The sequence below is a fragment of the Diadema antillarum genome, unplaced genomic scaffold (assembly GCF_040938485.1).
Source record: "Diadema antillarum isolate AM-2024a unplaced genomic scaffold, OU_Dant_1.0 seq00000040_RagTag, whole genome shotgun sequence".
Taxonomy (NCBI): Eukaryota; Metazoa; Echinodermata; class Echinoidea; order Diadematoida; family Diadematidae; genus Diadema; species Diadema antillarum.
Window position 1 is genome coordinate 12,709 of NW_027271152.1, and position 144,179 is coordinate 156,887.

Below are 144,179 nucleotides of genomic sequence, written 5' to 3' on the forward strand. Positions count from 1 at the left end.
TTATAGTCTGCTCCTTTCAGAATCTGCCCTTAACTGAAAGTTCATGTCAGACGACTTTTTGTTGGTTTCGTGATGCAGGTTCACATATAGGTTTTCCAGCCCAATTTCATCAAATTTGCATTCGATTTAACAATATGGTCATTCAAGTTCGAGTGAATTGGAATGATTTTAATACCGAGATCGACATTCAGCAGCAGCACCTCGCAGGCAATTCCCACGCAGGTACGTTACTTCGCAGCTGTAAACGCAGGTACTTCGCAGTCCGCGTATGCGGCAAAGATTATGACATTCTGTAGGACTTCTGCCAATCCTTCAGAGGGATTACTTCACCGAATCGTCAGCCATCATTCGCCACCCACGCACCTGACACGCAGGTCAAACGGAAGCAGAACGTAAGTAGCACGGCTCCAGCAGATGAGACGCATGCGACACTTGCCAAAATCGTTGTCCGCCTGCAAAATTTGTCCTGCATGCTGGAAAAATCCCCTAACGCAACAAGCCCGCAAAGCTTGCCAGGAAAGGTGTGACAGGGCTAAACTTGGCTGCGGGAAAATACGACTACAGGTGAGATACGTGTTGGGTACTGTCATATGCGAGTCATCTGCGGGGACCTCCGCGTAGTAAAGATAATTGTTCTTCGCAAGTTGCATGCAAGCTTTTCCCGGGAGGTATATAGTGACTGGGCCTTAAAAATGTAACTACAACGCGTTCAATTTCAGCACTGCCGTTGAGAGCGTTCAAATTCACAAGGCAAAAAAAAAAAATACAAAGTATATGCATTCTTTTTCGTTGTTGCTTTTATTCTCTGTAGATACTCAGCTCTTTAAATGTACAAACTCAATATACCTTGAAATGTGATTTCTGACTCATACTAGCTAATAATTCGTCATAACCCCACTTTCAGACACATGCATTTACCCTTTATTCATAAATAATTTTAGCAGCTGCTACATTACAGAGTATTCATGAACATCTCGAATACGGACAAAAATTAGTGGAGGGAGCCTGAATTTGACAACCAGCAAAACTTACGATCTAAACTTTGGTGAAATAGACGATCCAATTTGGGCAACCTATAATGATTTGGGTACGGAAAACTAAGGCATGAAATGAAAATGGATCAATATGAATTTGGACTTATAGGAACCCTAAGATATTCTGGGATATGGCTATTTCCCAAATGTTACATATATACAGTTAGGGATGGATTGAAAATGGAAGAAAGGTCGATAGGAAGGAAATAAATACAGTCCAATTTAGATGATTAAATGAGACTTTGAAATGAAAATGAATCATTCAATAATATGGCAGTGAAAAAAAAGGGACGTAAAAGTTGTGTATGTTGATTGAATTCGAATTATAAAAGTGCGAGGTTGTGTTCCTATATTAGAATGAAGAAACTGGTATTTGGCAGGAATTTGAACCTCTATCCACCTGGCGCGAAATTAAATGCCAATTTCAAGCCATTGAATTGAATAAATTTCTCTCTAAACTGAATGAAATTTGATCTAAAATGAATGACATGAAATGAAATTGAATGCACAAAGAATTAAAATGAACCGCGAGAGTAGAGCAGTTACCAAAATCGCTTGAATTTGAACGCCTTGTCATTAATTGGAATGCGAATCTGATGAAATTGGGCAGGAAAACTTATATTTTCTACAGGTTACTTTCTGATTGTGTAAAAGTTATTCTACCGGCAATGACTTCAACCATTAACAAAAGTTAAATAACAAATGTAATTATTCTTTTTGCAATCACTAGCTCCAGCGATTGGTTCTGTCCGAAATGTCAATGTCAGCAAGTATTCTTCACTCCATTTTACATCTACCCTGTCTAAGTTCCCTTACTGTACGACATGTTAAGAATCAGGTAAGTTCGAAAAAAAAAATGTCAAAGTGAAACTGGGTTTGTTTTGAGACCGTTCAGCTCGTCTACAATAAGATATTCTTTGGGCCTACGTTGTATGACTCTATTGTTATAACAATACTGTATCTACACCAGTACATGTAGGTTCATAAATGTTAACCATTATTACTCCCCGACAACAGTTACACCCTTAAAGGGGGATAAATGACTGCTTAAATCAATCTCTCTTTTTTTATTTTGCAAGAGCCTACTTTTTGTAGCCCAAGAGTATTAGTTTTAACCTGAACATTTTTTATAACAGGCTGATTTTTTTTTCAGGATAGGTCCAGAAAAATGTGTAGAATAATGTACTAAAAGTCCTCATAAATCATCCTTGAGGGTTTTCCATAATTCAAGATGGCGTCCAAAATGTCCACCATTTCCTGAAATACTTATAATTTTGCAACCACAAAACCAAAATACAAAATTTGAATGTCTTTGTGCATGTTTTGAAGCATGAAGAACTCAATACTTTTCAAGAGATATAGACTCAAGCAAATACCATAATCCAAGATGGCATCCAAAATGGTCCCCATCTCCGGAAATGCTTAGAATTTTTAACCAGGTAACCCAAATACAAAATTTACGTGTCTAAATATGTGTTTTTAAGCGTGAAGAACTCAATGAAAAAAAAATCTAAGAGTTGTTGAAGCAAGCAGGTACCGTAATCAACGATGGCATCCAAAATTTCCTTCTTTTTTTTCTCGTGATTTTGCAAAATAGACTTCAGCTGTAAACAGTTGGAATGTCGAAATATAAATGTGACTAGGAAAAAAAAATACTTATTCAGAATTTTTGAAACACATTTCTGTAAAGCACTTAAGCACTTTCAGAAATCCAAAATTTTGTCCAAAATGGCCGCAATTTCGTGTATTTCTCATAACCCTTCAACTTAGTAACCGCGATACGCAATTAAATGTCTAAATACATATTTTGATAGACTTTGTACACTTTTGAAATTGACAAATTTTTGAGTATGTCATTACAAAGTGTGCACCTGATCTTTCATTTGGAAAATGCAATAGTTAGTTTCCTCGTATTGGAAAGTGAGGAGCCCTTCTTAATCCTTCCACCACTCACTTCCCCGATATGTTAAATACCCATTTGATTTACAATTCATAAATATTACATAAAACTTTGTGCAATGATATAATTATTTTCATTTCAATTCAAATGTAACAGCTCCCTCGTGTTGGAGAGTTGTAATGCTGAGGCTATGAATTATTTACTCTGACAATGGACAATTGATACCCTAAAAAACGATCGTTACTTTATCGTTGATGACTTAACCCCCATCGACCTACAAGAAAAAAGGAAGTGGGTAAAAGAGGTCCAAACTTTGTACGCAACAGGTACAAAACTGAGATTTTTCAGTGGGAAGTGGCGCAAACATGACGGCATCCCATATAAATTTGAATAATGTACCTCTTGTTTCAGAGAAGCTAGGCCCTATGTGATTATTTCTTCACACAGTAATAATTTCTATTTCTCAGAAAATGCCAAATGCATTGAAAAGTTATATCTCATGTCTGAAACAAAATAGGCACTCATTGTCGGTTATATATTATATTAACTAATTCTACTATGTGACAGTATCTCATTACAGTGTATTAGTGGTTTAGTATGCATGAGGCATAAAACGCAGACCGATTCAATGCATACCACTTGAGATTGCATAGATACTTGTTCTTTTTCTACAACCATTAAGATTCGTTTCACACCTTCCAAAATATGTAGTAGCATATCCTATGTAGTAGCATAATTTTGATTATCCTGTTTTGAGTAGCAATCACGATTTAAATAAGTCAACGAACTTGGCTCATTCAGCCCTCTTGGCGTTTGCTTGACAGTGGTTATGTAACAGTTACTGCGATAACGAGGACACCATATAGATTCACATGTTTTCATGCTTATGTTGCTTTCGGAAATTCATTATCTGTTATGCAAGGCAACCATTTAGATCTCAAGTAAATTTACACATGTTACAATGGAACATACCTGCTTGCTCACTGATTCTCTGGCTTGCTCTTGTTTAACAAATATGCATAAAATTTGAATATCTTTAGCTTGCAGGTCTAATGCTTCCCGCGGCCAACATACTCTGCCCCTCACTATAGACAGGGGTTAGTCTTATCGTAGCAAGCTTATAATGTGACCCGTTGTCGCGGTGCCCTGATGGAGTCGCTTATCGTACAACATAATTACGAAAAGGGATAGAACTAAATACTTTTAGTAAACAACATTTCTAACTCTTGCAGCAAGTAATGGACGTTGAACTTTTGATATCGAAGGACATTTCACCCTCATAATTATTCTCCATCTCAATTACAACATTTTGCAATTTTCCTTATACATTTGGGGTATGCGACTTTATCGGGGTATTGTGCCGACGGGTCACAATCAGTGTATTCTCCAATTCTAATCAAATTACTATCGATTGATCTCTTATTCCAATTGATTTATGTAGTCAAAACACCAGTGATACTATCATAGTGTATTGAATTATTCAAATTCAGTTGTTGTTTTTTATTGTATGTGCGAAAAGGGGTAAAAACGCATGATACTAGATACATGCACCTTACTGTTTGCTTCATTATTGTGCATGTAACATATAGGCAACATCCATTATTAAAGTTTTGTTGCACCCGATCGTGCAAGACGCACGATTCATTTTCAATTTTCATGATCGATCGATCTACTTATAATCGATCAACTTATTGATCGATCTACTTATTCCACTTGATTTATGAAGTTAATAACATCCATCATTAAAGTTTTGTTGCACCCGATCGTGCAAGACGCACGATTCATTTTCAATTTTCATGATCGATCGATCTACTTATTCCACTTGATTTATGAAGTTAAAACACCAGTGATATTATCATAGTGTACTGAATTATTCAAATTCAGTTGTTGTTTTTCTTATTGTGTGCGAAAAGGGGCAAAAACGCCATATTCGTAGCCTTTTGCTTTTTGTTTCAATTGATAATTTTATGTCTTTGTTCAAACGCATGATACTAGATACATGCATTTTACTGTGTGCTTCATTATTATGCATGCAACATAGGCAACATCTTAAAGTTTTGTTGCACTCGATCGTGCAAGACGCACGATTCATTTTCAATTTTCAATTTTCATGGTCGATCGATCTACTTATAATCAATCAATTTATCGATCTACTTATTCCACCTGATTTATACATTATGTAGTTAAAACACCAGTGATACTATCATAGTGTACTGAATTATTCAAATTCAGTTGGTTTGTTTTTTTTCTTATTGTGTACGGAAAGGGGTAAAAACGCCATATCCGTAGCCTTTTGGTTTTTGTTCCAATTGATAATTTTATGTCTTTGTTCAAACGCATGATACTAGATGCATGCACCTTACTGATTGTTTCTTATTATGCATGCAGCATAGGCAACATGCATCACTAAAATTTTGTTGTACCCGATCGTCCAAGATGCATGAGTCATTTTCAATTTTCAAGAGAAGCTTGAAATTTTCAAATGTTTACGGTCCCAAGATGTTTATTTACATAATAACAAGTCACAAACCTGTTCCAACAACTATCTGTTGGGGTATTCGGAAATTAAGAATTAGTGAGACTGTATTGATAACTATATTTTTTTCTGATATTTCTCGCATTCATACTATCGTGAATTTAGTTTTGAGAATCGCTACAGTATCTTATGCCAGATTTTGTTTCTCGCGAATTTTGATGTATATATTTCTCGAACAATTACAGTCATATTCGTCGACTTTTAGTATTCATTAATTCTGAATTATTTCCTCGTATTATTCCAATTTACAAATTTCTACAAACTTCTACTGAACAAAATAACAAGTTTTGTCCTAAATTATCATAGAAAGATATTTATCAGAGACTTGCAATATTTCCTGCACTTCACAAAGATAGTCTGCTATAACTGTCCGAATCCAGTAAAGCTAAACATTTTGTATCTTTCCCTCTCGCACGCGAGATGCACACACACAATAGGCAACCTTCCACTCATTCACTTGCACTCACCCACAGTACGACGCGCGTCTGTGTTCAATGGCCTCCATTTCTTCCGTCGTGTTCTCCTTTGAATAATGAATAACGAACCTGCACACGAAGCTGTGGACCAATATTTAACAGATCATCATAGTGAATACTTCACAATTGACGAATTCAATTCCGAATTTTGCCCCCAAACTGGAAATGATAGTCGATCTGTTCACAGTTTTTCCATAGATAAATACTTCAGCCTCATTCATATCAATTCACGAAGCTTGAATAAGAACTTTGAATCAATCGAAACGCTCTTAAACTCTCTTCACCATTTTGCCTTTTCTGTAATAGGAATTTCTGAAACTTGGTTGCATTATGTCTCCCCAAATATGTTTAGTATTCAAAATTATGATATGATTCGTGCAGATAGAAGGACTGGAAGAGGAGGTGGAGTAGCCTTGTATATACATAATCAACTTCGTTACAAACTCCGACCTGACTTATCCATAAATGGTGTTGAAAGCTTATTCGTCGAAATTATAAATGATAAAACTAAAAATATTATTATAGGTATTATTTATAGACCACCAAATAACGAAATAGATTTATTTCTAGACAGCATTGAAATTTTTTCAAATACAATTATTCATGAAAATAAAAGTTTGTTTTTAATGGGAGATTACAATATTGATTTACTAAGTACGACAAACCATAATTCTTCTAGATTTCATAACACATTATCATTAAGTAGTCTTTATCCTCACATTAATAAGCCTACGAGAATCTGTAACACCACGTCAACTGAGACTTTAATCGACAACATTTTCTCTAATATTATTGATAAAAATTATACTAATGGCATACTTTATTCAGATATATCTGATCATCTTCCCATATTTACCATTCACGAGCAGATTGGAAACGTTCAACCAAAACAAAAATGCTATAGAACGCGAAGAAAAGAATCTCACGAAAATATTAATTCATTAATATCTGATTTATCACGCGAACAATGGCAAGATGTGACTTCGGTCAATGACGCGAATCTATCTTACGAAATGTTTTTGCATAAATTTCTTTATTATTATAATAATCGTATTCCCTTAGTTAATAAGAACAATCGCGCAAAAATAAAACAACCATGGATTACCAAAGGGCTAATGCGTTCTATACTCACCCGTAATCGCTTATATAAAATGTCCTTACGTAAACCAACACCACAGAACAAAGCAAAATACAGAACATATCGAAATACATTAACCACATTAATCCGGGCATCTCGAAAGCGATATTATTCAGACATATTAGAATCAAATAAGGACAGTAAAACCAAACTGTGGCGAACTATCAATGACCTTATTAAGAATAAAAAGAAAGAACTCCCGACCGTTATTTCCGAAAATGACCAAGATGTTAACGACCCTGAAATCATTGCAAATTGTTTTGATAAGTTCTTTACCAACATAGGCCCCAATCTCGCCTCAACAATACTTCCAAACGCTGGAAATTTTACAGATTACCTTCCTGAAAGTAATAATAATTCTTTATTTTTTACTCCCACGAATGAAAATGAAATACTGTATATTGTTCGATCTTTTAAGTCGAGTAGATCATGTGGCCACGATGGATTAAGTATGCACTTACTAAAACAAATAATATATTTTTTAGTAACCCCCATAGTACATATCTGTAACTTATCATTATCTACTGGGATCTTCCCAAATTCTTTAAAGATTGCGAAAGTAATCCCTATTCACAAAAAAGATGATGCGTCCCAAATAAAGAATTATCGTCCAATTTCATTATTGCCCGTCATTTCCAAAATCCTTGAAAAGATTGCACATGAACGTTTGTATAAGTTTCTAGTTGATAACCACATTTTAAATCCTAACCAATTTGGTTTTCGAAAAGGTTTTTCTACAGATTTTGCAATCATTCAAACTTGTGACAAAATTATCGATTCTATTGCGAACAAACAGCACGTGATAGGAGTTTTTATGGACCTGAGCAAGGCCTTTGATACAATAGACCATGGAATTTTATTAAAAAAGCTACATAATTATGGCATAAGAGGAATAGTTCTTTCCTGGTTCCGAGATTATTTATCCCAACGTCAGCAATACGTAGCATTTCATTCAAGTACCTCGTTTAAGTCATATATTACTTGCGGTGTACCACAGGGATCCATTTTAGGACCTCTACTTTTTCTTATATATATTAACGATATTATAAATTCCTCAACCCTTCTCACCTATGTATTATTCGCGGACGATACCAGTGTCTTCTACTCTCACAACTGTTTAAACACACTAGTGGATATACTTAATTCTGAGCTTGCAAAAATTTCTACATGGTTTAAATGCAATAAATTATCATTAAATATAGATAAAACGTGTTTCATAAACTTCAATACTTCACATTTGCAACCGATAATGCCTAATAACATTATTATTGATGGTATGCCCATTATTGGAAAAAAATCAACCAAGTTCTTAGGGGTAACCCTTGACTCCAATTTAAATTGGAATAACCACATTGATAATATAACCACATTAATATCTAAAGTCATTGGAATACTTCGGAGATTAAAATATTTTGTAACGGAAAAAGTACTCACTATGTTATACAATGCATTAATTTTACCGTATATTAATTATTGTAATGTTGTCTGGGGAAACTGTAATAAAACCAAAGTAAATGTTATTTTTCTTTTACAGAAAAAGGCAATAAGAATATGTACTAACTCACATTATTTAGAACATACTGATCCATTATTCCTTAGACTAAAAGTTCTTAAAGTTGACGATATACACAAATTTCAAACAGCAATATTTATGTTCAAATACACGCAAAATCTACTCCCACTCTTCCACAACGCATTTTCCCTTAACAGGGATGTCCATGCTTACCCCACGCGCCATCGTAATGATTTCCATTTGAATAACCCTAAACTCCTATTAGCTCAAAAATCAATTCGGCATAACGGGCCTGATATTTGGAATTCACTCCCTCTCCACATAAAACAGTGCACATCTCTCTATTCCTTTAAGGCAAATACAAAGAAATATTTCTTGGCACAATATCATACGGTACAGTAATCATTAAACATGTACCTCTTATACTCAACAACAAGGCAATATTTTGGTCCACCCCCTTTTCCCTTTCTTTTACTTTGCTGCTTGACCCTTCGCCCATATTATAACATATTCAATCATTTTCTTAGAAGTGCTGACCATCAACACTTTCGCGCTTCATCACCTGCACACGCACTCACAGGCACCACTCCTGTTTACCAAGTAATTGTATAAAACTGGATTTACACGCATTTTAACATGGCCCATCCGTATCAGTGTTCAAGTACTACAATAAAAAATGGTAATTTAACTCTGGCTGTCCGTCTGTTCAAGCACGGCTTATAACGGCGGCCCTCTGCATTATATGTATATATTATATATTGTACTGTGAATCAAGTCATTATTGGCCATATAAACATTTTGTATGTTATTTAACGTTTCATTTGTCTTTATATACAAAATATGACTTACTATGTAATATGTCAATAATTTTCAGAATTGTATTTGTGTAATTGAACCTGCCTTTGTTATTTTTGTATTCTGAAAGAAAATATGAAATGCAGAAAATAAAATCTTTTCAAACAAACAAAAAAACAATTACCTCAATATGACACAAAGATTCCACTAGGCCGTTGATGATCAAGACGATGATCATAAAAATGTAAGAACTCCCTCAAGTTAAAAGGGGTCCCCTCCCCCCCCCCCCCCCCCCATCCTCCACTCTCTCTTGGCTTGAATGCACTAGTCTTTATTCTTCTTACACTTTTAATAGAAACAAAGTATTACTATTTCATTGACAGTGCGCAGCATAAACCCGAGATTTTTAGATCTGAAAAAAAAAAACTTTTGGTAGGAGGGTGCTTTACCTAACACCCCTCCCCTTCATATTTCATTACTATATATTTTCTTACTTTTATAACAAAAAGAAATGACAAATGTTTCACCAAAAGCGTGCCCTAAATCTCTGAATTCCAAATTGGAAAATGCCAAAATCTCCATCGTATGGGGAGGAGTATTCTCCCACTCTCCTCCTCCCTGACACTTTCCGTAAAATATTTTTCCTGTTTTTGTTTTTTTTTTATCGAGAACAAATAGCGGATATTTCACCAAACCTGTACACTACTCTATATTTTCTTACTCTTTGATGAAAACAATTAAATACCTTACCAAAAGTTTGCACGATATGTTTCACTTTCAAGAAAAAGAAATCCCTCGTGTGGGAGGGCAATATCCCTCCTCCATGTAAAAGTAAATATTAGAGCGTCATATTCTCTGATTTTTATCTATTATATAATTTTATCGAATCTAGATTAATTGAATAAGATAATTTTGACACTATGTTTTTATGTGGAGCAATATCAATGCACAGAAGAAATTCATGTGATAAATTACACGATATTTTGTAGCACATGTAGACACTAATTTTGAATATGTATATCACAGACAGCAAAAAGTATGGTTACTTCCTAATCCATGACTGACAGTTTCAAATGGAACTCACCTCATGGTAGACATCAAATGCGTTGGTAATCTTAAAAAAAAAAACGGTTAGCACTAAATTTTCATCTTATGTGCTTCAGGTGAAGAAAGTAAACCGTGTGGTAAAAAAAAAGAATATATATATATATATATATATATATAGAGAGAGAGAGAGAGAGAGAGAGAGAGAGAGACGATGAAGACAAACAAGTTGACATAATGCATTAGAATCTAACTTCATTTATTTGTAAACCAAATTTTCGACCCTTGCACGGATCTTCCTCAGGGTAACAGTCACCCTGTTTGGAATCCTTCTTAAAATTACATGCGCGTTCATATTTCATAAGAGGCTTTTCATTATCTCACTTAGGAATGTTCAAAACATGAATCCCCACCTCAACCAGTACTGTACAGTCCCTTTAAAAACTGTTATTTAGACATTAATTTTTGAATTTGGGCTATACCTGGTTAAAAAGTTATAAGAATTTCAGGAAATGGCAATTTTTGACGCCATCTTAGATTGCGGCACTTGTGTCCGTCAAAATCCCTTACGATGTATTGTATTATTTATCCTTAAAAACATATACTTAGACATTGAAATCTTGGATTTCCGTTCTGTGGTTGAAAATTTATAAGAAATCTCAGGAAATGGCGTCCATTTTGGACGACATCTTGGATTGCGGAAAACGCTCAATCAGGATTTATGATGACTTTTAGTATGTTACTCTAAACAAATTTATTGACCTTGCAAAAAATCAGCTTTTTACCAAAAAGTTTGAGGATATTTTGGCCTAATATTCTTGGACTATTAGTGTCCTGAAAATGTTCGCAAGGGAAAGAGAGAGAGAGAGAGAGAGACGGAGATAAGCAAGATAAACGGAAAGACGTTTACTCCGCCGTTGCCAATGGGTCGTCAGCACCACACCAGGGATCACCAGTGTTTCGGCCATTTAAGTGCTGTACACCTCCCCCTGGCTGGCCGGTGCTGCGTTGGGATCCTCTTGACAGCACCCCCATGGCATCTCAGAAAAAACAAACAAACACTTGGCATCAATCACCTTTCTTCATTCCAGACCATTAACATTTTCTCTACACCCCCTCCCCTATTTCCACCACCCAAGCCTTCCCAAATACCCATGCAGATCCTGTCTCCGCTGCCCACAAATCCTCCTGATCCACTTCTCCCAGTCCCTACCACCTACCCCCATCCCTCTAACCCACCTCCTTAACGATCGTCCAGCAAATTCCCAGCATTCCACTTCCACAGTATGCACCTCCGCTCTCCTCCCCCTTTTCTCACACTCCTCACTCAACTCAGCATACCTATCAAGATTTCTTTCCCTTGCCTCATCCATCCTTGTTTCCCATGGCCAAGTCAGCTCCACCATTGCTAACCTGGTGTGCACAGACCAAGCCACCAGCACCATGTGTGGCCGAAGGGCCGTCACCACCACCTCCTCTGGCACTGTACGGTTCCCCTCATCCACCCGCACCTCCTAATCACCCCCGCTGCTAACATACCCCAACAATCATCCCTTTGACCCTTCCTTCTCACACTGCATCTCACCCCCTTTTTCACAAACCGGATTCCCTTCACCCTAGGAGGCCCATTCTTCTTCCTTGCCTCCCTGCCACCCACGCCACCTCCGCCATCTCCTTCTACACCTGGTTGTGCCTCCATGTATAGGCCTGTAGTAAACCTCCACATGCTGACAAAACGTGTTCTAGTGAGCCCTTCTCCTTGTTGCAAACCCTGCATCTACCATATTCCACAATACTCCATCTCTGAAGATTTACGGGAGACGGCAAAACATCAAAGGTGAACTGATCATGAGGACATTGACCAGAGGTCATTCCATGACACCTTCCTCTGCTCCACCCCTTCCCATCGAGTCCATGCTCCCTGCACTCTCTGCTGTACGGCCTTATGCTGTACGGCCTTGGCAAAGCGATACTCCTCTTCCTTCTCCTTAACCGCCTACACCGCCAACTCCCTTCTACCCTTCTAGGCTTGCTTGTTGTACCATATAACACCCTGATGAAACCAGACCCCTTTTCGCCCCACCTGAACCGTACCCTGCATCTCCTCCACTTTGCCATTGCCACTGTCTCGTCCGCAACCTCTTCCGCTCTCAACTTCCTCCCTGTGCGGATCGGTGACCTTACTCCTGCTATTGTCTGGTCCTTTGACTCCCTCATCATCATCACTAGCCTAACCTCGCCAGCTTTAAACTCCTCAACCACTGACGTCAGGTAATTGCAACTTGCCTCATCTGCAAAAGAATGCCTGATCTGTAAGCATCCTTGGAACGCCTAACTACTTCCGGTAGTACGAGTTCATCGTCTACTGCATCCTGTCAACCCCGGACACTGCCATCCCGTATACCTACTGTTGCCACATGATCCATGGTAGCAAGCCAAACTAGCAGCATCACACCTTCGCATTCCCAGGAATAAACGTCCTGTCCACCCTCTTCAACCATTCCACCGCTTTGTCATAGATCTGAACTCCTCGGTGCCTATCATTCAACTTGTCCTCATACCACCGCCTAAGTCTCTTTAACCCCTGCTCAGTGACCTGAGGGATGTCGTCTCCCCCAATCTGAAACTTCCTTGCAACCATCTTCCCCTTCCGCACTGACACTGAGCGGCTCTTCTTGGCCTTGAACTTCATCCATGTCCAGGCCACCAACTCCTCTCACCTATGGAGGCCATCTTCAATCTGGGTCTCGTTACCAGACACGATTGTGAGATCATCAATGAAAACCCTAATCGAAGGCACAACCACATCTGCAGCAAGCGTCAACCCTTCAATTCTCGGGGCCTCACACCGGGTTAACACTTCTATCCCAAGGACAAACAGCAGTGGTGAGACTAGACACCCCATGGGGATGCCAATTTCTAGCGCTTGCCATTCTGTTGTGTAAGTCTGGGTCATGAATCTCATCCTGAACTGGCTGTAATAGCTCTGCACCATCTCCCGGATCACCCTAGGCACCCAGAAAAACTCAAGAGCAAAACTGAGATACCTGTGAGGAACTGATTCATATGCATTTGCAAGATCCATCCAGATGACATCCACATCCTTCTCATGCTTGCACCTCTGGATTGACTCCCAAATCATCTGGACATGCTCCGTGCACCCAGAGAAACCCGGGATCCCTGCCTTCTGTACAGAGGTGTCCACAAACGTGTTCTTCACAGCAAATTCTGACAACCGCCTCGCTAAGACACTAAAGAGGATCTTACCATCCACGTTAAGAAGCGAAATCGGTCTAAACTGGCCAATGCCTTTGGCGTCCTCTTCTTTGGGATATATACCCCTTCTGCCACACACAAGCTGACTGGAACAATCCGTTCCCGCCATAGCATCCTTAGGATTCGCCACAGCATCCTTGGTACACGAGGACAGTACTTGAACAACTTGTAGGACAAAGCCATTCTGCCCAGCTACACTACCAGCTCGGGCTTTCTTAACACGGCTTCAACCTCCCACAACCTCAACTCACTTCAATAGCCCTGCCACCCCAGTAACGGGCTCCTCTCTCCTTCCATCACAGTACGTGGCCTTCAGATGCCTCTGGAGCTCTTCCTTCGACACCTCCAAACATTCTGATACCCCTTTTCCTCAAACAACCGCTTTGTGAACTTGTGCGGATTCCTATAGAACTCCCTCCTTTCCCTCTTCTTCCTCCTCCACTTCCTACCCTGATATTCAGCCCTCCAAAATCCGCATACCTCTTTGTCAAAGTACCCGCCCTTTCAGAATCCAGCATGGATTTTTATTCAGCACGACTCAATGCGTAAAAGCGGATGAGACGGTTGAGTAGCCTTTCAGTCAAGTGGACACACACTCACCAATAGAGGTGAAAACCCCTCCCCTTCCCCCCCCCCCCCAGCCTTGGCGCACAGCCCTACGCCGCAAATGGGCCACATTTTCAAAAGCGAGATAATAAACGGAAAGTTGTTAACTCCGCCGATGCCAATGAGTCGTCACCAGCACATTAGGGATCACCAGTGTTTCGGCCATTTAGGTGCTTTTTATCTCCTCCTGGCTGGCCGGTGCTGCGTTGGGATCATCTTGACAGCACCCCCATGGCATCTCAGAAAAAAAAAAAACCCACTTGACATCAATCACCTCTCTTCACTCCAAACCATTAACACTCTGCACCCCCTATTCCTGCCACCCCCAGCCTTCCCAACTCTCCATGCAGATCCTGTCTCCCCACAAATCCTCCTGATCCACCTTTCACCGTCCCTACTACCCACCCATATCCCTCTGACTCACCTCCAGCTCGTGCAATGCCACTAGAACGTGCGGCCGTCAGATGGTAAAACGGTCTATCTCGAAAATTGCTGTTCTGAGAAAAATGACTTTAAAGTTAAGAGGTTTGAGCTTTTTTAGGAGATGGGTATAATGCATTTTTAGAAATGGGACAAGAATAAGCATATAAAACATGATAACTTAAGAATTTTGTGCTTATTTGGGGTTTTAATTATAAGATAAATCAGATTTTTGTGCAGATAGACTTTTTAACCACAGCACATGTATACACTCCCGCTACACATCATAAGATGGTAAAATGGTATATCTTCTAGATAGACCACAAACACTATGTAAACTGGTCTAACTCGAAGATAGACCATTACTTTTACCATCTGACAGCGATGATTTAAAAAATCTCAGTTAAGAAGATTATATGGTTTATGTAAAAGATAGCTCGTTTTACCTCCAAACGATATTACTGACAATGGGCTAACTCAAAGATAGACTGTACGTACCATCAGATCTGAAGGAAAAATTTAAAAAAAAATCAAATTTTCGAGTTAGACCGTTTTACAATCTGACGGTCGCATGCCATCTAGTCCATCAGATATCCACACACAATCTTCAATTTCGATATTAATCATGTTAATGGGTACCCTGCTATCACGCAGAGAATGAAAAGAAAAAGAAGAAGTGATTGTTACATGTATTTCAATAGCTGAATTTCGTAATTGCAAAAAAAAAAAATAAAGGTTATACACTTACTAAAGTAAGAAAGTATCCAGCTTTGATTAGCCCAGCATTTTTTTTTAAACACGCTTGGAACTTTTCGAGATATTTGCGTCTACCCGTTGCTGTTTCTCTTTCCCCTCTTCTCCAAAGCGCATTTTTCAATGTTGTTTGTGTTGTTTGATATTGTGGATCTTATACAATAATAATTCAACAGATATCAACAAAATGTTTTTGTTTCAACTTGATTTGTTTTTAATCAAAGAACAAGATTTCTTTTTTTTCCATCCTTCATCTGGTCTTCAGCTTTCCACGTCACACAAGGGAAGTAATCGGGAAGAAGCTGGAAATGAGGTTTGTTCCAGTAATTGACATGCACGGCTTCAAAAATTATTTCAATCTCTAAGCAATTCAGTGTCGCTTTAGTACGCCCTATCAAAGATAAGAAAAATTTCTATATTTGAATGACAAATATAATGTAATATCTTTCGATCAATCAATGAAAAAGAAGAGAAAAGTTGCATTCTATCATTTCAGATCACCACACATGACATGCTGGTGTGCCAAGTGTGCACCAGTGGATTAGGTGGATACGGAATGGAAGCACAAACAGGCAGTCATTTCACTACAATGAAACTTAATTCACTCTCATAATACACTACGCGAACAGTTGTTTGCAGAACCATAGTGCATCTAACTGTCAGATAAATCTTCAATGCCTACCAACTTTTGGGTACACATGCTCAAGTGAAAGGTCAAGGTTAAATCCTTCAGATTTCACAATTTTCTCTTATCAGTGCAGTGCCTGAAGGTTTATTCTTTAAACCCAGTACATGCATCCATTATTAAAGATTCTCTAGGGAACGTTTTTGAGCCATGGCGTTAAGGTCTAGTCAAAATACTAAAACTCAGTGGTTTTTTTTTTCTCCATGCCTCGGATATGGCTTGATATATCGTCATGAGTCTTAAAACATATTATAGTTCATGTACTGCCCGCAATGATTTTCTTGGGATATTTTAGGTTAGGCCCTATGTGATCAAAATCTCACTTGTCAAAAGTCATGTTAAAGGACTTAAACGCTCTATCCATTGCTGAAATGAAACTTTTCTCCATGCTTCGGAAATTACTCAACGCATAAACTTAATCAAACTATAGTTATTTAGATTATACATCATGTTTTTACTGCAGTACGATTCTGGAATGCATAGAAAGATGTTGGCCATGGGGTCAAAGGTCAAGTGAACATGTTGAATGCATTTTTTATAAAGCTCAAAGAATTGTCACAAAAATGAATGTTACCAGTTAGTAATTATTTGAAGAATTGTGGGTCATTGGGTCAACGGGCAAGAGTCAAAGGTCAAGTGAATTCAGAAGTTCTCTCTTAAACAATTTTAGGATCAATTCAAATTAAACCTAGCTCAAGGAAAACAAGCACTTAAGACATTTCTGACAAACATGCCATTTCAACCAATTGTCATATTTTGATCATCTATTCAAAAATTCAGAGTCGGCATTTCTGCAACTTAGGTGATATGTTAATGATGCCAGATAAGATATTAGGATATATATTATATTTTATTACATTACATTTTATTATATTATATTATATTATATTGTATCATATTATATCATATTATATCATATATTATATCATACTATATTTCATTATATTGTAATATATGATATCATATTATATTCCATTATGTTATATTGTATTGTATTACATTATATTATATCACATATATGCCAGAGGAAAAAGAATAGACACCTTGCATCTCACTTGACACCCCCCCCCCCCCCATGTCCTCCGAGTTTGCTGTGAAATAATGCTTGAAAGTGAGCTTGCCATACTCGGGTGAGCGCTTGGCCCACTCGTTCGTGTTTTTAACGGAATAGAAAACATTTATTTTCGTAATTACAGTTGAATGAAATCACATGGATTCGGTTAAATCATTATCATCTCGTAAAGTAACCAATGATTGATACAGGAGGGAGTGTGAATATTCTTGTTATCTTCTACGCTTCATTCCTCTACAGAGTGGTTTTGTCAGAAGTCCCATGCTCCATCTCGGTGTAGATGTCAAATCCCTCTCACTTCTCAAACAGCTAAACGTGGCCTCCCTGTGCCCAAATGTGGAGAAGGTTTCTCTTTACATAGAATATCATCAGCCAACCTCTATTCTGGACGTGAACAAGGCGTGGCCACTTTATTCCCACAATGTGGAGATATACCTGCAGGGCAACGTATCGCTAGTCGCAAGGGACGATCAATTTCGCCAGTCATTGCTAGCACCACCGACAGTAACCAGACTGTCTGTATCAGATGCCCCTTTGGGGAATGAAGAGGCCAAGGAGTTGATCACATCTGCGAGCTCTTACCCTCATCTCAAAAATATATCGTGAGTTCACATGAAGTCCGACACTTCGACTTTATGATGTTTTGTTTAGTCACACTACTAGAAGGAGTAAAGGGAGAGAATGTGTGTTAATTGTCTCACTGTGATGTGATTTACTTATCGGGATCCTTATTAACACAAACTGTGCTTTTGATTTAGACTCTTACTTTGGTTCTTACGACTACTACCATTTGTGGCAAATGAAGTAATTAGATTATTACGTTTCAATTATTTGTGTGTGTCAAAAACAAAATGTAATCATTGTAACTCATCAATCTTTGTTTCTTGTTTTCAAATTCAAATCAAATCAAATCAATACAAAAAGTCCAAATCATATCACATCCCTTAATCTCTTTTCATCTATTGATGGAATTATAAAAAAGCCAGAAGTCTTATAAATACAAGTGTTCCTTTCACCCAGAACTGCATTGTCTGTAAGGGGAGGAGAGGAACATTGTTTCATAATTATACATAAATGGAATGACATCGGGATTGGCTATGCATTTCTGAAGCATATAGGGCAAGCAAAAAGTTAATTGAGATTTTCAGTAATATCTATCCAGTGAGACACTATTTGAGTTTATATTCACTGCATCGTATATGTTCATGAAAACATTGGTTTTTCATCCAGGCTGATCAGATGTGAGACCTCACAGGATCTGGACCCATTCTGTACAGCGGTCAACGCAGAAGGGAAACTTGTCTTTACTATTGAGCATGGGATACCTAGTAAGCATTCGACTTACACAGTAGACAGCATGACAAATATGATTCTGTATGACCTGGATAAATCATCTTGAATAATTTTAGACACCATCATAACCCTGCCTTTCTCAAAATAAAAAGTAGTATTATAACCTTACCTAATGCCCCTTTCAGCACATGTGAATGCTGTTTATATGTGACCCTGCATCACAAACCCAACAAAAAGTTGCCAGGTATGGATTTTTAATTAAAGGCACATTCTCAAAGCAGACTCTAAGCTTTAAATTGATGTATAACTCAATTCAAATAGACTCCCCTGAACTACTTAAATACTGGAAAGAAAGCACACACTCTGGAAAAACGTGAACTGAGGAAAACGGCTCTGAAGTACAAGGTCTATTCAAGCGCTTAACAAGCCATACTAAACACAGGATGTTAACCACCAGAGCAACAACAATGAAGAGATTATCAGATTAGGCTGAAATTGAGCATGCGCATAAAAACATTATGCCCATGATTAATTTTAACTTTCACAGCAGTAGCGTCATCCTTGTCATTGAAGAGTGCTCAAAGGATTTCAAGAAATAAAAAGGGGACTCTATGACATACCTGATCATTCTACTCTCCCCCCCCCCAAAAAAAAAAAACCAAACAAATTGTTGTAGAAAAACTGCTAAAAACACACTTTCCCATTCATGTTAAGATCCCAAACTGAAGTACAATGTAGAAGAAGGATAGCTCTTTCGGAAAATATGACAAAACTAAAACTTGACTCGGTTTAACTATTTCACTTTTTTCTGTTTTTTTTTTTTTTTAGTCCTCACGTAAAATCAAGGGGTGCGACTTATTTTGTTTGATGCATGGCAGCAGTTTATGCCATATTATTTTCCGTTTTTCAAAAACTAAACGTGTAATTTTGAGTTATTGCTCAAATTATAAATAACTTTTTGTTCAACATCAGTTATGGGACTAGTCCATGAAGCATCCGTTTGGTGATATGAATTTTTTTAGAAATCTCTGGTTGTCACGCCAAATGAATCATTAAGTTTCCAAAGATTATTACTTTTTTTTTTGGAGCTATGACAACTTAACTGATAGACAAATTTTCCTTCATGGACGTATCTTTACACCAATTATAGAGTGTTTAGGATAGTGATAGCCATGATTTTAAGAAAAAATGACGGTTATGATTTAATTCAATGGATTCGAACCAGCAAATTCCTGAGTGCTAGGCAGGTGTCATATCCATAATCCATTAGAAACTAACGATCTGAGAACAGTATAGCCGGTGGTGGTTCTATTCACTTGTAAATCATATGAAAATGGAAAATATAAGAGGACCTTTCAGGTTTCCTGAAGGAGAATACCCTCTCTCTCATGAGGGAGATTTTTTTTTTCATTCTTAGCATTGAAATTCTTCGATCTGGCGTATATTTCTTGAATATTTATGATAAAAAAAGATTAAAAAGATAATGACACGTAACGAAAAATGTATTGGCCAAAGAAAAGAAAATTGAACCAAATTCTGCAATGGTTCATTAGGAATTCTCTTATAATAAAACAATTACATTCTTTGAAAATCTCAAATTCGAGTCTAACAAAACAAAGGGAGGGGTAGAAAATCCGTTTATCAGATACGTATTTGACCCTCAATATATCTCACTTTGCCATCTACTCATAGTCAAGACTTCTTATGGGGGGGGGGGGTCGATCTCAAGTTATCTGTGCAGCGATATGGATTTTTTTGCAATTTGAAATCCTAACAAGAATAACAACAAAACAAAGCAGTAACCTGTCGCAATTGTAACTTTGAGAAAAAGTTTTCACCTTTATTTGTCTTATTTCATTGGTCAACCGAACCCTGCCAGATAGGGTGGGTTGTAAAAATGTCAGTATCAAAAATATCAGAGGTGAGAATTTCTAGGTAAGAATTACAGAGGTAGAAATGTAAGAGGTAAAAGTATCAGAGGTAAAACGTCACAGGATAAAGAAATGTCAATTAAAGTGATAATGTCAGAGGTAAAGATGTCACAGTTTGAATATACTGAAAATGAACCATTGGAATGATAGATATCTATTGTGTTTTATAAAAAAAAAAATATGATATTTTGGACTGCCTATGCCTGTAGATTCACTGGGAAAATAGCGAGTAAGAGTAGGATATCACATCCAATGTAATCAATGCTCAAACATTGATGATTTTGAAAGCCAAATGTATGTGTACGCAGCACAGCAGTGATTTCGATTGCCATGACTTTTAATTCCTATGACATTTTTGCCCATGAGATCGTTACCTCCGACAATTTTACCTCCGATATTTCTATCTGTGATTTATTTTTTTATTTTTTACCACTGACATTTCACATCGAGCCTACTATTACAGTTGGTTTGACTTTATATTTGATTTAAATGAAAGAGAATGTAAACATGTCTTTTATAATGCGAATCCTATCATGTTTTGTAACACTCCTATAATCATTGTCATTTCTTGAACTTGACGTTTCAGAGGATGATCTCTGGAATCAACAATAAAGACCTCAATGGAGTCTTGTCAAGATCGGTACTGTACAGGAGAAACATGCCATATGAACATTGGTGATATGCAACCAACTAAGACAATCGTGGATGCGATGCCGGCCTGAATCTTATGGTCTATCATAGAGTTTTCACGTGTTTACGTTATATCTTAAAACTTGGATGCAATTTGCATTCAATGTATCAGTAGCATTACTACTCTGATCATTTTTTTTTTGTAACGTATCATAATCGTGTCATTTAGATATTTCCATTTTCCAGTGAAAGTATTGTCGCACATTTACAGTTTATACATTTGGTTCATATATGAATGTAACAATGTCAACAAAAATGCACTCAAACTATCCTATTTGTTGCATGATGTCATTGTCGATGTACAAGTCGCACCAACCCCTATGCCTCTTCTTGATAAAATGCCAAAAAGGGTTCAGAGAAAGACGCCAAGACCCAGCAGCAGATAAAGTGTGATGGTTTGATCGTAAATCATTCGTTCCAAGACAAGTCAAGACTCTGCGTTCGGCTTTCCTACGATGATGTTGGATGTAGAGTCCAACCACCTACCACCTCCGTGCTTTCATAGCACACAGAAGAATCGTTGACCTCTGACCTAGATGCAAATTTCAGGAACAGATTCAGTCATTGTTTTATTTCCTATGTGAAACTATGATCCCTGCACTTATGTTTATTTTTTCTTCTTTTTTAATTTATGTTTTATTGAAAAATTATACAGAATCACATTATTTACAGCAATCAACTTGATTAGAATAACGCAATCACTGAGCAATGTTATGTTTATATTGCTTTATATGTACATCTTTTCAACGTACTTATGCATTCAAATACACACATTACATACAGCGCATGCGGTAATGATCATTTTGTAGTACACATATTGATCAATATAAACAAGATAAAACCGAACATGAAGAAGATCTGATATCAAGATCTGGATTCTGAGTCTCCGGCTTGGGACAACAAAATTATTCACTTCGCCCCAAATGTTTTCCTTTCATTTTTTTTTTTTTTTAGGATACCCATCGACTACATTTTGATGATGTTGTTATCATGTTGTTATGATTATTTTGTTTGGTTGGGGTTTTTTTAGGACATGTTCATTGGATACAGCAAAATGGGCTTTAATCGTGTTTTCTGACAATTTTGATTTGATTGGGTTCAAGAATCAATTCTTTATTGTGTTTTCTTTGTTTTGACAAAATGAAATGGGGTCAAAATAAATGCTTACATTGATCATTGTAAGTCAGTACGTGTGTATCACATTTCTGGCTTCCCTTTCCAATGAGTTATTCATAGCTTCACTAATTTAAGCGAGGCCTCAAGAGACACAAAATCTGTTGGAGACAATAAAAAGTGTCAAAACTTCATGAATGTGTTGAATTTGAGTAACTGCAATCTTAAAGATTAACGTAGGAAAGAGAGTTTATCACAGAACTCTCTGTCTTCCTGAATCTATGAAATTTTATGCTGCTTCGACAAGACATTGTGTTTGTAAATTCACAATGGGTGAATGAATTATAATGGATATCATAGGCTTATGTTTCATAATGCAGTAACGGATCTACAGGGGGGTTTAGGGGGTTTAAACCCCTTTTTGGGCTGCCAAGTAAAAAAGAAAGGAAAAAAACAAATTATTGATCATTTGTTTTAAGACCAAAATGAACAATAAAGGCATTTTTCTTGTGTAAAACTTGTCAATTTCATATCTGACAATGTAAAATTTTCGTCCCTAACGGGTCGAAAGTTATCATACACTAACAATGTACATTATTATATTTATGCACTAATATCTACTTATGAGTAGATGTAGTGTATCGATGGTAGCCTCGCGTCCTCGAGACGTGTGCCCCGTGGAACATACCTTTAGTAAACCATACAATTTTCCTTTCCTTCTATGCTTTCTTGTAATACAATAATAATTGTTATTGCTCGAACAATGCGACATTGTTTCAGCTTTTAATGAATACATTTCAGACGAATGGCAAAGTGAGAGTGGGTTTCTCGCTCTGTCCATACTTATAGTAAAATTAATAGTTTGCATAAGTGACGATCATAGTACTGCGCAGTGATTTTTTTTACTATGTTTAATTCCCAAGAAATTCGATTGAATTGCTCTAAAAACTCGACTTTTACACACCCTCCCCGCCCCCCCCCCCCCCGCCCCCACCGCTCGGTCGCTTCACTCTCTCGCCGAGGATCTCACACGGTCACATGAATGGGGCCCCCGTCGAGATCTTGCCCGCGCTCCCCCCCCCCCCCCCCCCCCAAAAAAAAAGTGTTCCGCCGCGCTTGGGGCGCGGGTGGGGCTGCGGTCCCCCCCCCCCCCCCAAATATATATATACATATATATATATACGGGCAAAAAAAAAATAGAGAAAAAAATAAAGCGTGCAAGTATGCATAAAATCGCAAGCTGGCACCCTAAAAATGAAAAATCTCCCTACTGTGGGAGGAGGGATACCCCCCTCCCACAACGTCACCTCCCCCCCCCCCCCCCCCTCTCCCGGCTCGCTTCGCTCGCTCGGGTTCGGTCGCTTCGCTGCTCGCAATACCCAGCTCAGCCCCTTAAACCCTCTCCTTGGAAAAAAAAGCTAGATCCGCCCCTGTAATGCATACTCTCTCATAGAGATAAAGGGATATACGATGGTGTCTGGATGTACAGTAGGTAAGTTTCAGAGAGAACAATGTAGATGTTTAACGTCCTTTGTGTCATGCTTAAAATTTATTTGGCAGCTTATCCACGGGATTATTTTTTCACTCCGCATAGCGGTTGATATTTGCTGGTGTTTTCATAATATATATCAAGTAATATTAGGTGTTGTAATGGAAGCACGTTATGTTGAGTCTTCCTGCTTGAGTCTGATGTGGGAATTAGATGTTAAGCGTCGTTCTTTGTTTGATAAGTATTTACATTTATCTTCGAAGTAGCCAGCATCGGCAGTATAAGTTATTATAGCTGTAACTTTGTTCATATTGGAAGGACTATAATCAAGGTGTAGTCAATACTTCTCAACATGTAACTTTGTTTCTACAGAAATGCTTATCTTTGAAGTACTTTTATAATGTCTTATGTTTAGAATTGTGTGTAGAAAGAATCCCGTATAATGTATCATGTGTCTGCGACAGCTACTACTGTGTTTGTTATCTGGGTGACTGGATGCCAGTAATGATTGCCTTTAATAGTTCACTGGTACTATTTTAATTTCATTACTTTTGAGACAGCTCACTTCCTTCCCGCTGATTTACAGGGAAAGTTTAAGTGAGGCAATGTGATGAAATGGGAAATCAGTTTTCTATATTATGTTGGGGTGTGGACCAATGAAATTGAAAGTATATGATAGTTCAACTATCCTTTTTATCAATTGATGTATATTCCATGTTTCTTTCGTGTGCAGCTAAGACTAAGTAGTTGTTGCTCATTATCTGAATTCATTCATTCTTTATTGATCAATGTCAGACATAGAAATTTGGCTCCATTGACATTTTATTGTACCAAAATAAACATGACAGTACAAACACATTTTACATCACAATTACATGATTACGTCTATGATAAGCACAATGAATACAAGCAACACCCTGCAAAGCTATAACACAATTATAAGACCCGACATATACAATATATCAGTTCTTTATAACCCCATATAACTCAAACTACTTCGACCCTTCTCAGCAACATGATTGTCATCTAAACATGTCTTACTGACATGTCTCCGTGTGGAGGAAGGGACAATGATGTATCATGTTCGAGATATCTTGTGCTTTCTTGACTACGTTTTCCACAAAATAATTACCTATGAATGTATTTTTGAATTGTGAACAGAAATGATGTGTTAATTGTGATCTGCAGACTCGGTGAAATTACAGTTAACGCCCATTGCATTATTTGTTATTATACATAATGTAATGTTGTGCCTTATAGGATTATTTGAATAGCTTGTTTATTAATCTAATGATGTTGATGTAAAACTTTCAGTATGGTTCATATTGAAAGCAATCTATGCCAATTAAATTATTTGGCTATGCATATCAGTCAAAGGTGAACTCGAAATACACGTGTGATGATTCGGTAATACCGCACCATTTTAATGAGTTCTGCGTATAGTGTATGCATTAAAGTTTTATATCACTTTGTGTAAGAACGTGAAATATCCACTGCAGTACAATATCTATTGTTTTACGTAATATTGCTTGCATTAATGCAGTTTCTTTTCAACTTGCATCATTTTTCATCTATTTGAAGACAAGAAATTAGATTTGTATTTTCTTAATCAATGTGTAATCACTATAGTGTTTACATTTTGTAAGTGTTATAATATTTTATGCCAGTATCTAACATATATCCATGTCGTCCTATTCATGTATGTTTGTTTGTTGTTGTACAGGTTGTTTCAACTTTGATCACTCCCCTCTCTAGGAAGATGAGAGAAGTGTGGTATAGATGTGTATGACAGTATAGGCAACTCAAGTTGAGTTCACCGTGGCTCCGATGTAGCATGAAATCGAGATATGTTGGGAATTTTTATGTTTGGACACGGTTTGGCATCTGGTTATCCAGGGATTCTCGTTTATAATGATTTCACGTTTTGGAATGGATTTGGTAGATCAGCTGAAGTATGTAGAATAGAAAGAGTGACTGGATAAAGATTATGGGAATCTAAACGGTCTTTGAATCAAGAGAGTCTGGTGCTGAGTTTATCTAGTTGGAATCAGTGTTCTGTTTCTAGCATTTATCAAATAATTCGTTTCTTGTAGATTGGATTAGGTAATTCTAATGATGTAGCTCGGTCTTAAACACCTTTTTTTTTTGTCTTAGTAAAAAAAAATGAAGTTGGTTTGTGAAATATCGACTGTTGCTTTCCTTTCTTACTTCCGCTAATGGGGATTAACAAATATGTTTCATTAAGTAGGTGTATTGTGATTTTTTATTGAGGTTCATAGAATATTATGCATTTTCAAAGCACGGTACGTTAAATTTTCCACGAATGTAGAACATTGTATTTCTTTATGTGAATTTGATTTGATACTATTCATTCATAATTACATAATATGTAATAATATTTATTACATATTATGTAATTATGTTTGTTGTTGTTGCTGTTATGCACGTGCTAGCAATTTGTAGTGCAGTGCATATTTGTCATAGTGTGTCTGTCGTATCGGTTTATTTGAAGCATCCAGAGTAGAACACAACCGGTGTGGCCTGTTATGTACACTGTAGGCTGCATGATTAGACTCTAATTTATTTTACTTCTTCTCTCTTAAAGACGTGTGGGGAGTGTGGTAATAGGTACACTAATGTATGAAAATAACCATGTATCTCTATGTGATGAGGCATGACCACGGGAGAATTCGCCATAGCTTCATTTAACATGAAGAGAGAAAAAAAGTGGGTATATGTTTGATAACTAATCGCAGTTAATAGTTTTCTCTTTTACGCATCTGCTTTTGTTTAAGTAAAAAATATGTCGTTTTATATTGAATTGAAGGAAATTAAATCTTGCTGAAAGTGACAGCATTATAGAAAAATTGTAAGTTTGAAAGTTTGAATGGTAAAGATGGAAACTTACGTTAGCTGGATGAAATCAGAGAAGAAATTTTCTTTTTCATTTTTTTTTTCAGTTTGCGTAACTTTCCTTATATTTGAGGAAGTTTGATTTCAGATGTCTGCTTTGTCGTGAAGAATAAAAGAAAAATGTACACAGTGGAGAACCGGTCGAGCTCCTGTATGTGCTCTTGGAATGCACAAACAATACCATTTTGCGCACTGAGCAAAAGGGTGTGTTGTAGCTTTTGTTGTATGTCCGTTCAGTATGCAGAGCCAAGAAACAGACACATCGGTACACATAACCTGTGATATGTATCAATACTTTAAAAAATTGTGTACACACAAAGTTTGTGTACACACAAAGTTTGAATTTATAGAATGGTAACATGGCAAAAAAATGGTGTTGGTGCTACAGAGCATGAATAAAATGTGTGAAACCATTTCACAACATATGAATATACAATTTACAATATATCCGTGATTATACTTCATATTTGATGTGATAAAGTTAGTAACAGGATTCATCTGTCTATCTGAATCTCTGAAACATTATGCTGTTACGACGAGACATTGTCTCATCACCTTCTTTTAATATGATATGTCATATTTATATATATATAGGAATATAAGTGATATACGTTGATATCTGGATTTACAGTGATAAGTTTCAGACAAAATACATCGGATGCTTAAGCGTCATTTGCGTCATGCTTGAAGTTCACTTGGCAACTTATTTACATGAACATTTTTCAGGCTGTAAGCAGCTGTAGTTATTTTTCATTAGTGTTTTCATGGGATTTATTGATGAATACTGAATGTCACATGTATTGCAACCACTTGATGTTTATTCTTCCAGCATGGGTCCATTGGTCCAAGTATGCGTCATGAGTAGTTCATATATGCTCGATATTTTCGACAGTTTACATTCACAATGTTTACATATGTTAGAAGATAGGAGATGTCACTTTGTAAAACTGGAATGACTGCAATTTATGATACTTCCTGAAATTTAACTTTTTTTGTATAAAAATGCTTTTCTAAATACCATTAAATTGTCATATGTATGGATACGAAGAAAGAATACAGAAAGATACATCCGTTCGTACGTGTGTACATTAATATACTATGTGTGTCAACTGTTCATTGATTTTACTTTATTTACTACTTCAAGGTGACTCACTCATTTCTTGTTGTTTAACTGGCACAGAGTGTGTACATTGTGATGGAATTAGAAATTAGTTTACGATGTTCTGTCGTGATGCGGAACAGCCTTATGACATGAATGACATTATTTGAAGGTATAGGGGTTTTTTTTCTACATTGATGTCTCTTCGCGCGTTTTCTTTCTTGTGCAGAACGACTAAATAGTTGTTATTCATTATTTTAATGTGAAGTAGAAATTGTTGTATTATAATCGAGATATCTCGTGATTTGCCAAGTTCCACAAAACACTTAGCAGACAATGTATTTACATGGTAAAGCGTATGTTAACTGCCTGTGAAAACAAAATTTATGAATCGTGAGCTGCAGATTCGGTGAACATACTTTACGAAGGTTGCAAAAACAAACTAAATCAATTATGGCCCGTTGAATTCCAAGTTATGATACTCATAAATTCTAAATATGCTGTGCCTAGTTAAACTTGAATAGCTTGTTTATCTACATGATGTTGATGGTATGCATCAAGTTGAACTCGAAATATGTTTTTGTTTTTGCTTTTTTGGTTTTTTTAACTGTGTTGTATTACTTTGTGTAAATACGTAAATACATTGTACGTACAGTCGTCAACTCAAGTTGAGATCATCGTGACCCCGATGTAGTATAGAACGAATGTATGCTGATCTTTTGATATTTGGCAATAGTATGCACTTAGCGTAGTTCAGGCATTTCTGGTTATACACTAGTGTAATTATTTTACGTTATGAAGTGAATTTTGACAATCAACTGAGGTCTGAGAATGGAAAGAGTGACAAAACCAAAGATAATGCAAATTAAAAGGTACGTTAATGGAGAAAGACTGATGCTGATTTTATCTGGTGGAAATCAGCGTTCTCTTTCTATATCAAAAACAAAGACATTGACCTTGCACCATGTTATCAAACTTCAGTGGTTATAGATCCTATAATCTCAGGCAGAATAATTTGCAACGTAATATGTGTTCGTAACATAATCATGTCCTTTTTTGTCATTCTTCTTTTTCGTGGGGTTGCAATTTCTAGTGTGGTGCATTTTTGCCATATTATACACTGTTATATCGCTTTATCTGAGGTATCCAGTGTCAAATGTAACCCTATTCAGAAAAACATAACTACCATGTGTCGCATGTTATCGTATGCATGATGAGACTTAACTTATTTAACTTCTTCCCTCTTCAACGCCGAATGGGTGGCATGGAAACAGGTAATGTGTACAAATGACCTGTATTTGTTTGGAAGTAAGTATGGGACGACGGCTTCTATTAAGCATGAAGAAAAACAAAACGAAGAAGTATTTCTTTGATATCTAGCTGCAGTTATATATCTAGCTTTCCTTTTTACAGTTAACTTTGTGCATGAAATCAATTATAAGCATGAAATGTGTTTTTTTATAGTGAGTTGACGGAAATAGATTGGTAGAAGAGACAAATTGCATTTTTGGCCGTATTTTGACTTGCTTAGCTTGCCGATGGTGTTTGTCTGATATGTGTGTGTGGAAATATTGATAATATCCCATTGAACATTACGAGGCATGCATGTGTTCTTATTCAGAACTAATGACTTCTTTCTTTTTTTTTTCATAACACACCTAAGCTCATGACAAAAGCAGTCATTTCTGACATACAGAAATAAGAATGTACTAAGAGTTTTATAAGAAACTGAGAAGAGCTGCATAGTTGTCAAAGATTATTTATCAACCGCATATCTTGTTTTGCATGAGTTATTTGCACATACCGCACAATTAACATTAGCCAAAATAGACCTCTATATTTTTTTCTTGCACACAAGTTGGCCGTTTTTAAAGCCACTTCAAACACCTTTCTGGCAATAACAGATCATTGCGTATAACCCGTTTATATTACTACATAGTACACGTCAAACTTACTTCTTTGACAAAAAAAGAAAAGAAAATAGGATGTCCATGCCATACACAATATACATATTCATGTATGATAATATAAAAAGCAAAATGCTTTGATAAAGTAAAATACGGAAGGATGGCCGGCCTACTCAGAGCTATGGCGACAGAAGAAATCTTGTTTGCAGAGGGATCCACTCTACAGGCACAAAGGTAACTTCTTACTTTAAGAATTAAAAACAGCAATACAACAATGTCAGCTATACTAAGAATGTAACAAAAATGAGGTTAAAGTACAATTTTAATGTTGAGTGATAGCAGGAATATAAATAGAACACAGTGTAAGTGAGGATGATTGGGAAATAAATTCAAAAGCTTTGAATTTTTAAAGTTTTGGTGCCGTAATCCCCGGATAAGGAGCCTGCGTTACTGTTCATGACGTCATTAAGAACTGAATAAAGAAAATACAACTCTGTACAAAGATATTCAGTATAATATGTTCCCTTTTCTATCAAAATGAAACAGCCCTTGACTTAAACCTCTTTCAAAAGGTAGGGGGACTGATATTACCGTTGGCATAATGTCATTAACATTTCCATGGACAGATGGAGTAATACCGTACTTTTCATAACAACCACTGCAAATGAATATACTTACGAAATATGGGACTAAAATTTCCCTAAGATTAATGTTCAACTCATCTACATTCCCATAATTTGTCGCCAAAAGAAAATAACAGTGGTAGCGCGTCCATAACAAAATGCGCACAAAATAGGACATCACAAAGAAAACGAGGGCAGGGAAAATACAAGAAGCGCACAAAATAAGACGTCACAAAGAACACTGACAAAACACGTCACAAAGCAAGAAGGTGGAAGATCGCAGATGAGGGGAGAGAGAAAAAAAAAATAGGAACGAAGATAAAAATGACATACGCAGAGGCAGAGAACATACGGAGAGAAGACGAGGGACTAGATTACTTATTCTTTAACCCTATAAAGCCCAAGGGGGCACATTGTGCCCCCTATCATATTTTTGTTTGCTGCTCCTACATCCTTTACCCGATTTCAACCAAATTTGCTGACTTTTCCTAAAATCTTATTGCGCACATTTTGATGTATAATTTAGCTATGTCCAATATTGCTGGTTCAATAGTTCAATTCAATAGTTTATTTATTTCCATCATCACAAAGAAAAGAAAAGAAAAAGTTGACATAATCCAAAATGATACTTTTTTTTTTTCATTTCTCTTACACTCGTCCGATAAAGGAATTTTTTTAAATACAATATAAATTATACACGAATGATGTAAAAAAGAAACAATGCACTTTGTCATGGCAACAAAAATAATATTGCTGGTTGCCATGGCAACCATTGAATGCCAACCATGTTCGTCAGATTTTGCATGATTTTCTGTTCCAATTTCAGTTAACAGTATAATAATGGATGAAATGGGGGTTTTCTTGGCTTGTAATTTGCTGAAGGACCAAAGGGTGAAGGAATTATGGTTGTGAATTACCCTGAAATGGTTTTCTTATTATTCCTTAATTTTCTATATGACATAGGCATCAAACAATATAGATATGATAGAAATAATCGAAAATACAGCATTTTTCCAAAGCCTACCCTTTTATTTTGTGTTATCTTCACACAAGCTTTGCCTGTAATATCATTTGTTTATCATATGTGACCCTGCACCTCAAAACAAACAAAAAGTCGCCAGACATGAATTTTTAGTTAAGACCATTTTCTGAAAGAGCAGACTTTAAGCTTTAAAATGATGTATAACTCAAATCAAATGGACTCTCCTAACCTATCTAAATATTCGAAAGAAAGCACAATCTCAGGAAAAGTGTGAACTGAGAAAAGAGGCTCTGAAGTACAGTGTCTATTCAAGCGCTTAATCTTTACCAAACCGTGCTGGCTGTGCGATGAATGGGACAAAAAACAGGAAGTAAACCACCAGAGTAACAACATTAACGGGATTATCAGATTAAACTGAAATTAAGCATGCCTCATTAACACATTCTGTCCATAATTATTGCCAACTTTCAAAGCAGTAGCACTATCCTTTCACACGATATTAGAGTTGAAAGTAATGAGTGTGGACAAGGTTTTTCAGAAATGAAAAAGGGATTCTAAAGACACACCTTATCACACTATTCCACCAAAAATGTTCGAGATACACTGCTAAAAAAACACACTTTCCTGCCCGTATTATGATACCAAATTTTAGCATAATGTTAGAGAAGACCCGCTCTTTCAGAAAATATGCGACTTTATGTTCGTTTTGAGGTGCACGGTCCCATATTATCAATCTGCAAACTCAAAATTACAATATTTTGGAAATATGAAATGCAACACCAATATATGTATCTATTCCAAGCAATACATCATAGGTTTTATATATTTCTTTATATTGCAATGAAAAGTGCCCCCATGTGTTGACCTTGAGAAATTTGAACCATAACAAATAGTGAAGGTTGACTTGCTTTTCCTTTGTGGTAAATATGAAAATGATTGATATTAAATAAAAGGATATATACTGGAGATAAAGAAATAAACAGAAAAAACATGATTTTAGCGTATTTCCTATGTATTTCTTAATATTTTGGTAAATAGCGCCCTCTGTGGATGACCTTGAGAAATTGTAATGTAACGGGTGGTGTTACATTTGGAATGTTATTATGAAGCAGAAATGAAGGAGCTCAGGTACAGTTTTGGTACATTTCATCGATGCAAAGTGTTTATTCACAATCGTTCAGAAATATCATGAAGTTCAATGACAAGTTAAATGACGAGTATGTACATCAGAGTAAAATATAGAAGTATCAAGATGCAGGAGAGAGAGCAATATCAAGTAGAGGTTGACTCTCTGATGTCGAAATCATGATCTCTCTTGGGGCCTTGGAAAGAACACCAAACTTGGAAATGTTCAATGGGTGATGGGTGAGAATTTTGGTAAGACAACCAATCAAAAAGGGATAACTAAAAAGAGTGACCAAAGGGGTTGTCCGAAGGGGTGATGCTTGACCAATTAAAAGAGGGGGATTCTTTTGTGGAGGAGGAAGTATTATAAGATAAGGGGCAGACAAAGAGTCTGGTGGTTCACAAGGTGTGTGTATATAATCTTTGAGTAATTAACCCAGGGACAAAGAAGCGTTGTTACAAGGGTGATTGAATGACTCCTTGATGTAAACATCAAACAAGGGTAATTAACGACAGGAAATTAATAGTAAATAATCTTGGTGTTATATTCTGAGGTGAGTTTACAAAAACAAGGGAATTTAAGTTGAGTTGTTAGTGAACAGGAAGTTATCCCCAAAATATCCTAAATATACATTACATCCCCTTTTGTTAGGAAATTAAAACTCCTCTCTTATTTTTGTTTTGTTTTTATTTTGTTTTTGTTTTGTTTTTTTGAGCTGGAATGGGTTTGAACACAATAATTCAGTATATACTGGGTGACAAAATTAAAGGCGATTGACCATGTACAAAACATGCTTGTGAAACCGTTTATCATTGTTCCAGACTCTTTCATACTTTCTCTCTTGCTCAAATCCCTACAATAATAATTTTCAATTAAATCAATTAAACCACTTACTGTAAATGAAATGCACGATAAAGACATTTACCTTCTGCCTAAATAACTCAGTCGTGCCAAGGGGGTTATGACACATATAATATGATTTTACCACTGAGTGAACTTTCCTTGTCTGGTATGTATTTTCGGGAGCTATTCAAGTTACCAAGTCAAAGAACACTTCATATTCAATAATGTCTATACCCCTTTTAAGTTACAGAATAAAACAAGACAAATTAAATTGTGCAGACTTATGCACTATGATAATACATGCATTTACACAATGTTGTGCAGACTTATTCACTGTAAACAAAGCATTAAATGTGATTTTGTCTATCAAATAAAGACAATTCTGGTAACACAAAATAAAGTATTCGAACAATTCGCTAGTCGTTATTCTGTGCAGATGGATAAAACTTTCGATCTAAATGACAACCTTGAATGCTTATATAATGCACTATCCATGCATATATCTTTATAATAAAATCATTGGGAAGATAATAGGAATGCTCAAGGAATGAAAGTCAAGTCTATGATCCAGGCAAAACGTCATTCAATTTTGAAGGACTATCATAGAATGTCATGGCTTACAAACCTTTCCTATTTAAGCATAAATGCAAATTTCCCAATTGATAAAAAGTAAAATATGAAATGAACGAGGGAACAAGCACTTTCAAGCTTGCTTTATTTCTAACAAGGATAATCTCAACTTGCAAGTAAATGAATGTTCAGTTAATGAAACAATAATCGTTCATGACAAGTACTTTCAAACTTGTATGTATTCATGTCACATGTATATTACTAGAAACAATCAAATTGAGTCAAATGTCATCCATCCATCCCACATTGAACTATCCTTGATCAAATCTTTCACAAAAGAGTATGCGAAAATAACTTCAAATTTTAGGGAACATTACTGAAAATTTCATCAATATGGTGGAAGGTCAACAGGGCACTCAAGGAATTAATAGCGTCTATGTTAAAAGGGGCCAATATACTTCATATTGAAGTGTCAACATAGAATAAATTCACTATCAATCCTATCCTGTTAAGCAAAGGTTTCCTTCCATACTCTTCCATACTAATGTCAAATTGACGAACGATTGAACAAGTACTTTCAAACTTGTTAGTATCATTTAAACGAGTCATTCAAGCTCGTTACACATCAAATTGATGCCACATAATGATTAATATCGTTCAAAACTGAGCATACTGTCTTGCAAAAGATATAATCGTGGTCATTTAGTGGATAGGATGACTATCCTAACATAGCCTTTGTTTCACACTAAAAGGAAGTTACATAACATAAGAATACATATGTATAAAATAACATAACATAACAATATGATTTTTTTTAATAGTTCGCCTGGAACTCTATGCTACTTGAAAATAAGAGATAAAAGAGATACATGAGACTATTTACATGTTATACAATCATCACGAGAATTGGTCAGTCTTCTATTGTTTTCTCTAATTAGGTCTGTATAGTTAGTACTCATGTACTATCTTATGTCCAACTTATAGGTGAAGTCATGTTGTTATATTGCCTGAGGAGGCTGTCGTGAACTGGTCAACTTTATTTTGTGTGAGCTGTCCAGCTACAATATCATGTTATTTATGGTCAAGGTTCTTAGGGGTGAACAGTTCAAGTAGTTATTCGCTGGGCAGTGGTCATTGGGGGCACATTGCATTTCATTCTGTCTGTCGTCAAGTCTGGGTTCAGTGGAACCGTAATTGGGTCTGTTAGTGTTATGGTAGGACACATTTTACGTCATTGTTACATGGTGAAAATGAAAGGATATTAGTTGTGCATGTTGTTGAACCATGCTGGTAGTGATTATTTATTTTTTTTTAATGATAACAGAATGAGAAACTCTTGATTGTTGAAAAAGAGAGTAAAATTATACCATTGACTTTATCTCTAGTGAGTGCAGCATCCGATAGTACAGCCTATCTTAAAAATTAGTGCAGACTTCCAATAACATAGCCAAATTCTAGATAATGTACTCCATATTCCACTCTCATGCTCGCTCTCTTTCAAATTGGAACAACGAAAGTGTGTTTCACTTACCGGTCACGATGAAGGGTTTCACAAATTAATGTTGATACATAAGATGCCAAGGATGTGTCGAAACAAGGTAACATTCACACAAATAAACAAAAGAATAAGTGCATGTGTCCAAATTGAAGTGTCACTGTTCGGAAAATCAATTCCATGGATTAATTATCAATTTCAAGTGTCTATAATGTCTTCTACAAATTTTCTGTGGGTCCCGGTAGTCCTCGTGGGTTGTTGGGGTTGAGTTGATTATGTCGTGTGTCGATGCTAGTTGACGATGTCCGTGTCGTACAGCTGTGGTCGCGGGAACATACATCATGGGCGTCGTCTGGAAGGTCTGACTGTCATCAGCGGTGGGGTGATCAGTCTGTCAATCCTGTAGTAATAAGGGTAGTTCGTCGTCTGGGTCGACGGTATCAATCATCTTCAGTTCTGGTGGATGGTTCGTCATTGAATGGCAATGTTTTGTTGAAATTCAAATTCAGTCAGGCAAAAAAATGGTTGCCAAATGTGAATGCAGCGGTTCTAGTGAAGAGTTGTCACAGAGCTGGCAAATTGTGCAATGATAAGTTTCGTCAATTAGTCTTTGACATCAGGACAGTACAGCAAGACAAAAATTTACTGGTCCTGGGAAGATCAAACTTTGCTCCCTTTATTGGTTACAGATGGTAGTTCTCCACAACTTTGTTTTGCTTGCAGCAGCTGATGTTGATGTTGATCAGCAGTGTTTCCTTGTTCTCGTAGCAGTCAAGTCAAAGAAACCGGATTCTCCTCGATGTTTTTGTGATGAATTCAAGCCGGGTTCTCCACCATGTAATGTAACGGGTGGTGTTACATTTGGAATGTTATTATGAAGCAGAAATGAAGGAGCTCAGGTACAGTTTTGGTACATTTCATCGATGCAAAGTGTTTATTCACAATCGTTCAGAAATATCATGATGAAGTTCAATGACAAGTTAAATGACGAGTATGTACATCAGAGTAAAATATAGAAGTATCAAGATGCAGGAGAGAGAGCAATATCAAGTAGAGGTTGACTCTCTGATGTCGAAATCATGATCTCTCTTGGGGCCTTGGAAAGAACACCAAACTTGGAAATGTTCAATGGGTGATGGGTGAGAATTTTGGTAAGACAACCAATCAAAAAGGGATAACTAAAAAGAGTGACCAAAGGGGTTGTCCGAAGGGGTGATGCTTGACCAATTAAAAGAGGGGGATTCTTTTGTGGAGGAGGAAGTATTATAAGATAAGGGGCAGACAAAGAGTCTGGTGGTTCACAAGGTGTGTGTATATAATCTTTGAGTAATTAACCCAGGGACAAAGAAGCGTTGTTACAAGGGTGATTGAATGACTCCTTGATGTAAACATCAAACAAGGGTAATTAACGACAGGAAATTAATAGTAAATAATCTTGGTGTTATATTCTGAGGTGAGTTTACAAAAACAAGGGAATTTAAGTTGAGTTGTTAGTGAACAGGAAGTTATCCCCAAAATATCCTAAATATACATTACATCCCCTTTTGTTAGGAAATTAAAACTCCTCTCTTATTTTTGTTTTGTTTTTATTTTGTTTTTGTTTTGTTTTTTTGAGCTGGAATGGGTTTGAACACAATAATTCAGTATATACTGGGTGACAAAATTAAAGGCGATTGACCATGTACAAAACATGCTTGTGAAACCGTTTATCATTGTTCCAGACTCTTTCATACTTTCTCTCTTGCTCAAATCCCTACAATAATAATTTTCAATTAAATCAATTAAACCACTTACTGTAAATGAAATGCACGATAAAGACATTTACCTTCTGCCTAAATAACTCAGTCGTGCCAAGGGGGTTATGACACATATAATATGATTTTACCACTGAGTGAACTTTCCTTGTCTGGTATGTATTTTCGGGAGCTATTCAAGTTACCAAGTCAAAGAACACTTCATATTCAATAATGTCTATACCCCTTTTAAGTTACAGAATAAAACAAGACAAATTAAATTGTGCAGACTTATGCACTATGATAATACATGCATTTACACAATGTTGTGCAGACTTATTCACTGTAAACAAAGCATTAAATGTGATTTTGTCTATCAAATAAAGACAATTCTGGTAACACAAAATAAAGTATTCGAACAATTCGCTAGTCGTTATTCTGTGCAGATGGATAAAACTTTCGATCTAAATGACAACCTTGAATGCTTATATAATGCACTATCCATGCATATATCTTTATAATAAAATCATTGGGAAGATAATAGGAATGCTCAAGGAATGAAAGTCAAGTCTATGATCCAGGCAAAACGTCATTCAATTTTGAAGGACTATCATAGAATGTCATGGCTTACAAACCTTTCCTATTTAAGCATAAATGCAAATTTCCCAATTGATAAAAAGTAAAATATGAAATGAACGAGGGAACAAGCACTTTCAAGCTTGCTTTATTTCTAACAAGGATAATCTCAACTTGCAAGTAAATGAATGTTCAGTTAATGAAACAATAATCGTTCATGACAAGTACTTTCAAACTTGTATGTATTCATGTCACATGTATATTACTAGAAACAATCAAATTGAGTCAAATGTCATCCATCCATCCCACATTGAACTATCCTTGATCAAATCTTTCACAAAAGAGTATGCGAAAATAACTTCAAATTTTAGGGAACATTACTGAAAATTTCATCAATATGGTGGAAGGTCAACAGGGCACTCAAGGAATTAATAGCGTCTATGTTAAAAGGGGCCAATATACTTCATATTGAAGTGTCAACATAGAATAAATTCACTATCAATCCTATCCTGTTAAGCAAAGGTTTCCTTCCATACTCTTCCATACTAATGTCAAATTGACGAACGATTGAACAAGTACTTTCAAACTTGTTAGTATCATTTAAACGAGTCATTCAAGCTCGTTACACATCAAATTGATGCCACATAATGATTAATATCGTTCAAAACTGAGCATACTGTCTTGCAAAAGATATAATCGTGGTCATTTAGTGGATAGGATGACTATCCTAACATAGCCTTTGTTTCACACTAAAAGGAAGTTACATAACATAAGAATACATATGTATAAAATAACATAACATAACAATATGATTTTTTTTAATAGTTCGCCTGGAACTCTATGCTACTTGAAAATAAGAGATAAAAGAGATACATGAGACTATTTACATGTTATACAATCATCACGAGAATTGGTCAGTCTTCTATTGTTTTCTCTAATTAGGTCTGTATAGTTAGTACTCATGTACTATCTTATGTCCAACTTATAGGTGAAGTCATGTTGTTATATTGCCTGAGGAGGCTGTCGTGAACTGGTCAACTTTATTTTGTGTGAGCTGTCCAGCTACAATATCATGTTATTTATGGTCAAGGTTCTTAGGGGTGAACAGTTCAAGTAGTTATTCGCTGGGCAGTGGTCATTGGGGGCACATTGCATTTCATTCTGTCTGTCGTCAAGTCTGGGTTCAGTGGAACCGTAATTGGGTCTGTTAGTGTTATGGTAGGACACATTTTACGTCATTGTTACATGGTGAAAATGAAAGGATATTAGTTGTGCATGTTGTTGAACCATGCTGGTAGTGATTATTTATTTTTTTTTAATGATAACAGAATGAGAAACTCTTGATTGTTGAAAAAGAGAGTAAAATTATACCATTGACTTTATCTCTAGTGAGTGCAGCATCCGATAGTACAGCCTATCTTAAAAATTAGTGCAGACTTCCAATAACATAGCCAAATTCTAGATAATGTACTCCATATTCCACTCTCATGCTCGCTCTCTTTCAAATTGGAACAACGAAAGTGTGTTTCACTTACCGGTCACGATGAAGGGTTTCACAAATTAATGTTGATACATAAGATGCCAAGGATGTGTCGAAACAAGGTAACATTCACACAAATAAACAAAAGAATAAGTGCATGTGTCCAAATTGAAGTGTCACTGTTCGGAAAATCAATTCCATGGATTAATTATCAATTTCAAGTGTCTATAATGTCTTCTACAAATTTTCTGTGGGTCCCGGTAGTCCTCGTGGGTTGTTGGGGTTGAGTTGATTATGTCGTGTGTCGATGCTAGTTGACGATGTCCGTGTCGTACAGCTGTGGTCGCGGGAACATACATCATGGGCGTCGTCTGGAAGGTCTGACTGTCATCAGCGGTGGGGTGATCAGTCTGTCAATCCTGTAGTAATAAGGGTAGTTCGTCGTCTGGGTCGACGGTATCAATCATCTTCAGTTCTGGTGGATGGTTCGTCATTGAATGGCAATGTTTTGTTGAAATTCAAATTCAGTCAGGCAAAAAAATGGTTGCCAAATGTGAATGCAGCGGTTCTAGTGAAGAGTTGTCACAGAGCTGGCAAATTGTGCAATGATAAGTTTCGTCAATTAGTCTTTGACATCAGGACAGTACAGCAAGACAAAAATTTACTGGTCCTGGGAAGATCAAACTTTGCTCCCTTTATTGGTTACAGATGGTAGTTCTCCACAACTTTGTTTTGCTTGCAGCAGCTGATGTTGATGTTGATCAGCAGTGTTTCCTTGTTCTCGTAGCAGTCAAGTCAAAGAAACCGGATTCTCCTCGATGTTTTTGTGATGAATTCAAGCCGGGTTCTCCACCATGTAATGTAACGGGTGGTGTTACATTTGGAATGTTATTATGAAGCAGAAATGAAGGAGCTCAGGTACAGTTTTGGTACATTTCATCGATGCAAAGTGTTTATTCACAATCGTTCAGAAATATCATGATGAAGTTCAATGACAAGTTAAATGACGAGTATGTACATCAGAGTAAAATATAGAAGTATCAAGATGCAGGAGAGAGAGCAATATCAAGTAGAGGTTGACTCTCTGATGTCGAAATCATGATCTCTCTTGGGGCCTTGGAAAGAACACCAAACTTGGAAATGTTCAATGGGTGATGGGTGAGAATTTTGGTAAGACAACCAATCAAAAAGGGATAACTAAAAAGAGTGACCAAAGGGGTTGTCCGAAGGGGTGATGCTTGACCAATTAAAAGAGGGGGATTCTTTTGTGGAGGAGGAAGTATTATAAGATAAGGGGCAGACAAAGAGTCTGGTGGTTCACAAGGTGTGTGTATATAATCTTTGAGTAATTAACCCAGGGACAAAGAAGCGTTGTTACAAGGGTGATTGAATGACTCCTTGATGTAAACATCAAACAAGGGTAATTAACGACAGGAAATTAATAGTAAATAATCTTGGTGTTATATTCTGAGGTGAGTTTACAAAAACAAGGGAATTTAAGTTGAGTTGTTAGTGAACAGGAAGTTATCCCCAAAATATCCTAAATATACATTACATCCCCTTTTGTTAGGAAATTAAAACTCCTCTCTTATTTTTGTTTTGTTTTTATTTTGTTTTTGTTTTGTTTTTTTGAGCTGGAATGGGTTTGAACACAATAATTCAGTATATACTGGGTGACAAAATTAAAGGCGATTGACCATATACAAAACATGCTTGTGAAACCGTTTATCATTGTTCCAGACTCTTTCATACTTTCTCTCTTGCTCAAATCCCTACAATAATAATTTTCAATTAAATCAATTAAACCACTTACTGTAAATGAAATGCACGATAAAGACATTTACCTTCTGCCTAAATAACTCAGTCGTGCCAAGGGGGTTATGACACATATAATATGATTTTACCACTGAGTGAACTTTCCTTGTCTGGTATGTATTTTCGGGAGCTATTCAAGTTACCAAGTCAAAGAACACTTCATATTCAATAATGTCTATACCCCTTTTAAGTTACAGAATAAAACAAGACAAATTAAATTGTGCAGACTTATGCACTATGATAATACATGCATTTACACAATGTTGTGCAGACTTATTCACTGTAAACAAAGCATTAAATGTGATTTTGTCTATCAAATAAAGACAATTCTGGTAACACAAAATAAAGTATTCGAACAATTCGCTAGTCGTTATTCTGTGCAGATGGATAAAACTTTCGATCTAAATGACAACCTTGAATGCTTATATAATGCACTATCCATGCATATATCTTTATAATAAAATCATTGGGAAGATAATAGGAATGCTCAAGGAATGAAAGTCAAGTCTATGATCCAGGCAAAACGTCATTCAATTTTGAAGGACTATCATAGAATGTCATGGCTTACAAACCTTTCCTATTTAAGCATAAATGCAAATTTCCCAATTGATAAAAAGTAAAATATGAAATGAACGAGGGAACAAGCACTTTCAAGCTTGCTTTATTTCTAACAAGGATAATCTCAACTTGCAAGTAAATGAATGTTCAGTTAATGAAACAATAATCGTTCATGACAAGTACTTTCAAACTTGTATGTATTCATGTCACATGTATATTACTAGAAACAATCAAATTGAGTCAAATGTCATCCATCCATCCCACATTGAACTATCCTTGATCAAATCTTTCACAAAAGAGTATGCGAAAATAACTTCAAATTTTAGGGAACATTACTGAAAATTTCATCAATATGGTGGAAGGTCAACAGGGCACTCAAGGAATTAATAGCGTCTATGTTAAAAGGGGCCAATATACTTCATATTGAAGTGTCAACATAGAATAAATTCACTATCAATCCTATCCTGTTAAGCAAAGGTTTCCTTCCATACTCTTCCATACTAATGTCAAATTGACGAACGATTGAACAAGTACTTTCAAACTTGTTAGTATCATTTAAACGAGTCATTCAAGCTCGTTACACATCAAATTGATGCCACATAATGATTAATATCGTTCAAAACTGAGCATACTGTCTTGCAAAAGATATAATCGTGGTCATTTAGTGGATAGGATGACTATCCTAACATAGCCTTTGTTTCACACTAAAAGGAAGTTACATAACATAAGAATACATATGTATAAAATAACATAACATAACAATATGATTTTTTTTAATAGTTCGCCTGGAACTCTATGCTACTTGAAAATAAGAGATAAAAGAGATACATGAGACTATTTACATGTTATACAATCATCACGAGAATTGGTCAGTCTTCTATTGTTTTCTCTAATTAGGTCTGTATAGTTAGTACTCATGTACTATCTTATGTCCAACTTATAGGTGAAGTCATGTTGTTATATTGCCTGAGGAGGCTGTCGTGAACTGGTCAACTTTATTTTGTGTGAGCTGTCCAGCTACAATATCATGTTATTTATGGTCAAGGTTCTTAGGGGTGAACAGTTCAAGTAGTTATTCGCTGGGCAGTGGTCATTGGGGGCACATTGCATTTCATTCTGTCTGTCGTCAAGTCTGGGTTCAGTGGAACCGTAATTGGGTCTGTTAGTGTTATGGTAGGACACATTTTACGTCATTGTTACATGGTGAAAATGAAAGGATATTAGTTGTGCATGTTGTTGAACCATGCTGGTAGTGATTATTTATTTTTTTTTAATGATAACAGAATGAGAAACTCTTGATTGTTGAAAAAGAGAGTAAAATTATACCATTGACTTTATCTCTAGTGAGTGCAGCATCCGATAGTACAGCCTATCTTAAAAATTAGTGCAGACTTCCAATAACATAGCCAAATTCTAGATAATGTACTCCATATTCCACTCTCATGCTCGCTCTCTTTCAAATTGGAACAACGAAAGTGTGTTTCACTTACCGGTCACGATGAAGGGTTTCACAAATTAATGTTGATACATAAGATGCCAAGGATGTGTCGAAACAAGGTAACATTCACACAAATAAACAAAAGAATAAGTGCATGTGTCCAAATTGAAGTGTCACTGTTCGGAAAATCAATTCCATGGATTAATTATCAATTTCAAGTGTCTATAATGTCTTCTACAAATTTTCTGTGGGTCCCGGTAGTCCTCGTGGGTTGTTGGGGTTGAGTTGATTATGTCGTGTGTCGATGCTAGTTGACGATGTCCGTGTCGTACAGCTGTGGTCGCGGGAACATACATCATGGGCGTCGTCTGGAAGGTCTGACTGTCATCAGCGGTGGGGTGATCAGTCTGTCAATCCTGTAGTAATAAGGGTAGTTCGTCGTCTGGGTCGACGGTATCAATCATCTTCAGTTCTGGTGGATGGTTCGTCATTGAATGGCAATGTTTTGTTGAAATTCAAATTCAGTCAGGCAAAAAAATGGTTGCCAAATGTGAATGCAGCGGTTCTAGTGAAGAGTTGTCACAGAGCTGGCAAATTGTGCAATGATAAGTTTCGTCAATTAGTCTTTGACATCAGGACAGTACAGCAAGACAAAAATTTACTGGTCCTGGGAAGATCAAACTTTGCTCCCTTTATTGGTTACAGATGGTAGTTCTCCACAACTTTGTTTTGCTTGCAGCAGCTGATGTTGATGTTGATCAGCAGTGTTTCCTTGTTCTCGTAGCAGTCAAGTCAAAGAAACCGGATTCTCCTCGATGTTTTTGTGATGAATTCAAGCCGGGTTCTCCACCATGTAATGTAACGGGTGGTGTTACATTTGGAATGTTATTATGAAGCAGAAATGAAGGAGCTCAGGTACAGTTTTGGTACATTTCATCGATGCAAAGTGTTTATTCACAATCGTTCAGAAATATCATGATGAAGTTCAATGACAAGTTAAATGACGAGTATGTACATCAGAGTAAAATATAGAAGTATCAAGATGCAGGAGAGAGAGCAATATCAAGTAGAGGTTGACTCTCTGATGTCGAAATCATGATCTCTCTTGGGGCCTTGGAAAGAACACCAAACTTGGAAATGTTCAATGGGTGATGGGTGAGAATTTTGGTAAGACAACCAATCAAAAAGGGATAACTAAAAAGAGTGACCAAAGGGGTTGTCCGAAGGGGTGATGCTTGACCAATTAAAAGAGGGGGATTCTTTTGTGGAGGAGGAAGTATTATAAGATAAGGGGCAGACAAAGAGTCTGGTGGTTCACAAGGTGTGTGTATATAATCTTTGAGTAATTAACCCAGGGACAAAGAAGCGTTGTTACAAGGGTGATTGAATGACTCCTTGATGTAAACATCAAACAAGGGTAATTAACGACAGGAAATTAATAGTAAATAATCTTGGTGTTATATTCTGAGGTGAGTTTACAAAAACAAGGGAATTTAAGTTGAGTTGTTAGTGAACAGGAAGTTATCCCCAAAATATCCTAAATATACATTACATCCCCTTTTGTTAGGAAATTAAAACTCCTCTCTTATTTTTGTTTTGTTTTTATTTTGTTTTTGTTTTGTTTTTTTGAGCTGGAATGGGTTTGAACACAATAATTCAGTATATACTGGGTGACAAAATTAAAGGCGATTGACCATGTACAAAACATGCTTGTGAAACCGTTTATCATTGTTCCAGACTCTTTCATACTTTCTCTCTTGCTCAAATCCCTACAATAATAATTTTCAATTAAATCAATTAAACCACTTACTGTAAATGAAATGCACGATAAAGACATTTACCTTCTGCCTAAATAACTCAGTCGTGCCAAGGGGGTTATGACACATATAATATGATTTTACCACTGAGTGAACTTTCCTTGTCTGGTATGTATTTTCGGGAGCTATTCAAGTTACCAAGTCAAAGAACACTTCATATTCAATAATGTCTATACCCCTTTTAAGTTACAGAATAAAACAAGACAAATTAACTTGTGCAGACTTATGCACTATGATAATACATGCATTTACACAATGTTGTGCAGACTTATTCACTGTAAACAAAGCATTAAATGTGATTTTGTCTATCAAATAAAGACAATTCTGGTAACACAAAATAAAGTATTCGAACAATTCGCTAGTCGTTATTCTGTGCAGATGGATAAAACTTTCGATCTAAATGACAACCTTGAATGCTTATATAATGCACTATCCATGCATATATCTTTATAATAAAATCATTGGGAAGATAATAGGAATGCTCAAGGAATGAAAGTCAAGTCTATGATCCAGGCAAAACGTCATTCAATTTTGAAGGACTATCATAGAATGTCATGGCTTACAAACCTTTCCTATTTAAGCATAAATGCAAATTTCCCAATTGATAAAAAGTAAAATATGAAATGAACGAGGGAACAAGCACTTTCAAGCTTGCTTTATTTCTAACAAGGATAATCTCAACTTGCAAGTAAATGAATGTTCAGTTAATGAAACAATAATCGTTCATGACAAGTACTTTCAAACTTGTATGTATTCATGTCACATGTATATTACTAGAAACAATCAAATTGAGTCAAATGTCATCCATCCATCCCACATTGAACTATCCTTGATCAAATCTTTCACAAAAGAGTATGCGAAAATAACTTCAAATTTTAGGGAACATTACTGAAAATTTCATCAATATGGTGGAAGGTCAACAGGGCACTCAAGGAATTAATAGCGTCTATGTTAAAAGGGGCCAATATACTTCATATTGAAGTGTCAACATAGAATAAATTCACTATCAATCCTATCCTGTTAAGCAAAGGTTTCCTTCCATACTCTTCCATACTAATGTCAAATTGACGAACGATTGAACAAGTACTTTCAAACTTGTTAGTATCATTTAAACGAGTCATTCAAGCTCGTTACACATCAAATTGATGCCACATAATGATTAATATCGTTCAAAACTGAGCATACTGTCTTGCAAAAGATATAATCGTGGTCATTTAGTGGATAGGATGACTATCCTAACATAGCCTTTGTTTCACACTAAAAGGAAGTTACATAACATAAGAATACATATGTATAAAATAACATAACATAACAATATGATTTTTTTTAATAGTTCGCCTGGAACTCTATGCTACTTGAAAATAAGAGATAAAAGAGATACATGAGACTATTTACATGTTATACAATCATCACGAGAATTGGTCAGTCTTCTATTGTTTTCTCTAATTAGGTCTGTATAGTTAGTACTCATGTACTATCTTATGTCCAACTTATAGGTGAAGTCATGTTGTTATATTGCCTGAGGAGGCTGTCGTGAACTGGTCAACTTTATTTTGTGTGAGCTGTCCAGCTACAATATCATGTTATTTATGGTCAAGGTTCTTAGGGGTGAACAGTTCAAGTAGTTATTCGCTGGGCAGTGGTCATTGGGGGCACATTGCATTTCATTCTGTCTGTCGTCAAGTCTGGGTTCAGTGGAACCGTAATTGGGTCTGTTAGTGTTATGGTAGGACACATTTTACGTCATTGTTACATGGTGAAAATGAAAGGATATTAGTTGTGCATGTTGTTGAACCATGCTGGTAGTGATTATTTATTTTTTTTTAATGATAACAGAATGAGAAACTCTTGATTGTTGAAAAAGAGAGTAAAATTATACCATTGACTTTATCTCTAGTGAGTGCAGCATCCGATAGTACAGCCTATCTTAAAAATTAGTGCAGACTTCCAATAACATAGCCAAATTCTAGATAATGTACTCCATATTCCACTCTCATGCTCGCTCTCTTTCAAATTGGAACAACGAAAGTGTGTTTCACTTACCGGTCACGATGAAGGGTTTCACAAATTAATGTTGATACATAAGATGCCAAGGATGTGTCGAAACAAGGTAACATTCACACAAATAAACAAAAGAATAAGTGCATGTGTCCAAATTGAAGTGTCACTGTTCGAAAATCAATTCCATGGATTAATTATCAATTTCAAGTGTCTATAATGTCTTCTACAAATTTTCTGTGGGTCCCGGTAGTCCTCGTGGGTTGTTGGGGTTGAGTTGATTATGTCGTGTGTCGATGCTAGTTGACGATGTCCGTGTCGTACAGCTGTGGTCGCGGGAACATACATCATGGGCGTCGTCTGGAAGGTCTGACTGTCATCAGCGGTGGGGTGATCAGTCTGTCAATCCTGTAGTAATAAGGGTAGTTCGTCGTCTGGGTCGACGGTATCAATCATCTTCAGTTCTGGTGGATGGTTCGTCATTGAATGGCAATGTTTTGTTGAAATTCAAATTCAGTCAGGCAAAAAAATGGTTGCCAAATGTGAATGCAGCGGTTCTAGTGAAGAGTTGTCACAGAGCTGGCAAATTGTGCAATGATAAGTTTCGTCAATTAGTCTTTGACATCAGGACAGTACAGCAAGACAAAAATTTACTGGTCCTGAGAAGATCAAACTTTGCTCCCTTTATTGGTTACAGATGGTAGTTCTCCACAACTTTGTTTTGCTTGCAGCAGCTGATGTTGATGTTGATCAGCAGTGTTTCCTTGTTCTCGTAGCAGTCAAGTCAAAGAAACCGGATTCTCCTCGATGTTTTTGTGATGAATTCAAGCCGGGTTCTCCACCATGTAATGTAACGGGTGGTGTTACATTTGGAATGTTATTATGAAGCAGAAATGAAGGAGCTCAGGTACAGTTTTGGTACATTTCATCGATGCAAAGTGTTTATTCACAATCGTTCAGAAATATCATGATGAAGTTCAATGACAAGTTAAATGACGAGTATGTACATCAGAGTAAAATATAGAAGTATCAAGATGCAGGAGAGAGAGCAATATCAAGTAGAGGTTGACTCTCTGATGTCGAAATCATGATCTCTCTTTGGGCCTTGGAAAGAACACCAAACTTGGAAATGTTCAATGGGTGATGGGTGAGAATTTTGGTAAGACAACCAATCAAAAAGGGATAACTAAAAAGAGTGACCAAAGGGGTTGTCCGAAGGGGTGATGCTTGACCAATTAAAAGAGGGGAATTCTTTTGTGGAGGAGGAAGTATTATAAGATAAGGGGCAGACAAAGAGTCTGGTGGTTCACAAGGTGTGTGTATATAATCTTTGAGTAATTAACCCAGGGACAAAGAAGGGTTGTTACAAGCGTGATTGAATGACTCCTTGATGTAAACATCAAACAAGGGTAATTAACGACAGGAAATTAATAGTAAATAATCTTGGTGTTATATTCTGAGGTGAGTTTACAAAAACAAGGGAATTTAAGTTGAGTTGTTAGTGAACAGGAAGTTATCCCCAAAATATCCTAAATATACATTACAAAATTTCAAAAGCTGGGTCATGTAGAGTACGAGTTGCTTTACCCATATGCCAAATATGACGGTCATACATCATATAATAAAGAAGTTCTATAGGGGGCACAATGTGCCCCCCCCCCCCCCCTTGGGCCTGGAAGGGGTCAAAATAGGTTGGGCTTTATAGGGTTAACGGGGAAAGAACGGAAAGAAACATTTAATAAAATTGAGTTACAGGCAGCCAAGGCGATGGATAAGTTGACTTGTTATTTTACATTGGAGACAAACTACATCTTCTAAGTTTTAGCAGAGTTTTTTTTTTTTTTCCACTGAGACACAATATGTTTTCAGTGGCGGATCCAGAGGAGGCGTACAGGGCGCATGCCCCCTCTTTATTTTTTGTTAAAACAATAGGAGTAAAAAGATAAAATGGGGGAGCTTGCGCCCCCTTTAATTTTCATGATTTTGTAAAGCCGCCTCCCCTTTACGGAATTTTTGGAGCCGCCCCTGGTTTTAGACATCTTTTATTGTTCGTGTTTTCTCATGTCACAATACAGAAGCAGCTTATACCTCCCCGATGTGCATACTCCATTACACACAGGTATGTTTGAGGCAAAGATAGATTTCACATATTGACAAATATTTTCCCCTATTATTACCTCCGCCGGCAAGAGAGGAGGTTATGTTTTCGTTACCGTTGGTTTCTGTGTTCGTTAGTTAGTCTTCTTCTTCTGATTAAGTCTGCCTCCTTCAATAGGCTGAAGATTCTTGCAGACTGTGCTATTTACAATATAATACAATTTATTTACAGATATTTACAAGCACATAGAATATTTCAAGAAAATAACTAGCCACTGTGATCAACCGTTAGACGGTTTCGAAATGATCCCACAGGTGACGCTTAAACAATTTCTGACGACAGGGAATTCCAGTTCCTTACAGTTATGGGAAAGAACGAATGGCAATGCGATTCAATTCTCGAGTATGGTACCTGATAGGAGTGTGGTTGCGAGGCTCTCGTCAACTGAGTAGCCTGTTTGATACTATAGTCCTGTAATGACAGACGAGTAAGATTATTGTGTATTTTGTACATCAAAATTAGCCTGTCATTTTCTCTGCGTTGTTCCAGAGTGGTCCAATCAAGTTCTTGTAGCATTTTGGTAACACTGGAGGTGTTATGATAGCGATTTAAAGTGAATCGCGCAGCTTTTCTCTGGACCAATTCCACTCTGTGGATAAGGTTCTTGGAAGATGGGTCCCAAACTGTGGAAGCATACTCAACAATTGGTCGAGCCAACGTTTCGTAAGCTGTGGCTTTAACATCAGAAGATTTTATGCGAAGATTGCATCTTAGAAATGCAAGGACGTTATTGGCTTATATAGTTTGTCCGTGTGCAAAATAACACACAATGTACAGCGGTTAACGGGTTTGAATGAAAGTTGCAGGAAAGATTTAGAATGATACAAGTAACAAATGATTAAATTTGGGTAGTGATCCGAGAATTTTGGGGGATATTATGAAGTATTTTTGACATTTTGGCAGGTAGGGTCAATGAACTTAGGAGTTCAGGCTGCGCGTATTGAAGTTTGCACGCGCACACTAAAGTGCGTGCCCTAGTTTTTGCCAAAGGTAGAGATAGTAGCCGGGTTCACACGTACACCAATTAGCGAGATACAAATCTCGAGATTTGCATCGCGATCGTCATCCCGAGTTTTTTGCACGTGTGGACAGAGAAACCCCGAAAATTAGCGGGATAAGCATCGCGATGCTAATCCCAAGAAATCTTGCGCTGGTTCGTCAATTAGCGGGATAATTGGCCCCGCGCTGGTACGTGTGAACGGTCGGGATTAGAATCTCGAGTTTTTATATCCCATCATGCAATGCGCACATCACAACAGCGAGGCCTCTGCGAAGAGGTCCTTCACGTCTTTGGAGAACAATAACAACAGCGCGCGAACCACACCACTGATGCGTAAAAGACAATGGACAAAGGTAAGTGCGCGCACGCAGTGATAGAGAAGGGCGCTGTGTGACCCAGTTTGCAGGCTTTGCTGTTATCTCTATCGGCAATTAGCGGGATAATTCGGTACGTGTGGACGCTGGCCAAATTAGCGGGATACCGATCGCGATCGCTATCCCGCTAATTTGGTACGTGTGGACGCTCGCCAAAAAACGCGGGATGTGCATCGCGATCGTCATCCCGCTATTTTGTACGCGTGAACCCGGCTATTAGCGGGATACAAATCTCGAGATTTGCATCGCAAGCCGGGTTCACACGTACAAAATATCGGGATGACGATCGCGATGCACATCCCGAGTTTTTCTGCGAGCGTCCACACGTACCAAATTATCCCGATAATTGCCGATAGAGATAACAGCAAAGCCTACAAACTGGGTCACACAGCGCCCTTCTCTATCACTGCCTGTGCGCACTTACCTTTGTCCATTGTCTTTTACGCGTCAGTTGTGTGGTTCGCGCGCTGTTGTTATTGTTCTCCAAAGACGTGAAGGACCTCTTCGCAGAGGCCTCGCTGTTGTGATGTGCGCATTGCATGATGGGATATAAAAACTCGAGATTCTAATCCCGACCGTTCACACGTACCAGCGCGGGGCCAATTATCCCGCTAATTGACGAACCAGCGCAAGATTTCTTGGGATTAGCATCGCGATGCTTATCCCGCTAATTTTCGGGGTTTTTTTCTGTCCACACGTGCAAAAAACTCGGGATGACGATCGCGATGCAAATCTCGAGATTTGTATCCCGCTAATTGGTGTACGTGTGAACCCGGCTAATAGTGTGGTTCGCTCGCTGTTGTTTTGGTGCGCCAAAGAGGTAAAGGACCTCTTCGAAGAGGCCTCGCTGTTGTGATGTGCGCATTGCATGATGGGATATAAAAACTCAAGATTCTAATCCCAACCGTTCACACGTACCAGCGCGGGGCCAATTACCCCGCTGATTGATGAACCAGCGCAAGATTTCTTGGAATTAGCATCGCGATGCTTATCCCGCTAATTTTCGGGGTTTTTTTCTGTCCACACGTGCAAAAAACTCGGGATGACGATCGCGATGCAAATCTCGAGATTTGTATCGCGCTAATTGGTGTACGTGCGAACCCGGCTAATAGCCGGGTTTACAAAATAGCGGGATGACGATCGCGCTTCATATCTCGAGATTTTTTTTTTTTGCGAGCGTCCACACGTACCAAATTAGCGGGATAGCGATCGCGCTCTGAATTTCGAGTTTTTTGCAAGCGTCCACACGTACAGAATTATCCCGCTAATTGCCGATAGAGATAACAGCAAAGCCTGCAAATTGGGTCATACAGTGCCCTTCTTTATCACTGCCTGCGCGCGCTTCTCTTTGCCCATTAAGGGGGTTCACACGTACACCAATTAGCGGGATACAAATCTCGAGATTTGCATCGCGATCGGTATCTCGAGCTTTTTATACGTGTGGACAGGAAAAAAAAAAAACGATAATTCGCGGGATAAGCATCGCGATGCAGCAAAGCCTGCAAACTGGGTCACACAGCGCCCTTCTCTATCACTGCCTGCGCGCACTTCCCTTTGTCCTTCGCAGAGGCCTCGCTGTTGTCATGTGCGCTTTGCATGATGGGATATAAAAACTCGAGATTCTAATCCCGACCGTTCACACGTACCAGCGCGGGGCGAATTATCCAACTAATTGAGGAACTAGCGCAAGATTTCTTTCGATTGGCATCGCGATGCTTATCCCGCTAATTATCGTTACTCTTTCTGTCCACACGTGCAAAAAACTCGAGATACCGATCGTGATGCAAATCTCGAGATTTGTATCCCGCTAATTGGTGTACGTGTGAACCCCCCTATATAGCCGGGTTCACACGTACAAAATAGCGGGGTAACAATCGTGCTCCATATCTCGAGATTTTTTTTATGCAACCGTCCACACGCTCCAAATTAGCGGGATAGCGATCGCGCTCGGAATCTCGAGTTTTTCGAAAGCGTCCACACGTACAGAATTATCCCGCTAATTGCCGATAGAGATAACAGCAAAGCCTGCAAATTGGGTCATACAGTGCCCTTCTCTATCACTGCCTGCGCGCGCTTCTCTTTGCCCATTAGGGGGGTTCACGCGTACACCAATTAGCGGGATACAAATCTCGAGATTTGCATCGCGATCGGTATCTCGAGTTTTTTATACATGTGGACAGAAAAACCCGATAATTAGCGGGATAAGCATCGCGATGCTAATCCCAAGAAATCTTGCGCTACATGATTTAAGGAGACATGACCTCTGCGTTAGAGTGACTGCATTTGTTGTAGATGTAGACTCACCGATCGCTGCCGCCTCTCTCCCACTGAAGTATTAACATAATGACATAATGTGCTCCTCAGTGCATACACCCAATCTCCATGGTAATACATATTACAATGTATGATGCATTAATATTGCAGCACGGCGGGGGGGGGGGGGGGGGTGGAGGAGCGTGAACACTGAGAGCGAATTAATATTACGACAGATACAACAGATAAGAATCATACTGGAATACGCAGGAATATTCTGGTTGCAAGAATGATGGCGTTCAGATGGGGAATGGGGGAGGAGGCGGGGACACGCAAACGAAGAAGCCGCTCCTCCGCCATAACACGAGATGGCATTTGCATACTTACAAGTTAAATTAAGCGATATGGCGCACATTTTCGATGCAACTTTTGGGAAATTTTTCAGTCACAAAATGAAAGAAAATGAATAGGACACTGTGAGTGGCTGAAACGTGTATCTGTCATTTCTTGACCCGCGTGGTCGTCTTTGTTCTTGTAGAAGTCTCTGGAAGTGGACAGAGCGAAGGTCGGGCGTGGGAGGGGCTTTCCCACACCGGAAACGTTTGGCAGTTTATGATTGCAATTCGGGGGGGGGGGAGGTGGCGGGAGGGCCTGGAGAACACGCAAGCTGCAAGGAATCCCCCCCCCCCCCCTTCCACACGAGGGAGCATTTGCATTCTTACAAGTGAAATCCATCCAGCCTGGTGCACACTTCTGGAGAAAGTTTTGGGATTTTTTTTTCCAATCACAATATTATGAAACATGAATGAGACAGGAAATGGTTCAAAAAGTATAATCTGTCACCGCTTGATCCGCAATGTGCGTCTTCCTATGTCTGCATGTCTTTATGTACGTAAACTGAGCGAGAGGCTGGTACACTGTAAAAACATCGGTGTTAGATTTAACACCACGGGTGTTAAATCTAACACCGATCAAACTTCAATAAAGGACCACACCCACAGGTGTTAAAAATGCACTGTGATGGTGTTGAAAAGTGTTCACCTGACACTTCGTGGTGTTAAGTTGACACTGTACCTGGTGTTATTTTGACACTGTACTGGTGTTAATTCAAAAATGACACCACATGGTGTTGATTTGATATTTGTTGGTGTTAATATCAATGGTTTAACACCCGTCCAGCTTCAATAAGAGACCACACCAGCTGGTGTTACTTTGGTGTAAATTTATTTTCACATTTTTTCAAAAATCTAGTATTTTAATGTAAAATTCTTGATCGTCTTGTTTAAATTAAAAATCAACAAGAAGTGCAGTTACTAAGAAACTCTTCAAGAAACAGTTTAAAAATTGGAAATGACACCCGGAGGTGTTAATTTAACACCATAAATGAGCACCGAAAATTTAACACCAGCTCGGTGTTCACTATTTAACACCGGACTTTTTGCAGTGTATTGGTATTATGTATAGGCGACAATGCCCTCCTATCATTTCCTCTCTTAGCCGTAATCTAGACGGAGGATGCAGATGTTGTCTTTGCTCTTGCGCAAGACGCCTGATGCGGTGAAACTATCGTTTTTGCAAGTTAATGCGGCGAGACTACGAACAGAAGATTTACTGCCTCTCAAAACGTCCACTGTTCGTAATCTCGCGAAGGCCGCATCATCAGACGTATCGCTTAGCAAAGAAAATAGTCTCGCCTCATACATCAGACTTTAGCGTTGCACCTAAAACAACAGCTGCATCTTCCACCTACAAAGGCAACAACTCTCCATCTCTCTCTCCCCCCTCCCGTCATCTCAGCTTATCTCGTCTACTCCCTCTCTTTCGTACTATCCTAGCTCTCCTCTTATCTATCTCCCTGTCTTTCTCATAATGTGGATATGATTCGATTCTATTTTTTGTTTTGGTTCTTTATAACTTCAATATAATTCTGTTTATTGTTGTATGTGTCCCATTATGATGTCGTGTGTTGGTTTTCTCTTTTTTTTTTTCTTTTTTCTCTGTCTCTTTCGGGGCCCTGGGTTATACAAGCTATATCTTTGATTTAGGATCTCTCACGTTGGTTCTTTCGACTACTACCATTTCTTGGAAGTGATATTATTAGTATTATTGTTACCGTTATTTTTATACATAAAAATATACAAAATATAATTGGATAGTAATAATTTTGATCATTATTGTAACTCAGTTATGTTTGTTTCATGCTTTCATGAACACAAAGTGGAAATAAAATCCAATCAACCGATCAATCCCACACGATGAAGCTTCTGGATCTGTAGAGTTGAATTTCAATGATCTGGTGCACACTTTGGGCGAAGTATTTGAAAAATTTTTGATCAGGAAAGAACATTGTGTTTCTATCACATTAACCTTCTGAATGGGTGACTGTTCAAATAGAATAGTGCTATTGAAGTCACTAATAAACTAATGATTGTGTTCGCCTGTAATAATAGATTTCGGTATACAATATTAGAAGCGATTAGTACCTTTAACAATCATCGCCAGCGGGACATATCTATACATGACTATTGTATAATGATTTTATTTTCTTTCTTTCTATAATTTCGCTTTTGATTTTGTTGTTGCTGTTTCCGTAGTGAAGAACTCCGACGGGATAAGGATTTTCATGGTTGAAGTAGGTCACTTCCAACGCTCTCTACCAATCAATAAACACGAAATTATTTGTAGTGATTATATTCAAAGTTGAATTGAGGTAAAACACGTCATATTTCACCACACACGAAATAATAATAGGCCCTTCCTTGTATTTTTCTTTTTATTTATTTATTTATTTTTTCTTTATTTTGCATTTTCCCCTCCAACCCACTAAAGTAAAGGCTGGTAAACAAGTGCAACGCCCCGCAATGTTGATCGCCAACTTAATTGTCCAGACCCCTTGCGGCAAGCCTTTTTTTAGACGGCACAGATTGGGGCATGGCACGTATTAAACCTATGGGAAATACGTTGGGTTAGGGTAAGGGTTTAGGGTTAGGGTTAGGGTTAGGGTTAGGTTTAGGGTTAGGGTTAGGGTTAGGGTTTGATGGTTAGGGTTAGGGTCCCCAATCTGTGCCGTCTAAAAAAAAAAAAAAAACGCTTTCGGCACTCCACTGAACATGCCCGCGATTCAGCGCCCTCCAGCGTCGGGGTATTGAATCCTCGACGTAGGCACAGACGTGAGTTTAATAGCCTGATTGTTATTTTGTAGGCTGCGGCTGTCGACGTAAGCATTCGCTAATGACTACTGTACAAGTCAGTATAGTTAACCAAATCCCTGCAGGCTGCTGCTCACTGCTTTAGATTTTAACGGATCCCCCGAAGTGTCAGATTTGCACATTATGATTCCTTTCTCTCGTTTCTCGGTCTTCCAAGAGGTCGCGAAACGCGTCCCGACCTCCCCCCCCCCCAACGAACGTGTGTGTGTGGGGGGGGGGGGAGGGGTAGGGCTGGTGGAGGGCCCATGCATAATATCGTTTCTCTTGATATCAGTTGTTGGGTTTGTTTGGGTTTTTTTTTTTGAATTTGGGGAGGGTAAAAGTTTTTTTTTTTAATTGACATATTAAAAGGCTTCCATCTCTCAGTAACTGTCTACTATATGTACTTCCTATTTGATTTTGATGACAGCTAGCCATCTATCATCGTTTTAACAGAATATATTTCATTATGTTTATCAAATCCAACTTGATCATACGGGAGGTCCATGTCATTTCAAAATATAAATGCATTGGACGGCCTCTCTGTATAAAATTCAAATGACACAATTATACATAAAATATTATGTAACATTGTGGTTTTTGCTAAAACAAAAGGATAGAAAGATTTCTGACAATCAAAATTAAAACAAAAAGTAACAAAGAAATGTTTTCTTGAAAATGCGTCATCTTGCGTCATTCAGGAAGTCCAATCCTTCCGGTCACATTCTCCACTTTCACTTGCCAAATTTGGGCATAATGTCCACTCTCTGCCCTCCTTGGGTCAAACTATGACCTCATAGCCCTCCACCCAAACAAAGTGGCATTAAAATGACGTAGGACTGTGCGTCGGTGGATTGGACTTTAAAGTTAAAATGTATCTTTGGGAAGGGTCCTAAACCCAATAAAGAGAGAAGTTTTCCTCTCCTCACTTCATATCGGCAACTTTGACAATGGAAAGCATCAAGATATTGTGAAGCAGATTGGTAAAGTCGTGTGAGAGTCAGCTATCTATGTCTTCGGCAAGGGGTTTGGGCTTGTTTAGCTTGTTTGGCTTGTTTGTTATGAGCAGAACCTGCGAATAAAAAGAACATCAGTAACCAACATTGCGAGTCCCGGCTCCATTTGTTGCTCGTTACACATAAAATGATGACCAATACGAATCATCATCACAAGTTCTTTTTGGGGGTTTTCACTATATAGGCTAACAATACATCTTTTCTTCCCTTTTTTTTTTCTATGTCTCTCTCTCTCTCTCTCTTCCGCGTACAATCAACTGATTTCCAAGTACATAATACCCGCTACTTTTATACACGACAAGAATTCATTGTTTCTGACATGGAAAGGTCTTTTTGCCTCCTGAAATTTGGCGTACAGTTGACATCAATGTTTGAACAAACCTTCATGATCACTTTTACAACTACAGCGTTATACATGTACTGCTAAAACTTCTATAATGTAGCTTCTATTCAATTTGTCACTGCAGAAAAACAATCAAGCAACCTTGGGGGTGCTTCATAAAGCTGTTCTTAGTGTTAGGAATGACTTAAGAACGACTGGTGATCAGTTCTTTGCTGAATTATGGACATTCTGATAAGTATAGCACATCAGAACTGATTGCCAGTCGTTCTTAAGTCGTTTGTAACTTTAAGAACAGCTTTATGAAACGACCCCACATCTCAATCAAATCACACTTAGGTTTTTCATGTTAGATGTGACTTACCGAATGTAGCCACCCAACATTTCAAATAATCCATGAGGAATGCGTGTTTCTGAAATCTTTCAGAAATAGTGGATTTATTTTTGTAAGAAACTCCAAGTTTTAAGTTTGTGAAATTTTTATTTTCCATCTTTTTCATGTAGGAAATCACATGCATGAAATTATTGTACAGGAAGGCAGAACCTCAAAAAAGTAGAGCTTGTGGTGAGCTTCCTTACAAAATACATTACATCACAAACACAGACACAAAAAACAACAAAAACAAAATAATAGTTCCCATGGCAATATTGAAATGAGATATTCCTCAAAGGGAGATACTGTAGTCTAACAGAGAGGCAACAGTGAGTATGAAAATAATATGTGACGAGCTACAGGCTATGGCAAATGTTGCATATACCTGAATTATCCATTGCATATTTCATAACTGCCAATAATATGAAACCTCTGCACAGATGTAAACAAGACAATGAATGAAATGCACTGGTTCCAACTGGATCGTGAATAGACATGGCAATATTGAAATGAGATATTCCTCAAAGAGAGATATTGCAGTCTAACAGAGAGGCAACAGTAAAGTGTGAAAATATGTGACAAGCTAACAGCCTTTAGCAAAAGTTGCATATATCAGAGTTAAACGTTGAATATGTATAACTTCAAGTAATGTGAAACATCAGCACAGATGCAACAACAATGAATAAAATACACTCTTAAGCCCCTTTTACACTTTCACGGATCGCATCACGGATTACCACGGATCGTCGATCCGGGATCATTCGTACTGTTTCCGGCATGACCGTATTGACTCCGTGAAGTCATCCGACATTATCCTTGATCATCCGGCATGTCCGCGGAAAAAATTAAGCTTGCTTAATTTTTCATCCCGGACATCACGGATGAAAATCAATACAAACTCTTCCTTGTTGGCACCGTCTTCTCCGTGCTGCTTCCGTATTCCTTCCTCGTAGGCATCGGCTACTCCGTGTTGCCTCTGTACTCATTCTGGGACAATCCGTGAAGACATCGGGACGTCCGTATTAGCATCGGCGCCATCCGGGATGAAATATTCGTGTATTTTGCCAATACAAGCTCATAAAGTCCGTGAAATTTGCTCACATCTTCCCCCACCAGTTCAGCCATCAACCCCTAATACTGTTCGTATAGTGGTCGCCGGAGAAGCTTAAGTGACCCACACATACCTCCTTGCTGTTTTTTCTTCTTTGTGTGTGTTTTGATTTTTTTTTTTTTTTGCTTTGTTTATGTCTTGATTTTTAAGAAAAATGAGAGTTTGAAACAAAGAGATATGCCTTAATGGTGTCAACAAGCAGAGAAGTATGTACGCTGCTGCAGATTTCGGGTGTGCTTTTTAGCTCTGGAGGCATGTCGCCCGAGAATGATAAAGTGTCAAAAGCAAAAGCAAATGTCATCTGTCAACATTTTAGGGATATTCGTGTAATGACCGTGAAGGGACCCAGTTGCATCCGTGCTCTTCCTTGATATCCGTGTTGCCTCCGTATCGTCTCCGTTGTGGTCCGCGTTCATTCCTTGTCTGTCCGTGTAGGCACCGTACTTGTCCGTGTAGCCTCCGTACTTGTCCGTGTAGACACCCAGTTGGGATCGTGTTCACACCGTCATTGAGATGAACATCGGTATTTTGCATGCCGGAACACCATGGACGACGATCCGTGGTCATCCGTGTAGCAATCCGTGAAAGTGTAAAAGGGGCTTGACTTACTGGATCATAAATAGACCGCTCTACTATTTAAATCTTATGCATATCATTTTAACAAAAGTTGTTCCTAGCAACCTGAAAGCTCACACGAGGCCTGTTCAACATAACAGCAACTGGTGTGTTGCAAAGTGGATTCCGAGCATTGAAATGCCATGATAGTGCACGGGTTACTGAAATAACTCAACACCAAGCACTGCCAGGCCCCGAGAGAACAAACTTGACTGCAATAACAAAAAGTCCGTCATTCCTAAAAGAAAGACGATTTATAATGGCATTTAAATAGACTAAGAGAAGGTACAGATTTTAAATGAGCTGGGAGATTATTCCAGACCTTGGGACCAGAAAAACGCACTGTGTGTTGGAATGAGACTTTTTTATGTTTTGGAATGTGAATTAGTGAAGATGATCTGGTTTCGTACTTGTGATATTCCGAGTTTTCTTCAAATAAGTGACATAGATGACTCCATGAATCATCTTACACTATGTACAAGTTTACATCAATATACAAACATTCAACATAAGTATGTCACTCATGACAATTCAAAGCAATAAAAAGCATGACGTTCATTTCAACAACAACAACGACAAAGATGAAGACAACTTACCAAAGATATGTATGCAATTAGCAATTCATAATCAAAATAAGCTTGACAGATAGCACAAAAATGGCACAATCCCACATTCAGTGTTTGATCCTTCAATATCTGGCACCCCAAGACATTTTGCACTACACATCTACATTACTTAACAAAAGGTGATATACTAAATATTCTCCCCACACACACAAATATTAACCGGTCATGCAATATTCACCCTATTGCATCAAAGTATCTGCCATTGATCTTCTGCACAAAACTGAAACATTGAAATTCTTGTTGAGGGAACAGTATGGGGGCAACTGCAACTTGCACATTGTTTAGTATATCAACATGCGGACTGTAGCCCGTGTGCTAGTAAACTATTAGGACATTGTAAGCAGTTGGTAAATTACAGATCGTGAAGTTTCTTCACTTCTAAACTTTTTGAACACCAGCAGAAATAAGGTGATACAATGTATGCGGCGTCATTTTCTTTTTACAGCCATATGTAATTCGCTGGAGTGGCAGTATGTGTGTAAATGCAAGGACTGAACAATAATCACTCATAGGCTATTGATAATTTAATAATCGTGTCAACCATTCACAGAAGGCTGTACAAAAGATTATCACAAAATTTGTTACATTTCAGACGACTTTCATCAGCTTCAAATTGAGGTACAATACGGATCAACAAGATTGACTCAAATGTGGCAAAATGGGGAAACATACAGAAAAAAAATATCAGGAAGATGCCATCCACGTACAGTGTGTCAACCTGCTACAGCAATTTTACAAACTGGCTAACACACAAACTGGTTGGGAAATATCTAGTGGACTGAGATCTTCAAATGCAAATACAGTGTATCCCTCACAACATTAATTAATTGTCGGAATAAAAGAACTAAAAGCCTACTTAACCCTAACCAGGCCGGGCTTTTTGGGGTGTTCTGTGCCCCCCCCCCCCCCCCCCCGAGATCTCGGCCGTCGATCGCGAAATCGCCCTGAAAATTGGCACATACATTACCTCTTGCGTAATCTACCAAACTATAAAAGAAGAAATTGAGTTTTTCATTTTTTTTGGTAATTCATATTAATTAATATGCGTGAAATCATAAAGTTTGTATTTCTTTGTTTTTCGACCTTTTGTTTTATAATTTCTTTTCGCAAAATTTATGACAGAACCTATTTCAAGCATAATCATGCTGAAAATAATTGATTTCGGCCTATGAAAGAGAAAATAATCATATATTTATGAATAAGGTGAGAAAACACCATTTGCATAGAATCTATACACAAAATCACGTTTTTGAGCCATTTTCAGTCTGACAGGCATGTATAAAAGTTCGTGCAGCGTCGTAACGGTATGCGTGATTTTCGCGAAAATGGTGTCAAAAGATGTGCGAGACTTGAAAGTAAAAAGTCAGCGAACGGCGCGGTCAAAAATGTTTGCGCGGTGGAATAGTCGGGAAAAATGTCGAGGGGAGGGGGTTGATTCATACCCCCCCCCCCCCCTTGCCCTTTTAGGGTTAATGAAACTTAATGTTCTACTAATTGTCCTGACTTTGTTCTGGTCCTGACAATGGTACATTGCTTTAAAAAAATAAATTGTTGTTTTTCCTTCTTTTTCTAAACGTCTAAACTCCTGTGTGTTTTGTGTATATCCGAGCAATTGTTACTAACAATATGATACACGATAGGAGATAAAAAGACAGCCATGGTAGCTTATCAAAACTCACTGCAGGTGACTTCTAAATGTATCTTTGTGGCATAAGTCTATACCAACAATACTAGTAAAGACTGACCAATTTATAAAGTATATGCAAGTGGATCCTTTCTCCTGCATTACATTAGTTCACCAATCAGCCTTAATAATGAATCTTTACACCCTAGTCTAATTTTCCCAACACAAGGTATTATAACATACTCAAGATTATCTCATATTCTTCGTCAGTGCTTGATATAACCAAAGAATATAAAAGTTATTATTGTTCCTCCTTTTTTGAGCATCTATCTGTCGGTTTTGCTAGACAAAATATCTACTGACCTAGGGATACTCAGTGAAATGAGCTTTACAAACAATATGACACGGGGGGGGGTCATATCTAAAGTTAGATTTAACGGAAGTCATGTGATTTAACCTATTGGGGACGAGCTAACTTTGCTATAACACACATTTTCCATTTTCGCTCCGGAACAGTCGTCTTTTTCGAGGCCTAAAATATGACGTCACGAAATGGACAAAACCCGATATAATAGACTCCCTTTGCCCGAGTATACTCGGGACTTGTCTTCAATGAGTTATCGAATGCATGACTCAGATCATTACAGCTTTACCATTAGCCCCACACATTGCAAATTGCAGCAGGTTGGAACAATGTTGGAATGGATACACCAAATCACCATATTACACTGAAATCCATCATATGGCAGTACACACTTACACGTTCAAATTCATGAAATGTATATATTCATGAAACTTATACGCTATACGTACATATAACATTTTCGGTTTCAAAAGGCCTAAATAACAAGAATAACCGCACTATATTATAATTCTTGATAAATCATCCACAAGTTTAAGTCTAGTTCCTCTAATGCAGATAAGGATTTGATTATTTGATTTGATTTAGTGGTTTCTGCATTATCGTTGTAAGTACATATACACGTACAATCAGCAAAAAAAAATAAGAAGAAAGTAAGCACTTTTTCAGGCTCATATTTCTCATAGAATATTGGACTAGATATCGATGTTTTATATGCCATGTTAAAGAAAATTTAATTCGCTATCCACCTGATATAGGTCAGTAAAATGTAAAGCTTTTCGCATGAGAGAACGCATTCGTTTTTCTCTTTCAAGGCACAAAAGTAAAAAAGTGCAAAAATTGACAATTTCTCATTCATGCGTATATATTTGTTCTTCCATAAACAAGAACAAAGGGCCAATACAACACAATAGGAAACACAAATTAATTTGGAAAATTTACTCAATGATCTTTATAATGTCTTTGTAGCCCCAAAGATAAAAAGGCAAAAAGAAAAATAATTAATAGAGAAAAAAGAAGAATCTTCTATCAAATCCAAATTCAACCGACATTCGAGGAAATGCAATATTAAGAAAAGTGGCAGAAATTTGAAATGTTATTTCAAATTAAGCGCCTTTAAAAAATCGAAAGCTGATTCTTGAATTCGTCTCAAGAATTCTTGAATCATAAATAAAGAGAATGAATTAAAAAAACTGTCCATTGCACCAGCTTTGCATTTTACTCCCCGTGACATTTAAATTTGAGTTGTCAAAAAATTCTTAGTTTCCATCTTTAGTTTCCTACTTTATTCTTGTTTGAGGATATAAAGAGAAACAAGGGAACGAAAACGTATTTTTTTATTCATTTATGTCTCTCGATTGTGTTGGTTTGTGGTCTTTTATCACTGCAATCTTTAAGGGCATTTGCAGATGAATCGCTACATGTGAAATTCTGCAGTTTTTGCTTTTGTGCCCTAGAAGACAAAACGAATGTGTTCGCTCATGTGTAAAATTTCCCTTTGCATCAACCTACCAGGTTGATAAAAAATAATTACGCTTAATATGGTATATGACTCAAAGACTTTTATCAAAATCTTCTACTAAATTTATGCTCCGACAAAAATGTTTAATCTGAGTGTACATGTGTGCACACATTTATATGTATATATATATATATATATATATACTGTAAAAAAATTGTTTAGTTTCTAAACACCTAACTAAACACTTTTCTGTGACAGTTTAAAAACACTGCGACGCGTTTATATATTAAACATGTTTAGGAACTAAACACATGCTGTGTTTATTTTCAGCACACCCTAGGTGTTTACCACACACACATGTTTATGTTTTAAACGGTTCTGATGTTTAAAAACTAAACACCTGCTCTGTTTATAGCCTAAACACCAAACGTTTACACCATAATCACTCACAGTGTTTAAATACTAAACACCGCACAGTCACATAATCACCCACAATGTTTAAGATCTAAACACTGAACCAAAAAATAAACATGACGCACTGTTTACGATGTAAACACTGCGACATGTTTATTCGCTGTGACAGATTAAAAACACTGTGACATGTTTATTTGCCATTTGAGTGTTTATTCTCAGAACACATGTCTGATTTTTAGATCGATCACAAAATTGCATACACTAAACATGTGACATGTTTACATATTAAACATTGCAATTTCTCAGTGTTTATATGAGACATGTTTACACCTTATACATGCTGAGTGTTTATATGAGACATGTTTACACATCATACACATACATTCATACATGCTAATTTCTACGTGTTTAAATGAGACAAGTTACTCATCATGTATGTTAATTCCCATGTAATTATTAATGTAAAGTGGATTGTTTCCACTTTTGCATGGAATGAGATAAACGCATAACATTATATAGAATTTACCCAGTGATGTACCAAATCATCAGCACACTTACATCGCATAATACCAGGGAAGACCTGGGTTAGCTTTCACAAACATTTTGGCTACAAGAGTCAAAGGCAATTCTCTAAATGTAAGCTATCAAAACATCAGTCAAAGCTTGGGCAATATCTGATGAATAATAAGTTAAAATCGTTTAAAGGGGAAATCGAGTCCAATAAATAAGATAGTCTGATAAAAAAGAGTAAAATCTTACAAGTTTAACAGTAAAAATTTGAATGAAATCGGATGAAAAATAAGGAAGTCATAGAATTTTGAAGTTTTGCTAATTTCTGCAAAGCAGTTAAAAGTGGATATGAATATGCAAATGAGTGAGTTGACCATGTCATAACCTCACCATTTTCCATTGATTGTGTACAAAAAACAACAACGATGAAATTCAATGTTTATGTTAATGAAATGTGAAACATTATGGTATTGCTGGTTGAATAACTTCAGAGAGTGATCAGTTAAATATATCAGGACTTGAGCTTCGGGAATAATTGCGTTTGGATGAAAAACTTTAAATTAAGTAAGTTGTGAGGGAATGACATGCCCACGTTGTCATTTGCATATTCATATTAACCATTCAAGAACTGTTTCCTCAAAAATTAGCGAAACTTCAAAATGTCATAACTTCCTTATTTTACATCCGATTTCGATCAAAATTTTACCAATGAACTCATAATATTTTACTCTTTCTTATCAGACTAACTTGTATTTGGACTGGATTTTCCCCTTGAGATATTGCCATGTTTTGCTATACGACACCATACTGAGTTAAATGCAAGATACCTGGGAGTCACTGGCCTGTACACGAAGACGTAAATGAAATTCTCTCCTATACAGACAGTAAAGTTTGTATATGCAGGAAATGGCACACAACTCATTTTGGAGAAAAAAAAATATTGCATTTAACAATTACTTTTCAGTCACATGTAATTCTTGGCCTACTTTCAAGAATTGCCGTCTTTCTACTGTATTCAGAACTAATTCTTAGTATTGTAAAACAAACTAATAAACTTGTTGATTGTGAATTGCAACTCAACGCTTCGGAAGCTTGACATATATGTAACACCTCCAGGAACATAACTGCAGTCTGTGAACAAATCCAAGATTGCATCAATTATTGGCAAAGTGCTTTGGGTACCCGAACCAGATTAGGCTCACGGCAAATTACCATGCACAACACTATGGTCGTATTGGTACTGATCAGGGAGTATAGATGATGCACTCCATCATAAAGAGACCCCCCCCCCCCCCCAAAAAAAAAAAAAAAAAAAAAAAAAAAAAAAAACATCTGCACTCCCTGATCAGTACCAATAATGGAACTTAAATACATACATGATATTGTTCTTTTCACTGCGACGATCACAGAAAGTACATGAAGGCTAACAGTACTGTATGGATTTTTCACTTTTGCTATTTTGAGAGAAATATTAGAATGTTAGTGGATTTCAAGGGGTGAGTGAGAAAAAACTTCTACAACTGTACCTTGCTAGAACCTTGGAGAAAGAAGTCAAACTCAATGGGTATACATGAATAGTCTATTAGAGTCTAATCAGTCTCATCATACTCCACATAATCATGGTATGGAGGGCTACTTTCAATCTTGACGCAGCAGAATTTTTGGTAAAGACAAGAGGATATGAACAAAGAAAAAATAATGCATTGCAACTGGAGGCGGGAGGGTATGCAAGGCTGTAATGAACACGCAATGTGATCAGCAAGACTCCTCCGTTGTCAATTTGTCAGTCAGCTGCAAGACTCCTCCCTATTCTCCATACATATTGTACTACATTTCTAATACCTCTCTCCATGTGACCGATTTCAAGAATATCTCAGAAAGAAAATATTAACTACCAAAGACTGCATTTCCTATCAGGTCTATAAGAAAATTGCAAAGAATTCCGAACAAATACAACTACTGGCCTCTTATTTGCGTCCAATATCTGCTGATTGTATAGGAAGCACCTGAGGGAAAAAAAAAATGAAATGGCAGATATTTTGATTTGATTTGTTTTGATTTCTATATTCCTTTTTGCACAAGAATATAAGAGAAAGCCAATCGAACAAAGTTCTTGAGTAATATCTTAACAGTGAATTACAAGGACATTGGTTGATGAATAAAATGAAGTGAATAAAACTGTTTTTCTTAATAGTGCAAAACGATTTCGAGCAAGTGTCTTTACATATTAGATAAAATTACAATTTTACGTACCAGCTGTTAAAAAAAGACAATTACACATATCAATGAGCAATAAGAATGAAGGTGGCCATTATCGTAAGCACAGAGGACAATAGAATCGCTTTGTTTTGGATATCCCTGCCATTTCAAAACCAATTTTCATCAAATAAGCATTGAATTCCTCTTCGAATTATATAGGCCCCCTACCTTCATATTTCTTTAGAGGTTCGTCATTATGTAATACACACACGCATACACACACACGGAGAACTGAAGCCCTATCGCATACAAAACCCTATCATCCCCCATATGATTTTCTTTATTCTAGTATACAGGTTTACATGCACACTGTCAGTGAAGAAAAAAAAACAATAGAAAGGTTGCTCTAACAGGTGGGATGCCTCCTAATAGGTCTGTAGTCCGTCATGACGATGTGGGACATCACACGGCTAGCGATAAAAAGATTATTAATATTCAAAATTGTTATCCATGGTTCATTTCCTTCATATGGCATGTAGGCCTATAGATATACTGTATATCAGTATATCTTGCGATGTCCTTGTAATCCTCAGATGTTTGCACTTTTAGACGGGTTGTTAAGTAAGCGCATGCATCTTTCATTCTAATCCAGACAGGTTTGGCGTGATCCCTGATCAATTCTTCCATGACGTACTGGTGCTGGTAAAAAGAAATGATTACACAAGGAAAACAAATCAGTTGGCTTTGAAATACAATGGACTTAACTGCTCCCATAGATTCTGAAAATGAATGGGTAGCAAAGAAGTTGACTGAATCCATAAGCAAGTTCAAATTAAAAGGAATGACAGAATCCCTTCGTCACATTAGCACTTAGTGTCTTGCGTCAGTTTTTACTTACTTTGCTGAATTTTCTCGACATAGGTCAAGTCTTTTTTGTTGTTGTTGCTTCTTTCTTATTCATCATCATTATCAAGCAGAGTTACGACCATTACTGTATCCTTTGTCTCTTGGGTGAAGAATTTCACATCTGTAATTTACACTTTCAAAAATATTTGCAATAAATCAATTTTCCATATTTATTTTAGGTAATGGAATGGATTCAGGAGTCGGGAGTAGGTCCCCTTCCCCCCCCCCCCCCCAAAAAAAAAAACAAAACAAAACAAAACAAAACAAAACAAAACAAACAAACAAACAGAAGAACTTAAAGCATCTAAAATCTGCATTTTATAGAAAATCATTTACATGCCCTTTAAGTACATAATATTCATTGATTTGGCTCTGCAATTTTGAGTACTTACTTGATTCCCACTTTCCACATGGGTAGTATACAGTGATGTACTATCCCCAGTTGATTTACTCTGCTGACTGCAGCATTCCTCGTTCTCTGCCAGCAGAGGTAATGTCTTGCAGAATTTATACAGTCGTCAGGACGTCATCATCACCCACTTTGGTGTCATCGGCATCCCTTTCCAAGACATCTTAACGGGCTTTACATTCAATTTTCACCACCTGTTGAGTTTATATGAAGAATTTACAGGGAATAAAACTGAATTTCACTCAAAATATAGTCACTAACCCATCGTCATTCACATGAAAGATACTTCATAACTTCGTAAAAGATACGGTACAGTGAGTTTACCCGCTAGGCCGAGTTTACCCATAACTACGGTACCGGTAATCTGTAGAGTGTAGGCCTATTGTAACGTTAACAGCACTAACACGTTTACTAATACAGTTAGAGCGTTCCCCGTTCTATAAACGTTAACCATTAAATTTAGAAATAGAAAACTAAAACAAACGAGCAAAATCTTTAAGGGCGTAGCCTATTTCTACGCCTACTACAGTTTTACATTAAGCGAGGGCAATTTTGCAATAAATCTTGTTATTCACCGACTTAGCAGGCTAAGCAGACTTACCGCTTTCATGCAGGCCGGCCAGGCTAGAACTTTATCGCTTCGACGCCATCTTAGCTAGATCCGCTCCTTGGCCTTTAGCTTTATGCAGTACAACAGTCAGTGCATAAGCGCATGCAGTCGATCGAGTCGTATAGTGTACCAAGCCTAGAACGAATGGGCACGTACTGTAGGCCTACGCACATCACGCTGCTAGGGCAGCACCAGCCAGCTAATGAGACAGATCCATCCGTACAGGTACGTACGCGCACATCTCCTTTCCCGCCAATTGTGCATTGATTATGGTCATAATATGCATAGCACGAGTGTGCGCTAGAAGCGCACGCACAGGGCACCACTGCGTGCGTTGTGGCCGCGGCCGTCCATTCGCTGCTGACTTGTAGAGTACGAGTATCACAGTGTTTATGTTAAACATGTGCGGTGTTTAGAACGTGTTTACGAGGCGTTCTAAATGTAAACGCGTCTGTTTACCCTGACAGTAGAAGTGTTTAGGCCTAACCAACAAACATTTGGGTAATGCCCTAAACCATGAACGAAATCATTAACAAAGGCAATTCCCATTTTTTTCTAGCAGTTAAAGTATAGGACTGTACATGCGAAACCAAAATATAAATTTCTTACAGTTGTATTACATATTTTTAGGTTATCCTTTTTCCTAATAGTGATTAGGCATTTCCATGAAAGGCCTAAAACATGAATTATTTCATAGTGCATCTTGATGTCGTAACAGTTTCCACTTTCTCGTGATAAAAGGAAACTAGAAATTGCAATTTACACACCATTTCCAACACTTTTACATATATATGCACATATTGAGATTAACATAGCGTGACCAGAATAAACACTCCAACTAAACACTCCAAGCTAAACACTTTAACTCTCAATACTTTAAACGTGCTATACACACCGGGTGTTTAAATGTTAAACAAAGTGTTTATATTCTTAACACTGTGTTTAGTTCATAAACATGTCGCATGTCGCATTTTTTACAGTGCATACATATATGCTCAAAGAGTCACTGGAACACCACCTACTACAACTCGCACAACATTTCATCCAACGAGGCTACAACAAACAAATGGTCAAATGATCCATAACCAGAACAGGGGCAAGACACACACCACGTGATGAACTGCTCTCCTACAGAAACGGAGACGACACACACAAACAGGACATTCTTTCCAATCACATACTCACCTGCCACCGCCAAACTACCCCACATCACACACAAACACCACAAGACTCTCCAACAATCATGGGCGTAAATCCCGGGGGGGGGGGGAGGGGGAATCCCCCTCCCATCCCCCCCCCCCCCCTCGCTCGCTAAGCTCGCTCGGGCTCGGTCGCGTTCATGACATTCAGTGGAAAAAATAATGCAAGAATTTATTGAAATGATACCATTTTAGGTAAATTGTTCAATGATAATCTACATCAAAATGTACTGCTACCGTAATCATGTGGGACTGTTTCAAGTCGATAAAACACGCAAAAAAAAATGCATCAAATTCCACCATGTACAACATGAAAATGCAAAAAGTTCTCATCGCGGGAGGGGGAAACCCCACTTCCACACCCTCCCCTCTCGCACCTAACCGCTCCCCCTCAGATCAAATCCTGACTACGCCGGTGATAGGTCCCACTATTTAGTAGGCCTTCACAGTGATGTCGCACAGGCGGAGCAAGAGCTGAAATACCACGATTTAGACATTCAATTATCTATGAATATTATTTTTTTTTTAATTTCACCAAAAGTGTGCACCAGATCGCTGAATTTCAGGTCTGAAAATGCAAGATCTTCCTCGTGTGGGAGGGGGGGGGGGATACCCCCTTCCCACCTCCCCCCCCCCCCCCCCGCGCGGTCGCTCCGCTCCCTCACACAGATATTTCAAAAACAAAAAAGTCTTCATACTTTTAAGGTCTGATTTTCTGCCAAAAGTCATCTGACAAGAAAACAGAAAACAGAAAAAAACCAATAACAAGAACAAAAAGGTCTTCATATTTTTGCTGCCACGTTCCTCCCACTTTGTATTTCATGCAAAAGAGTGGGACATTCGATCCCTGTAAAGTGTGTGTGTGTGTGTGTGTGTGTTGGGGGGGGGGGGGGCACCAAGCTCCCCCCCCCCCCCCACACCCCCAACTCCTCAGTACGGATTTACGCCATTGCCAACAATCTGACAACACTCGCGGGAATTATTCCCCCAACCCCCCACCGTCTCCTAGAGCTCCCGCCATGGACGCACAATAAGAGACCTCTGATTAGTTCGCGCCAAAGACCCCTCCCCCAGCACGCCATCACCCAAACCTAACGGATTCTACCGCTGCAACTCACGAAAATGCAACCTCCACCGACACATCGTAGAAACTACAACATTCCAAACCACAACCACAGCTAGACAATTCAAGATTTCCTTACACATCAACTGCAAATCCACATGCGTCATATAACTCCTAACATGCTCGATCTGTCACAAACAGTACGTCGGGAAAACAGAGACAACACTGTACACAAGAATATCAACAACACACTATCAGAAATACGTAACTACCACACCCCACATCACAAAACGCTCCCATACACAAAACATTTCAATCTGCCCTCACACTCATTATCCAAACTACAACTCACCGCCATTGAAGCGATGGAAAGCAAAACACACAACACAACACTACGCAGAGAATCTTTCTGGATTGATATATTACAGACCCTCCATCCAAACGGAATCAATATTGAATCATAATACCACCTCTTCACATCACCTCATTCACCACTGTTACCAATTGTCAGAAATTGATATTTATGAGTAATTGTAGAAGTAGATGTAAGTATGTAGGTATGTAAATATAATGTTATTATGTGTTGTAGTTGATTATTTGAATCATTGGGAATTATTGAGTAATGTATGAATGTGCATTATATAGACACAGATGAGTATAGATAACTTAAATGTCAGTATGTAATATATATTTATTGTTTGAGATGGTTAGAATATATTTTAGTTAGATATAGGAACTGGGAATTTTCAGTAGTGATTTGAATAAATGTATAGGTATATAATGTGTAATGTATTAATTGTATATGTATTATTGGGAAGGTTGAATTGTTTTTAAAGTAATATGGGTGTATGTAAGTAGGTATGTGAATGAATAGATTTATGTGTATGAATTATTCAATTATAATCCGGGTTTTCCTTGAATTACTCGTTGTCTTGAAGACAGTGAGAACATGCCTACAGAAAATTCGAAATTCGAAAATTCGAGTTGTTAGGCCCTTTTCATGACCAGATAAGTACCCAAGAATTAAACAAGGCAAGTGCCAAATTGTGTCTCGCCCATTCGCGTACAAGGAATTAATATTTTTATAACTCCCAGATGTTGATTGACCTGCTTATGACCTTTGACCTTGTGGTGACCTTCAACATCCCAAGGGACATTTACCATCCAAGTTTGGTCACAGACGGACAAAGGGATCAAAAGTAATGAGCCATAATCGAAACGTGCCATAAAAACATAGCATTGGGCCCTAAAAATTTGTTGACCCCTTTCTGTGACCTTTGACCTTGTGATGACCTTTAACTCCCCAAGGGACATCTACCATCCAAGTTTGGTCACAAACGGACATAGGGATCAAAAGTTATGAGCCACAATCAAAACGCGCCCTAAAAACATAACATTGGGCCCTAAAGGTTTGTTGACCCCTGTCTGTGACCTTTGACCTTGTGACGACCTTCACCTCCCCAAGGGACATCTTCCATTTAAGTTTGGTTACAAACGGACAAAGGGATCAAAAGTTATGAGCCATAAACGAAATGCGCCCTAAAAACTTAACATTGGGCCCTAAAAGTTCGTTGACCCGTCTGTGACCTTTGACCTTGTGGTTACCTTGAACTTCCCAAGAGACATCTACCATCCCCCAAGTTTGATTGCCATTGTAGCAACATGTGTCGAGTTACGTGTGATAAGAGAGTCTTGCAAGTAAACTTTAACGTATGACCTCAAATGACCTTTGACCTTATCCTGTGACCTCCAACGGCACCATAACATGAAGGTATCCCCAGGGCATCTATGACCCAAGTTAGGTTGTAATCCAAGCAACTTATGTGAAGTTATTTGTCAAAAGAGAGTCTTGCAGGTAAACTTTAACATAGAAAAGAGAGTCTTGCACATACTCTTTAATATATGACCTCAAATGACCTTTGACATCATCATATGACCTCCGACAACACCATAACATGAAGATACCCCTAGTGCTTCTATCACCCAAGTTTGGCTGCCATTGCTGTTACAGTTGCCAAGTTATGCATCATAAGAGAGTCTTGCAGGTAAATTTTAACATTTGTGACGGACGACGGACGGACGACGGACAGACGACGGACGGACGACATTTGGATCCCTTAGTCTCGCCTTCACCTCCGGTGGGCGAGACAAAGGAAGAGTGTATTGTAATATTCATAGTGCCTCTTACGTGAACATGTAATTAGGACCCTAATGGAGTGTGCAATTAGCATGATTATTATCGCTGCCATTCTGATAACTTATGGGAGCGTTTACGTATTGCGGTTTTGACTTCTCTTCTTTACACATTTCGGTTGTTTTCATTCTGTGACGTAGTATTCTTCTTTTTTAACCCGTACAGGCACAGGTGAATCTCTTCACAACGATATATTGTATGACAGTAGAGGTGGGCTATAGAGGGTCATTTTAGGTCACATTTTCAGTACATGCTCATCACACCTTAGTTTGATGACTCTGTGCCTACTGACACCATTTTTGAAAAAAAAAAAAGAACGAAAAAAAAAATGCGAAATCCAGGGTGCCCCGGCCGAAATCGTAAAAAATCCAAGATAAAAGACATTTTTGGCTATAACTCGGCTAGTTTTTGGTCGATTGTGATGGTTTTGGTGTCTAACCCCATGTTTTAGGGGTCACGGAAATGGATTATAATGATGATTTTAGTGTTAAACCTAATCTTCAACGTGATACTATCCTTTTTCCCATATCTAGGGTTAGATTTTCCTTGTCCTTTACCCCTATCCCACCCGTCATTTTTTTTCCATTTTTTCCTTTATTTTTTTTTTAAGTCAGTTGACTACCATACTCTTAATAACAAGTTCTACATGTAGCTATCAATCTGGTGTTTTCTACCAACAATACAGCAAGAAATATACAAATAACTTACTTTATACATGTAGATGTGTCATGTATATGCCGATATGTGGCTGGTGCATTCAGGATGCATGGTAACTGTGAAGCCAGTGCTTATAAACTGTGTCTGCTTTGTAGTGCTAATAAACATTTGGTCATTAGACATGTAGTCATAGTATACTGTTCTACTGTAGGTGCAAAAATTGAATTTTAGAATGACTTGAATAAGCTTTCTATGATATGCCAGTATTGTCCAGCACAAAGGTAATGTTTCGGCTGGATGATGCATCCCATGAGCCAATATATTGTACATATGAAGAGTTTGTTCGCAAAAACCGATAAGTCCATTTTTAAAGATTTTGAAGTACGGTCTCTGTCATAAAGTACAAAATAATACCTTTTAAATGATATATTGGTCACTACATATAAAGGTACATTTTTGAAGTTATGGTCAAAAGAAGCAAAAATTTTCTTATTATTCTCTTTATTTTTCTTGACTTTTAATCGCAAATATCTCCATTTGGCACATATATACTTATCGGTTTTTGCGAACAAACTCTTCATATGGAAGAATCTGCGTCAGCAGTACTGTCTGTACATCAGCTTGCTTTGGACATCACTAGTGCTGATGCTGATCTGTCCCTTTCTTTCCATGTTCTCGATTCCATATGGCTCATGCTCACCAGTCTTGGTCTCAAAACATACCAAGGTACCAGTTTCATGCACATTTGTATTGTAATCCAGTATCACAATGCAGAATTCATTGATGCCCAGTTCACTATCAATAGTTTCTTCAAGGTTGGAATGGGCAGTTGGTTGTATGATGCCATTGGTTGACTTTTGATTGAATGCATTCCCCATGTCATCTTCAGTAGGCAGATCAGGGGCAGGGAGATTATCAGACTCTCCTCCGGTCAATAGAAGAGTCAAGGTCACCTTCATTTCCACCTCAGAGATTTGATATCAAGACCTTATACATGTATGGTTGCACAATAATCTCGATATGATATGAGTGCGGTATAACAGCTTTCCACGTAAAATAGCTTTGGGTTTGGTGGGATCTTTTGTATCCAGGCATTCCTTGAGTTCGTCAACAGTGTTAATGGGCCTCCCCATGTTTTACATTCCTGTAACAGACAGCCTATGTACATATTCTAACTGCTTGTTGTGCTTGGGCCACGTTTTGGAATTGGAAAAAAAGAACTGGAAATAACTAATATAGTCCAAAGATATTAATTACCTCAGCTTTAGGCACTACCAGTCACAGAGAGTGAGATGATGATTTTACCAATTTATGATGCTATGTGAGGACATACATTTTATATAGCATTTGTTTGTCATAGAACTGGTTGGATAATCACCCAAATGGTATTGAATTTCCCATCAAACGCGAAGACTCCATTTCTTTATAAAGGTACAGCAATATAAATGGTAGGGAAAACCAGGCATGAGAAATAAGGGATCAAGTGGTGGTGGTGAAACACCAAAACTAGGCTAAAAGACGAAAAAAAAATATGACTGAGCTATGGTAAAAATATGTTTTCTAGGCAAGATGGCGGATACAATGTACATCATCCAGTCAAAACATTACATGTACCTTTGTGCTGGACAATTGGCATATCATAGAAGGCTTATTCAAGTCAGTTTACAAATTTGTGTGCCTACAGTAGAACTGTAGGATACAGTATCAGCACTGGTTGCACAGTTACCATGCATCCTGAATGCACCAGCCACACATTGGTATCTGCATGACACATACTTGTATAACGTATGTTATTTGTATATTTCTTGCTGAGTCGTTGGTAGAAAACACCAGATTGATATCTAGAACTTGTTATTAAGAGTATGGTAGTCAACATGACTTTAAAAAAATAAAGAAAAAATGCACACAAAAAAATGCCGGGTGGAGTAGAGGTAAAGGACAGGAATGATTAATAATAATAATAATAATAATTGATATGATTTATATAGCGCCAAATCCACTCTGCAGAGTGCTCTAGGCGCGGAAGGAAGAGAAAGTGAAGGAGATAAAGGACATACAAATATCAAGTACATGTAATGAGTAGTCAAATTGAGGCTTTAAACAAGTGAGTTTTTAGACTGCTTTTAAAGGAGTCTGATGAAAAACAATTTTTTACGGCTGAAAGGTAAGTTATTCCATAAGGTGGGAGCAGCATGGCCAAAGGCACGTGTGCCCCATATTGTAGTGAATCTTGGAATTATCAGAGAACCGGAGTTGGATGAGCGTAAAGATCTAGCAGGGATGTAATTATGGAATAAGCCAATGTTATACTGAGGAGCAGCGCCCTGAATGCAATGAAAAGTCAAAAGTAAAATCTTAAAAATAATGCGGTCTTTGACTGGTAACCAATGAAGTGATCTCAAAATAGGGGTGATGTGAGTGTGCTTCTTGGATAGTGTGATGATGCGTGCTGCCGCATTTTGAAGCCTCTGTAGCATGGAGAGCTGAGTTTGTGGTAAGTTAAATAAGACAGAGTTTCCAAAATCGAGCCTAGAGGATATCAAGGCATGGACTAATTTTTCGGTAGAAGAGCGGTTCAAATATTTTCTAATGAAGCCGATATTACGAAGTTGGTATCTTACAGATCTACAAATGCTAGAAACTTGATGAGACATAGTCATATTACAATCTAGCATTACACCCAGGTTGCGACAGGTTTGGGACACATTAATTGACATGCCGGAAAAGGAGATAAAATAAATGTCAAGTTTACCTAATTGTGTCTTCGAACCAAACATTAAAAACTCAGATTTATCCGTATTCAATTTCAAAGAATGTGAGTTCAGCCATGAATAAACATCGTTCATTGCATTCTCAAGCTGACTCAAAGCATGTAAGGCATCGGCCTGGTTAGGTTTGAAAGACAAATACAATTGAATGTCATCAGCGTATATGTGATAATTAATTTTGTGCTGGCGCAATATGTGTCCCAGGCTAATAAGATAGATGGAAAACAAGGTGGGCCCGCCCACAGAGCCCTGTGGAACACCGCATTTGAGAGGCATAGCATTTGACTTACAGCTGTTGACACACACTGCCTGTGAATGGCATGAAAGGTAAGATTTAAATCATTCGTATGCCTGACCTTTTACACCAAGAGATTGGAGGGTGTTTAACAAAATTGCATGATTAACAGTATCGAAGGCGGAGGACAAATCAAGTAAAATCAAAGCAGTGACATTTCCTCGATCCATTTCCTGTAGGATGAAGTTCGACACATTGAGGAGAAGGGTTTCTACGCTATGGTAAGGACGATATGCGGATTGAAAAGGATCGAATAAATTATTAACCAAGAGATAATCTGTAAGTCTGGAGAAAACAATCCTTTCCAAATTTTAAACAAAAATGGAAGGTTACACAGGGGGCGGTAATTTTGGAGTGAATCTGGGTCTAAGGAAGGTTTTTTCAAAAGAGGTGTTATATATGCAGATTTCAAACATGAGGGGACGTAACACTGATCAATACTTAGGTTCACAATCATTGAAATAATAGGAGCGAAAATGGATGAACAATCTTTTATCAATACAGTGGGGACTGGATCTAAAGAACATGACTTGGGAGGTAATCTGCGAAGAAGAGCTTGGACCTCGTCGGGATCAGTGGGCTTCAGGGTTTCAAGGGAAGCTGTCGTGAGGGGCTCCTGCGCCGATTCGTCTGGACAGAGACTGTTACTGATAGTCTCTACCTTATTCCGAAAGTAATCGATGAAAGTCTCGGCCATTGCAGAACTGTCCGTGTGGGACGGTAATGGTGAAGATTGCTTTCGATTGAGAAGGCGGTTGGCAACGGAGAAGAGGCGTTTGGAATCTTCGCCACAGTCTTCGATGAGGCCCACGTAATAAGATCGTTTGGCCTTCTTCAGCAGGGAGTTTACCACATTCTTCTGAGCGCACAATAATTTCCTGTCAATTTCACTTTTACCGTTCGAAAGCCATTTGCGCTCGAGTCTCCTACGTTTCCGCTTCGCCGCCGCAATGTCAGAGTTGTACCAAGGACAGTCAGTGCGTTTCCTGATCTTTCGAGTCTTTGCAGGAGCATGTATATTGAGGAGTCTGCTGAGCGCTGAGTTGTAATTTTCCACAACGCAGTCCACACTGTCAGTTGGGGAAGACATCAATTTGCAGCTGACAATATCCTCGGCGAATGCTGTCCTGTTGATTTTCTTGATATTGCGGCAGGTGAATTCAGACATAACACGAGAAGGCCTTACAAACTTGAGCAAGCAGGAAACTGCAGAATGGTCTGAGATACCATAAAAGACCTTGGGGCTGGAGTAGAGAACATTATCAGAGTTTCGCACCATGATGACATCAAGAATATGACCCTTATCATGGGTAGGAGATGAGACGAGCTGGGAAATGCCATGGCCACTGATGAGATCATTGAACCTCAGCGTATTTGGGGCTGAAGTATTGTCAAAGTGGATGTTCAGATCCCCCGTGATCACCAAAGGTGATGGTCTGTACATAGTCTCATCAAGAAACTGTGAGAACTCGTCGAGAAATGTTGACAAAGAGTGATTTCCCATGCTTTAACCCTAAGCATGGGAAAAAGGTTGATATCATGTGGAAGATTTGGTTTTACACTAAAATTATCATTATATTCCATTTCCTTGACCCCTAAAACATGAGGTTCGACATCAAAACCATCACAATAGACCAAAAATAGCCGAGTTATAGCCCAAAATGTCTTTTTTAAGCCGAAACGGCGGCCATCTTGGATTTTTTACGATATCTGCCGGGGCACCCCGGATTTCCAATTTTTTTCGTTCTTTTTTTTTCTTTCAAAAATGGTGTCAGTAGGCACAAAGTCATCTAGCTAAGGTGTGATGAGCATGTTCTGAAAATGTAACCCTCTATAGCCCACCTCTATTCCAGTCTAATTACAGCAAGAATTCCTAACAATGCTAGTACACTGGCTAATATTGGTAATGTGACACCTGCATGAAAACGTTGTCCATTGCCACGAGGGCATTCTGTGTGTATCATTGTTTGCGGACTGGTTGTAGACTGCTGTAAAGTCGTTTCTCCTACGGTTTCAGGGACATTTTTGTCAGTAGACATTGATGCAGTCTCTCTGGAATATGTGAAGTCGAGACATGCTTCAGGAGATTTCTCACACTGTGGTGCGAAGGAACAGCGGTTGATAGAAGACTCAACGTCCATCCAGTACACAGCTTCTATGTGATCAACTGAGTGTTCAGGTTTGCTAAGATATGGCGCATTTTTGCCATTTTGGAAACAGGCGATAGATCCTTGCATTGGATCCCAATTCATTCCCATAGGCGCAGAGCAGTGCACTTCGATCCAGTGCGGGGTGTGTGATGACGACACGTTCTCACACACGGCTGGGCCAGGTGGAGTAATTACATCTATGTAAGTATCTATGACATCATGATACCTTTCACCGTCCCTGCCTCCTGCAACAAACAATATGTACAAACCTTTGTCCTCTTTCCGTACATCTCTGACAGTGAGAGTCACCGTCAACTCGTCCTCGGTTCTCTTTGCTTTCACTGTAAACCTTTCCATCTGTCCAGCTTTCAAACAATGTTTCCCGGTCAATTTTCCATTGTGATGGAATAGGCATACAAGATGTCCAGAGTACATTTCATACTCGTACTCTTTATTATTTCGAAGTGAGGAACGGAAAATGATTTTATTGTCTGTTTCCAAGCAGAAGTTGTAAACCTGGATTGCAGCTGATGGATGGCCGCTAAAAACCATAAACGGCAAAAGAAGCAGGCCGGCCATGTTGACTGGAGACATTGTCTATCCTTCCGATAAACTGCTCCGCTGTGACTGGCAAATGTAACAGTATGTGACAGCTCACTAAAAATAAACAAACAAACAAACAAGGAAACAAAACGTAATCACTTTTCCGCCTTTATTACAATGTGGCAAACTTGTTGTTACAACGTTGTTCTAACATTGGGACAACGCCATAACATTATATCGTTTATCTATCGAGGTTAACGTCATAACAAGGAGGAAAAGTGATTTATATAGGTTGGTCAAACGTTGGGGCAACATCAACACAAGTATAATTAGATATAGGCAAAGTTGGCTAAATTTTGTACCAACGTTGGTCCAACATCAATCTTTCCCTGTATAGAGCCAATGTTGGCCTGGAGTATTTGCGGGTCTCCTTTCCACTTAGTTTGGAATAAATCGGCTCCATTATCAATACAATTGTCTTTTGTATGCATCCTGACGTATCTCATGCGGGTACAATGCAAGCTCAACTGGTTGGTAGGCTTGCTAAGAGCGAAAATATGGGTGATCGCTGCATTTTATAGTACAAATGTCCTTTTTGGCACACATGTTCCTCGGTACAATTGGAATTTTTTCATCTAAAGAGACAATCTGTATCTGTGTATATAAGCCTTAATTTGCATAATTTATACAAAAATACATATAAACATTATTAAAAAATATATGTGCATCCAGCAGAAATATCTAATTTGGTAGAAGTGTTCTGTAGAGTATGTGGAAACAATTCCTGCAAAAATTGATTTCATACCTATGTAAATAAACATAAAATTGCATAATTAAGGGAATGATTATGCAAATTGATTTGTAAACAATGAAACTCCCTTAAATCTCATCCTAGATAGATATAACCAATTGGAAATACTCTATGAAACAAAATGAGAAAAGAACTTCAATAATGGAACAATCATTACCACCTAATTTACATAATTACTAAAGAAAATAAAGTAAAACATTATTTTCAAAGTTTTTCTTACAGTCTAACAACCGCATTTTATGATAAAATCTGCCAAAGTAGGATGCCTATTCTTTAGTCAAAATGAAATGGTTTGTTATCAAAACACTGTTTCTCTATGCAAATACCACCTAATTGGCATATTATGCATATTAATACCCGAATGTACCAGAAGTCAACGGTCAAGGTCGACTTAAGAAATTGTATCAGTTTACGCGAAGACTCAAGACTGGATTAAGCAAATTTCACCAAACTTGGTCCAAGGATGACGTATGATGGGGCAATTAATTAAGCATTTTTAAGTAAAATCGGCAAGAGGTCAAAGGTTAAAAAGTTCAAGGTCAATACTAAAATTTCATGATTTCCCCCATATCTATGCAATGCCTGAAGGTATTTTTTTGGAACTTAGTGACTGCATACATGTACTACCAAAATAAGATTCTCCAGAGGGTTTCAGGTCAAGTGGTCAAAGGTCAAAGGTCGGTGAAAATGTTAAAATGTCACTTTTTTTTCTCTGTGTCTCGCAAATGTTTCAAGGTGTCTTCATGGAACGTGGTAGGGAATTTCTAGGGAATTTATGGGTCATTTGTCAAAGGTCAGGGGTCAAAGATCAAGATCAATTTGGCCCTCAAAATTTCTCTATTTCCCTCATATTTTTGCATTGCTTATACGATTTTTCTTGAAACTTAATATATACATGTATTACCTAATGGAGATTCTCTAGGAAATTTCCTGCCAAAAGGTCAAAGCTCTGATGAAAGTGCTATATTTCACTTTTTCTTCCATATCTTGAATGTGAATCAAGGTATCATGAAACTTAGTACATATTTGTGACCGTGCACCTCAAAACGAACATAAAGTCGCACACACTGATTTTGCGTGAGGACTGAAAATAAGTGAAATGGGTCAACCTAGCCGAACTTGACTTTTTCATATTTTCTGAAAGAGCAGGTCTTCTTTTACATTATGCTAAAATTTGGTATCATAAAACGGGCAGGAAAGTATGTTTTTTTTAGCAGTTTATCTCGAACATTTTTGGTAGAATGGTGTGATTAGGTGTGTCTTTAGAATCCCTTTTTCATTTCTGAAAAACCTTGTCCACACTCTTCACTTTCAACTCCCCTCAAATTCCACCAGAAAAGCTTTCATCTTCCAACCAAAATGCAATTTGTAGAGGAATTCATACTCAATATCTACAGCTATTCAGTTTTTTGCCAAACTACATCATTGATTTTTAATTATTTTTTTTCTTCATTTATTTTGGTATCTTTGGTACGAATTTGTGAAGGGGTCTGGGACACTCCATTGTATTTACGGGTGTGAGCCCTATAGTGGAGGTCATATTTCTCATTTGACTTTTAAACATCATAAATGTGTTTTTGATGAGATTTGCACCTACATCATACTCTCTAAAAAAATCGAGTGAAAATTTCCACTCTTGAAGGAGTGAATACCAAAAACAAGAGTGAATTTAGAGTGAAATTGGAGTGAATTTCGAGTGAAAATGTTCATTTTCATTCATTTTGGAGTGACCTCAGGGATCACTCGAAGATTTTGGAGTATTCCCTGACGTCACTCAAAAACGAGTGAAAATGAACATTTTCACTACAGATTCACTCCTATTTCACTCTAAATTCACTCTTTTTTGTATTCACTCCTTAAAGAGTGAAAATTTTCACTCGATTTTTTTTTTAGAGAGAGTATGGGAAATTACACATTCAATGGTTATAAAGCTTCTCAAAGGGACATTTTTGAAACTCATGCCCTTTGAGGTTTAAAAAAAAAATAAAAATGTAGTGTTGATCAGTTCTTCATAAGATGAATACTATAGATGCAGGCAGTAATCTTTGATTATGGGGGTGTCGTCATCACATGATTGCCTACAAAGTACTTGAAAAGACTTTGTTTTGTCAAACAGACTAACTTTATGAATTTTGACCTGTTTCAGTGGTAGCCAAACAAAGATATACATTAAAATAACACAGTCATTCAAAATTGTGTGATACTGATGACTGCTATGTACAAAGATCTATGTATACCACAAAAACATAATAAGAAAACAAATTGTAGCCAAACAGAGTTGGGGGGGGGGGTAGAGGAGAGAGGTGGGGGGGGGGGGGGGGGGGGGGGGTAGGAAGGGGAAGGGGGGAGGGAGGAAGAGATCTGACACAATAGATCAACATAAACCAGCAGAGTTTGTATGGAATGAATACTTCCCATAGACTTGGGTGCATTGCATGCATCCTCTGTAGGGCTCACACCCATAAATATTTCCCCAAAGGGATGTGTTAGAAATCAAATTTCAAAAAATTCTATAAAATAGCTGGGAGAAATGAGGTATTTCAGCTTCACTAACCTGGATAAGTTAGATATATATACCCTTTCATTCATCAAATCTCCGAGGGTGGATAATTCAGTTCAAATTCTGTCCAGGGGTCCGCAAAGCAAGACTACGAGTTCTTGTCACTCAAAAAATCACCCATTTTCCGTACACGTACCCAATGAAATATAGTCCCCTCAAAATTCCACCAGAAAAGCTTTCATCTTCCAACCAAAATGCAATTTGTAGAGGAATTCATACTCAATATCTATAGCTATTCAGTTTTTTGCCAAACTACTTCATTGATTTTTAATTATTTTTTTCTTCATTTATTTTGGTATCTTTGGTACGAATTTGTGAAGGGGTCTGGGACATTCCATTGTATTTACGGGTATGAGCCCTGTAGACTTACCTGTATTGTTCTAAAATGGCGTATCATCCCACACACACCTGACTAATATGCATTGGGCAAGCCGCTGCTTTCAGCGGGTGAACGGCATCTGCCGTTAAGGTTATCGGCATCTGCAGTAGGCCTTATATAGAGGACCTATGCTGGTTATTCTATACGTGCATAATGTAAAGTACCAGGGCAAGAAAGTGGTGGGACACTTGATTCATATCTATTCTTCGAATTACATATTTTACTTTGACAATGTCACAAAGGTAATACCAAATGTGTGCTTAGTGTACTCCTATAGTGTATACTCATCGACCGTCGTGATTTTATCAGCTTTTAGATCAACAAATTTTATCTTACCAGAATGAAATTCATCTAAAAAAATTAATCACATTATTGAGAAAATTCAGCACGTTCAAATGCTGCTTTTCCACTTTTTCCCTTTGAGGTTCAATTAAAAAAAAAAAGAATTACAACAAGAATGAATACAGAGTATTCGACACACATAAATTCAGAATTCACAGAGAGAAAAATGACACCAAATATACAGAGAAGAAAAAGCACAAAAAAAAAATAACGAGATAAAGCCCATGAGAGAACAAAAAAGAAGAAAATAGAAGAGAGAAAACACCTAGTGAGAATAAAAGAAACATAATAGAAATGAAGGAAACAGAAAATAAAAAGGGGTCGTGTAGAAAGGAAACGAGAGGCAAAGCCTGTCGGAAAGAAAATGGGCTAGGAAAACATAATGGGTAAGGTATATGTATTAACTGTCCCTGTGCCTGGTTGGGTAATTTTGTATTGGCATAGGGGTGCTGTGTCTCTGTGACCCCTCCCCTACCATAATCTTTTATGCATAATGGATCCCGGAAACGTTTGGCTGTTTATGATTGTAATTTGGGGGGGGGGGGGGGAGGAGGTGGCGGGAAGGCCTGGAGAACACGCAAGCTGCAAGGAATCCCCCCTGCCACACGAAGGAGCATATGCATTCTTACTATTGAAGTTCAACAACCTGGTGCACACTTCTGGTAAAAGTTATGGGGATTTTTTTTTTTCCAATCACAAAAATTACAAAACATGAATGAGACAGGAAATGGTTCAAAAAGTATATCTGTCACCGCTTGATCCGCAATGTGCGTCTTCCTATGTCTGCATGTCTTTATGTACGTAAACTGAGCGAGATGCTGGTATTGGGATTTTGTAGGCCACTATGCCCTCCTGTATCATTTCCTCTCTTAGCCTTAATCTAGACGGAGGATGCAGATGTTGTCTTTGCTCTTATACGCAAGACGCCTGATGCTGTGAAACTATCGTTTTGGCAATTCAAAATGATGCGGCGAGACTACGAACAAAAGATTCGCTGCCTCGCAAAACGTCCACTGTTCGTATACTCGCAGAGGCCGCATCATCAGACGTCATCGCTTAGCAAAGACAATACTCGCCTCATGCATAACATTGCTTCTAAAGCAACAGCTGCATCGTCCACCTACAAAGGCAACAACTCTCTCCATCTCTCTCTCTCCCCCCTCCCGTCATCTCAGCTGCTTATTTCATCTATTCCCTCTCTTTCATCTTCATAAACATTTGGATTGAGTGGATGCAGCAATATTAGTAGAACACATCAGTGAGAGTTTGAGCAAAATCGGACAATCCGTTAAAAAGTTATGAATTTTTAAAGTTTCTGCTCAGTCACGGATGGATGAAAAAACTACTATACCTTGTGATGTCACATGAGTACAACGATATAAAGAAAGAATAAAGAAAATTCAACATATTTCCAGTTTTCTCGCAGAGCAAAAGAACACTCGACTTCTCTCTTTCAGAAGGCAGGGGGAATAATATTTCCCTTAACATACTTCAGTAGCAAGTCGAAGAAATGTGCACTTTATTGAAAAAGTAAAGTTTTGTGAAATTCTCTTTTTATTTTCCCAATATTATAGTTGTACGCATGTGACATCATACACTGTAGTAGTCTTCTCTTCCAGCAGTGACTGCGCAGATACTTAAAATATTTGTAACTTTTGAACGGATTGTCTAATTTTCCTCAAACTTTCACGGATGTGTTCTACTAATATTGCTGCATTCTCTCAATCCTTATGTATATGAAGGTGGACTTGTCCTTTAACAATAATCGCTAACGGACTATATCTATACATGACTATTGTATAATGATTTTATTTTCTTTCTTTCTATAATTTCGTTTTTGATTTTGTTTTGGCTGTTTCCGTAGTGAAGAACTCCGACGGGATACACTTCCGGGTTTCCTGAGCTAACAAGCAAAAAAAAAAAAAAAAAAAAAAAAAAAAAGGGTCCTCAGCTCATCTCTCCCCGTCCACTTCCGGGTTTCTTCAGCTGACACATAACCTTACCGCCGCCATACTTCAAGATCTCTATCTATTTCTATTTTAATGCCACTTACGTACTTCCGGGTTTAAAAAAAGTGTGGGGCCCAAAGTGATGACACCTATGTATTCCTTTGTATGGTGCACAAAAAGTGTGGGGGCTCGAGCCCCCACGGCCCCCACGGCTGCGCCGGCCCTGAAGGATTTTGATGGTCGAAGTAGGTCACTTCCAACGCTCTCTACCAATCAATGAACACGAAATTATTTGTAGGGATTATTATTCAACGTTGAATTGAGGTAAAACACGTTATAATAAAAATTATTTCACCACACACGAAATAATGATTACATTAACCTAAAGGCCCTACCTTGTATTCTTCTTTTTATTTATTTTTTTCCTCTTTATTTTGCGTTTTCCCCTCCAAACCACTATAGTAAAGGCTGGTAAACAAGTGCAACGCCCCGCAATGTTGACAACGCCCCGCAATGTTGATGGCCAACATGTCCAGACCCCATGCGGCACCCCACTGAACATGCCCACCAGAGCGGGTTACAACCCGCTCTGATGCCTAGAGTTCCTATAAATTATATAGAGAGAGTTGCGACAACCATAGATTTGAACACCACCATGTTTCCAGAAATTCCACTATTACGTAACTTTTCTATTTACGCGCGGTGAGAATCTGTTTCTTTTGAAAAGAAAGAATTTGAACCTCCATTTTGTTTCCCAAATGTGTTCAATTTCGGACCAGTCCTCCCATGTCGCAACTCTCTCTATTTAGGGTCTCTACTGATGCCCAGTGCCGTATCTTATTATACGGCACTGCTGATGCCCACGATGCAGCGCCCTCTAGAGTCGGGGTACTGAATCTTCGACGTAGGCGCAGACGTGAGTTAGCCTGATTACCCACACCGATGTAATCGGCAGGGGGTTATGTAAAGGGTTCCGTATGTTTGTTTGTTTGTTTGTTTGTTTGTTTGTTTGTTTGTTTGTTTTTTTGTTTTTTTTGTTTGTATGTTTGTATGTTTGTTTGTTTGTTTGTTTGTGTACAAGATAACAAGAGAACGGGTAAACGGATTTTCACGAAATGTTCAGGGAATGTTTGGATAATGACAGGAAAGAATCGATTAGATTTTGGTGATAATCGGTTGACCCTTGCAAATTCTGTGTGACCTTGAAGTTTTGACCCCATGGTATAGTGGCCTCACGCTCCTAATTCAACTCGCGCATTGCCTACCGGGAAGGCAGTACAAAGATGAGGTAATGTTATTTTTTACCAAAAAAATCATTAAAAATCAGTCAAGTAGAAAATTGCCACTTTTGGTAGTGTTTGACATTGCTTGAGGACAGGAGCTTCTGCAGGTTATAAAGAAGTTGAATGAATCAGGGTTTTTGTATTTTTAATGATTTTTTATTGATGTATGAGGTAATTTGCTATTTTTATCATTTTTGAGAGTGACTGGATGACTAGTCTCGTATGGAGGCTCTTAACTTTTTTTAGAGCTGGACAACATCCCAAAATATGTTGTTTGCTTGAAAGCAGAGAAAATTTCCCTTCATCTACTTCAATTTAAAAAAATTCTATGATTCGATTGATTTTTCATGATTCATGGAATATGCTGCATTTAACACAGGTTTATATGGGAGCCCGGAAAAGGAGCGTGAGGCCTATACTGTGAGACTGGTAGGCAGTGGGCATGAGAGTCGTCTGCTAGAATGCGATGTTCTCGCCAGCAAACGGCGTGCAGAGTGTACGGGAAGGTTCCCGGGGTTATACTGCCATGGTACCTGCTAGCTTAAATTCGGAAATATTCTTTAAGGGGTAAGTCAGACCACTAGTAAACAAGTGTAGTCCTATTTCTAAGGTAGCCCTTGCCCTCAACTCTTACCATAGAACTAAAATTGAATCCATTGCCGACCCAAAGTTAGATTTCAGCCCCAAATCAGATTCTAACCCCAAATTTAACCCTAACATTAGCTTTTAAAACCCTTACCCTATTCAAACCCAAACCCAAACCCTAACCCAACTCTAACCATAGTCCTAAAGTTGAATCCATTGCCGACCCAAAGTTAGATTTCAGCCCCAAATCAGATTCTAACCCCAAATTTAACCCTAGCTGTTAAAACCCTATTAACCCTAACCCTAACCTAACCCTAACTAACCCTAACCCTAACTAACCCTAACTAGCCCTAACTAGCCCTAACTAGCCCTAACCCAAACCCTAACCCTAACCAAACCCTAACCCTAATCCAAACCATAGCCATAAATGCCAACCCAAAGTAAGATTTCAGCCCAAAATCAGATTCTAACCCCAAATTTAACCCTAGCTGCCTAGTAATATGAACAAGGCTCAAATTTAACCCAGTCTAAGCTAGTGTAGAACTATAACGTTAGTCTAAAGTTAGACCGAGTATGGTAACTTACGCCCTAGCCCTCACCCTGCCTAGCTTCCCCTCGTCCTAACTGTGGGCCTATAAATATATCCTTAAGTTTACTTGTACACCTCAAAACTAGCACCCAGTGACAGTGTAACTGTATTATTTTCACTTTTACTGTGAAAATGGAGAGCTATGTGTGTAAAAACTGTGATGGACGTGCTTGGTCCCATGCAGACAGTGGTTTTTTGTGTTGGAAGTTTCCTTGCTGTACGAATTCATGTTCACCCACCAGCCATGTGCCATTTATTCACCACTCATGGTCTACACATTCACTCCATTGCATTTCATTCTAACAACGAACTCAGCATCATTCTCTCAGAAAAATGTAGCAGGACTATCAGTTTTCAAAGTGTCATAGTCATTTACTGACATTTAATGAATAATATATCTGTGTTGCAGGTTGTCATACACAATATTCTGGTCCTGGATCTGAGGGAGCCAGCAGGTTTGTTCATGAACGTTTTTATACAACAGTGTTTGCTTGTTTGTTTGTTTGTTTGTTTCTTTCTTTCTTTCTTTCTTTCTTTCTTTCTTTCTTTGTTGTTGTTTTTTGAGGGGGGGGGGGGTGTTTTATGGCGACAAGCAAGAAGATTTGGATATGAATGCGGAAGAGTGGAGCAAACATTATTCCAAACAGTTAGAAATTAAGATGGACAAGAGTGCGGGTGATGATCCAGTGGTATGCTGGCTTACAGGCCGAGTCAATAAGGCTGTGACCATGTAAATGTGTTGGAATAATAATACTGGAGAACAGTGAATAAAGAACACTTGCATTCTGACTCCAGATCAAAGCAGTCAAGCATCTCACTAACCCCACAAATAATGTATAAACCTGTACTCATGCTCTCTGTTGTTGCCCTTATGTAGGGCCATTCTGTAGGCATATCCTGGAACCCCCCCCCCCCACATTTCCCATCCTATCTTATTCTATCCTTCATATTCTAACCTCTGTCAACTCTAATCCCTACCTTATATCGAGTTTTACAGTGATATATATTTTAAAAGTACATCATAGTATATTTATGGCCTGGTGGTGGGCTCAAATGCTCCATGGAACAGTGAAATTGAACTTCCCTTTCTTGCTCATTGAACTTAAATATTTACCTTGATATAATATGAATAATCATTTTGATATTTTGGGAGGTTTTCAGGGTATCCAGCATTTAAACCTTCGAATTGGACTGAATGAATGTCATTGAATTATTGTCTATTTGGGCCCTACATCCAATTTCACCGAACCCAAGGTATAATGCCAGCAAGGGTGCATTGATTGGATTTCAGTACATGGTGCATTGTAGCTTGATGGGGTCCACTCTGCTGAAAACAAGCATGAAATGTAGAAAGTTTTATATCGTTGTAGTCGGAATTAATATCTTTACAAGATGAAAGCGTTCAAAAAGTGTTTAACCCTATTTAACCCTAACATTAGCTTTTAAAACCCTTACCCTATTCAAACCCAAACCCAAACCCTAACCCAACTCTAACCATAGTCCTAAAGTTGAATCCATTGCCGACCCAAAGTTAGATTTCAGCCCCAAATCAGATTCTAACCCCAAATTTAACCCTAGCTGTTAAAACCCTATTAACCCTAACCCTAACCTAACCCTAACTAACCCTAACCCTAACTAACCCTAACTAGCCCTAACTAGCCCTAACTAGCCCTAACCCAAACCCTAACCCTAACCAAACCCTAACCCTAATCCAAACCATAGCCATAAATGCCAACCCAAAGTAAGATTTCAGCCCAAAATCAGATTCTAACCCCAAATTTAACCCTAGCTGCCTAGTAATATGAACAAGGCTCAAATTTAACCCAGTCTAAGCTAGTGTAGAACTATAACGTTAGTCTAAAGTTAGACCGAGTATGGTAACTTACGCCCTAGCCCTCACCCTGCCTAGCTTCCCCTCGTCCTAACTGTGGGCCTATAAATATATCCTTAAGTTTACTTGTACACCTCAAAACTAGCACCCAGTGACAGTGTAACTGTATTATTTTCACTTTTACTGTGAAAATGGAGAGCTATGTGTGTAAAAACTGTGATGGACGTGCTTGGTCCCATGCAGACAGTGGTTTTTTGTGTTGGAAGTTTCCTTGCTGTACGAATTCATGTTCACCCACCAGCCATGTGCCATTTATTCACCACTCATGGTCTACACATTCACTCCATTGCATTTCATTCTAACAACGAACTCAGCATCATTCTCTCAGAAAAATGTAGCAGGACTATCAGTTTTCAAAGTGTCATAGTCATTTACTGACATTTAATGAATAATATATCTGTGTTGCAGGTTGTCATACACAATATTCTGGTCCTGGATCTGAGGGAGCCAGCAGGTTTGTTCATGAACGTTTTTATACAACAGTGTTTGCTTGTTTGTTTGTTTGTTTGTTTGTTTCTTTCTTTCTTTCTTTCTTTCTTTCTTTCTTTGTTGTTGTTTTTTGAGGGGGGGGGGGTGTTTTATGGCGACAAGCAAGAAGATTTGGATATGAATGCGGAAGAGTGGAGCAAACATTATTCCAAACAGTTAGAAATTAAGATGGACAAGAGTGCGGGTGATGATCCAGTGGTATGCTGGCTTACAGGCCGAGTCAATAAGGCTGTGACCATGTAAATGTGTTGGAATAATAATACTGGAGAACAGTGAATAAAGAACACTTGCATTCTGACTCCAGATCAAAGCAGTCAAGCATCTCACTAACCCCACAAATAATGTATAAACCTGTACTCATGCTCTCTGTTGTTGCCCTTATGTAGGGCCATTCTGTAGGCATATCCTGGAACCCCCCCCCCCCACATTTCCCATCCTATCTTATTCTATCCTTCATATTCTAACCTCTGTCAACTCTAATCCCTACCTTATATCGAGTTTTACAGTGATATATATTTTAAAAGTACATCATAGTATATTTATGGCCTGGTGGTGGGCTCAAATGCTCCATGGAACAGTGAAATTGAACTTCCCTTTCTTGCTCATTGAACTTAAATATTTACCTTGATATAATATGAATAATCATTTTGATATTTTGGGAGGTTTTCAGGGTATCCAGCATTTAAACCTTCAAATTGGACTGAATGAATGTCATTGAATTATTGTCTATTTGGGCCCTACATCCAATTTCACCGAACCCAAGGTATAATGCCAGCAAGGGTGCATTGATTGGATTTCAGTACATGGTGCATTGTAGCTTGATGGGGTCCACTCTGCTGAAAACAAGCATGAAATGTAGAAAGTTTTATATCGTTGTAGTCGGAATTAATATCTTTACAAGATGAAAGCGTTCAAAAAGTGTTTGGAAGCACTTCACTGCTCTATAGGCCTCACGCTCCTAATTCAACTCGCGCATTGCCTACCGGGAAGGCAGTACAAAGATGAGGTAATGTTATTTTTTACCAAAAAAAATCATTAAAAATCAGTCAAGTAGAAAATTGCCACTTTTGGTAGTGTTTGACATTGCTTGAGGACAGGAGCTTCTGCAGGTTATAAAGAAGTTGAATGAATCAGGGTTTTTGTATTTTTAATGATTTTTTATTGATGTATGAGGTAATTTGCTATTTTTATCATTTTTGAGAGTGACTGGATGACTAGTCTCGTATGGAGGCTCTTAACTTTTTTTAGAGCTGGACAACATCCCAAAATATGTTGTTTGCTTGAAAGCAGAGAAAATTTCCCTTCATCTACTTCAATTTAAAAAAATTCTATGATTCGATTGATTTTTCATGATTCATGGAATATGCTGCATTTAACACAGGTTTATATGGGAGCCCGGAAAAGGAGCGTGAGGCCTAGTGACCACTCCGAACATTTTCCGTTTCTTTGCGATTTTCCGCTACCATACAAATATGGCGCGCCATTTGATCAATAATGCCGATTAACTGTTCATCGCCGAAAAACACTGTTTATCGGCGATAAACACTGAAAAAACACTGTTTATCGGCGATAAACAGTGTTTATCGAACGAAAAACACTGTTTATCAAGTGATAAACAGTGTTTATCGAGAAAAACTATGTTTATCGACCAAGTGATAAACAGTGTTTATCGAGGAAAAACTATGTTTATCGATCGACCGATAAACAGAGTTTTTTGTGATAAACACTGTTTATCGACCGCCGATAAACGGTGTTTATCGAGAAAAATTCAGTTTATCAGTTGATAAAGGTGTGATAAACAGAGCTTCATCTTGATAAACAGAGTTTATCGCTCGATAAACAGAGTTTATCGCTCGATAAAGTGTTTATCGCCGATAAACAGTGTTGTTGGTCGATCGGCGCGCCATATACAAAAGCGTATCTCCCAAACGATCCGACTTCGCTGCATGCAACTCTGTTCGTAAGACGATCCAACTTCGCTGCTCAACGCCATTCGTAAGAATTTCGAAATTTACGTTTATTTGAGGAACTGTGTCCTTCTTGATTTATGAAAGTTCGGGGTTCGCTCTCCGTCGTCACAAACTGTCCCGTATTTGGTGATTTTTCAAATTAACATTGATTCTTTTTTTGTTTGTTTGTTGGAGGAGCATTCCTCAATCATGAAATAATTTTGCTCGGTCCCAGTCACACTGCACGATATGCGCACTCATTGTCAATGCGTGTTCAAGGCCGGTGAAAATGCATCGCGCTCTACCCTGTTGGCGCAAAATTGCATCGCGGACGTTGCGGCGCTCGTTGGTGACCGAATACTGGTGCAGTAGATATTTGCATTCAACCCTTGCATTGAATAATTGCCGTAGGGGGGTAATTGCCCAGGGGGTACGTAAATTTTGTTTTTCTTTTTACCCACGCCGATGAAAATCGGCAGGGGGTTATGTAAAGGGTTCCGTATGTTTGCTTGTTTGTTTGTTTGTTTGTTTGTTTTGTTTGTTTTTTGTTTTTTTGTTTGTTTGTTTGTTTGTTTGTGTACAAGATAACAAGAGAACGGGTAAACGGATTTGCACGAAATGTTATGGGGATGTTTGGATAATGGCAGGAAAGAATCGATTAGATTTTGGTGATAATCGGTTGACCCTTGCAAATTCTGTGTGACCTTGAAGTTTTGACCCCATGGTATAGTGACCACTCCGAAAATTTCCCGTTTCTCACTTTGCGATTTTCCGCTACCATACGAAAACATTAACCCCGTAACGATCCGACTTCGCTGCTCAAATGTTCGTAAGAATTCCGAAATTTACGTTTAGGCCTATTTGAGGGACTATTAGACAGGGCAGAGCCAGGCAAAAACTGCCTTTTTTTCCAGTCAAGGTTTTCTCACTTGATTCTGGTACTTTAGACCATACTTAACAAAATAAGCTTCTGCGCCATCTTGAAATCTGTCCTAAATCCAAGATGGCCGCCAAATATCCAAAATGGCCGCCAGAGGACCTAAAAAGTGCCTTCTGTGGTTAAGATTTGTCTGGGGATGGGTTTTTTTTTAACTCTATTTGATGATAAATGGTAAGAGGAATAAGATTCAGTGAATTAAAATTTAAATCAGTTCTTTTTTATTGCGAAAATCCAACATGGCCGCCAGACGCAGCTCCCGAAATTAATAACTGTCATAATAACCGGAGGGCCAAACCCTAAAAACTTGCTTACTTAACAAGTGAGTTCCACTCTCTCTACAAACTAAGTAGACCATGCTTGTTTTCAAATTTTTATTGTAACAAACAACATTCCACTGGTCTACCTCAAAAAATTGTTGTGAAAGCCTCCAAATGCAAAATGGCGTCCAAGATGGCCGCCATATTTACTGAATTTGCTATTTGAAAGATAGAATTTGATAGAAACATCAGATTTCAACAAATGTGATGTCATATGAAAGAGAATACAATTTCCTACAAGTTGATACCATTTTTGTGGGCGATTGTGATAACTGAATTGAGATATAAAGGAAAAACACTCATTTTTTGATATTTTTCTGAAAAAAGGAAAATCATGAAAATGCTTGATTCAGCATAAATCAGAAAAAGACTGAAAGATTATCTTGAAACGTTTTTAAGAATTTGCTTGACATATAATCAATATTTGGAGAAAATTAGGGGTCAGTACCATTTGCGGTTCAGGAGTTATAATGTCTCAAGCTTGAAAACTCACTATGTAAAAATTTCCACTTTAGCTGTGACAAGACCTTGTAAGTCGTGAAGAGAGTCTGCACGCGCGAAGACTACTACACGCACCACTAGCGCTGACGCTTGTAGCAGTGCCAGTGGTCCTTGTAGTAGTCTTGGTGCGCGCAGACTTTTTTGACAAACAAGAGTTCGTGCCTGCAAACTAACTTTTCATACCAAGTGGTAGCTCAGGTGACGCTGATCGTTATTATTTCAAAGTAGATTGTTCTGATATGTTTTTATGCCTCCGCCAACGAAGTGGCCGGAGGCATTATGTTTTCGATTCGTCCGTCCGTCCGTCCGTCCGTCCGTCCGTCCGTACGTCCGTCCCGTTTTGTTTTTGTCGATATCTCAAGAACTGTGTGGTGGTTTTACATCAAACTTGGTATGAGGGTATATCCTGGGGGATAATACTTCGTTTGGAATTTTGGGTCATGGGGTCAAAGGTCAAAGGTCACAGGTAATTTTGTGAAAAAAAGGTTGACATTTCATGTTTTTCTCCATATCTCGCAAATGGTTCAAGGTGTCTTCATGGAACTTAGTATATATATATGCTTGTACCGATGGGCAGTGATTATCTAGAAAAGTTGGGGGTCATGGGTCAAAGGTCGGGGGGTCAAAGGTCAAGGTCAACTCCTCAAAATATCACTACCGGTACTTATATTTATGCAATGCCTGAAGGTTTGTTTTTTTAACTTGATGTATGCATGTATATATTCTGTGGGAAGTTTTTGCCAAAAGGTCAAAAGTCAAAAGGTCAAAGGTCAAGTGAAAGTGCTTAATTGCACTTTCTCCTCCATATCTCGAAAGTAACTCAAGGTATCATCATGAAACTTACATATTTATGCATGTTCTACCTGACAGTGATTCTCTTTGGAACTGTGAGGTCAAAGGTCAAAGGCCAGGTTTAGATAATGCTATTTTACCATTTGATACTGAAATTATACTTTTTCTCAATACCTTGAAAATTACTCAATGCATAAACTTATAAAAGGGTCAAAAGTCAAGTAAAAATCATCACTTCCTGAAATACCTGCACTCTGACGTTTTAATCATTCATCCAATTGAACCTAGTTTCAGGAAAGTGAACATTCAGCACATTTGTGGCAAACCTGTCATTTTAATATTTTGCCAATTGTGTGAAACTGTCATCACACATTGTCAAGACATTGATTTGTGGCAAACCTGTCATTTTAATATTTTGCCAATTGTGTGAAACTGTCATCACACATTGTCAAGACATTGTACTATAGACCTATAAGGAGAACCATGCATTATGGCCGAGGCATACCAGTCGCCGTAGCGACATTTCTAGTTTTTTATACTAAGCTGTCAACAGTTATCAATGTTATGGTTTCTTGAAAAGAAATGGTGATATCTCCGTATGTCTTAGGCTTCATTATATATATATATATATATATATATATATTTTTTTTTTTTTTTTACATGGTAGAATGTTTTGTGATACAACTAACCTGCACATATAAATCGAATGTGATATCTCTTCCAATGGTAAACGATACCTTTAGTGTGTTGCGTCAAATCTTGATTAATTATTTGATGTTTTTAGAATTTCTTGTATTGCTGTCTATCATATATATTGTCCTTGTTTAAACCATATTGAGGTTTTTTTTTTTGGGGGGGGGGGGGGGTGGAGCTCATTTTAGTGTTTGGGTAAGGCCCGATCTTTGATTTAAAAAAGAAATGTTTCTGTATCAAAGATATGCTTTTGTACTTGTACTCTGCTGTTGTAGAAACGTGAATGATGATGACATATCGTTTATGTGTAATAATATCTGATCCGTACATGTCCTTGAAAGCCCTTCTGATCAGAGCACCCCCCCCCCGAAAAATCCGACATGGCGGCAATTTCTCAAAGTTGCTTTTAAATGTGTTGTGCGAAATTACTTTTCAGTATATTGTTCAAATTACACTGTCCAAAATGATTATTCATGCTGTATATTCACATTTCTGAGGGGCCCCCATTCTACAAGACTTGTCTTTTTAGTGATGGGTCCCTCCATTTTTCGAATTATCCACAATGTTTACTTACTTCAAATCACTCGGGTTTTATGATAATCTGTAATGATTGTAAGGTGTTACAATTATTGTATTCTTTTCATCCTACATAGTTTTGAGCACCTGATTTTCTGTTACCCAAAAAGAAGAAGTGATGTTTATAATGTTCTTGTCGAAAAAATGAAATAAAACATTGAATTGAATTGAATTGAATTGAATTGAATTGACAAATAAGCATGCTGAAAGTGTATTCACTGTGAATAGATTTGTCTTACATCATTTTTAAGCTGATTTCATGTGGGTTATAGTGTCAAAATTGAATTGAACTAATGCCATTGGTAGATGCTTTCACATTTTAGATATCAGGATCACTCGAGAGTGGAAATGTTCATTTTCATTCCTTTTAGAGTGATCTCAGGGATCACTCAAAGAGTGACGAGTGATCCCTAAGGTCACTCTGAAATGAGTGGAAATGAAAATTTTCACTCAAAATTCACTCCAATTGTACTTTAAATTTACTGATTTCCGTTATTAACTCCTTCAAAAATGAAACTTCCACTCGATTTTTTTTTCTTTTTCGGAGTAGAATATCACTGGTTTTAAAAATATCTCCATAAAAACCCATGACGGGTTGAAATAGCACTACAATGTTCAAAATATATAAAAACTATAAATAGATAGCACAACAGACAAAATTGTACCAAAATTAAGATAATACATTTAATTTGGCGCAATAAACTATGTCAGCTTTGATGGCCTGCAATCTTGAAGTTTTTGAGTGATTGATCCAAATTTTGTTTTAAACTTTCTATAGCATGGTTGTTTCAAGCTTCTATCTCTGTCTGAAAGACATTTTTTGCTTCATCTCATCTGCTCCAGAACAATCTGCTTGAAATGATAGCGATCAGCGTCACCTGAGCTACCACTTGGTATGAAAAGTTAGTTTGCAGGCACAAACTCTTTTTTGTCAAAAAAGTCTGCGCGCACCAAGACTACTACACGCACCACTGGCACTGCTACAAGCGTCAGTGCCAGTGGTGCGTGTAGTAGTCTTGGCGCGTGCAGACTCTCTTTACGACTTACAAGGTCTTGTCACAGCTAAAGTGGAAATTTTTACATAGTGAGTTTTCAAGTTTGAGACATTATAACTCCTGAACCGCAAATGGTACTGACCCCTAATTTTCTCCAAATATTAATTATATGTTAAACAAAATTCTTTAAAACGTTTCAAGATAATCCTTCAGTCTTTTTTCTGATTTATGCTGAATCAAGCATTTTCATGATTTTTCTTTTTTGAGAAAAATATCAAAAAATGAGTATTTTTCCTTAAAATCTCAATCCAGTTATCATAATCTCCCACAAAAATGGTATCAACTTGTAGGAAATTGTATTCTCTTTCATATGACATCACATTTGTTGAAATCTGATGTTTCTATCAAATTCTATCTTTCAAATAGCAAATTCAGTAAATATGGCGGCCATCTTGGACGCCATTTTGGATTTGGAGGCTTTTGGAACAATTTTTTTTTTTAGGTAGACCAGTGGTATGTTGTTTATTACAATAGAAATTTGAAAATAGGCATGGCCTACTTAGTTGGTAGAGAGAGTGGAACTCACTCGTTAAGTAAGCGAGTTTTTAGGATTTGGCCCTCCGGTTATTGTAACATTTATTAATTTCGGGAGCTGCGTCTGGCGGCCATGTTGGATTTTCGCAATAAAAAAGAAACTGATTCTAATTCTAATCCACTGAATCTTATTTCTCTTACCATTTATCATCAAATAGAGTCAAAAAAATCCCATCCCCAGACAAATCTTAACCACAGAAGGCACTTTTGAGGTCCTCTGGCGGCCATTTTGGATATTTGGCGGCCATCTTGGATTCGGGACAGATTTCAAGATGGCGCAGAAGCTTATTTTGTTAAGTATGGTCTAAAGTACCAGAATCAAGTGAGAAAACCTTGACTGGAAAAAAAGGCAGTTTTTGCCTGGCTCTGCCCTGTCTATATAGATGTCCTTCTAGATTTATGAAAGTTCGTTCTCCGTCATCACAAACTGGCCCGTATTTTGATGATTTTTCAAATTAACATTGATTGTTTTTTTCGTTGGAGGAGCATTTGCTCGGTCGCAGTCATTCTGCACGATATGCGTGCTCAATGTCAATGCGTGTGCAAGGCCGCTGAAAATGCATCGCGCTCTACACTGTTGGTGCAAAATTGCATCGGGGACGTTGCGGCGCTCGTTGGTGGCCGAATACTGGTGCAGTAGACATTTGCATTCAACCCTTGCATTGAATAATTCCCGTAGACACTAATCATAGGGGTAATTGCCTAGCGGGGGTACGTAAATTTTGTTTTTCTTTTGCGCTTTTGTGGATACAATCGTACCATCAAAGATCGTACACTCATACGACCTTTGATATCATCACACTCTCGGCTTGCTATAATCAAAATATCCCGAAAGAAAACGGCGTATTTCTCGATTTTTAGCGCTTTTTCCGCGACCCGTCGCGTAGACAATACTCTTAAAACTGGACTTAATTCGCGCGCGCTTGGAAAAGTTCCGATTCTGCACTTTTGACTGTGGAATTTGGGATTTTCGATGGATTTTTGGAGGAGACTTGAGGACTTTCCTGTACGTGAATGAGTGTTAATACCGTATGTGTAATGATGTGATTTGCGTGTGATGTGACTGTAGAACCAAAGATCGTACACTTCAGTGTACGATCTTTGGTAGAACTCACTGGCTGGTGATAAAGCACACTGGCAATTAAGTGGCCGAATTCTGGTAGATGACCGAATGCACATTATGTTTACCCCGACTTTGTACTTAGGCGTGGGTCTGCCGCCTTTGACGGCCCCTCTCTAGTTGTTAATAATATTATAGGCTGCGGCTGTTGACGTAAGCATTAGCTATAATGACTACTGTACATGTTAATAGTTAACCAAATCCCTGCAGGCTGCTGCTCACTGCTTTAGATTTTAACTGATCCCCGAAGTGTCAGATTTGTTATTATTCCTTTCTCTCGTTTATCATTCTTCCAAGAGGTCCCCACGAAACAAACGTGATTGTGTGCGTGTGTGTGTATGTGTGTGTGGGGGGGGGGGGGGCAGGGCGGGATGGAGGGCATCTGCATAATATCGTTGCTACTAATATCAGTTGTTGGGTTTGTTTGTTCTTAATTGGGGGGGGGGAGGGGGTAAAACTTTTTTATTAACATAATTATTAAAAGACTTCCATTGATCAGTAACTTTCTATTTCCTGTTTGATTGTGATGACATCTATCATCGTTTTAACAGAATATATTTCGTTATGTTTATCAATTCTCTCTCTCTCTCTCTTCCGCGTACAATCAACTGATTTCCAAGTACATAATACCCGCTACTTTTATATACGACAAGAATTCATTGTTTCTGACATGGAAAGGTCTTTTTGCCTCCTGAAATTTGGCGTACGGTTGACATCAATGTTTGAACAAACCTTCATGATCACTTTTACAACTACAGTGTAATTCATGTACTGCTAAAACTTCAACCTGCATCATGTCGCTTCTACTCACTTTGTCACTGCAGAAAAACAATCAACCAACCTTGAGGTTGCTTCATAAAGCTGTTCTTAGTGTTAGGAATGACTCAAGAACGACTGGTGATCAGTTCTTGTGCTGAATTATGGACATTCTGATAAGTATAGCACATCAGAACTGATTGCCAGTCGTTCATAAGTCGTTTGTAACTTTAAGAACAGCTTTATGAAACAACCCCATATCTCAATCAAATCACACTTCACAGGTTTTTACCAAATGTAGCCACCCAACATTGCAAATAATCCATGAGGAATGCGTGTTTCTGGAATTTTTCAGAAATAGTGGATTTATTTTTGTAAGAAACTCCATGAATCATCTTACACTATGTACAAGTTTACATCAAATATACAAACATTCAACATAATATGTCACTCATGACCATTCAAAGCAATAAAAGCATGACATTCATTTCAACAACAACAAAATAGATGAAGAAAAGTTACCAAAGATATGTATGCAATTAGCAATTCATAATCAAAATAAGCTTGACAGATAGCACAAAATGGCACAATCCCACATTCAGTGTTTGATCCCTCAATATCTGCACCCCAAGACATTTTGCACTAAATATCTATATTACTTAACAGAAGGTGTGACATACTAAATATCCCCCAGCAGACACAAACTAATATTGACCTGTCATGCAATATTCACCCTATTGCATCAAAGTTTGCCTCCATTGGTTTTCTGCACAAAACTGAAACAATGAAATTCTTGTTGAGGGTACAGCATGGTGACAACTGCAACATGCACACTGTTAAGTAAATCCACATGCGGATTGTAACTGTGTTCTAGTAAAGAATTAGGACATTGTAGGCAGCTAGTAAATTACAGTTAATGAAGTTTCTTCACTTCTCAAATTTTTTGAACACCTGCAGAAATAAGGTGATACAATGTATGCAGCGTCATTTTCTTTTTACAGCCATATGTAATTCGCTGGATTAGCAGTATGTGTGTAACTGTAAAGATTGAATAATAATCCCTCAGAGGCTGCTAATAATAAAATAATCGTATCAACCATTCACAAAAGGCTGTACAAATTTCAGACAACTTTCACAAGCTATAAACTGAGGTATAATATAGATCAACAAGAGTGACTCAAAAATGGGGAAAAATGGGGAGAAACATACAAAAATATTTCATTAGACAGATATCATCCAGGTACAGAGTGTCAACCTGCGACAGCAATTTTACATAAACTCCAAACGGACTAGCAAATGACTAGCGGACTGAGAACTTCAAATCCAAGTACAGTGTATCCCTTTCAAAATTAATTAATTGTCGGAATGAAAGGACTAAAAGCCTACTTGAAAATGAAACTTCATGTTCTACTAACTGTCCTGACTTGGTTCTGGTCCTTTATTTCCTGGCTCTTTCTAAAAGTCTAAACTCCTGGGTCTTTTGTGTATATCTGAGCAATTGTTACTACAAATACAATACACAAAATGGGATTAAAGAGGATGGCTAGTAACTGATCAGTGGGAATCAGTGGAAATGCTGGAGGATGATTGTTACAATCCTTGTGGGATTCATATAAGAGTACATTATATATCTATTGTTGTGTGAAAATTATTTGCTTCAAAATGGTCTAATATTCAAGTACTTGGAATGTGCAGTTTAATGTTTCCAGGTTAGCATGCCTGTACAGTGACGGGGCGATTGTTAACATTAAACTGCACATTACTTGAATATGAGAGCATTCTGAAGCAAGTAATTTTCACACAACAATAGATATATACTGTAATGTACTCTTAAATGAATCCCACAAGGATTGGAACAATCATCCCCAGCATTCCAATTGATTCCCACTGATCAGTTACCAGCCATCTCCTTTAAAGACATCCATGGTAGCATATTTAAATCACTGCAGGTGACTTCTATTTAGAAGTTCTGAATATATCTTTGTAGCATAAGTCCGTAACTACAATACAAATAAAGATTGACAAGTTCATAAATTTTGTGCAAGTGGATCCTTTTTCCTGAATCAGTTCACCAATGAGACTAATAAAAATGATTCCCAACATCCTAAGCTATTTTTTCCTAACACAAGGTATTATAACATGAGATAATCTCATATTCTTCATCAGTGCTTGATAAAACCAAAGAATAAAAAATTTATTTTTGTTCTCTTTTTTTTTTTTTTTTTTTTTTTTTTGGGGGGGGGGGGGCATTAACCTGTCAGTTTTGCTAGCCAAAGCATCTACTGACCTATGGGTAACTATCAGTGAAATGAGCTTTCCAAACAATATGACAGGCTTAAATTCTTTCCGTGTCTAAAGTTACAGTAAACTGATATTGGGGACAAGCTAATTTTGGTATAACACACATTTCCCATAGACACCATTTGTCCGAGTATACTCATGACTTGTCTTCAGTGGGTTAAGGTGTGTATGACTCGGGACATCACAGATTTACCATTAGCCCCACACGTAGCAAATTGCAGCAGGTTGGAATGGAATAGCACACAATGGCATCACACTGTGGTTTATTCCCAAAGGCATTGGCAGGCTTCTACTGAGTATTAAGTTTGCTCCTTTTTTGTCATTTTTTTTCTGCACCTTTACTAATTCACAATCTTGCTAGTAATCTTGTAAATATGATGTATTTCCTTCTTTCAATAATATGGCAGAAGATGAACTTGAAAAAAAAAAAGTATCTAATACATCATTTATAACTGAATCAAATCCAACAATAGAAATTGTACAGTCATTACTCTATGTAACATATCTTCCTGAATAAGTATAATAAATATTATGTATATGTATATCTATATATAGACTCTCTTTTTTGCTTTTTCCCTCTCTCTCTCTCTCTTTCTTGATAGTTGCGTCAACTTTGTTCCATCCAGAGCAGGGCCAATCTGCCAGTCTAGATATAACATAGGAGGACTCAAGGAAGTTGGTAAGATACCTGTTCCCTATTTCATATAAAGTTGTTTCCATATAAACAGCTAGCTCTTACTCCGCAGGAAAGGTAAGTGACATGGTAATAACAAAAAAATTATGCTCTCAATTGGATGTTGTGACAAGAAGTTGCCATTTTATAAAATGGGGGTCAGAAGTCACACTTATCTAGTCTGAAACCTAACAACATAACATTATTCTTGTGTAAATAAATCCAAATGACTATAATATGCTAAGGGCATACATAAAACTATGACAAAGCATAAATTACAGTCAACTTGCAAAATAAACATTGCTGAAACCTCTTGCATACCAGCTTACTTTCGAATGCAAGGGTAGTAAGGGTGCATAAAAATCTATAGCAGAATTCTGACTGGCTGAATGACAAATCATATAACAATGAATTTTCACATATTTATTTTTGACAGCCCACTTTTGTCTGACCCTAAAGGCCATCCCTGAGGGGCCCATACATAGTCAACCCTACGCAAGTCAAATCTGTCTGGATTGCACAAATAGCTTCAACTTCAAGAAAATTTGACTCATGAGGGATTAAAATCAAAAGAATTAAACAGAACAGGACTTGAAAAGACCTTCGACTTCAATTATTAGATTTATGCAAGGGCGACTTCAGCAAGGTTGACTGTGCTAAACATTACTATGTGAGATCATCAGTTTGAGTAACACAGTTGCACCTCGTTATGAGGAGGTCGGATACAGCAGACAGCCCTGATATAACACGGAATTCTGACGATCCCATTCATTCTTTTCTTTTTTACCAATCCCTAATATTACAAGATACCTGACATAACAACAACAACAACAACAAATGATTGTTCAAGCTATTGTTATGGCCTCTATCAAAATGCAAAGTAAACCAAATGAAAGTGAATGAATATGAATATCTGCATTTTCAAAGTGTCAAGAAAAAAAATGACAATGTACTGTATTCTATCTATATTTTTTGAGGTTTTTATTGTTTTTGTTTTAGTTGGGTTTTGGCAGTTGTCAATCCTCTCTAAGCAGAAAAGGACGCCCTCTATAGTACAAAATATTTGTCCCAATCACCTTCGAACATTTGGTGTGTAACTCTACATATAACTCATGTTCAGGACATTTAATAATTGTATCACCCTTCCTTCCTGTCAACAAATAATCTTAATCAGAAGGTGTGTGTAATCGAACCAACGGTTCTGTACTCTCACTTCGAGAGCCACGAAATAATCCTGTGCATCATTTGTTTTATAAAATGGGTCGAAAACTAACAGCATTTTTCACGTACCTTTGTGGGTCAATACCAGTCAGCTACATGTAGCACTCGCTGTCCGAATATGTTCGTCCCAAACATTTACGCACGTCGCATTCGGAAATCCCGCACATAGAAGTACTGTACGTATAAGAGTATACGTACGCCACACATGTTATGCACACAAGAAAGGCCGGCCGGCAGCCCGAACTAGAAGTTGTTTACAGGATTGACAGCGCGTATAGTAGCGCGCGACGCACTTGTAACAACTGATTGAGTGCACACTGCTAGTGTAAACATTGTGACGTCAGACAGTGCATGTGCATAATGTTAGTGAGAAATTGATGCACGCACACGTGACTCATTTCAGCGCTTCCAATTGGCTACATTCTTGAACCCATTTTATAATACTCATTATGCATCGTAGTCCCTTCCTTCACCTTCATTATGAAATACGATTTGAAGTTCAAACAAGTAAGCTCTCATTTAAATTTTCTACCCATAATGCATCTTTCACGCAATATGACGTATTCAATTAGTATGTTACTCATAGCTGCAAATGGGATCATTTTGTAGAGCCATGGCGTACTTGTCGTTGTAACTCATATTTCGGTTTTTACCATTCTGCGATGTAAGGTCCTTTTTTTTACCCATGCGGGCACAGGTGTAAATTTTCATAACGATATATATCATAGCAAGAATTACTAAGAATGATAGCACACTGGCTAATATTGGTACCATGACAGCTGTATTAAAACGTTTCCCATTGCCACAAGGGCCTTCTGTGTGTATCATTGTTTTCGGACTGGTTGTAGACTGCTGCAAAGTCGTTTCTCCTCCGGTCTCAGGGATATTTTTGTCAGTAGACATTAATACAGTCTCTCGGGAATATTTGAAGTCGCGACAAGTTTCAGGAGATTTCTCACACTGTGGTGTAAATGAACAGCAGGCAATAGAAGACTCAACGTCTAACCAGTACACAGCTTCAATGTGATTGACTGAGTGCTCAGGTTGGCTAAGAAATGGCGCCTTTTTGCCATTTTGAAAACAGGCGATAGATCCTTGTGGATCTGAATTCATTCCCAGCGGCGCAGAGCAGTGTACCTCGATCCAGTGCGGGGAATATGATGACGACACATTCTCACATTCAGCCGGTCCTGGTGGAGTGATGACGTTGATGTAAGCATCTATGACGTCATTACGCCTTTCATCATCTCTGTCTTCTGTAACAAAAAGTATGTAGGGTCCTTCGTCTTCTTTCCGCACATCTCTGACAGTCAGAGTCACAATCAGCTCATCCTCTGTATTGTTTGCAGTCACTTTGAAACGATTCGCCTGTTCAGGTTTAAGACAATTTTCCCCGATCGCTTCTCCATTTGTATAGAATAAGCAGACAAGATAACCAGAGTACAAATCATAATGATAATCTGAATCATTTCGAAATGGGAAGGGGAAAATGATATCATTGTCTGTTTCCAAACAGAAGTTGTAAAGCTGGATTGCAGCTGATGGATGGCAACTCAAAACCATCAAGATGATCAACGTCAAACGAAGCAGGCGGACCTTGTTGACGGGAGACATTGTATATCCTTTCGGTAAGCTGCGTCGTTGTGTCTGACAAATGTAGCAGTCTGTGACAGACCACTGAATTTAAACAACAAACACAACAAAAGAAGATATATTTGTAACTACAATTTTAAAACTTATTAACAGGGAGGACAATGTTTTGTTAAAACATTGGTCTAACGCTGGGACTATATCATTTAACAAGGTGGAAAAGTGGTTGTTGTATCGTTTTTCTAACGTTGGCATAACATCATAACAAGGTTGAAAAGTGATTACTAGAACAATTCTCTAACTTTGAGGCAACGTCAAAAGGAGTAATAAAGGTATAGTTTTCAATAAACAATATTTATACGCTTTTCCAATGTCAGTCTTTCACCGTTGAGACAACGTAAGCCCGACGGCCAAAAGGACGTTGTGCCAACGTCATATTTCTGACGTTGACTCAACGTACACACACTATACTGAGACAACAGTGGCCAACGTATACTATAACCTCAAAATTGCATTGATAAATCTTTAGATGTCTTAATCGCCATAAGCTTGATTTGCCTGATTTTCGAAAGCTCATACTGACCAGTCATCTTAACTGTTGAAATACGAGAGAAATGAATTCGACATCACTGTCTGATTGGTACTATGATTTCTGTCTTAATAGAGGTATTCTCTGGTCAGACTCATGATTTTGTCATTCAAGTTCATATTCCGATCATTCAATTTCACCCATTTAACGCTAGCAACTTAGTCAGCTTCTAAACCCAATCACTTAATTTCACTATCAAAGCCAGCAATAAAGCATTCAAATTCATCTCAAACCAAAAAGCAAGTGCTATTGGTCATTCACATTCGCGAAAAGGCAACCATGCCCTTATGAGACTTTCCTGTATATACAAATATAAAGTCTCATCACTGCATTCATTTTAAAGGGGTCGTATAGTTTTGGTTGAGACCTAATTTCAGGTATACATTTTTTGGTGAGATAATGAGAAACCTCCTATGAAATATGAAAGAGCATGTAATTCCATGAGGAATTCAACGTTTATTTGATGAAAATTGGTTTTGGAATGGCTGAGATATCCAAAACAGAGCAATTCTAATAAAGTGTGGGACCCACATTTTATTACGATCGCCTTGTTTTACTTTGTTTTTGGATGTTTCAGTCATTCCAAACTCGATTTTCATCAAATAAATTTTGAATTCCTATTAAAATGGTATGCTCTGTACTACTTCATAAGTGTTTTCTTAGTATCTCGCAAAACGTTAGAATCCCAATTCTTATCTCCACCAATACTGTACCATCCCTTTAAAAAGAATGAAAATGGAGCATTAGGTATTTGCGGGTTGTTGTTTCGCTTTATTTCTGAATAATTTCACTTCATCGTCGATACAAATGCATGGGGATATCTGTTCATTCTTATCTGTGCAAATATCAAATCATACACATGATACCGAAATGCATGCATTATAATACCAACCGACAAGGATATCGACAGTATGATGAAAGGAACACAGAGAGAATAAAACATGCTGAAACAGGTACGAACCCAGCAGATATAAAGTTGCTATTAATATCAATGGCACACGAAAAAAAAAAATAAAACCAAAGCCTGCATAAAAGTACCAAAGCATAAAAGCACCAAAGCATGAAAGTACCAAAGCAAGCACAAAAAACAAGTCGAAAAAACCCAAAACGAGATGTCAAACGAAGCTACATATACAGGTGTTAAAAGTTTGAAATATATTGCCAGTTGAAGCACATATTAAGGACATGATAATAACATGATTTAATTTGAATTTGACGGTTAAGCTACGATAAAGAAAAAAGAAGAAGATACAAAAACTTTACTCGAAACTGTGTATAGAGGCAGCTTCTTCAGATTTTCAGGTATTCCATCACAGTTAAAGGGTTGCAAATATAAGACTATAATAACTGCTGAGAAACAAGATAGAAAACATTATCATTAAATTGATCCTGGGTGTTCTTAGTTCTCTTAGAGTGAATGGTGATTGTGACATTTGAAATAATTAGTGAAAGCAACTGGGAGTTTAAAGTGATTGATTTTATGTATGACGATATCTGTCTTATACGAGGGTAAGTCAGACAGACTTTTGCTGATTCAAGGCGTCTACCTATTTCTCTGTCTCGTCTCAGTGCTTTGCTGCATGAATAATTTTCACTATTCCATTGTATTTCTGCTACCCAAGTTTTTCTTTCTTTCTTTTCCTGGGAAGCATATCATCTAAAACAGCCTCTGGAATGATCAATGCATGATACGAAATTATAATTCTCATTCTTCTTCTTCTCTTCTTCTTCTTCTTCTTCTTCTTGTTTTTCTTCTAATTATCATTATTATTATTACTAGTAGTAGTAGCAGTAGTCAAGTGGTGGTAGTAGTAGTAGTAGTATCATCATTTATTCGGCATTTCCAAGACAACACAAGTTAAAACAGATAAACAAACCAAACAAGCAAAATACAGGAATACAAAATTTCAGGCTCTCCCTCGTAAGTTGCCGGGTTGGGAAAAGAAAAAGCAATCAAAATCAATATGGCCCTTGGGCCTCTCCAACCAATTTTTACTTAAAGGGAATGGCTAGTAACTGATCAGTGGGAATCAGTGGAAATGCTGGGGGATGATTGTTCCAATGCTTGTGGAATCAATTAAGAGTACATTATAACTAATCTATTGTTGTGTGAAAATGATTTGCTTCAGAATGGTCATATATTCAAGTAATGTGCAGTTCATTGTTTCCAGATTAGCATGCCTGTACACTGTGCTGGGGCGATTGTTAACGGCCCGTTAACGATGGCTTGTGCCGAAAGGGTGGGTTGGGTGGTGGCGCGTCGCGTTAATGGGAACACCACCCTTCGTCCAAAGCCCCCTCGGTTTTGCCGAAAGGGTGCGTTGGGAGCGTTGGATCGCGTCGCGTTGACTGGAACCCCACCCTTCGTCCAAAGCCCCCCCCCCCCCCCCCCCCCCCGCCACGGCCCCCGGTTTTGCCGAAAGGGTGCGTTGGTACCTTTTTCTCTTTTTCTCATGTAACCCTATAAAGCCCAAGCTATTTTGATGTTATTGTTTGATGTTTCATCGTCACATTTGGCACATGGGTAGGGCAACTCATAGTCTACATGACCGCATACTTGATTTTTTTTTCATGGTGACACATAGAGGGCGCTATTTACCAAAATATAAGGAAATACATATGAAATATGCTAAAAACATGATTTTTCTGTATGATTTCTCTATCCCCAGTATGTCTTATCATAGACCAATATTTTTCATATTTGCCACAAATGATCTGCAAGTCAAAGCTCATTATTTTTTATGGTTGAAATTTCTCAAGGTCACTACATGGGGGCGCTATTCACAACAAAATAAAGAAATACATAATGAGACCTGTGATGTATTGTTAGGGATAGGTACATGCATAATTATCATATTTCATATTCCAATAATATCGGAATTTTAAGTTTGCAGATTGATAATGTGATAAACAAATGATATTAGAGGTATAACTTGGGTGGAGGAATCAAAATGACACAAAATAGAATGGCAATCTTTGGAAAATACTGTTATTTTCAAGTATCTCTATTATATCTACTGTTTTATGGCATTGTCACAGAAAAACAAAGGAAATAATAGGAAAAACATTTCAAGGCCATAATTACTTCACATTTTGCTCCTTCAGCAAATTTCAGCCAAGAAACGCCCATTTTATACATTATAATATGGTTAATTGGAATTGGAACAGAAAAATATACAAAATCTGACTGACATGGTTGTCAGTTTTATTGTTGCCATGGCAACCAGCAATATCAAATACAACTATATAGCTAAATCATATATCAAAATGTTTGGAATAAGATTTTTGGAAAAGTCACCAAATTTGGTTAAAACTGGATTAAGGGCGAAGGAGTGGCGAATGAAAATCTGGTAGGGGGCACAATGTGCCCCCCCCCCCCCTTGGGCTTTATAGGGTTAAAAGACGAGTTTTGAATTCATATTTAACCAACTGATATTAAACAACAAATAGCAATTAGACCAACTGACTGTAGACCAAGTTGTAATAGAGTGTAAACCGATGCGGACGATAGCCTCTTTGAAATGGTTGTTTGAAGGTTAAATATAAATTCAATTCTTTTAATATTACATGAGAAAAAGTACCAACGCACCCTTTCGGCAAAACCGGGGGGGGGGGGGGGCTTTGGACGAAGGGTGGGGTTCCAGTCAACGCGACGCGACCCAACGCTCCCAACGCACCCTTTCGGCAAAACCGGGGGGGGGGGGGGGGGCTTTGGACGAAGGGTGGTGTTCTCATTAACGCGACGCGCCACCACCCAACCCACCCTTTCGGCACAAGCCGTTAACGATCGGCCCCGGCACTGTACAGGCATGCTAACCTGATGGAAACATTGAACTGCATATTACCGTCAACGATTGCCCCGGCACTGTACAGGCATGCTAACCTGGAAACACTGAAGTGCATCTTACTTGAATGTGAGACCATTCTGAAGCAAATCATTTTCACACAACAATAGATATATAATATACTCTTAAATGATCCCACAAGGATTGGAACAATCATCCCCTAGCATTCCCACTGATTCTCACTGATCAGTTGCTATACCCATCCCCTTTAAGGAAGCACATCAGGGAGTAATTGAACACACATGCAAACACATAAATTTGATACAAACAATACATTATATGATCTGATATAAAAATGATATGACGTAATATGACATTCAAACTAGGCTTACTGCAATACGCCTTCTGCGCCATGATGCCAACACTCTGGGTATCCCTGTAAGTTCAGAATAACAAAGCCCCTTCGTTATAATCTACTGCATATTTTTCGAATCTGCTTTGAATAAAACTGTTGCTATAATAATATATACCATCTTAAGGAGGGGGTGCTGGTAATAAATCGTACACTATTATTCATATAACCTTAGTATCTTGTGTGTCCATATACCTCGTATGTAAATCATTGTATAGATTACCAATGTTACGCACTATCTATAGAGTATCATTGTGTGATGTCATAGCCATTCACCACCATGGAATTCTGGCCCGAGTGCACCTTGTGCCTGCCCTGGGTTCCAACAAAAGATTTGACAACGTAATATGGCATTATCACTTTGATAGGGTCTGTAAGATATACGCCTCTATACGTTGCTATAAGATTATATCCCAGTAGGCCTACAAGTATTTATGTCACTTGTGGATTCATCATTGAATAGCCCAACATGATAATAGATTTATTTTATTTTATTTATTTATTCTCCACTCATGGGACGGATAGCCCTGGTCAGCTAAGAGCTGTTTTTCACAGGGGTCCGACCATATACAGTATTACCAAAAAAAAAAAACACAAAAAACAACATACAATCATTAAAATGTACAAACATTGAAACACACGTAAAAGGAATAAGAAAGAGATAGAAAAAATATTTGTACAATATATGCAATATACTTAGAAATACACACAATACATTACAATATAATATGCATTACATCATTAAAAAAAACACAAAAGAAAGGATGCCTCCATCGCTACACATTTTTTCTGTTTTTATATATAATGAGTTCCATGACCTTTTACCCCATGACCCTTAATCCAGATCAGTTCAGAACCCCAAAACCCAAAACCCAAACCCAAAACCCAAACCCCCAAACCCCAAAATAATTAATCACTGCCACTTCAAAATATATTGTTATTACATGTCAGGATGAATCGTTTGAAGGATAGGATAGAATTTATATCCTGATAATTCAAGTCATTCCATAATTTAGCTCCTCTGTACCTTAGGGATCTTTTCCCATAATTAGTTTTTTGGTCGAAAAAGTTGTAGTTTCTTTTCACCTGACCTAGTACGATACACTAACTCACGGTAACAAAATAACTCACATAGATATGGCGGATAAAAATTAAACACAGCTCTGAACATAGTACATGCTAACTGTTTCCACCACCGTAAATCAAGACGGTCGAGTTCAGTACAGTGTACAATGAATTTGAAGGATATCTATAATCAACATTCATAACAATTCGTAAAGATCGATTTTGAAGAACTTGCAATTTTCTCAAAAGCGATTTGCTAGCGTTGCTCCATACAGAACTACAGTAATCAAAATGACATTGAATTAAAGATTTAAAGAATGTCAAAGCAACATCTTTATCAATATATGGACGTAGTCTTCGAAGCAGGTACATATTCTTCACAACTTTATTCATTACAAGATCAATATGTTTGTTCCATGTTAAGTTGTGATCAATGACCACACCAAGATATTTGCAAGATTTAACTTGTTTAATTTCATTACCATCAATATATATATGACAGTTAGCCAGATCATTTTGAACATATTTCAAACGTTGTTGTGTTCCTATGAACATCAGTTCACATTTCTTCACATTCACTAACAATTTATTTTTCTTTAACCACAGTGATAAACTGTTTAAATCGTGATCAAGTTTAGTAACAATTTCAGGTATGTTCTCTGAAAACGTAAACAGGCACGTATCATCTGCATATAGCGATACATTGCATCGCAGTCTATTTGGCATATCATTGACGAACAAGGAGAACAATAACGGTCCCAGCAAGGACCCTTGTGGTACACCGCATGTTACTCTACTACTATGGGATGCATAACCATTAATGGACGTGAACTGAGTTCTTCCATCAAAGTAGCTCTTAAACCAGTTCAGAGTAGAATTATCAAACCCATACAGTTTTAGTTTCTTGAGCAATATACTATGATTAACCATATCAAAAGCTTTACGCAAATCAATCATTACCAGCCCAGTAAAATTGCCTTTGTCTGTCTCACAAAACCATTTATCTGTCACATTTAATAAGGCAGTTTGTGTAGAATACTTAGGTCTGAAACCTGACTGACAGTCAGATAACACATCATACTTACTGAGATAACTGAACAGTTGATTGTACACAACACTTTCCATAACTTTGGCCAAGATCGGGATCACAGAGATAGGTCTATAATTTTCCAACAATGATTTACTACCCCCTTTATGTACAGGTGTTACCCTAGCACATTTCCACTGACTGGGCACAATGCCTGTATGTAGTGACAGATTAATAATGTGAGTGACAACAGGTGCAATGATAATAGATACAACTTTTAACAACTTAGCTGGTAGATTATCTGGACCTGTTGCCTTACTTTCAGATATTTTTTTCAATATCATTTCAACGTCAGAGGATATGACATCCTGAAACACAAAGGAGGGCAGATCAAGATAAGACAAAAATGACTCTTCACACTGATCTGTGTCATCTACAAGTTGTACATTATCATCATGTAAATCTTTACCAATGGATATGAAATAATCATTGAAAGTATTAGACAATGCCTGGCCGTGTACAATATTACCGTTCACTTTAATAGAAGTTGCTTGCTTGCCAGTTTTCTTTCCAGAGGTTAATGAATGCAAGGCATTCCATACTTTTTTAGGATTTTCCATTGCAGACCCTATCTTCATAGAGATAAATTCACGTTTAGCTTGTCGAATAGTTGCAGTTACATTATTACGTGCAATCTTATATTTTTCCCAATCATCATCATTCTTAGTTTTCTTGGCTTTAGCGTTAAGGCGATCTCTATCACGCATAAGGTGTAGAATAGTAGGAGTCATCCAAGGTGACTCTTTTTGTTTAATACGAGTTTTACGAAGTGGTGCATGTTTATTGATGACATCCATTAACATGGTGAGAAAAATTGAACAAACAACTTCAGGATCTTTTAACAGAAATAATGGCCCAAAATTTAATTGATCCACATCTCTTTTGAAGGCATCTGCATCAAAATGCCTCATATTTCTTCCAGTTTTATACTTATGACCAGTAAAAGTAGATTGTTGCCTACCAAGAATGCAATATATCATGTAGTGGTCACTGATGGACAATTCAACAACACCATTTTTGATTACTTTATCTCTAGTACTACAAAATATAAGATCAACTGTTGTGGAAGTTACATTAGTTACTCGTGTGGGCTTATCAATAATCTGCTGACAATTATATGACTTCATAATATCTAAGAGCTTATTTGTGTGCCATGCATTCATTGCGACATCACAATTCATGTCCCCTAAAATGAAATATGGTAAGCCCAAATCGTCAATCTTTTGCAAAACTTGATCAGATTCATTAAAAGTTTGAACATTTGAATTCGGTGGTCTATACCACGTTATGACAATAAATGACTTTTGTTTTTCATTGTGAATTTCTGTGATTATCATCTCCAGTTTGTCATTTATACATAGGTCATCTCGTTGAACAAATCTAATGTTGTTATTCAAAAAGACTGCAACCCCACCACCGCTTCTGTTACGATCACGTCGTAGTAGGGTATATCCATCAATACATATTTCAGCATCACTGATACTTTCACACAAATGGGTCTCACTAAGAGTCATTATGTCAATTTTACACTGATATATTACTTCTCTTATTTCATCAATATTTTTTAACAGTGACAAACAATTCAAATGTGCAATTTTCATGCACTTACATGATTCCATATTTTTAAATTGAATAAATGGTAATGCATTTGTAGGAATGCAGACATCAGCTGATAGAAGCGACGTGGCAGTGACATTTTTCTCAATCATATCATCCTCATCGGCAAAAGGGAGCTCATGGAAAATACATTTCTGACAAATCCAATCATTGTCACTAGAAAACAGATCCATACATTCATTAGAACATTTTAAGTGGCACCATTTTCCACAAATGATACATAACATAGCATTTTGATTATTTTTAACACTTTTATTACAAACTATGCATGGATATTTTATCCTCATATTGTTAACAAGTCTTTATAATAATGAAAACAAGTCTTTATAATAATGAAAACAAGCGATCATGACTTAAATTCGATCGAGATCGAGAAAACGTTATATTGATGGTATACTATTAACTTACCTGTATCGTTCAAAACATTATCCACTCCTGACTAATTAATTTGGAAAGAGGCTGCTTGCAATACAGCCTACTGCGTTAGTGAACGGGATCTGCAGTAGACTCTGATGTAGACACACAGGTCGCTCCCACCTCTCTCCTGCTGAAGTATTAACATAATGACAGAATGTGCTCTTTAATGCATAGAGCCAGTCTCCACGGTAACACACTGTACATTATTACAATGTGATAATGCATTGATTTTGTGGCATGGAGGGGGTGGGGGATATAGAGCCAACTTATGTCAAAATCGACCACAAATGTCAAAATGAAGGTATATGTACTAATGACTTATCTTTATCGTTCTGAAATGGCGTGTAATCCACTCCTGACTAGTTATGCATTGGGTAAGCCGCTGCTTTCAGCGGGTGAACGGCATCTGCCGTTAAGGTGAACGGTATCTGCAGTAGGCCTTATAAAAGGACCTATGGACATGCTGTCCTATCAGGGCAGGAAAGTTGTGGGACACTAGATTCATATTTATTCTTCGATTTACATATTGTACTTTGACAATGTCACAAAGGTAATACCAAATGCGTGCTTAGTATACTCCTATACTCATCGACTGTCTTAATTTTATCAGCTCTTAGATCATCAGACTTTATCTTACCAGAATGAAATTCATCTAAAAAAATATTACTCACATTAGTGAGAAAATACAGCACGTTCTAATGCTGCTTTTCCATTTTTTCCCTTTGAAGTTCAATAAAAAAAAAAGAATTACAACAAGAATAAATACAGAGTATTCGACACACATAAATTCAGAATTCACAGAGATAAAAATGACCCCAAAAATACAGAGAAGAAAAAGCAAAAGAAATAACGAGATAAAGCCCATGACAGAACAAAAAAAGGAGAAAATAGAAGAGAGAAAATACCTAGTGAGAATGAAAGAAACATAAAAGAAATGAAGAAAACAGAAAATAAAAGGGGTGGTGTAAGGAAACGAGAAGCAAAGCCTGTCGGAAAGAAAATGGGCCTGGGAAACATAATGAACTGTCCCTGTGCCTGGTTGGGTAATTTTGTAATGGTATAGGCGTGCTGTGTCTCTTTGACCCCTCCCCTACCATAATCTTTTATGCATAATAGATCCCCCAATGCTCGATTGATACAGAGCATTGAAGAATGCGAAATATGTTTGAATGCTTATGTCCAATGGCAATCATTCATTCAAAATATTGGTCAGCAAGGGAGAAGTGGACGGTAGATGTGCACATTGGTTTGTTTGTGGCTGCTTAATAGGGCAGGGCATTGTCAATTACTTAGGCCCCAGGCCTTGACCTCGCATCACATCCCCATCAACACCAATGCTGGAAAAGAAAATAATAAATCCGCCAAACATCTCATGACATCAAACGGCATCTATCTCTAGCATGTGAAATTTCGGTTTTAAAAGGTACTATATCCACGAAAATATAAACATTATCAATTCATCATGAAATAAGTGTATGAACCTTGATTTGCTTAGAGAGTGGTTTTAGTGTTGTATCATATTGCAGTATAACATGGGAAAATATAATTCCAATTTGAGGTTGCTAAATATGATAATGAAAAAAAAAATCAAGATTTTCACAGAACTTGAAATTATGGCTATAGTACCTTTTGAAACCGAAATCATCATGTAACGTAAGTATCTTGTGTATCCATGTACCTCGTAGCATCATATAGAGATTACCAATATTTCGCGCTATAGAGTACCAGTGTGTGATGTCATAGGCATTCATCGCAATGACATTCTGGCCCGAGTGCTGCTTATACCTGCCCTGGGTTCCAGTCAAAGTTTGGACAACATAATAAGGCCTTGTCAGTTTGTTAATATGTGACACTGCACCTCAAAACAAACAAAAAGTCGCCAGACATGAATTTTTAGTTAGGACCATATTCTGAAAGAGCAGACTTTAAGCTTTAAAATGATGTATAACTCAAATCAAATGGACTCTCCTAACCTATCTAAATATTGGAAAGAAAGCACAAACTCGTTTTGAGGTGCACGGTCACAATACATGATGTGTACGATATATACATAAATATGATAAAGTTGAATGTATGATGCGTAAACGGATAGAGTATACTACTCATTTTTTTTTCACTAATCAATCCACAGTCAAAATATATCAGCAGTAATACCGATCTTCCGTATTTGAGATTCATCCTCACATGCCTTTTATTTCATGTCGTATTTGAGGCCTTACTGTTATTTAATTTCTCCTTTTGTGTCTAAAACAAGCTTATCACGGTTCGTATACCTTTTTCCATGCTCTTTGCATAATCAATGGTATGTACGTTTTTTGATATTGTATGTGCAATGTTTGTATTCTTAACCTGTATGTGTGGACCCTTATGAAAACCAGCCTTTGGCTGAGGAGGGTGTTCCACCCCATGAGTGGAAAATAGAAATTGAATTAATTATATTAATTCATACGTTGCTATGAGAATAGGAACAGCATATATGTCACATATGAATATCATCATTGAATAGCGCAACATAATATATAGAAAGGGCTAAATTGAAAGTACGAATGACTCACCTGTATCCTAAAATGGCGTGTCATCCACTTCTAATATGCATTCGGCAAAATGCGCTACTGCGCCGCTGCTTTCAGTACAGCGTTGGAGTGAACAGCATCTGTTGTAGACGTACACTCACCGATCGCTGCCTCCTCTCTCCCGCTGAAGTATTATCATAATGACGTGCTCCTCAATGCATACACCCAACCTCCATGGTAATACATATTACAATGTATGATGCCTTAATGTTGTGGCACGGCGGGGGGGGGGGGGGGGGGGGGGGCGAACACTGAGAGCGAATCAATGTACATATACTTACAGTAAATATACCGTCGCGGAAAGCGCCCGAAGAAACAATAGATGCGCATACGGGTATACGCAGGAATACCCTGGTTGCAAGAATGATGCCAATCAATATAGGAGGGGAATGGGGGAGGAGGCGGGGACACGAGATGGCATTTGCATACTTACAAGTTACATTAAACGATCTGGCGCACATTTTCGATGGAAGCCTTTGAAAATTTTTCAATCACAAAATGAAAGAAAATGAATAGGACACTATGAGTGCCTGAAACGTGTTTCTGTCATTAATTTCTTGACCCGTGTGGTTGTCTTTGTTCTTGTAGAAGTCTCTGTATAAGACGGCTTAGTGTGGACAGAGCGAAGGGCGGGCGTGGGAGGCGGGGTCTTCCGACATCGGAAACGTTCGGCAAATTACTATGACTGCAATTCGGGGGGGGGGGGGGGGGGAGGCGGGAGGGGGAGAAGGAAACACGCAAGTCAGGAATACCCCCTGCAACACGAGGGAACATTTGCATTTTTTACGAGTAAAATTAACAACCTGGTGCACACTTCTGGTGAAAGTTTTGGGATTTTTTTTTTCCAATCACAAAAATTATGAAACATGAATGAGACAGGAAATGGCTCCAAAATAATTAAATGAATAAATAAATAAGGTAGTATATGTCATCATTTGATCCGCAATGTGCGTCTTCCTATTTCTAGATATCTCTATGCAGGGAGGTGGACTGAGCGATAGGCTGTATGGGAGTTTTGTAGGCCAATATGCCCTTCTATATTATCCTCTATCATCTCCTCTCTTAGCCTATAATCTAGGCGGAGGATGCAGCTATTGTTTTTGCTGTTACGCAAGACTTCTGATGCAGCAACACTATAATGCCTTTGATATAAAGGGATACGTCTGATGCAGCAGACTACAAACAGTGGATTCGCTGCCGCACGAAGCGTCGGCTGTTCGTATTTTCGCCGCATCAGACACATCGTTATAGTCTGGCCACAACGCACCACACATTTTCTATAGCTTTACAGCAACGACAACAGCTGCATTCTGGATTCTAGGATACAGTTAACTTCTCTCTCCATCTCTTCTTTCCCTCTAATCTCAGCTTATCTCATCTTTATTCTCTCGCTTTCGTATCATTTCATTTTATCTTTCTCTCCTTCTCCCTCTCCCTCTTATAATGCGGAGCTTCTATTTATATTGTTGTCGTTCTTCGCTGTTTCTTTACACCACTCCAGCATTATTCTATTAATTTTATTGTTGTATGTGTTGCACTATGATATGATTTGATTTTTTTCTCTCTCTCTCCTTCGGGGGCTTATAAGTAAGGGTGCAAGTTACGAGACGACCCCTCTGATACAAGCTATGCGAGTAATCTAGGCTCTCCCATTTTGGTTCTTATGACTACTACCATTGTTTTAGCTGATGTAATTAGTATCAATTTTCGTTTTTTTAACATAAGAATTTACAAAATATGGTTGTATATGAATAATTGTAACAATTATTGTAACTCAGTTATGCTTCTTTCATGCTTTGTGAATACAAAGTTGAAATAAATTCAAATCAACTAATCAATCCCACACGATGAAGCTTCTGGATATGTAGAGTTACAATTCAGCGATCTGGTGCACACTTTGGGCGAAGTATTTGAAAAAAAAAAACAAAGAACATTTTGTTTATATCACATTAACCTTTGAAAAGGATGCAGTGCCATTATTAATGGAGTAGCATTATTGAAGTCACTTACACATGTACGCTAGTTCGTTCGCTTGTAAATCTTCGGTACGTAATCGGTACCTTTAACAAATTTCGCCAGCGGCATATGTATACATGACTATTGCATAACGATATATGTTTTTTTTTTCTTCTATCATTTCGTTGTTGATTTTGTTGTTGTTTCCGGAGTGAAATAGTTGAACTCCGACAGGATAAGGATTTTCATTGTTGAAGTAGGTCACTTCCAACCCTCTCTACCAATCAATGGACACGAAATTATTTTTTTAGGGATTATATTCAATGTTGAATTGAGGAAACACACGTTATCATTATTTCACCACACATGAAATATCAATGATATTAATCTATAGGCCCTACCTTGTATTCTACTTTCTATTCATTTTTTTTCTTCTTTTTTTTTTGCGGTTTCCCCTCCAACCCACTAAATTAAAGGCTGGTAGACAAGTGCAACGTCCCGCAATGTTGATCGCCAACGTGCAGTAGAGCCCTTGCGGCACATTTTTTTTTTAACGCTTTTTATAGCCTTTATTCAGACCAATCAACATTGTTACATTGTAGTGACACAAAATATCTATATTACACTGTTTGACGGACAACAAAAAGGTTTTGTACAAAATATAGATTAAACATTAATAAATTGTACACACTTGACATGATTCAGTCACCAGTTTGAATAAAGATTTTATCTAAAACAAATACAAGAAACATGAGAGGTGATGGAATTACAAAATCTTTAAAATGTAATCTATTCACCAGTTATGAACATCATGAGAACTAATATCTCTCTGGGTCTTAGGCAAGTGGCTGAACATGCCGACAAATGACTGAACATGCCGACAATGCAGCGCCCTCTAGCGTCGGGTATTAAATCATCAATGTAGGCATGGACGTGAGTTAGCCTGATGTCGACGTAAGCATCGCGAATGACGACTGTACAAACATGTTAATAGTTAACCAAATCTATATAGCTGCCCACTGCTCACTGCAGCTGCCGCGGAAGTTGAAATTTAAACGGATACCTCGAAGTGTCATCAGATTTATGATACCTTTCTCTCGTTTCTCATTTTTTCAAAAGGTTCCCTCCCTCCCCCCCCCCCCCCTCGAAACAAAGGTGTGTGTGTGGGGGGGGGGGATGGAGGGCCTCTGCATATCTTTGCTCCTAATATCAGCTGTTGGGTTTGTTTGTTTGTTGTTGTTGTTTTTGTTTTGTTGGTTTTTTTTTTGGGGGGGGGAGTAAATTTTTTTTACTGACATATTAAAAGACTTCCATCGCTCAGTAACTTTCTACTTCCTGTTTGATTTTGATGAAAGCCATCTATCATCATTTTAACAGAATACAGCTGTATTTCATTTTGTTTATCAAATCCCGCTTGATCATACGGGAGGTCCATGTCATTTCAAATGCAGTGGATGGCCTCAAAATTCAGATGACACATTTACACATGAAATGATGACCAATACGATTAATTATCACAGATTCTCTTTGGAGGTTTTAACTTCAACTGTATATTGGATAAAAATACATCTTTTCTTTTTTTTTTATGTTTCTCGCTCTCTTCCGCGTACAATCAACTGATTGCCAAGTACATGATACCCGCTACTTTTATTCACAAGAATTCATCGTTTCTGACATGGAAAGGTCTTTTTGCCTCCTGAAACTTGACGTACATCAATGTTTGAACAAACCGTCATGATCACTTTTACAACTAATAAATGTACTGTTAAAACTTCAACCTGCATCATGTAGCTTCTACTCACTATGTCACTGCAGAAAAACAATCAACCAACCTTGGGGTGCTTCATAAAGCTGTTCTTAGAGTTAGGAATGACTTAAGAACCACTGGTGATCAGTTCTTGTGCTGAATTATCGACATTCTGATAAGTATAGTACATTAGAATTTATCACCAATCATTCTTAGTCATTTGTAACTTTCAGAACAGTTTTAAGAAACAACCCCATATCTCAATCAAATCACACTTAGGTTTTTCATGTTAGATGTGACTCACCAAAATATGTAGCCATCCAACATGATTGCAAATAATCCATGAGGAATGCGTGTTTCTGGAATTTTTCAGAAATAGTGGATTTACTTTTGTAAGAAACTCCATGAATCGCTTACACTATGTACAAGTTTACATCAAATATAAAAACATTCAACATAATGTGTCACTCATGACAATTCAAAGCGATGAAAAGCATGGCATTCATTTCAACAGCAAAATAGATGAAGAAAACTAACCAAAGATATGTATGCAATTAGCAATAATTATTAATAATCAAAATAAGCTTGACAGATAGCACAAAATGGCACAATCCCAGTGTTTGATCCCTCATTATCAGATTATCTGCACCCTATAGATATTTGCACTACACATCTATATTACTTAACAGAAGTTGTGACATACTAAATATTCCCCGTACAGACACTAACTACTATTGACCTTTCATGCAATATTCACCCTATTGCATCAAAGCAGCTGCCATTGATCTTCTGCACAAAACTGAAACATTGAAATTTTGTTGTTCTTTTTTTCTGTTTCTGAAAGTCTAAACTCCTGGATATTTTGTGTATATCTAAGAAATTGTTATTAACACTATGATACACAATAGGAGATTTAATACATCCATGGTAGCATATTTTAAATCACTGCAGGTGACTTCTAAATACCTGATAATACCAAAGAATATGAAATTCATTTTTGATCTTATTATTTTTTTTTGCATTAACCTGTCAGTTTTGCTCGCCAAAACATCTACTGACCTATAATGGGTATCAGCAAAATGAGCCTTTCAAACAGAAGAACAGGCTAATTCTATATTCTTTTTTGTTGGTCATACCTAAAGTTAGACTAAACTGAAGGAATGGGATTGAACATATTGGGGACAAGTTAGTTTTGCTATAAGACATATTTTCCATAGACACCGTTTGCCCGAGTATACTCAGGACTAGTCTGCAATGGGTTTGTGAGTGCAGGCCTCAGATCATCACAGATTTACCATTAGCCCCACACGTAGAAAATTGCAGCAGGTTGGAACCTTGGTATTGATACACCAAATCACCATATTGCACTGAAAGCCATCATTCATACTTAATGTTAATACACACTTATACGTTCAAATTCATAAAATTCATAATATTCATGAAACTTATACGTTATGTACATATAACATTTTCGGTTTCCAAAGGCCAAAATAACAAAAATAACCGCACTATATAATCATTCTTGATAAAAATCATCGACAAATTTGATTCTAGTTCCTCTGATGCAGATAAGGATTTGATTTTGATTTGATTTGATTTGATTTAATTTGATTTGATTTGATATGATATAATTTGATTTGATTTATTAGTTTTCTGCATTATCTTTGTAAGTAAATATACATGTACACTCAACAAAAAGAAGAAAGCAAGAACTTTTTTTTTCAGGCTCATATTTCTCAAAGAATATTGGGCTAGATATCGATGTTTTATATACCATGTTAAAAACAACTTAATTGGCTATGCACCTGGTATAGGTCAGTAAAAAGGGAAAATTTACGCATGACAGAACACATTTGTTTTTTTCTCTTCCAAGGCACAAAAGTAAAAATGGCAAAAATTGACAATTTCTCATTCATGCGATGAATGTGCTTTTTGATAAACAAGAACAAAGGGCAAATCCAACACAATAGGAAACACAAATGAATTTTGAAAATTTACACCGTGATCTTTATAATATCTTTGTAGCCCGAAAGATAAAAAAGGCAACAAAATAATAGAGAAAAAAGAAGAATCTTCTTTCCCATCCAAATTCAACTGACATTCAAGAAGAGGCAATGTCAAGAAAAGTGGCAGAAATTGGAAAGGTTATTTGGAATTAAGCGCATTGAAAAATCGATAGATGGTTCTTGAATTTGTCTCATGAATTTTTGAATCCCTAAATCAAATGAATGAAATGAAAAAAAAAATGTTCATTTTGCCAGCTTTGCATCTCACTCCCTATGACATTTAAATTTGAGTTGACAGAAAATTTTAGTTTCCGTGTTTAGTTTCCCACTTTGTTCTTGTTTGAGAATGTAATGATATACAAGGGAACTCTTTTTGCAAGGCTATATTTTTGCTATTCATTTATGTTTCTCTTTGTGTTAAACTGGTCTTTTGTTATCACTGCTGTCTTGAAGGGCATTTGCAGATAAATCACTATATGTGAAATTCTGCACGTTTTGCTTTTGCGCCTGGGAAGACAAAACGAATGTGTTCACTCATGTCTAAAATTTCCCTTTGTATCAACCTACCAGGTTATATGATTGATAAAAAAATAACTACTTTTAATATGGTATATAACACAAAGATTCTTATCAAAATCTTTTACGAAAAATATGCTCTGGAAAAAGTGTTTACTTTCTTCTTCATTTTTCTGAGTGCACATGTGTGCACACATTGTTGATATCTATTATATAAACAAAGTAATATTGTCTCCACTTGGTTTACAATGTATAACAACATGTATCAGTGATACGATAGGAGAGAAGAAAGGGGACAGCAAACGAAAGACTTGCGCCCTACGTGCGCTTTAATACTCACTGGTAAAATGTACTAAAGACGGAACAGCCGTAAGCCTACTCGTAAGGTCAGGTTGTATAGTGTGCGTTGGCAGGTCGTACGACTGGGTCTCATGAGTCATAAGGTCGTATAGTCGTGAGTCGTATAGTGTGCGGCGGGCTTAAGAGATCAAGTGTTCCGATATTTACACGAATTTCATTTACAGTACACTCACATTGGCATATCGAAGGTTCACTGATATCCAGAGGGAAACATTGTTTTTTACAGCCTTCTTAGACGAGTGCATGGACTTTACATTTCGAATATAGCAAGGTTCCAAATCACTAAGTTCACAATATTGAGTCCGGTGTGTCTGATAGATCTTAGAGCCATCACCGGTTTAGGATTATGCAAATTAAATTTGTCAGATTGTCTTGTAGATGCAACCAGCAATCAAAATTATCATTTTGCACTTAGCAATTATAAAAATAAACAAATAATTTAATACATAAACATGTAATGAAATATAAATGCCCACGTGATGTACAAATCATTTAGGTTTCAAATACTGGTAAACCTAAATAACAACAATAACCTATATGACAGTATGGTTAATAAATCACGCAAAATTGTAATTCAGGTACCTAAGCTTTATAGATATAACAATTACGAAGGTGCAACCAGCTATACATCAATTTATCATATTTCACTGAATACTATGATTGCGATGGATTACCAATTTCACTCTGATGAGAGAACTATATTGCAATGCTTTTCTGCTCTATTTAGCTTCAATAATTTCACATTACTATGATTAGCTTCACACTGTAAAAGTCACTGACATACTTCATCCGTCTCATATTTACAAAAATTCGACGTGACAGTGTACATGGTTAACTTTGTACAACTGTGGATAGTACATATCAGCAGTATATCCCGTTCCATCCAAAGACGATGCATGCTCTGTTTGCTCTATAGATACATACAATATCGACTGTATTGATTGTTCGCTATCAAGTTTCGTGTTTAGTATGACTTCATTAAAGAAGACAATTTAATGACCAGAGTGGACCACGCAGGCCAACCAGCCATGTTGCTTGGAAGGCTTCGACAGCAAATGAAAAGAGAAGGCCTTACGAACGCTTGTAGATCAGTTTTTAAGACCCTTTGTGGAGCATTTGTGCATGCACTACAAACTCATTATAGCTTTTAGTATTACACGTGTATTTCACACTCATGTGATACTTGAAACGGATGGTCTCAGGATTTATAATCAAAAAGGTTTACTAAGTATTTAGTATAAAGAAAACTTGCAAACTCAGAGAACGAAGGCGAAAATACATTAATGAAATATGAATACCTCCAAATTCAAAGAGAACACAATGAGCTAAGAAACATAACATCCAGATCACAATTAGATATAAATAATTATATTGCACACAAATATTACCACACATTTATGCCAAAATACAGAAGTATGATACACGCCATCTTTCATCATTCTACGCAACATATATACATAATGATATGATCACATATTAGTATAATTCATATGTATACAGGTATACATAAATAACCAGCCGAATTATAGTCTAAAGATATCCCACACGCGAAAAAAGAGAAAAATCGTGCTCACACTTCCTACAAATATTCATGAAAAAATATATCGCACTGTATAATGAATCTCTTTAGAGCAGAAAGGGTATACATGTATCTCTTATGAATATATATTAGTGGAAAGACATTATCACTGAAAGCTCACTTCTGTCTGATAGTCAAACACATTATGACTGCGTAATTACATGCATTCAGAACACGACTTTTGCAGCCCGAGAGATAATATTCATGTGATATACTGGCACTGCTTTTAGAGCATTGTATGACTGTAAAATCTAGAAATGTTACTGGCACGCAGGTGACAACTATATCAGGATCAGAAAATTGCATTGCTGTATCTTAGAATATAATGAAATGATTTTGTAAGATAACTTGTTGTTAATTATTTTTGATAGTGGATCACTTCAAGCAAAATTTATTACATTATCTTGTCCAGAGCTTTTCATTACGAACAAGTTTACCTGTTAACTTGTAGGGCACACTGTTACCCTCCTGTTTGAATTATTTCCAGCTATTTGTAATGGTATATGGTCAATAATGTGCTACATGTATACATAATCTATGCATTTCTGAGTATTTTTTTTTATGTCACGCAGTATGTTTTGATACTTTCTTAGTTCATGATTGCACTTCAAATAAAAATATTGATATAATAAGCATGGCCAATTTCAGTCAAGATCTGATTTCCGGATCTGATCAAAAACCTCGTTCATGTAATGTGACCTCCTGCGAGGATTTTCTTTTCTTTTCCCCAGCTGCGAGTTACTTTATCATGTTCGCAAGGTAAATACACATTGTGCGCATTTCTGAATTTATTCTCTCTGTTTTGTTTTGTTTTTGTCACACACTTATATGTGTACTTTCTCAGGTCATGACTGCACTGTCAATGATTAAACTTACATAGTCTTAAAGGATCATTTAAACCTATTATGTTTACTGTGACCTTCCCGCGGGCAAGTTTTGAGCTTATTAGCACAATAACGTGTTCAATACATACAAATTCACAGTACAATGTTTGGCATGCATGAGGAAAAGGTTTCACAGTGCACCACGTATTCTTTCTTGGGTGTTTCGTGACCATGAAACGGGCCTCCACACTCTAGACACTTCGGTAATGATGTATTTCACGTTTTCAAGAGAATGGGTATAATTTAAGAAAACTCCATTGGAAAAAAAATCAAGAAGGATCAGTGGGCTATGGGCTTCCTCGAGGGAGGAGAGTCTGTCATAACTCAAGGTCACGTGGAAATGGATTGGATCGGTATCCTTATTTCAGTTCACACCACAAACTATCCGTTTTGAGATCAGCAAAAGGGGCGCCGATCCAGACGGAGGAGGGGCGGGGGGGGGGGGGGGGGGTTAAGGCTTTGAACAAGGTCTCGTAACTATAAAAAAGAGAGATTTCCACTACAAGGAATTGTATTCTGAATTCTGAAATCTCCATCGACTTCCCTTCCTATATGGAATGGGGATAAAAAAGCATCAGGTCCATGGCCAATGAGATTAACGGGATAAATCTGCAATTATCCACCATCTCCACACCTGTGAACACAGGATCATAGGGGGTGAAAGCAAACTCATCACTCAAGTCCCCAACTGGTACCAACGACGAGTCAGAGAAGCTCTGGCGATTGAGGTGCATGATACTCTCCCCTAGGATAGTGGCCTCCACCCGACCAATATCTCGTTAACTCTACTAGGTAGAGATGCTACCAATTAGCCCTCACACAATGGTGATCTATTAGCTGGTTACAGTGAGATATCCTATACAATGTGTGCAGCATAACGTACGGTGACACCCGGACCCCCTCCTCCCCTCCCCCACAAGAAGTGACTGTGTGCACTCTACCATGACATGCCTACCTACTGTGCTCCTTTCAGCCAATGAGAAATTTTCCTAACAGAAAGCCCTAAACCCTTGAATCCTTCTTGATGATATATCATAATCCGGATTTTCCTTCAATTACTCATTCTCTTGAAAACGGTGAGAACATGTCTGCAGAAAATCGAGTATTGTTAGGCCCTTTTCAGGGCCAGATACGTACCCAAGTATTTAAAAAAAAATGATTGTATTTCAATATTCACAATTCATCTTGCATACCAATAGGACCCCCATGCCGTGTGTAATTAGCATGATTATCATCGCTGCCATTGGGATCATTAATGGGAGCTTTGACGTACTGCGGTGGTGACTCTTCTTTACTCATATTTCGGATGATTCCATTCTGTGATGTAAGGTTCTCTTTTTCACCCGTGCAGGCACAGGTGAATCTCTTCATAATGATACATTTTATGACAACAAGAATTACTAAGAATGCAAGTAAAATGGCTAATATTGATATCATGGCAGCTGTATTAAAACCTTGCCCATTGCCACAAGGGCCTTCTGTATGTATCATTGTCAGCGGACTGGTTGTAGACTGCTGTAACGTCATTTCTCCTCCCGTCTCAGGGATATTTTTGTCAGTAGACACTGATACAGTCTCTCTGGTATATGTGAAGTCGACACATGTTTCTGGAGGTTTCTCACACTGTGGGGCATATGAACAGCAGCTGATAGAAGACTCAACGTCCATCCAGTAGACAGCTTCGATGTGATTGACTGAGTGTTCAGGCTGGCTAAGAAATGGCGCCTTTTTGCCATTTTGGAAACAGGCGATAGATCCTTGTGGATCTGAGTCCATTCCCAGAGGCGCAGAACAGTGTACCTCAATCCAGTCTGGGGAATATGATGACGTCACATTCTCACACTGGGCCCGTCCAGGTGGGGCAATGACGTTGATGTAAGCATCTAAGACGTCATTATTCCTTTTACCGTCTCTGGCTTCTGTAACAAGCAGTATGTAGGGTCCTTCATCTTCTTTCTGCACACCTCTTACAGTTAGGGTCACCATCAGCTCATCCTCGGTTTTCTGTACCTTCACTGTCAGCCGATCCAATTGTCCAGGTTTCAAACAATTGTCTTCAATCGCTTCTCCATTTCTATAAAATGAGCAGACAAGATGCCCAGAGTACATTTCATAATCATACTCTGAATCATTTCGAAATGCGAAGCGGAATATGATATCATTGTCTGTTTCCAAACAGAAGTGGTAAACCTGGATGGCAGCTGACTGATGGCAACTCAAAACCATCAACGTCAAAAGAATCAGGCGGACCTTGTTGACGGGAGACATTGTATATCCTTTCAGTAAGCTGCTTCGTTGTGATTGGCAAATGTAGCAGTCTGTGACAGCTCACTGAATTTATACAAACAAACATAACAAAAGAAGAAATATTTGTAATAACTTTTTAAAACTTGATAACAGGGAGAACAAAATTTTGTTAAAACATTAGTCTAACGCTGGGATATATCATTTGACAAGGTGGAAAAGTGGTTGTTATAACGTTTGTCTAACGTTGGCATGACATCATAACAAGGTTGAAAAGTAATTACTATACGTTTCTCTAATTTTGGGGCAACGTCAAAACGAGTAAGAAAGGTATAGTTTTCAATAAACACTGTTTATACGCTTTTCCAATGTCAGTGTTTCACCGTTGAGACAACGTAAGTCCGATGGCCTAAAGGATGTTTTGCCAACGTCATATTTCTGACGTTGTCTCAACGTACACACATTATACGGAGACAACGATGGCCAACGTATAGTATTACTATAACTTCGAAATTGTATTAATAAATTTCTAGGTGTCTTAATCGCCATAAGCATGATGATCTTGATTTGCTGGATTTGGAAAACTCAAACTGATCATTCATCTGAAGCGTTGTTATGAATTACTAGAGAAATAAATTTGACATCCCTGTCTGATTGGCACTATATGTATTCTGTCATAAAGGAGGTTTCTCCCGTCAGAATCATGATTTCGTCATTCAAGTTCATTTTCCGAGCATTCATTTTCACGCATTAAACGCTAGAAGCATTTAATCAGCTTTCAAATAATAATCTCATTTACTTAATTTCACTATCCAAGTCATCAATAAAGCATAAAATTCATGTCAAGCCTACAAGTGGCAGTTGAAGTACATGTGAAGGTCATAGGTGTTACGAAAATAATTATATTTGAATTTGACAGATTATGATGATGAAAACGGAAGAAGATTTTACTCGAAACTGCGAAGAGGCAACTTCTTCAGATATTCAGTTATTCCACTGTTGCAAATATTTGACCTATGAAACTTTAGGGACTGACTGTGTTTGCAGACAAACACTGCCAGGAAACAAGACGGAAAAGATCTAATATTGATGCCTGGTATTCCTAGTGTTTTTAGAGTGAAGCTCATTGTGACATTTGAAGAATTAGATTATTGAAAGCAGATGAACGTTTATTGTGATTGAACTTATGCATGGATATATCTGTCTTATCATTTTATAAGCATTATATACTAAACTAAATCAGACAAAGCTGAAATGCCGATGCGTTGAAATAGGTCATGTGTAAGCGCACGGTGTAAAGTAATGCGGGCAATTTAAAGGCTGCTTCTGTAACATCGCTTATCTCTTCAAAAGGTAGCAAATGGCCGTCCCATATGAGGATACGGACTATCCCTTAATTATACTGTTAAAATGATTGTCTGAGAATGTTAGTCTACTACTATGACAAAAAGGTAAGGGGAAAGGTGTCTCCTTGGAGGAAAGTAGCTGTCCAATGACAAATTCTTTGGGTGGACAAACCCTAATTCGAACGAGACAAGTTGAATTGATATCTTTTACAGCAATAGTCAACACTGCATGTCTCTTCTAGTGAGAAACAGTTACAAAAAAAATATGGAGGAGATCTTTTTTTTTTTTTTGCATGTCGACGCTATCAGATGCATTCGTCTTGTGCAGTCTACAAGATTGCTTATTTTACTTTCTGCTTCGAGATCTTGAATTTTTCAGTAAATCTCTTCATAAAAGCAAGTATCTGAGGTGATGCGTAGCTCTTCCTTTTCATATTAAGTCATTCTGGTTGAGTCGTAGAGTAGGATAGAGGTGTTATTCTTAAGCTGCATAACTTTAGAATAATTCTTCGCAGCTGTAAAAAGGAGATAATCATTCTTAGAAGTTACAGGAGTAAATCATTGTATGTGGATGGCAAAGGGATGTGACATATTTAGAGAAGACCTCGGGCTTGTTTGCCCACAAAGGTCCTATGTGATATTGCAGAAATCGAGGATATTTTGATGAAGTAGCAAGTTTGGTTGTTGTCAGAGTCAAATGTTTGGAAGGCTGGAGTGTAATAAGACATGTTTTCGGAAGAATGGTCCAGTCTTGTTAGAAAGAGTTCAGTGCGAACTAGAATAATTATTTCGAAAGTATTTAAACCGGTAGTCCTATCCTTTCGCATGTGGGTTTCCTTTTTAATATTGTGAACTCGATAAACTGTGGACTGCATAATCTCTTTTAGGACTTCGAAGCTTCTGCATGCTTGTTTTCTTTATGTAAGTATTAACTCGTTTAACTCAGCTGTCTTAGCCTTCAATTTGGTCTCTGGCCATGTCTAGGGCAACATGTTTGATCAACAGCAGCTTTCACTGATTCAAGGCTTCTGATACGTGTCTCTCTGGTGTGTCTTGTATTGTACCTCTCTGAAACCTTTTTCAGTGTCTCTCTGAAAGGGTTCTCTATCCCGATACATGCTACTACATTAGTATTTTCCTTACTTTTATTTGGCAGCATTGTAAGAACAGTATCTTGATTGGCTGCATGTAATCAGTGTATCCATACGATACGAAGTATTGGCCCAATCTAATCATTATTCAAGATATAAGAACGTGCCTTTAGAACCCTGGCGCCAGAACACTCTGGCACTGACCTGCTGTGTACCCATGCTACGGATCAAAAACAAACAAACAAAAACCTCTCCGCTATACTCTTCTGAACACTCTTCAAGAAACACCACTATTTACGACTCATTTGTTTAATATACTGTTAATATCTATATTTATGATTAGTAATGTCAGCTATTGTACTGGTTTAATATTAGTGTAGTTGTACACAAGTGTAACATTCTTAAGTATTTTGTGTAGACCTACCCATGTACCGTTGTTATAGAGTCAGGTATAAAGTATGTAAAGAGCATAGAGATTACAAATATCGAGCGTTTAATGTATAGAATATAACAATCTGATGTCATTGCCATTCATCTACAATGAATATTGGTTGTACATAAGCAACCTCACCTGGCCCGAGTGTTAATGTGAAAACCTGGTTCCGAGCAAAGCGTTTGCAAAAGACCGTTACATCATCTCTTTGATACTTTAAGACATACCTCAATGCGTTGTTATTGCATTATATCCTTATGTTTACGTTATGATTAGAATGAATATCATTATTGAACAGCGCAATATGAAATATCATAGAAGGTGCTAAGGTAATACGAAATGTATTCTACTTGACTTACCTGTATTACTCTGTATCGTCCTGAAATGACGGATCATCCACTTCATAAAGCGTTAGTGAACAGCATCTACAATATATGTAGCACACCGATCCTAACTCCCTTAGGCGCCTTGGCAGATTACACGCTCCAGGAAAACAGCGGCGCTCCCGCTCAGCGGTCTTTAGTCTGGGCTCCGTCCCCTTTTCCTTGGTGCCAAGAGAGGGCGCAAACTTTCTGATTGCGATATTCGAGAGACTGCGCGCCCAACGAAAAAGGGTCCGGGAAGAAAGTTTCAGTTTTACGACTTTCCGATCGGATTTTGACTGAACGCGATATATCATTCGCTCTGACAGGTCCCGCCCACCGAGTATGGTAGTAGTCTGTTTATCAAACCAATGTAAATGAAATTTGCGTCTATCTGACTTCGTATGTGATCTATATTAATGACATGTAGATTCATATAGGTCACAAATTGGTTTCAGAGTATTCAATTCTTCTGAAGAAAAGACACAGTACCTTTTTATTCATAGTAGGCCTAATACGAACACATAATGCTGAATTTACTGCTGAATTTGGATTAGACTAGTCATCGACCGTTATAGGCATTACACAGTTCAGTACCTTTCTCCCAACACCCTGCAGATCTGTCCTTGGTCTCTCTTCCACCCCCCCCCCCCCCTGGTCCCACCATGGGCGGATGGAGTACTGCATGCATGCATTGCATAATTATGTACCTTACCCAGTATAAAGTATTTAGTTTGGCCATGGAGCTAAAAACGAATGGCGATCTACGATCGTTTATCTCTCTAGTGATTTCTCTCTATTTTTTTCAACTTTGTACAAAAGAATAGGGCCCAATAGTAGCCATGACTATTCGTATCATAATTAGAAATGTTCTTGATTTTGCGATCTTGTTTGTGGCAGTGCAACAGGATTTGGTAAGAGAGAGGTATTTCAGTCGGCTGCTCTGTGTCCGAGTGAATCCATAAACACTTTGAAGAAGGCACTGATTCTAAATATCAAATTGATATTATATGCAAATTGACTGGGTATACTACGACTGCAGTCGACTGTATGTTGTACTTGTGTGCCAATCCTATAAGTTGAAGCCTTGAACTTCTGGAATCCCCCCCCCCCTTTTTTTTTTAGCCAAGTATAAACGTTAAGTAGGTTTACAATCGGATTTCTATATCTGGAGAACAATAATTCACAACACAACCACAATAGTAGAACTGTCAGCATAGGACCTAAATACCACGCAATTTCGAATAAAAACATCCACAAATCTTTCTGAGTGTGGGATCTGACGCTGAAATTACTAGTAATAAGTGATTTCATCGATAAAATATGTAGCCATCAAAGCTTTATGTGTTATAAAATATAACAGGTTAGAATACAAAAACACGCTTTGATTACGCGAGCATAAAAGGTTTCCCGCGTTGAGCTTCACAAGCTTAGGAATAGTATTTTATCAGTTTTGATTTAAAAAAAATAAGCTGGTATTTTCTTCAGACCTAATTTACCAAAGGAAGATAAAGATATCACATGTTTGATGGAGAAATTACGTGGCAAACCTTATACACGCTATGTATCCAAAAATTGAATAGGCATTGTTTTCCCGAAGGTTCGCTAATCTGAAAATAAGAGAAACTTTATTATTTTGAAGGTTTGATAGCCCCCCACCCCCACCCAAAAAAACAAACAAACAAACAAACAAACAAACAAACAAACAAACATCAAACAAACAAACATATGAAACAAGGTTCGTAAATCCAACATATGGAAAAATTGCATACTTATAACCCAACATTCGGAATTACTAACCAATGTCGTTTTATATTAACGAACCTTCGGGATTGCAAACTTTTTTTCTTTATATGTCTTTTAGGGGCTATACAAACGAACATTCGGAAGACCAATCCTTTAGTATTTTAAACGAACCTTATTTAGTTTTGGATTACTGAACCATCGTAATAATAAACCCTGAAAATGAACCTTCAGAAAAACAAACTGTAACCAGAAATGAGAAATTTCTGAGTCCAGAATTATTCAGCATTTAACAATCCCAGCGGATCGATTATTATACAATTCTGATATTCACGTTGCATTATAAAGATGATGCCATGTAACCATCAGGAGGTAAACTAGCTATAATCATCAAGAAGGCAAGAGAGCCTCCTTGATATAAAAACAGACAAACTCCACAACACCATGCTGAAGGGCATAGATATAAATCAGACACTTGCTTATATCGTATAGTGCAAAATAGATTTATTAATTATTCATTTAAACTTTATGATACCACAGTCTACGGGGTTCACCCCTCAGAACAACACGACATGATAACAACATGGTATGGTCTCCTATAAAGTTTATCTAGCTGCCCTAGATTTTTAATCCTTCATTGTTGGACGATTTTTAAAGATGTTCATTAACAGCATGATTAAAGGAGAAATATCTGGTATTTCCAATGAAACATAATACTAGTACGTTACCGTTAAGACAAAATTGCAATATGTCGATCGTGTCCCACACTGCGCATCATCAATTTTTATACTATCCACGCAGCTGATGTTCAATGCATATAAATGCAATTTTACTAATAGCTGGGCTCGAAAGTTATATCATCTTAGTGTTAGATGCACCCTATTATACCCCTGTTCAAATTATGTTAGATTCTTTGAAATTACAATCCGTTAAACATAGACTGGAATATGATTATAATGTATTTATGTACAAGATTTTGAAAGGCCTTGCTCCCGAATATCTAAGACGAGTTTCTCCTCAGCGAACTAATCCATACTCTACCCGAGATCAGTCTCCATGCACCAACTATATCTAGCTAAACCCAAGTCCGAGTATAAAAAGCAGTCTTTTTCATACACAGCAACGAAGCTATTTAACTCTCTACCCGTGTTTGTTAAATCCTCCGCCTCACTGCCCCTTTTTAAACGCAATGTCCGCAACATCCAGGTGATTACCAGCAGTAGTTAATTTCTCGTTTCTTTGAAAGTTGTACACATGTATTCTTCCTGTCACCTTTCTTTCTCACCCTCTCTTTCTCTCCCCCCTTCCCCCCCCCCCCCTCTCTCTCTCTCGCTCTATCTATCTACAGAGGCTCTCCACTTTTATGAAATGTATTATTGTGTGTGTTTGTATATTATTATTATGTATATATTTTATTGTATCATAAATGTGATATGTTCCAGCAGGGCTCCCTTGGAAAGCAGGCCTTGCGGCTTGAATGGGACTACCCTGCTTTTATAAAGAAGACAGTAAATAAATTAAAAAAAAAAAATCATCTGTGATGTGTAAATATTTGCTAAACCATTTACTTCCGGGTATTGCTTTCCAATAGGTTCTCTACAACCATACAGACAAGAGAAAGTCCACTCCCATTAAAAAAAAAGAGAAGTAAAATGCATGTCTTTTCAACAGTATGGTTTTGCGGGAGGTAATTTGCTAGTCGTATCTTATTCAATTTTGCCCCCATTTTTTTTTTTTTTTTTTTTGGGGGGGGGGGTGTGTGTGTGTATAAATGAGAATGACCTGTATATCCTCCTGCATTCACATTGATGAGCACCCATTAAAAAGAAGTGTTCGCTTTCATACAGTGTATGATGTCACATGCGTACAACTATATAAGGAAAATAAAAAGAGAATTTCACAAAACTTTACTTTTTGAATAAAGTGCACAGTTCTTCGACTTGCTACTGACGTATGTTAAGGGTAATATTATTCCCCCTGCCTTCTGAAAGAGAGAAGTCGAGTGTTCTTTTGTTATGCGAGAAATATAGAAATATGTTGAATTTTCTTTATTCTTTCTTTACATCGTTGTACTCATGTGACATCACAAGCTATAGTAGTCTTTTCATCCAGCCGTAACTGAGCAAAAACTTCAAAAATTCATAACTTTTTAACGGATTGTCCGATTTTGCTCAAACTCTCACTGATGTGTTCTACTAATATTAACCCACATGTCTATGAAGGTGAACTTGTCCTTTAAGCCTGATTGTAGAGACAGAAATATATTTTGGCACGATCGACTATTTGAATCTGGTTCCTACATTGGATATTTTGTAATGATAATGATGTTATTACTATTATTTATTATCATTACCATTTTTTTTTTTTTTTTTTTTTGGGGGGGGGGGGTCTGGTTTTAAATATCTTTGGTAGAGTTGCTTTACCAAAAATATGACTTCTGTGGCACGGGATCCCTTAAATCTATTTGAATTTTTTCCAGAATGGATAATATTGTTGAATCATTATTTTTAGAAATTTACATCCCAGGGATTAGGAATATTGTGGTCGGCATTATGTACAGACCTCCAAACTCCAATATCAAAGATTTTTTTTAACTTACCTTTCAGATTTGATAAAATCCCCAGTTTTTAAAAATAAGGATTGTTTCTTCCTCGGCGACTTCAATATTGACTTACTCAAGTTGGAAAATGATACTGCCGCACACGAGTTTCTTCAAACATTTTTGTCCTCTTCTTTTCTTCCGCTTATTTCGAAACCTACGCGTGTCACTGATCACTCTGCTACTCTGATCGACAATATGTTTTTTAATACCCTACCCCTTATCAATTCTTATATAATTCTTTCAGATATGACAGACCATTATCCAATTATGACTCATTTTGCGCTTAAAACCTCAGTTAATAATGTTAATTTTTTTTTCATCTCCTTTATTGAGTCGTAGAGTCTCGTCTGAAAAGCTAGCTAGTCTTGATGCGGTTCTCGAAACTGTTGATTGGTCAAGAGTATTTGAAAGTGATGATATTAATTTGTCTTTTGATTATTTCATGGAAACATTTAATTATCATTTGGATAATGTAATTCCGAAACAAAAAAATAAACCAGATTATAAAAAGACACCTAGGTTGCCGTGGATTACAAAATCAATTCTTCGGTTGATTAACAGGAAAAATCGATTGTATTATAGATACAAATTGGAAAAAAATGAGCGATCAAAACGTAAATACACTTCATATAAAAATACTCTAATTATGATTTTACGTTCTGAAAAGAAAAGATATTATTTTAAGCAATTGCAAAGATATAAGTTTGATATGAAATATACTTGGAATGTGTTAGAGCAAGCTATGAATGTTTCGAGTAAAAAATCTGGTTTCGACAACATTAAGTTGAATGATGAAATCATCAGTGACCCTGTTCACATTGCAAATACTTCCAATTCTTACTTTTCAAAGATAGGTGAAAATTACGCCCAAAATATTCCTGCGTCAGAGCATCATTTTACTAAATATTTAGGCCAGCGCAATTCCAATTCTGTTTATTTTACTCCAACTAATAGACATGAGATTATTGATATTGTATCTTCTTTTAAGAACAAGAGGAGTTCTGGGTATGATGATCCACTTGTTCATATATTCAATTTGTCAATTTCTAATGGTGTGTTTCCTGATAAGATGAAACTGGCCAAAGTAATTCCATTATTTAAGAAGGGTGATAAATCCGATGTCAGTAATTATCGTCCAATTTCATTATTATCATCGTTGTCCAAAGTTTTAGAGAAACTCATTTATAAGAGAACTATTGGTTTTTTGAAGTTGCATAATATTTTTACTAATTCGCAATTCGGTTTTCAAGAGAAGCATAGTGCAACTCATGCTCTTTTATATTTTATTGATAAAGTAGCTCACGCAATTGATAATCATTCTCATTTAATTAGTATTTTCTTGGACTTCTCCAAGTCCTTCGACACTGTTGATCACGATATTCTACTACACAAGTTATCACATTACGGAATACGTGGGAAGGCCTTGGAGTGGTTCAAGAGTTATTTGGAAAATAGAAGACAGTTTGTTATAATCAAAGACAATTGTTCAGTAATAAGAGAAGTAAATTGTGGTGTTCCGCAGGGAAGTTTATTATGGTCACTGTTATTTATTGCTTACTCTCTAAAAAAAATCGAGGGAAAATTTTCACTCTAAAAAGAGTGAATACAAAAAAGAGTGAATTTCGAGTGAAATTGGAGTGAATTTTGAGTGAAAATGCTCATTTTCACTCATTTTGGAGTGACGTCAGGGATCACTCGAAGATTTTGGAGTGATCCCTGACGTCACTCCAAAATGAGTGAAAATGAGCATTTTCACTCAAAATTCACTCCAATTTCACTCGAAATTCACTCTTTTTTGTATTCACTCTTTTTAGAGTGAAAATTTTCACTCGATTTTTTTTTAGAGAGATATATTAATGATTTTTGTCAGGCATCTGAAGTACTTTCTTTCATCCATTTTGCTGACGATACCAATGTATTTTTTGCACACAATGATGCTAATTTTCTTGTTCAAAAAGTTAATTTTGAATTACAAAAAGTGAGTAATTGGGTAAGAGCCAACAGATTATCCTTGAATGCCGAAAAAACGAAATATATGATTTTCAGTTATACTGTTGATACTCTGAGTACAGCTATAGTTTTGAATGATATTCAGTTAGAAAGAGTTTCACATTTTAAATTTCTTGGAATTATTGTTGACGACAAACTTTCCTGGAAGTTACATATTGATTATATATCCAACACAATCTCGCGTAATATAGGCGTTATAAATAGAATGAATTCGTATATTCCACAAAAATCATTACTTATGTTATATTCTTCATTGATATTGCCTTATCTTAATTATGGTGTTTTAGTATGGAGTAACACTCATCAGAATCTACTGGATAGAGTGTTCCTTCTACAAAAGAAAGCTCTCCGTGTCATCTGTTATCCTTCCACACCCTCCCACTCAAATTTGTTATTTTCCTCCAATAAGCTATAAAAAACTAAAGATCTGTTTTTATATAATTTGGGGCAATTTATGTACATGTACAGCAACGACTCACTCCCGTCCATTTTTGCTTCTATGTTTCAAAGAAATCAATCATTCCATGAGTATCCCACTCGACGCTCCAATGAATTTCATTTACCTCTTTTACGAACGATGTTTGCTAAGAACACACTTATTTACACTGGCCCAACTTACTGGAATTCCCTGAATAATGATATAAAAAATGCCCCCTCTATATATTCATTTAAAAGAAGATTAAAGTTTTCTTTATTGCAATTTTATGATCCCACAGAATTGAATTAGCCTGTTGGCTTATTTCAATTCCTTTTCGAAGAACTTGGCTTACAAGTGATATACTGTCACGTATTTTCTCGTCTCTTTTGTCCTGAGACACCTACAGAGTAGGTTTGATTTCATTTATATTATTTCTGCATCTATTTCTCTATACTTTTCTATATAATCGTATCCTTTTCACGCATCCCATCATTTTTTTCAATGAATTCTGTCGAGGATCACTGGATCTGTTTTGTCTTTCTGTCCGTTGTATTGTCTTCCTGTTATGTTAGTCTTGTCTCGTTCTGTCTTGTCTATGAGTCCCCCTTTATTAGTTTCGTCGTCCCAGTTTCGTTTTATGTTTACTCGCCTGAGTATGTATGTCTGTTTGATACTCTATCTTCCTAGTGGGCTTCCAGACTTTTTTCTTTTTTACTTTATTCCCAGTCTTTCTTCCCCTTTTTGCATCAGTTCAATTTCTATTGACATTCTTTACTTGAGGGGCCCACATTCTACAAGCATTGTCTTTTTAGTGGGTCCCTCCATTTTTCGATGTCTTACGTATTATATCGTCTTTATCACTTCAGTCAATTTTCATTACAACGTATTTCTTATCCCAAGGTTCCTCGATTATACTTTTCTCAATTTACTTTGTTTTGACTATGCAACCTTATTCTCTGTTACCAAAGAAAGTGAAATGTTTATGTTCTTTTCGAAAAATGAAATAAAGCATGAATTGAATTGAATATTGATCAAAAGTCATGTATATGAAGATCACATATTTTAGCGGATATAGTGGGATTGACCCTTTTACGGAGGTCACTCTGTTATTCTCGGAGGAATCAATCTAAAATAAAGTCTGTAATCTTCAATAAGCCTATCATAATGTCCAATGAAACATTTTTTTTCATCGTATTATAAAATTGTGGAGATATACAGCTCCCCTATTTGGATGGAGGCTACGTTTCATGAAAAAACTTCTCTCTCATAAGACACACAGACTTTACTTCTCTTGTATACATAATATAGCTTCATAATTATGAGAGTATTTGGAATTTCCTTGATTTTATGTAACAACTTTTATATGATGACTTCATGAAATCATGGAATTGGCAGCTTGTCTCTCATCATGCATAAAGAAAGCATAGGCCTACATAATGCAGTATGAGCAGGCGGTCGAAGTGGGCTCAACTTCACAACAAAACCCTCTATTTGGTGGACATTGCTGTAGTGTATAGTCAGGGAGGTGCTATAGCACCTCCCTGGTATAGTGGAGGTGGGCAGCACTACCACACACTACCAGTGGGAGTGCGATCAGCTGGTATTCTCATTAACAAGTAGTAAAACTGTCTGATTGACTGCGAGTCATGAATATTCATGACCACTCTAGCGTGAACTCTTGACCCTGCTCGATCCGGCGAAAGTATTTTACTGGACTCTTTTTTCTCGGGTATCGCAGTTCTCGGCGTATCGCAATCCTCGGGTGTCACGCCCTCATACGGCTTGACGTGTACACGATCACTGCTACGAGTAAAAAGAGTCCAGAAGCTAGACTAAGCGGTCTTCTATTGTTTCGCCGCGTTCTTTTAAATCCTCCCATTCAAAAGCCCGCTGCGCGGCGCTTTTAGCACTTGGCCCGTGCGGCGCTTTTTTCAAGGAGCCGACCATTCACAAAATCTGGGCGTCAGAGTGCGTACGTTTCGTTTTAGCAATATAGCGCCCTCTCCGTTAGAATATGAATAACACCTCGGAACAGAAAACCTGTTTAATAATCTCATGGTGTCCACCTATTCTACGACTTCAGTCCACTCTGACAACCGGGAAACTCAACAACTTTATAAAAGCAAAATATACACAAAACATACGCATTCTATCCAACATTTTCGTGACTTTTAGTTACTGTGTTGTGTCATATACAGGTTTGTACATTCTTCCCCATCATCTTGATCTATGGAGTTGCAAGTTTTTTTTTGTGTGTGTGTTTTGTGTGTGTGTGTGTGTGTGTGTGCCTTTTTCTCTTTGGAGTGAGTCATTCCAAAAACAAAAATCTCTCCTCTTCTCCTGCAGCCTTGCAGTGAATCTATGTAGACTATGAATAGTGAAATAAATGTCGTCTTGATCCACATCGTATTTTTCCCACCGTCATGCTTCTACATCAATAATTCTCAAGACTCCAAGCTACAGTATCATGACGCTGAAATTATTTCAATCAGTATTTCCTTTGAACAACACCAAAGTCAATCATACGCGTTTTAAAACACCCAATGTCAAAAAGCAATTTCAAGTCCATACCAGCTGTCGAACTATCATTCGACTTTGAATATCAACACGGCAGTTTAAACATCCACAGCCACATCACGCACGCATGTATTGATACACACCATAGAACGCGGTTACCTGTCGTTTTCTTTTTATCGCTCTTTTATACTGTTATATGGCAAAGCGGCTGTACTTTGTGTAAAATTATGTACGAAATCATTACAAAAGTATAAAGATATACTACTGGTGTAGAAAATGAACAACAACAACAACATACATGCATGGGACGTGATGGATGAAGGCGCTAATTTCACCTTGTAAACATTTACACATGGAAACCAGGTTATACTACCGGTATATAGTATATATATATATATATATATATATATATATATATATATTGTTTTGTTTGTTTGTTTGTTTGTTTGTTTTTGCTGCTGCTGCATGCATGGTATCTCCTAAAATTTGAATCCGACTCTTTCGGTCAGCTAGCGAACTGATGTATATTGTGTGACTATTAAAGACTGTTAAATTGGACATGTCAAGTATTAAATAATTTATTAATCTCTTTATTCATTCATTCATTTATTCAATGTACTTATATATTCATTCATTTATTCATTCATTTATCTACTTATTTATTAAACTATTCATTAACATATTCATTTAGTTAGTTAGTCATTCAAACGTTTATCTAGGAAGAAAGAATATATTAGCAGCTGTTTTCATCGAAGTCCTATGTGAACATATTTTGGGCAGTCAGAGACTACAGCCAAAAGATAGTGATAGAGAAGTCTGCCGCCAAACGATTGGGAAAGTTCGATCCAAGAGTACAAAGGGCTGCTGCAAAATAATCAAAAGGGCTGCGAGATTATGACTGAAAAGGCCGCAGCCAAACCCACCAAAGGGCCGCGGGAAGAGCACCAAGGGGAAGAGAATGTAATGCCAACCAAACGCCTATAGAATTCGGCGTATACAAAGTTGGTGGTACAGGGAATAGATTTCAGACACCCCGACCTGTCCATATTGAGATCTCCGATCCCATTGTTATGTCCGGAGAAGATGGACACTTCCGCGATGGGCACCGTGAATCGATCATCACCCATTATCTTTCCCAAAGCAAACCTTTGTTGTGATAGCAACGGAGGCTGAAACTGCGTGATTGGTCAGCTCCGTGGTGCATTTCCAGCAACATGCATATTAGTTCACAACTACTATTTATTATAGAAGTAAGCTCAATAAATACCCGAAAAAAGTTTCTTCTCCTCGGAATGACGAATGACAGGTATAAACTCTAGATAGTCCCGAAGATCAAATTTGTTGCAGGTATATTTGATAATCACAGGCCTGCGAAAGGCCGGAAAATATTATTATTATTATTATTATTATTATTACTATTATTTATAGTGCGCTTTTCCCACAAGGCCCAAAGCGCTTACAATCAATTCAAAACATGTACGACAGTATGTATAATTGGATAAATGTTATATATACAGCTACGAACTAGTTGCTACTGAAAAGATGTGTTTTCAAGGCTTTTTTGAACACACTGACTGATGGAGACTGTCTAACGGTAAGTGGTAAATTGTTCCAGTGCTTTGAAGCAGACACAGTAAATGTCCTATCACCGGCTAAGGTGCGAGTAACAGAGTATGTGAGACGAAGCGGATCACTAGATGACCTCAAATTTCTAGTAGGTGTATATAAAGTCAAACAGGCGTCTAAATATTTCGGAGCTTGATCGTTAAGGATTTTATAAACAAACAAAACTAATTTGAAAATTATCCGTTGCTTCAAAGGAAGCCAGTGCAACGACTTCAGAAGTGGCTGAGATGGGTAGTCCCTAGAAACCTGAAACACTAATCGGGCTACGTCGCTGATGTATGAAAATGTAAAAAAAAACAAAACAAAACAAAACAAAACAAAACAAAAACAAAACAAAACAACAGAACAAACACGCATGCATTGCATGTGAAGAACACATACACCAAAATGGTCGCGGAAAGAATGACGGGAATAGAATACAAACTTTCCAAAAGATCTTTCTTCTTGAGGGACAGGTCTGTGGATATGTTGCGTGTGTGTGTTTGTTTGTGTAAGAGCTGACTTGTTTGTCATTTATATTATTAAAAAGTAATTAGTTGAACGTCCATATGCATTGATATTGATATGCATACTGCAATCTCAATGAGATCAAGCTGTTTTTGTTAAATATATACATATATATATAACATACATATATGTACCATGTGTGTGTGTGTTTGTGTGTGTGTGTGTGTGTGTATTTACTGGCGGTTTGTCTCTCATTAGGTATGCATTGTAGCCCTGTGTATAGTTTTGTATGATCTAAGATTCCATGATTATTTTTTTCTCCTCCATGATCGCTCTATGACTTTTTATAATTAGTATCTCTCGAAATCTTTCCCACTGTCTAACTTTTTTATTCCCCGTCATGCTTCGATGTGATAAACTCCCAAGTTTCCAAACGACAGGTGTAATGTCGCGGAAATGATTTCAATCAGTGTTTTCTTTAAATCCAGGAAGAAAGAATATTAGCAGCTGTTTTCATTGAAGTTCTGTATGAATTTTGGACAGTCAGAGACTGCAGCCAATAGATAGTGATCGAGAAGGCTAGAGCCAAACGATTGGGAAAGCTCGATCCAAGAGTGGAAAGGGCTGCTGCAAAATGATCAAAAGGGCTGCGAGATTATGACTGAAAAGGCCGCAGCCAAACCCACCAAAAGGCCACGGGAAGAGCGCCATGGGGTATAGAATGTAATCCCAACCAAACGCCTATAGAATTCGGCATAATACAAAGTGGGTGGTACAGGTACAATAGATTTCAGACACCCCAACCTGTCCATAGTGAGATCTCCGATCCCATTGTTATGTCCGGAGAAGATGGCTGATCTTGGAATTATGAACACAGTCATTGCATACAACTTGGAAGGAAGGTATTCCTGACATGCTCTCATACAAAGATCCCCTTTCTCTTCATTACCACAAAGTCCAATTGGATGATATTTCCTGTATCGTGTATAAAGATGGGGGGTAATAGTTATAGTTTTGTTCCTTAAATTTGATTTTGGATTGATTCACTACTTTTACACAATTATTGCGGAAGGTCCGATTGTATTTCTTTTTCTGGGGGGAGACATACGGTCGAACTTTGTTGACCTCAGGTAAAATGATATTTTAATGGCTATTCTTGAGGGTAACTGACCATCGTCTGATAGTATCATAACAGTTCAGGGAAAAACCACCCTTATCATACCATAAAGACTTCCTAGACTCTGACAGCAGAGCGCCGAAGGTTGCTCTATTTTGTTTATCTTTTTCGCATGACTCAACGTATTCAGTATCACTTCCATATCGAGCTACAGCCTTGTCCATTTATAAGCAAATGCCGAATTGCTCTCTATCAATTGATAGGTTCCATCGGCAGACAACATGGGTGGGGGGGGGGGGGGGAGAACAACAGTTGAGAAGTGTTCATGGTAGATTTTATAATGGCTATAATCAATAATCAATGTACATGTATGAGTCTCATTGGTCCAGTTTTGTCTGTTTTGCTGTAATAAGCAAAAATGCAAGTGCTGCATAGTGTGCGTATTTGCTGAATTTGCTTGGAATAAGTTCGTCTTCATGTGATTGCGAGCATTTCTCCGCTTCGATTTATTTCTCATGATTATGTGTATTGTATTGTACGGGGATGGTAAAAAAAAAAAGAACTGTACGCATCCATATC

General features: G+C 37.6%; 1 protein-coding gene across 1 annotated transcript; it reads right to left on the reverse strand.

The window, feature by feature from the left end:
• Positions 1 to 13,152: 13,152 nt before the first annotated feature.
• On the reverse strand, positions 13,153 to 77,966 carry LOC139725410 (uncharacterized). Its single transcript, XM_071636486.1, has 2 exons — positions 76,965 to 77,966; positions 13,153 to 13,848 (listed from the first exon to the last, which is right to left on the reverse strand). Exons 1-2 carry the CDS (start codon positions 77,964 to 77,966, stop codon positions 13,153 to 13,155), a joined length of 1,698 nt encoding a protein of 565 aa, XP_071492587.1.
• Between the last annotated feature and the right edge of the window lie 66,213 nt (positions 77,967 to 144,179).

Coding starts and splice junctions, on each gene's coding strand:
- LOC139725410 (XM_071636486.1), bottom strand. CDS start 77,966: ATGGGAAATCACTCTTTGTCAACATTTCTCGACGAGTTCTCACAGTTT. Junction 13,849..76,964: donor CTTTAGATCCAGTCCCCACT/GTATTGATAAAA, acceptor TCGTGTACCAAG/GATGCTGTGGCGAATCCTAA.